The following is a 144179-nucleotide window of genomic DNA, read 5'->3' as shown; positions in this document are numbered from 1 at the left end:
GCTTAAATAGCAGACATGCGTTTCTTACTGGTCCTGGTCCTGGAGAGTCCAAGGTCCAGGCAAGGTCCAAACAGGTCTGGTTTTTCCTGAGGCCTCCCTCCTTGGCATATAGACACCAACTCCTCTTTCTGTCCTCACGTGGGGGTCCCTCTGTGCATGTCTGAATCCACATCTCCTCTTATATAAGGACACCAGTCAGATTGGATTAAGACCGACTCTAGTGATCTCATTTTAACTTGATTCTCTCTTGCAAGGCCCTATGTTCAAATACAGTCATATTCCAAATATTGGGGTTAGGAATGCAGCCCACGGATTTGGGGGAGACGCAGTCCAGTCGATCACCGTTATCTGTCCCAGTGGTTCTCACGTTCCCATGTGTGTGCACCTGAGTCACCCAGAAAGCTTGCTGGACCCCACCCCCAGTTTCAGATTTCATAGAACTGAGTTAGACTGACACTCATGCATTGCTGACATTTTCCAGCGGATGCTGACGCTGCTGGTCTGACCCCACAGTCTGAGATCCACAGATTAAAAGTACAGCATCATCAAGGGGAAATAAGGCCAGATCCGTGCCCCATGAGTTGGCAAAGGCTTGAACTCGCTCCCGCAGAAAATACCACAAGGAAAGCCCTCCTCCTCTGCTTGGTTCCCCTTTTCTCTTTAGATGAGTTTTCCAATTTGGACAAAAATTGACACTGTTTTGTTGTTATATGAAAACACACACCTGAAATTACAGAAGACATTCTAATTAGTCTAGGTAGTTACTCACCTGGTAACAAGCGTAAAATACTTAACAAGCAGCGGAAATATTCTTAAGAAACCCAGGTCTTCCCGTGAAGGAGGCTGGATGCCATGGACCCTGTTGGGATTTTGTGTTTAATGCCTGTTGTGGGAAATCAGCGTGGGGGCAACCGGGAACCACACTGGAGTGTCTACTTCTCACTCCTTCCTGCTCCTGGCCCACAGCAGCTTTCCTTTTCACCGTCTTTGCCCTAATCTTTCAGAAAAGGAGCACTCGAGTCTAGTGAGGAAGCAGAAAGCGAGCTTTGAGAGTCTGTCAGTTGTAGCTCAGGGTAGAAGGAGGCTTGCAAGGTCACGGAAATCCAATTCGCGTCGATCATGTTCCCCCAGCTGAGTAAATTCAATAAAAACAGTTGTTAATTATTTCATCATAAAATTCGTATACAGAAGATATCATAAAACATAAAATAAAACTTTAACTGACAAAACATTATAAAACGGCACTGTCCCTCATACGAGGATAGTATGTCTTTTCCTATTTGATTGTTTTCTGACTTCTCTTAAATTGGGTTTTGGTTGGTTTTCATCGCTCGGCCGTTCAAGTGTGCTCCAAGGATAAGCGTGTTGTGCTTGTGGACAGTACTGTTAAGCAAAGAGTCAAGTTCCTGTACAAGGACCCGGATATTTCCTTAGGTACCATTTAGAAGGCGAACTTTATTGACACATACTGGATGCTATGTTTGCCTGTCATAAAAATAAACTAAGACTTTATGTCATGAGACAACCCAAGACCAGCAGCACGTCGTGAACGTGGGTTAATTTGATCCACCCTGAAAAACTCAGGGCAGCTTTTTAAGACCATCCAGAGAAGAAACACGTGAACAAAAGCTGAAAATCTTCCGTTCTTCAGCATGTTGCTTCCCCACCCAATGTTGAGTGGCTACAACCATCAGAGAGCAAACGGGTCTTCCCCAGGCACCCTGTGTGGAAGGGCGTGTGTGGTGCAAACACCAGACGGACGGTTCCATCCCCTCCGACCCAGGCCTCCTGGGCTCACCGGCCCCGGTGGACGCACCGTCCAGCACCGTCAAGGTGCTGCTCCCGCTAAGACTGGCCGGGCGACAGAAGCTCACAATAAGCTCACTCTTCCCTACGATAAACAGTCTGTTTTTGTGCCTTTGATTAAAATTTAATAAGAAAATATTTCAGCAAGGCGAAGACTTGTTAAAAGCAGGTGAGGAAAGATGAACATTGACTCCGCGCAAGACTAATCCCCTTCTCTCCCGCTTCTCATGTTCCCTATTCATGCGGACGAGGCGGGCGTCCTCGGAAACGGGGCCTCGCCCCAGCAGGAGGATCTTTTTCCGTCCACATCCAAGCCCTGAAGGAATCTAAAACCTGATCTGGGAACTCCTGTCTCCACCACTCACCTACTGAAACCAAAGTCCTTTTTCCAGCAGCTGCAAAGATACAAAACTGCACCGGAGGCCGGGGCGGGGGGGTGGTGGTGGGGAAGGGGGGTGGGGAGAAGAGGGCTTCTCGGCGTCTTCTGTGCAGGAATCGACCCTGCGGGATTCAAGGAAGCATAACTCAAGAACGACAAGCCTGAGCCAAAGTAAACGGAGGAGTCTGAGCAGGGAAATCCCAGCGTGAGCGAGCAGTTCAGGCCACGCAGGCGGCTTGGACCCCAGGAGCTCACGTGCCGCTCTTCACCTTCGCCGTGAGGGCAGGGCGCTCGGAGAGCTTCCCGCAGTCTGCTCGGGGCGCCATGCTACTAACCACCCCAAAGACTCCGACCGAGTCTGGGTCGTGTGGAGGGGGATTTGTCATTCTGAACACCACACTGAGCAAAGAGCGTTTCCCAAAGAAAGGCTTAAGTCCGACTCGTTACGGTCCTGCTACTAAAAACAAAGTTTATTGAATAACACATATAGCATGTATGTTTGCATATGTCTACTTCATATATAAGAGTTTCATGGGTGCATTTGTGCACATATACATTTTTCTCCTGATTCTGGCAAAATGGGCAACATGCTTAGAAGTGTAGAGTAAAGAAAGGAGGGGCAGATGTAGTGTGGGGGTAATAAGATGAAGAAGAAATACTCCAGGGAAGGAGAGGAGAAAAGGGAAAAAGAGAGGGGAGGGAAGGGAAGGGAAGGGGAGGGGAGGGGAGAGGAGGGGAGAGGAGAAGAGGGGAGGGGAGAGGAGAAGAGAGGAGAGGAGAGGAGAGGGGAGTAGGGGAGGGAAAAGGAGAGGGGAGGGAAGGGGAGAGGAGGAAAGAGGAGCAGCCACACTCTTGTAATTAACTCAACATTCACCTTCCTGGAGAGAGAAAGAGAAAGAGGAAGGAAGGAAGGAAGGAAGGAAGGAAAGGGAGGGAGGAAGGAAACAGGGAGGGGAAGGTAAGGAAGGAGGGCAGGAAGGAAAGAGAGAAAGAAAGAAGAAAGGGGCTCCTGGGTGGCTCAGTGGGTGGAGTGTCTGATTTCGGCTCAGTTCATGGTCTCACAGTTCGTGAGTTCGTGCCCCGCGTCGGGCTCTGTGTTGACAGCTCGGGGCCTGGAGCCTGCTTCGGATTCTGTGTCTCCCCCTCTCTCTCTGCCTCTCCCCCACTCACTCTCTGTCTCTGTCTCTCAAAAAAATGAATAAACGTTCAAAAAAATTAAAAAAGAAGGAGGAAAAAGATCATTTGAATTATAGGGGCTGCAGTTACAGGAATGGGTTTTTGAGCGTGTGTCATAAAAATCCGGCCAAAAAGCAGATCTTGGAGACCGATTGCATACATGTTAAGCTTGCTTAGATGAACTCTGTTCTGTGGGTGTGAGCGCCATTGTTCTCCAGAGCCGGGTGTGCAACTTCTCAGATCAGAACTAAGCTCTGGTGCTACTTGCTATGCACGTAAGCAGGCCGTTGGTTCTCTGCCGCAGACGCCTCGCTGCAGGAGATCACCCTTCCCTGGGGGGAGCGTGCATCTGGCCTGGGTGAGAGCTGTCCAACCCGGTAAACTCCTCTCTGACCTCTGGCCTCCGCTGGGTCGCGACCCCCTTCTTGCTGGTTTTGGGCAGCCTCGAGCTGTTTGCTCTGACAACCAGGGTCTCCTAGGGCCTTATTTGATGTATGTTGATAAGGACAACTCAGCATAGTGGACAACCCTGTCCAGTCCCCAACCTCCTCAGACTCCCTCTAAGAGAAGGAGACATGGGAATGTCCAGAATCCGGCCAGCCTGCTTCCAGGGCGTGTAGAAAATGGGCTCTTCTGGTCACTGCTCCCTTGGTCTCCTCTGCTCCAGCTCCCTGGTGCCATGCTTGCTGCGGACGTTCTGAAGAGCTCTCGCATTCTCCCTGGCTGCACTCCTACAACCAAGGCACACGGATCTGTTTTCCTTTGGATCTGTTCCTGTGCCTGGTGTTTTGTTTGTTTTTGTTTTTTATAACCGTACCTTCCGCTGTCCCCCTGGATACGGTGTGGGACAGTCAGAGGCAATAGCCAAAGACTACTTTCCAGCTCTCAGCTCTCTCTCTGACTCCCTATCTTTGGGCAGACCGGGCATTTTCTCCTATCTGGAGACACGTACTGTACCCTTTCCACTCTGTACCGCATTGTGAGAATTTCAGGCTCCTTGGTATTCGATCTGATTTTCCGGTTCCAACAACCCAAAGTCTCAAGTCCCAAGAGGCTTGATTATAAAAGGCCATTCCAAAAGTCAGCTGACGTCTTTATTCCAGGTTGTACCTACTGTTCTTTTAAGGCGTGGGGTGCCTTCAACTCACTGGGTGGAGGTGAGAAGGCTCAGAAAGCATGTGGCAAAGGAAACTCCTTGGATCTCAAAATATACATGCTGCCCCACCGTCCATGGGCAGCTCTGTCCTGCAGTCCAAGAATTCTAGCTTCAATTCATCCACTTAAGGAGATGACTCTGCCAATTTCCCTTTTTATTTTCCATCCCGCTTCCTTCCCATTCATTCTGGTCACTTTACTCACTCTGTCCCAGAGCACAGGATAAGCAGACTCACCAACAACATTCTAAACCATTGACACCTTACTGCTCCAAGTGCAGAGAAAATGAAGGAAAGTATAGAAGCCACTCTCTCTCTCTCTATCCCTGTCTCTTTGTGTCTCTCTCTTTCTCTCCCTCCATTATATTGCATATTGAAGAAACAGAGTTGCAGAGGACAGTTTGGTGCTGATGTCTTAGAGATTTTGAAACTTTATATGTGTGTACAGAGAGAAGGAAAATTATGACCTGGGGGAAAAGAAGGTAAAGTGAGAAGAATTGTTCCATATTGTGCCCGTGGTGGTGGTTACCTGATACGCATTGTCAAAGCTCACAGCCATATTCCAAAAGGACAAATTTTGGTTTTGTACATAAAAAGTGAAAAACAAAGAAAGGCATGAGGGAGGGAGGCTGAGCAGGAGAAAGGGAAGGGGAAGAAAACACCATTTATGAATTCAGATGGACGTCCATGGATACGGTGAACTTCTGGGCTAGATCCCAAGCTCTGAGTTCAGAGGAACACCCAAACCTTAACAAAGTTGGACAGAACTTATTTTTAAAGACCTTGAGGAAAGGAGATTCCATCCCTTTCCATGGCAACCCATTCCAGCCGCAGGAAGTTCTTTGTATCTCAAATTATTACCTTATGATGCAGTTTAAATTCATTTCCGCTCATGTCTCCCTTTTGCCCAAGGAAGACAGAGCAGCTGGTCACCATCCTCAGAGGAAGGTTCACTCCTGTTCCTGAACGTCATTCCCAGGTTGGCTGTCAACCATCGCATCATTAAACTAAATATGTATAGTTCCCATAACCTTCTAGAATTCTTGCCAACTCATTAATCATTGTTCATGTTTGGGTGCATAACACTGAGCACAGGGCTGTAGGAAAGGCCTGGGTCCAATCACAAAGGCAGAGTGTTGTGCTGACATGATTGTATCTGCCTTTCTACGCAAGCTGATTCCAGAGTTGGTTCCAGCACAGTGACGCCACATGGTTGACACCCTCATGATTGAAATGCTCTAACGCCTAGGTCCTCTAGATCGCACACTGTGACGGCTCATGGGCATTGGCAGAGCGACCATCTGCAGTCTCGGGCCCCCCATGCTCCCTCGTCAGTGACATGTGATGTGGAGATCAGATAAGATCGCCGTGATAGTAAATGAGATCACGTGGGAAGCTCCTAATTTGAGCTTCGCATCCAAAGTCCACACACGCAGAGGCGTTAGTGTGTAAATAGCCATATCAACGAGGCTTCTAACATTAGGAGGTGCGGAGGGCCACAAGGACATGCCTTTAGCATGGGGAAGCCTGCCCCAGCAGTAAAGATACCATTGTGTTACTTGAGAAAATGTTGTATGTGAGGGTCTGGCGCTTGTCTGAGTTGTGGCACGTACGGGTGTATCTGTGTGTGTGGCGTTTGCGGGTGTCGCCATGTATGCAGGATGCGTTGGGAGGAGAAAAACTCTTCACATCGCTGACTGTCAGAAACTTGAGGTCTAGTCGATGTAGGAGTTTCTGCACAATAGGAACCAAATCGCAGGTCGTTTGGGAATCCTGTAGGTTAAGGACACATGCGGGGTGGGTGCTGCTACCGTGGTTCCAATTGGCTGGTTTTGTCTCCCCTTCCTAATGGGCCTTTGCTTCCATCCATGGCTCCCATCCCTTAGGACTCTTCTCCCATCCTCTCGATGGTTGGCTTTGCACCTGACCCGTCCCTGGACAAGATCACTGCCACACAGACATTTCTCCCGGTCCCCACGCTTACGTCTCCCACAGTAAACCGCTGGCTAGCAGCATTCCCAAACCCACCTCCTAGCAGAAGGCCCTGGCCCGCCCCTATGGAAGGCCCAGAAATCAAGCCACCAGCAACAGACATCCCCTATCCTCAAGGACTTGATATCCGAGGATCAGGACGAGTCAAGAAGGACCGCAGGGTGAGATATGTGGAGGCGGGATGGGGGCAGTAAATCCAAGCACACGGGAGAGGAGAGGGCAAAGCTGAACCTCTAAGGAGTCTTTAGTTGTGACTGAATTCTCTTCTTTCTCTGGGGACACAAACTGCTGGGTGCAGAGCAGGAGGAGAGAGGAGTTCAGCGGTCAGAGAGAGGTTAGCATGGGGTTGGAAGGGCAAACTCAGTGCAGATAATGAAGAATCCTGTAACTCGCATGAGATATTTGGACTTTTATGTTGACGGCGAGGGAGGGCCATTGGAGGTCATCAGCAGGGTAGGGATGTGATTGCAATAGAGAAATATCACTGGTGAGGCAGTGGGGGGAGGGCGGGTGTGCCAGGAGACCAGACAGGTGGGCGTCATGAGTCAGGTGAGGGATAGGAAGAGCCTGATCTCAAACAGTGAGAAGGGCTGGTGGGGAGGAGACGACGTACATGATCAACACTTGGCAGCTGGTGACTCGCAGTGATGATCTGTTTGGGGGTCTGTGGAAGAAAAAAGGGGAGCAGAGGACGGTGTTTTCAGGCTGGCTACACTGAGTCCGAGATGCCTGTGAGAACAGAATGGAGAAGAATAACCATTGGCCACTTAACCAGATGGGTGTGCAGGTCTGGAAAGGACCTCCGTACCTGTTAGCCTTGCCCAGGCCCAAATGTGACCGTGGTGGTTGTACCCGAAATTCTTATGATCGTCCCTGGCTGTACTTGTTTTCTTCAAACACGCCCAACATAGCAGCTGCTGGCGCTCCCCCTGGCCCACATCTGGTGCGCGTCCAAACCAGCTTTTCATCCAAGAGATCTGTTCATCATGTCCTTCCTTTCAGTGCCCTGGCTTTTAGTGCTGGTGTTTATCACCTACTTGTGTTTTAAATATGTTTATATTTTAGTTGTACCACATCAACACTACCCACCTAGCTAGTGAGCTGGGTTCCTTTCTTTGTTTCTTCTTCTATTTATTTATTTATTTATTTAATCTTTATTTCTTTTTGAGAGAGAGTCAGAGAGTCAGAGTGTGAGCAGGGGACGAGCAGAGAGAGAGGGAGACACACACTCCAAAGCAGGCTCCAGGCTCCGAGCTGTCAGCACAGAGCCCGACGTGGGGCTCGAACCCACAAACCGTGAGATCATGACCTGAGCTGAAGTCGGATGCTCCACCGACTGAGCCACCCAGGCACCTCAATTCTTTTTTTTTTTTTTTTAATAGAAACATTCGAAGGAAGTTTTGTGAATGAATGATAGGAAACAGTGGTGGTTAAATCACTGAGTTCAGGGCAAACTGATCAATGAACCTCCACTGCCCTGGTGGGAGATGCATTGTGGGTGCTGCAGAGCCCAGTTTTGGTAGAGCGTGAGGAGCTCCCGGGAGGATGGTCCCCAGAATCACCTGTTGTTGCCCACTCCATACAGGTGTCTGTCCGGGAAACTCAAGTGGGTTTTCAACATGCCAGCAATAGAACGAGTATTTGAGAATACGTACAGTCATTGAAAGAACGAACCAGATCCCAACTTAATGAAAAGTGGAGGCAAACCGATCTTGGCAGCGACGAGTTCGCTGTCACTGGCACTCAACCAGGTTCTTAGCTGCAGTGACACAGTAATACAGTATGTTAATTGCAAAGCATCTTTTTTTCTAAGAAACTGACAAAACCTATAGCCGAGGGGTATTCAGGGCACAGAGGTATTTCTGCTTTAGTTCCGACTGAATTCTCTGCTTTCTCTGCCTTGCTCTGAGCTACCTGGCTGTCACCTGCTTACCTGCTAATCTCCATCCACACCCGCGGCTCTTCTTCCATCAGTGGTCATCAGACTCTGAGGGTCCCGGATCAGATGATGTTTACTTTGTAAGCAGAGCTCTCTTCAAACAGGGGCACTTGTACCCCGAAGTTTCTAGCAGCACTTTGAACAATAGCCAGATTATGGAAAGAGCCTAAATGTCCATCAACTGATGGATGGTAAAGAAATTGTGGTTGATAGACACAATGGAATACTACTTGGCAATGAGGAAGAATGAAATCTGGCCTTTTGCAGCAACGTGGATGGAACTGGAGAGTGTTATGCTAAGTGAAATAAGTCAGGCAGAGAAAGACAGATACCATATGTTTTCACTCTTATGTGGATCCTGAGAAACTTAACAGAAGACCATGGGGGAGGGGAAGGGGGAAAAAAGTTAGAGAGGGAGGGAGGCAAACCATAAGAGACTCTTAAAAACTGAGAATAAACTGAGGGTTGATGGGGGGTGGGACGGAGGGGAAAGTGGGTGATGGGCATTGAGGAGGGCACCTGTTGGGAGGAGCTCTGGGTGTTGTATGGAAACCAATTTGACAATAAATTTCATATTAAAAAACAAACAAACAAACAAACAAACAAACAGCCACAGGTGATTTGCTCTTGCTGGTGCTGGTGTTATGGCCCCCCACCACCCCCAGCAAACTGGGGACAGCCTCCCTTTATCAGGGAAGCCTCCCGTGGGGTTGGCCTGTTACTCTAGCCCCAAAATGGCTCCTTTTCTTTCTACCGAATTGCTGTTTTGCACTCCTGGTTCGCTAAGCTTTTCCTTCTGAGTGAGGTTTTAAAGTCTTCCTAGATTTCACAGGGGAGTAAAACGCTTCCAGATCCAGCACCGGTGGGAAACAGCTTTCTCGCTGAACAGAAATCTTTGGCCCCGGGATGCTTTCTTTTTACTCAACGTCAACACCTAGCCTGTCCCTGACCCCATGATTGCCTGCCTGACAGCCGTAATTTGAGGTCTTACCAATCAAAACAGGCTCTTAGCCATTTCCCCGCCCCCCCAACCTTTCAATAGATTGGTCAGATTAACTCATAAAGAGCGGGTTTCTCAAACGCATGTGTGAGGTGCAAGGCACCCGTGTGGGCCCGGACTGGTGTCAGAAGTGAGTCTCAGTTTTGACTCTGTGGGTTGGAAGGAGCCGTGAGCTGGGATATTAAACACCTCTGGGCCCTTACTTTGTCATCTTTCTAATTAAATAAGTTTCCCACTGTGTCTGTATAGAAATGTTCCCTAATAAGCATCCGGATGTGACTCCTCACGGGTCTGACATTAACCACTGGCCATGAGTGAGGCACCAGGCTCTAGCACAGCTTCCCACTTTCTGGCTGAGCCCAGAGACCCTCAGAGACATGGTGTGCCTGCAAGAAGAGACAGACTGAGGGAGAGACTCTCCCTGGAAACTCCTATGAGCCCCAGGACCTTCTTGTCACTCTAGGAAAGTGGAAGAGGCTCTCAAGAGGACGGAACCCTGGATTCGGGGCCACCCGGTGAATGGGGCTGGAGCCAGATTTAATGGGATTAGGGAAGGTAATAAACCATGACTTTTCACATTTGTTCTATTTCTTCCCTTTCTTTTGATCATTTTCTACGAGTCAGATTTGTGTTAGACAATTTACAGACCGCTTGATTTAAGCCTAAAAGCAGCCCTATTAGATAATTACTGTTGTCACTGCACTATTTGCACCATTTTCCGAGCTGAGGTTTGAAGATTCTGAGTTCAGAGCCTGTGCAGAGAGATTTATCACCAGACCAAGGTATCACCCATCCGCAAATCCCTTCAGAACAGCAGCACGTCAACTTTCCCCAGAAATTAGAAAACTTTGTTTTCTGAGTCCATTGAAACCAGCAAAGTAGTCATTGCATTTTGAACCTGGCATTTCTGGATGAGTGACGTGAAACCCAAAGAGGGCGTTGAGCTCCAAGCCGCAGATAAGGGCGTTTACCCCTGGGTGCTCCTCGCGCCCTCCCACACAGACAGGCTGCTGGGCAGAGTCGCTGGTCACAGCTGGCCCAGGGGAGCCCTGCATGGCACCTGGCAAACGGACAGATGACTCGAAAGCGACACCAATATAACAGGAAAGGATGAATGCATTTTGTGTAGAGGAAGTTTTTAAGTGCAGAAGATATTTTTGGACGTTCAATGCCTGATCAGTTAAAGAACGATTATTCATAAAAAATAGCATGTTTGCAGGGAGCAACCCAAGACTCTTACAACCTTCTCTCACTTTGTATTTCTCATGCCATCTTAGGCTGGAGCCAGACAAGCCTGCTTTATATAGAAAGGCACCACACACACACACACACACACACACACACACACACACACACATATCTAGAGCAGAACACAGCAGGAACAAGGTGCTTCCTAAAGATTCAGGCTTTAACATGTTCCAGCTCTTCAATAAGAAGTTATCATGAACCGTACTGATCCCGCCCTGTGTTTACACGGATGTGAGGTCGGTAAACACCCATCTCAACATCGGTTGGCCACTAGACCTAAAGGTGGAAATCTTGATTTACAGACACATATCGTGCTTCTGGCTTTACTGTGTGTGTATCTGCGTGCCTGTCTTTGTGTGTGTATGTGTGTGTCTGTCTTGCAAACGGCAGATGCAAATCCAGAACCCGAGAGAAGTCACCACCCCCCTCAGCTGGATGGAGGCTGACAACTTCCTTAACTCCACGGACGACGTGTTAGCTTCTCTGTTGTGTGTTTCCTGGGAAAACCATCCCAGAACCTTTTCTTGCTTGCAGCTCTAGCACCTACAAAGTGAACGGCCACATTGTGCTATTTTGTGTGCATTAAATGACAATCGGAGGTCTGTTTACACACCTGCTTGTGCTTCTCCTGAAGTCAAGGTCTCTGGATGAGGTCTCTCCAGGGGATCTGTAGGTCTTTTTGAGTCAGTGGCAAGGAGGGCCTACATCTCTGATTATTCTCCCATTGAACAGGTGGAAAAGAGCAAGGGTCGGGCCAGCAGGCTGGAGATGGCGTAACGATTATCGCAATGCGCTGGGTATTTGCTGATTGACCGATACGTCCATTTTCTTTTTTTACAAATTTTTGTAATGTTTATTTATTTTTGAGAGAGAGAGACAGAACATGAACAGGAGAGGGGCAGACAGAGAGGGAGACACAGAATCCGAAGCAGGCTCCAGGCTCTGAGCTGTCAGCACAGAGCCTGATGCAGGGCTTGAACTCACGAGCCCTGAGATCATGACCTGAGCCGAGGTCAAACGCTCAACTGACAGAGCCACCCAGGTGCCCCCGGAAATGTCCATTTTTCAATAAGGCAGACAGTTTTCTTTCACCAATTTTGGGAATCACAGATCAACTCAAATGCTAAAACAGTGGACTTCACAAAGGGCATTTCACTTCTCTGCTCAGTCGGCCGAGAGCAGTGGCTCAGAGGCAGGTACAAGTCAACCCCCCGAAGGTGGCCCAGCCCAGATGGGACACGGCCTGCAGGCCCCTGAGCACCACGTAGAGGACTGTGGGTAACACCATGCCTGTGCAGACTTGTGCTCAGTCCAATGCGATGTCCTGGAAGGTCACCATGGCCATCACCTGACCTTGCTATAAACTAAACGCCCATTTTTCCTGATTCACAACTCCCCTCTGGGGGAGAGAGGTTCTAGATGCAAACTGTTGCAGGGGAGGACAGGGAAAGTGAACATGTGACTTAGCTACACAGCTTCAGAAAGTCAAGCAAGTGTTAACATGAAGAGAGAAAGGGGGGAAAGCCTTTAATTTGCTGTAAGCTCGTGTCCTCTTTTCTCAAGAAATTACAGAGAGGATGGTCTGACATTTTCCCATGAAATACTAGAAAGGCTGGATAAGTATGCAATGCGTAAGGTCAGCAGAGAGGAAAAGGAGGGCACTCCTAATATTTTGCAGCCTCTGCGTGCTGGACCTCAATGTGTTTCTCGGGGTGCGGTGGGTGGGCTGAAGTCCCGGAGTGCGCCCAGACACGGTGGCATCCCAGCAAGGTACACACTGACCACCCCAGCCGACCTGAGAGCTTCGGCGTAAGGTCCACACCTGGGAATACTTAATGACATGCGGGATGAGCAAGTTCTTTTATTGAAAATAATCCATATTGACATGTAATTGTCAACTGCAAGTCGATATTGTATATTGCAGAAACTAAGCCAGAGAAAGCTCTTCCTTTCCGGAATCTTCTTTGTTTTATGGGAGGTTTTCTTCTTCCTTTAGATGCTGCTTTACAAAAACCCATTTCTTGCAGTTGAGGAGAGGCAAAATGGACACAGGAGAGCGTCCTCAGCTTCCGACCAAGTGGAAAGAGTACTTTCTCCCATCCTCCTTCAAGATTCCACTCTGCACACCAAAAACAAACATGAAGGAAAAGAAAGGAATAGCCAGCTCCCTGTGTAATTGGCAATTAGGACAATGATATAATGGCAGCTACCATTCATCCCCCAGGCACCAGGAATTCTGCTAAGAGTTTCAAATTTATTCTTTCACTTAGTTCTTACAACGAACCATGGCATGGCATTATCATCCCCAGTTTAAGGATCGGCAAGATTGAGAAACGGAACAATTTCACGACGGGTTTAATACCACAGGGCGCAGTAGACACTTGAATCAGAATTTGAGTCTAGTGCCTGAGTCTACTGTGTGTTTGGCCTGCTGTGAAAACCAAAGAGACTGTATTGCATGTTTACAACCAATGCCTGCAGAATAACCACCGTTGACTTAAATTTCTGGGCTATTAAATTATTTGCATAGTAGTCTTCCAAATAGTATGAAGTTTTAGTTCTTGGAACATTCATGATAAAAGAACGAGGTGCCAGACAGCATAAATAAGATTAAAGAATCCGAATTGCAAGTTCGTTTATGAAAACCCTTAAAACAAGATCAGGTTTTCCCGTTCACTAAAAATGCAATAGCAGAGGCAGAATTCCAAACCACAACGATGCCATCAATGCTTTCTATGTATTTAAATGGTGATAATGGCCGCAGTGCTATGCGTTTTCATTTTCTGCTCGGCTTGAAAGACACGTATCTGGTTGCCTACTCTTCCCCCACTGGTAATTCTTTTGTCTGGCTCTTACTCTGTCTGCTGCTTGAGGTCAAGTTTCTGTCCATTGTAACAGTGTCTCCTGAGCCTAGCACAGTGTCTGGAATGTTTTAGGGGCTCACCAAATGTGTAGGGAAGTGGAGAGCTGGGTAGATAGAGAGACAGACTCAGAGTTCCAGGCGTCCATACATGTCTGGTCTCATTTTGGATTTAAGCTGGGGAAGGGTTGAGCCACAACCTGCTCTCCTCCCGACTCCTGGGTGCTGTGTTCATGCCCGGCTCACCTTATTACCTTCGCTTCTTGCACTAAGCCAATCAGACTTAGGACATTGAAGCCCTGAATGAAAAACAAGCACAAACATAATAACAGAAACAATGTTCCCATCTCCTTTGCTCTATAAACTATGATTTCTGAGAATGCATTAATTTTAAGAGGGAAGAATAAATATCTTTTATGATTTACACATAAGCAGGGAAATTTTTAAAATTTCATTTGCCCTCATTTACATCAGTTAATCAATTACATTTGTTCATTGATTAATCTAGGTGTCTGAACTATTTTATTCTCTGGCCAAATATTTGTACTCCTATTTGACTTAGCTAATACTTTTAGCCATTGGCTTCAAAAGAAAATCTAAGCATTATTCAAGGAACCAATATTTGCTAGTGGGCTTAGAGCACTAGCAGAGGGAAAGCAAAGAGCAAGGAGAGAGGAGACAGAAAGAGATAGGGAGGGGTTAATTGATTAATTGGGAGGTGCTGCCAGAAGGAAAGCAAAGGGTAAAAGGAGAAGAGGTTCCTTGGCAGAGTAGAAATCCAGGAATGCTGCCATGAACTCAGCAGAGCTCACGATCCCTCTGTAATTGCATCAGGGGATCTCCCTTGGGGCCGGCATTGTGTGATGAATTACATCACATATCAGCGTGTCCACAAAAGCACCCAAAGTGCATAAAGTGACCAGGTCTTCCCAGCGTCTATTCTGATCCATGTGTGGCCCAAGAATTTCACCACCTGTTTTGCAGAGCCCTGCTTGTTGGAACCAGGGTATATTTTAGGCGTGTCTTCAACAGCACTAGAAAATATTGAGTAAATGGAACACGTTACAAAAAACACTTAGAAGATGAATCATTTCCCCCAAAAGACCAACCTGTAGAAAGAACAGGATCTAGAGAAGTGGGCTTCAATACCCAATTTACAAATAACTTCATGCCCGGCCTCCTTTCCTTGTGCTAGTCACGGGGTGTAGACGCAAAGTGGATCAAAACCCACAGATCACTCATTGTGAGCAAAAGTAAAGAAAACAAAACCAAAAAGGAAACCTTCCCCATTTTGATAACAGCTGAACCGTGACACCTGAAAAACAGTAATCATGTTCTATAGGAGAATAGGAAGAAGTCCAAGGCGTACTGCCCCAGAGGCAGGAGGGCATTAAGAACAACAAAATTTTAACTCCTTTGACCAGCCTCTTTCCCTAGAGAAGCACATTGACTTGATGACATCCAGTGATCTTCATAAGGAAACGATAAACTTCTACCTTAACTCTATGAAGGGTTCCATTTTGTGATGTTAAAAAGCTGAATGATCTGGTTAAAGATAGCCCTTAGAAAGATAAATGGTGTCTGCATTGAAATGTAGGGTGTCCTTCATCTGAAGTGATCTGACCTCAGAGCACGAGACACGTGCTCGCAAAGGGGGAAGAGTGGGCTCTCCCCATGCCAGCTCTCCTGATCTCCATTATATCCATTCATTCATGAAAACCATGTGTTTGTAAGAAAACATGTCAAAATCAAAGCATGGATGTGCCAGGCTGTGTAATATAGCATCACTGAGTTTTTCTTTCCTATTGTGGGGGGGTGATTAAAAAAAATGTATTGCATTAACGTTAGGTTCATGAGGCAAATTTGGTAAGCAAATACAGGTGTGTGGTTGAACAGAAGAACCAATTAAAATCACTCGGTTGAATCTCCGACTCGTGAGAAACTCTGTCAGTTTACCTGGACCCAGAAAGCTCACATCTGCACCACGGGCACGTACCTTACCTTGGTCACCTGCATGTTTCTCACTGAGGCTCACAGCACATCAAACAGGACATCTGTCAGAAAATGCAAACTGGAAAATGGGATACATATGGGGCTTAGAACACTTTCCACGAAAGCAAGAAGGAACAATTGAAGGGGTATTGCATGAAAACATGATTCCCATTATGAACTCAAAACCCCAGGACAGGTCTACGCAGGCATGGTGAGGAGGAGCCTGAGAGTCAAGCCCGCGATTCAGGCAAGTGTGCTGTAAGGGGTGCCCACCAACCTTCTGTGGGGTAAAGGTAAGGCCACATTCAGAGGAGAGGGGGGCCCTTTCTAGCTTGGAGCCAAGTTCCATTCCAGAATGGTCAAAGATCTGAGACACTTACTTGGCTTAAATGAACAACTTCTTCAGAATATTTTGGGGAGTGAGCACTGCCTACAGGGCATGTTATTCCTAACATCTCAGATGAGCCACCCTCCAGCCTCTGCTGGAGACTGAGTCAGGTCGTCTAGATTTTCAGGACCCTGGAAAGGGCCTCATGGTAACCAACCCCTCCCTCCGCCCCACCCCCACCCCCACCCAACACACACTCAGGCTCCGTGTCAGAAGCCTTGTGCTAGGTTTGATGTCACTAACATTTCTGTTTTCTCATAAAAGAGATGACTATTATCTTGAAGATGTTGTTCCTACCTATTTTGACCAAACACTCAACAATTACAGCAATGAAGTTACTTTTATCGTTGGTCTCCTAGGAGGAAACCACCTTAGGGTTTACTTGCATTTTCCAAGTCTTACTGGTCAGTCGCTTTGCTGAGTAGAAGACAATCAAAGAGCGGGCTGGAGTTGGAAATGGAAACATGATTTTCTTTTATTTGATGGAAGAGTGCAACAGAAGATAAAAATACATCATCATAAAGGGGTGGGGTCCTGGAGACAGACCCTCAGATCTAAATTATGAACTACTTGCAAGGTCCTGCTAGCAAAGAGAAGGGCTCCCACAGCCACGCTTGAGATTTCTACAGCCAACAGTACCCAAGAGGAAAACGCATGGTTCCATGCGATGTATTTTATAAAATCTCTCTTTCAAAGGGGCTCGGAGAGAGCTGAGGACCACAGAGAGGACACTGCCATCTTCCCTGCCATCAAGGCGTCCATATTTCCTCCCCCCCGCCTTGCAGGACGTCTGGTACGCAGCAGGGAAAATACAGAGAAGAGAGGTTCTGTGGCCTTGGAGCCATCTTCTGGGGTGATTCATGTGAAACCCCAGTTGTCAGTTAGCACAGATTAAGAGGTCAAGCATATTGTACTTTGTAGTCTTTCGTACCCCATAACAAAAATTTATGGTAAGGAAAGTGTATCGTTTCCTATGTGAATTTCTGTCTCTGGTTTTTGTTAGGAAGACAGCATATGGGACTTTGAAGTGAGCCTACCTGATAGTGTCAACCCACTGGCTTGTGTCAGATAAGCTCGAACTGGTGTGCGCATTTCTCATCGTTTCCAACTGCCACACGCAGACAACAAACCTCCATAAATGGCCTCCTTGAGTTCAACCTCTGCCTTTTCAAATTGTCATTCTCAACGTCTTTGATGTTTCCTAAGAAAATCAGTGATTTTAGAAATCTGCACTTTTTTTCTGTTGTTAACATACACTTTTTTCCTTTATTTTCTATTTACTTAACGGTGCCCATCGAACTGGCAGGCCACTTGCATTCCAAACAAGAAATGTTAAGAGCACAGGCTCATATAAAACACAAATGTGTCAAATTGTACATTAGTGGATATATTGATGTCAAATAGGAAAGTAATTTTTTTTAAGGAAGGGGAAGGCAAGTTGAGCTGAGCAGAGAGAAACAGTGTCCCGCCTTTTGCTGGGTGCTCGGATTGCTGTGAAGTGAAATTGCACACGCATTTGTGCGTGTGCATAACACGCCTGCGCATGTGCATGTGAGTGTGTGTGGTGTGAGTGTGCATGCATGTGCGTGTGAATGTGTGCATGCATGTGCGTGTGTGTAGCATCAGTGCACGTGCATATGTGTGTGAGCATGTGTGCGTGTATGTGTGAGCGTGTGTGTGTGCGTGTACATGCAAGTGGGGGCGAGGTGTAGACAGCCCCCTCATGGTGCAAAAGAAAATTAACCTTCAGTGAATCTAAACTTTCCTTCCTTAGTGATAAAATAGCGTTAATTTACTTCAAAGTTCTGATTATTATGTCTGGGTCTGGATTTATTTGCAGAATGGGTTGCCATTTATCAGATTAAGCTGTGACTCTGCTCAGTGACAGAGTGGCCCGGGACAAAGGGGCAGGGAATTTGCCATGTACCGACTTGGAAACGCTAGTCTCCTCGGACTCACAATAAATACCTGTACCCAGGACAGGGAGGGGCAGGGGACAAGGAAGGAGAGGACAGTGGTCACAGATAGCCATGTGTGGGGCTGCCAGGTGGCCCAACAGCCTCTTTTGGGCTTCCAACCACTTTCAGATGAATTGAGTTGTTGTCCTCAGTGTGAACTGCTCCCTGGACTGTTTATCCAGAATTTGCTGAGGATCTAATCCACCAGTCAGTGCTCTGGGGCTTTGGGGTCATTAGTGAGAACAAGTTCAATTCACCATGAGTCACTGACTCATCAAAAAACATGACACTTCTGTATTTATCAAGTGACCAGAAGGATGGAAAATAATAAGGCATAAAAGGGAGACAGGGAGTTCTGAGCACAGGAGGGACCCCATGTTCCGTAGATGGTCCGAGAAGCCTCACTGAGAAGACAGTGTTTGGGCAAAGGCTTTCAAGAGGTGAGTCCAGATCTGGGGAGGATGAGTCTAAGCAAATGGGCTAGTGAGCCCAAAGTTCAGGGCTGGGCACACAGAGGCCAGTGAGGCAGGCGGGGAGCCAGGCAAGAATAACAGACAAGGAGGTGGGACCAGATTGATGACGAGGCTGTGGAGCGGTTACAAGTTTGGCTTTTGTCCTGAGAGCAAGCATTCATTCATTATGGAAGGATTTTAGCAGAGAAATGCATGATACGATTTATATATAAAATGACTTCTGTCTTCTATGTTGGAGATAAACTAGAAAGAATGGTAATAAAAACCAAACAAAGACGGGGCCTGGGTGCCTCTTGGTTTTGGCTCAGGTCATGAACTCATAGTTGGTGGGTTCGAGCCCTGCCTTGGGCTCTGCGCAGACAGTGTGGAGCCTACTTGGGATTCTCTCTCCCTCCTCTCTGCCCCTCCCCCACTCAAGCATGCACCTGTAGGCTCACATGCTCCCTCTTGTTCTCTCAACAAATAAAAATTTAAAAAAATAATTAAAACAAACAAGCAAGGACACCTGAGCAATCTGAAGTTATACAAGGTGCTGGATGAGAAGTCATGACATCGTGTTGAATCTCTGCAAGTTGTTCTGTACATTTAATGTAATTCCAACTACGGTACCATCACTTTCTTTCTTCTACAACTAAGCAAATTAGTTTTGAAGTTCCCTTGGAAGAAGAAACAAGGAAGAATAGCCAGGAGAATAGTAATAAAGAAGGTGGACAGTATTAGAATATAGTTTAGTGCATGGTAGAACTGTGCCTGAAAACGGAGTGGTTGTTGCTAATGAAGATATAAACCGTGTAAATGACACGGAATCAATGCTCAGAAATGGATGTACCTGTGCGTGGAATCTTGTAACACAAAGAGGGTGGCGTTTCCAATCAGGGAAGAGTGGACGTCTTAGTGAGTGGGCTGGCCAAGAAGAGGTTAGGTTGGGTCAACTCATCTCAGCGTGCACCAGCGTAAATTCTGAATTTGTCCAAGATTTATGACGAAAAACGAAACCATATGAGCAGTACAAGAAAACATGGGTGAATTCTGGTAAGACCTGAAAGCAGGTGATGTATTTGGTGATGTGAAAAAAAACAACTCCTGCAAAACCATTTTTGTAAAAAGAATTATAAGCAGGATGAAAAATAAATGAAAAGCCAGGAAAAATATTTGCAACCATGACAGAAAGTTAATATCTCTAATCCATAAAAAAAGCTTCTAAAAGTATTGGGAATAATCCCTATGGACAAATGGAAGACACATATGAATAGAGAGACTGTAGTAAAAAAATGCAGGTGATGCTTAAAGAGACATTAACTTTTCTTGTAATTAGAGAAACATAAATCAGAACTACGGTAGAAATCTTTTCTCACTATCAGATTGGCAAACATCCAGAAGTTTGACAACAAATCCAATGGATAAAGATATGGGGAAGCAGCCATTTTTAATTTTTGCTGCTTGAAAGGCAAAACCACATAGCTCCTGTGGTAGAGTACTGGCTGTCATGTAGCCATGTTCCATAAACACTGGCCCCGGCAGCCTATGTCCCTGTGTTCCTGCTTTGGCTGGCTGGAGTTTCAGATTCAGGGTCCTATTTGTGGTTCCCCAGTATTTGCCTTGAAGCTTCCCAGAGCCATTGTTTTGCAGCCTCACCCTTGCCTGACACACAGCTCATAGGCCGGCGTATACCCAAATCCTCACGGGGACCCTATATTAACTCAACAGGCTCTGTCTCTGTGTTTCTCTTTTCTTCTGTGTTCTGCCCTCAAATCCCAAACTCCCCAGCCCCCCTGGGCTCCAGGTTCTATCACCTCACTCCTGGGATGTGTGCTCATTTTACATCATTTATGTCTCCTCAAAGAGAAGCCCACCTTATTTGTTTCCATTCTGTCAGAGGTCACAGTCTTCTGCTTGTTGTCTAATGTCTCATAATATTGCTTCATAAACAGATAATATCAATAGATACAAAGATAGGTGGATGGATGATAGGTGAAAGAGAGAGAGAATAAATTCATAGATGGTATATAGATGAACATATGGATGGATGGATGGGTGGATAGACAGATAATAGATGAATGGAGAAATAGATATAGATGATAGATAGATAGATAGATAGATAGATAGATAGATAGATAATAGAGATATAGATAATAAGTAGATGATGGACGAATGGATGGATGGATGGATAGATAGATAATAGATGGATGGAGAGATAGATAAGAGAGAGAGAGAGATAATAGAGAGATAGATATAGGTAGATGATGGATGGATGGATGGATGAACAATGGGTGGAAAGATATATGATAGATGATATGTACATATACAGATAATATATAGATGGACAGATGGATGGATGCATGAGAGATGAGAGATAGATATTCATAAGAACATAATTACATTCGTACATATATGTGCACACATACATGCATTCATCTGTTTATATTAAAAATAAATAATGGACAGATAAACCATAACATATAAATAGGGCTATTTTTAAATGAGTTAAGAAATAATGTCGAAAGGACAAGAATGCAACTTGTTTTGTAGATTTAACTTTGCAACCATGAAAATGTGTCATGAAAATTTACAGCATTTCTAAAAATAAAAAAAAAAAGACAAAAGATATAAACTTAACTGTGTCTGCAGTTGGTACCATAAAAACTTCATGGTAAAACTGCAAAATACTTTAATGTAAAAACTGCAAAATACTTTAATGTTTTTGGTTCTCCTGTTGCTTATGGTACCGTTGATGTTGTTCTTCTGGGATGAGCCTATGTCTGAAGACAGCAAGTGAGCAATTATCTCAGTGATGGAAAACTAGGATTTCTCCTTGGCAAGAAAGGAGACCTGGATGTTTTATCCTGTTGTGTGTCTGTTGGCTAGCCTGGTCCTAGTTTTCTCATTACAGCAGGAGAAAGAGGACTCCAAGTTTTAAAATTTTTCTTCCAACTTATTTAAGGGAGAAGCTACCTTGTCCTTATTTTTAAAGGGGGAGGAATTTGTACACAGAGACACCCACAGGGAAGACGCCATATGAAGATAAAGGCCAAGATGCATTTATGGAGCGAGAGATGGCCAGCAGACCCCCAGAAGCCCACAGGGAGGCCTGGGGCAGAGTTTCCCTCACAGTTTCTGAAGGAACTGGCCCTGTGGGAACCTTGAGCTTGGATCTGGCCTCTAGAAGCGTGAGACAATGCATGTCTACTGTTTAAGCCACCCAGGCTGCAGTGTTTGTTATGGTGGCCCTAGGAGCACTAAGCACTAAGGGTCTAAGGACCCTGCTTTTGTAAGGGTAACAAGTGTCTTCTGTGGATTCTCCAGCTGCAGAGCTGAGCCACGCTGGGACGGCACTTTATTTGCCAGGTAACCCAAGAAAAGCCCCATAGGGAAACAGGCAAGTCGCGTAAGTAATTCAAGATGCACAGCAGCGGGCATTACCTCTGTAGAAAACAGGGACTCTGTTACACCAGGACCTGGAAAGCAGCGGAACAAACCGAAGATCACATGAGCTGGGACATTTACACACCAATTCTTGTTGGTCATAGCTGGAGCCCTGTTGGGGGGGCACTAGATCCCCTCCCTCCCTCGAGCCTGCCTTCATGGGGATCAAAAGTACTCAGGCAACGTTTTATGAATGTCTGACACCAAACAAAGCTCTTGTGTCATGTGGACAGTGAGGCCAATTGCCAGGGGTGCCATCAGTGTGCAGGCCGATATGTTTACAGACATACAGAGTGACTTTATCAATGCCTGGGAACAGGGAGACTGGGACTGGGGCACGCAGATCCGTGACTCCACGAAATCTCTTTCCTCCAAGTCAGCATGGGTCTCGTAACTTGCTTCCAATCAATATAATATGGCAAAGGTGACCGGCCATCACTTCTGGTTGTGCTACATTATGTGGCAAAGGCAAAAGCATTGCATAATTATGGCTCCTGATCTATTAACTTCCATTTAATCAAAAAATGATCATCCTGGCAGGGGGCGGGGGGGGGGGGGGGCTGCCCTTTAGAGCAGATCCAGCGGTGAGAGATTTGAAGCCACAAAGATTCTCTCCTTTGCTGGCTCTGGAGAAGCAACTGCTATGAATTCTACAGGCAGAAGGACGTGGGTTCCACCCATCACTGTCTACAGCCAGAAGGAAGTGGGTTCTACCTATCACCGGAGTATCTCAGAAGGGGTTCCTTCTCCAGTCAAGAGTCCAGATGAGAACGCAGCCAGTCAACACTTAGAGCCCAGTGTCTCGAGAGACCTCACAGCTGAGCTGTGCCCAGACTTGTGACCTATAGAAATTGTGATAAAATAAATTTTTAAAAAATTGTGGTAACTTGTTATGCAGCATAGGAAACTAATACACATGTTTTAGTTTGATATTAGGGGATTGTGACTGATGCAGACAAAGGGAGGGAAGAGGGAAAATGGAAGACACATAGGAAGAGAGGGAGGAAAAACACATTTTCCCATGTATACACTATTATAAATTTTAAAAATATACGTTTTAAAATAAAGTTGGAATACATGTGCCCCTATAGCAGCACTTTCAAAAATAGCCAAATTATGGAAACAGCATAAATGTTCATCAACTGACTGATGGATAAAGAAGATGTGGTTTATATACACAATGGAATACTACTTGGCAATGAGAAAGCATGAAACCTGGCCTTTTGTAACAATGTGGATGGAACTGGAGAGTGTTATGCTAAGTGAAATAAGTCAGGCAGAGCAAGACAGATACCATATGTTTTCATTAATATGTGGATCTTGAGAAACTTAACAGAAGACCATGGGGGAGGGAAAGGGGAAAAAAAAGTTACAGAGAGGGAGGGAGGCAAACCATAAGAGCCTCTTAAATACTGAGAACAAACTGAGGGTTGATGGGGGGTGGGGAGGGGGAAAAGTGGGTGATGGCACTGAGGAGGGCACCTGCTGGGATGAGCACGGGGTGCTGCATGGAAACCAAGTTGACAATAATTTATATTAACAAAATAAAGAAAGAAAATAACAATAATGAACAAAAAAATTAAAAATAAATAAAATAAAGTTGGAAAAGCATTTCCCAGTTTACTTGGGCTCTGCTAAGAGATGCATCGTGTGACAGCTACTAATAAGTCTCATTTAATTTTTTTTTATTTAAAAAATGTTTTTTTAAATGTTTGTTTGTTTGTTTATTTATTTTGAGAGAGAGGAGAGAGCATGCTCGAGCAACTGGGGAGAGGCACAGAGAGAGAAGGAGAGAGAAAGAGAGAGAGAGAGGATCCCAAGCAGACTCCACGCTGTCACTGAAGAGCCTGACATGAAGGTCGAACTCACGAACGATGAGGCCGTGACCTGAGCCGAGATGGAGAGTTGGGCGCTAACTGCCTGAATCACCCAGGTGACTCAATATATAGTTCAGTATAGAACATGCAATATAGTATACAATTTAAAGCTGTATATTTGTATTCATTGGAAAAGATGACATCAGTCACAAGGAACAGTTTTGAAACTGGAGAAGTGCATCAGCCCGACGCCCCAGGCGCTTCCGTGCTTGTGCGTTCCGATTCGCCCCGTCCTGTGGACGTGGAATCCGCCTACACTGCCTTTTGTCTGCAAGGGCGCCGCGGCTGACACTTCCCGCGAATGCTGTGCATCTTCTAGGCGCGGGCTGGACATTTGCTCCTCCGTGCTCAGCGTTTGCTTCTCTGAGCAAGAGCCCGGGGTCCAGGGCAGCACAGGGTGTGGCTCTGAGGTACAGGCAGAGGTCCACCGTGGCAAGCGGGATGGAAGAAGCACGCCTGAGTGACAAGCACGTCACCCAATGCCTTTTACAGCTGAAAGGAGACAATACTCAAACCCCAGCTGAACATTGTTGGGACACCTTCCCTCCTCCGCGAGCATCCTGGGAAACAAGCGGGCGTTTTGGCATCACGCGGCTAATCGAGGGAGATATATGGGCTGGATAAACAACAGGGGGGGAATATTCCAGCAAGCGCGGTGAGTGAGGCTTCACCCAGCCCTGGGGGTGGACCTGCACCCCGCAAGCACTCTCATCTGTTATTGGGGTTTCCCGTAACAGCTGGGGAGGGAAATTCAGTTTGGTTTCTCAGCCAACCGTTGGCCATGTCAGATCGGATTTGCTCTAACTCGGTGTTGAAGCTCATCAACTGTTTCAAAATATGAGAGAGGCGATCAACTCCGCACAGTGTGTTTTAAGAAAATTGAATTTAGCTATTTTGATTAAGTAACTGCGCAGGCAATCAGGGAAGCCAATTTTTCATCCTAACTGCCCTGCCAGTGACTCCATCTCGGTGCTTCTATGCTGGCGTGACAAATACAGCCCTCAGAAACCACTGGAGGGACGCCTGGGTGGCTCGTCGGTTGAGTGTCTGACACTTGATTTCGGCTCAGGTCATGATCTCACAGTTCGTGAGTTTGAGCCCCACGCTGGGCTCTGTGCTGACAGGGCAGAGCCCGCTTGGGATTCTCTCTTTCCCTCTCTCTCTTCCCGTCTCCCGCTTGCTCTCTCTCTCTCTCTCTCTCTCTCCCTCTCTCAAAAATAAATGAACTGCTGGAGATACATTCTGCATTCATAGACGACTTTCTACAAAATACTCACTGCTCTTACACAGAAAGCAGTGGGATTTGTTTACCCTCCCTGCCTGTCCCCATCTTTGCATCTAGGATCCCATCAGTATCAGGAGCTCCTTTGCAATTCCAAATCCCCAGGGCATCCTTAGCTCGCTGCTGCGTGACCTCCCTGCACATGCACACCTGTGTATCCACCTTATCAGGACATCACAGCACCCTGGCCCGGGATGGCACACACAGAATGCACACAAAGGGCTTCGTCTCTTGCATGCCCAATCTCCGATATGTGAGTCTGAAAATGTGCATTTGAAAACATGGCTGTACCGCCAGGCACTCCTTCATTATGAATGAGGCGCGATCTCCAGCTTGCCTGTCATCTGCGTCTTTGACAAATTCTGGAGACAGAGGGAGTGCTTGTACCCTGCACTTTAAGAAAACACAGTAGTGAATGAAACACAACGCAATGTCAACTGTGACGCGGCCAAGAATCCCAGTTACGTTTCCTTCGGAACCCCGTGTTGAAGACGGCGGAGGGGCCGTGAACTTCCACCAACTAGAAGCTACATCCAGGTGAGTTAAGGCGACCTCGTGCTAGAATTTAACAGCGGGGACTGAGCATCTCGCGTGGCCGGGTCGCAAGCCTCCCGCTCAGCTTCCTGCATGCCGCTGCTGTGCCTCAGTGGTCCACTGTAGGAGAGGAAGGATGGTGGGCTTTCGGAGGCTTTTTCTGGGTAAGAGGGAGGAACGGGGGGACGTTTCTAGCCAGCACAGACTTTCTGGGGGAAACCAGCCATTTTCACAAGGCTGCCTGAGATGGAGGGGGTAAAGCAGGCCCGACTCCATGACTCTCCCCCTTGTGGCCACCTAGTCGGGAGCCCAAGCCAGGTGGTGTCACACAGGAATGGCGTCTTCAGTGCTGGAAAGTGAATCTCCTCCAGTGGCCAGCACTCCTTTGCCAGGGCTGCTGTAACAAAGTACCGCGAGTCAGCTGGCTTCAAACACCGGAAATGTGTTCTCCCAAGGCTCTTGAGGCCAGAAGTCCAAAATCAAGGTGTCACCAGAGCCACTGCTCTGAAGATTCCAGCGGGGACCTGATCCAGTCCCCTGAGGCTGGTGGTTTTCTGGCAATCCCTGGCCTTCCTGGGCCGTGACAGTGTGACTCCAATCTTCATGTGACATCTCCTTGTGTGTGTGTCTATCTTGAAATGTCTCATGTTTATAAGGACACCAGACCTACTGGATTAGGGGTCCACCTTTGTGACCTCACCTTAACCTGATCATCTGCAAAGACATTATTTCCAAATAAGGTCGAAGTCGCAGATACTGGAAGTTAGAATGTCAGTATACCTTTGTTTGTGTTTTTAAAATTTTTTTAATGTTTATTTATTTTGGAGAGAGAGAGACACAGAGCATGAATGGGGGAGGGGCAGGGAGAGAGGGAGATGCAGAATCCAAAGCAGGCTCCAGGCTCTGAGCTGTCAGTACAGAGCCCGACACGGGGCTGGAACTCACGGACTGTGAGATCATGACCTGAGCTGAAGTCGGATGCTTAACCAACTGAGCCACCCAGGCGCCCCATGTCCGCATACCTTTGGCAATAACAAGACCGCCCAGAACAGTGGGCCATGCGCTCAGCCATATTGCTGATCAGAAATGCCTCTGATCATACCATCTCAAGAAGCTGACTTACAGAAGGGATATGGACGTGAGATGACCAGGAGACTTTGTCTCAATGTTGCCGATGGCAACACCTGGCCTTGGTTTTCCTTCCAATAAACACCCCAGAGGCAGGAGGGTGGGGACTGAACTAACAAGTAACAGTCACCCTGGGTAGGTCAGGCTGAGAGGAAAAGGCTCTGGGCTGGCCTGCCTGTCTCTCTCCTAGCGGTCTCTCAGTGGAGAATCTTTACCCAAGAATCAGCCTGCACCCCTAGTTCTGCCAACATGGATTTTACGGGAACACCTGTGTTCACCTGTTACCAATTCTCCTGCCATTTTGCTGCAGGCTGGGCTCAATGGGGCATCCCGGGCTGCTGCTTCTCCGGGGTGTTTCCAGTGGGCGGATCATTCTGCCCTACTCTCGGCACTGACAGTGGCGTGGAACAGTGGAGAACGTGATGGGCAAGGAGGAAAAGGTTCTGCAAATGCTGAATTCCTTTAATATCAATGAGTGTCCCACCTCCCGGCTTCTGACTGAGAAAGAACAGCCACAGACACAGACGGGAGCCAGGGATGCAAGTGTCTCGCTTTTAAAAACATCATGGCAGATGAATTTTTTTTTACTTTATTTTTCAATTATAGGGTCTTGGGGGAATGTTTGGCATTTTCAGGGGTTTTGTGCAGATGTGGTATTTTTCATGATATTTTTCCAATCAGTTTTCAATCTTGGCTTCACATGTTATCCCAGCCATCTCTGTGTGACATGCATGAGAAGAATATAACGTAAAGCCGTTTCTGCACATTTTCATTTTTGCTAGCTCAGGTGATAGGAAAAAAAAAGATCAAAAAAAGCAAATGTTGAAGGTCAGAAAACAGAAATAGAGATGATCAATATTCACAGTGATTACACAGCATGACTCAAGAAGGTATGGTGGCTTAGATTTGGTATTTGTCAATAACCTCTAATTGATCACTCTGCTTTCAAAAATTTGAACCATTCAAAAAAAAAAGAATAATTTTCTTGTTTCGTATTCCAATGACCTTTCGATATGGTTTTATTCCCCCAAATCTGTCCTTTGCCACTGCAGACCGCCTTGCTTCTTGAATCGCCTCCCCACTTGGGGTTAATCCCTCAAAATCCCGCTCAAAAGTCTCCTTATTCTTCACCCTTGGAAGAAGCAAGTCCCACATTTTTCTCCCTGAGCCTCTGAGGGTGACAAAGGCCCTCCTCACCCCTCAGCATTCCTCACACACCCGGCTCCCCTCCGGAGTCCTGGTTGAGTGAAGGATCCGGTTGTGCTCCGAGAAAATGCGTTAATTGAACAAGCTGATTTATATGTGAACACATCCTCCTGAAGAAAACTCTAATAGACTGAAAACAAGGAACAAGGTCAGAAATCTGGTAGTTGAGATGTATAAATCGCCAACAGTAGACTTGTTCATTTCCTCAGTGTGGGGATGATTGGGTATATCTAGCCATCAGTAAGTACCGATGAACTTGAACACTGTGACTGACAAAATCTGTTCTATATAGTAGCAGATCTAATCAACGGTTACCGGTGGATGCAAGTACAAGTCTTGTTTTCAGCAGCAAGACAGTAAAGGTAAACATATGTTTTTGTTTGCTAAGAAGGAAACCCAAAAGGAATTCGGTACTATGCATTACTAAATACTCAAAATTAGCACAGGCTTATTGAGTGCCTACTGTAGACGAGCTAGCGTGCTTGGTGTTTTTCAACAATATCCTGTGAGAAGCAGGGTGAGTTATGAGACGCACATAAAACAAAGGTGATCTTCAGTGCATGCAGCCCTTATTTATTTATGAATGCTTTATTTTCACCCTCATCTTTTGATAATTAATTACAATTTTCTTTATTATGGACCAAAGTTGCTAATAAATATTTCAGAGTGATTACAGCCAGTGTCATCGGACTTTGGTCTTTCTCTTCTTATGTAACCAAGGGTATTTCCCAGAGGGTGGCCCAAGAGTGATGTGTCATTCTTAGGGAGGGTCTTTGTATAATAGGTTAAATGATGAGCATCATCGGAGGTCAAATGTTTTGAAGCTGAGATCATTTTCAGGCAACACACTGATTCTTGTCAGGTTCCAAGGTCGGGCAAAAGTGCCTTAATCATACAAGTAACAGGGGGTTTAAAAAAAGAAAGAGGGAAAGACACAGCCCCGTGATGAAATTCAGTGAACATGTCCACTCTCCCAACTTCTCATGGAGATTTATGGTCTAGGAAGGGAACTGTTTTATGTTATCTTGGCCATGTCAGCGTCCCCTTCCGCCTTCTGGTAGCACATGCCTCAGTCTAGCAGAGGAGATGGGATCTGAAGGATCTTGAGCTTGTCAAACAGCCTTTCTCATCAGTAACTGTGCCGGCACCTCAAGCGCCAGGTGTGGGTCTTGCGGCAAGACGCCTCTTTCGAAGCATCGTCCATACTGGACGCGCGCCTGTCCTAAGCAGAAGCATTGCTCTGAGACCCCAGATGACTCTCTGGTTCCATCAGGACAGCCATGTTGTCTACAAGCAAACCGGAAGCTCTCGAAAGAAACCTCCGAGACACCACTATACATTCTCCAGCTCGTTGCTTTGCGTCCTTCTGACAGCAGGGCCCTGGCGTTGCATTCAGAGCAGGAGCTACGGGTTCGCCTTCAGGTGCGTCACATCCAGCAGCGCCCCCTCCTCACGCTCACAGTCAAGTGTAGTTTGTTTGTGCCGGCATGGTAGAGACCCACTGAGGAAAGGAACTGATCTTGCCATACCCGTCAACGGCCCCGAGTCTAAAACTCCTCACTCCCAGCTAGTGTTCTGTGCACATGGCTCAACGTTGCTGGCCCTGCTTTGGTTGTGCCCGTCCTGTGCAACAGCCCTTCTTCTCTTCTTCTCCCTGCACACATGCTTTTCACCAGGGGAGGTTGGCCTCACTCTTGGACATGGTATTTTCAAGGTTAAGTGCAAGAGACCAAGCTCTTAGATTCTGAGCACCACAGTTATGGAAGAAATCAGCAAGTTATCAAGAATGCTAGTGACCCTCATTGCATCTCTTGCCACGGGTCATAAGATCACAGACGCTCGGGGGTGCAGTCTTACCTCCTGGCTGGGTAGAGATTTCCCCCCATTTGTCCATATTTCCCTTCTCTCTGTAGATACAGACACTGTTCCAGTTTCCAATAAAGCTGCCAAGCCCACAAGAGGGAAGCTTCAATACCACAGCATGCAGAAATGCCACGGTGATATTCCAGCCTTCCCAGTCCACTGCTTTGAGGTCAGCATGGCCACATGCTGAGTCTTCTCCAGGAGCACGAAGGAAACGTCAGCCTTCAACACACTGCTTGCTCTGATACAAAATGGAGAAGTGTGGAACCTTCTAGATCTGCATCCACTCAGTTGTCAGAGTGGCCCTCAGTTGTTTCCATCTGAACAATGGGATCATAATCATACCTTCTCACAGGGTTTAGATGAGACAGTGCATGATAATATGACAAAGAATAGGGATCAATAGCGTTTCTTATAGTATCTGTGTGCGTGTGCTTAGGACTGTAGGAAATAAACCCCCAAACTGGAACCTTTGGGTGGGCATGGCGTTTGTGGGGTGTTCAGCTTCAACGCCAGGGCAACAGGCACAGACACATAAATGAGATGCTTTCAAAATAGGTTCCACTAGCTGCGCTGGTCTCAGCTGGCCCGTAGGTGATAAGAGCTGCCTGTCCTGGGCTCTCTCTATGTCCTCAGCCCGTGCCTACACGGCCGTGTGAGCGCTGGAAGCCATGGTCACTCCAAACCGTGCAGTGACTTAGCCTGCAAACCACTCAGGCCCGATGCTGCTGACACCCCACCGTGCCACGTTCACGGGCAGGTGGGCACAAGGGGTTGAGTTTCCTCTACATTCACAAGGGCAGAGGCTCTGTGCACGTGGTGTGAGTTTCTAAGTCACTGCCCAAAAGAAAACAATAACATGTGTTGACGAAATCAGTAAAATGCACACTACACGTTGCATCTCCCTCCTCAGGGTAGCCAGGAAATCAATGGCTGCAAAACCATGGCAACAGAAAGACCATCTTGGTGGATCCCAGGGCTCAGAGGACCGACTGCCTGGTGTTAATTCAAGCAGCGAGCACTGACAGCCCCCAGGGCAAAAACCGCACGGGGCCATCTAGACAAACAAGGATCACCGCTGTAATGACATCATTATTACATAGAGAAGCAGAGCTGTCTGTAAGGGTCCCCCCCTCACTGCTAACGGGCAGCGCAATGGCGACTTCGGTCTCCAACATAGGTTTGGATACGCGTTTGTGGATACTGCTGTCCTAGAGTTGGGCTCAGAATGGGCTAAAACCCTCCCAGTCTCCTTTCCTTGGGACACACCGGTCAGCTCCCACGCTCAGCAGTGCACGTGCCTGTAAGGCATGGGCAGCTGTGGTGCCCTTGCTTTTGCATTTTCGTTGAGCGTACAAGACCGTAGATCCCTCTGGGTGTGCGACCGTGAACGGTCAGGTTCACCTCTGGGCGACTCTCCTGAGCCCTAGACAGGTACCTAAATACGCTTGCGCACTGCTCTGCCTTATCTTCCTTTCGGGAAGATCGGTCCCGTGTTCCATCAGCACGCGTGCCAAAGGTTTGCTTGTGGAGCCATCTGCGGCCTTGCCTTCTCCTCCTCTCCACATGGTCCTCGTGGGGGGCCCAAGGGACCTGCGGTGGAACTAAAGCCAGTGCCCAGATGCGCACCCGCTCACCTCTCGTCACTACTCATTACGGGAAACTCTATGCACAGCCTCTTTCTTGCAGAAGCTGCAAATATTTATTTTGAAAGTAAAAATGAGAAAACAATGAAAAGTGAATATTAACTGTGTCTTTTGCTTTGACTTTCTTCTCTGACAACCATAATACCCTGGAGGCAGAGTGGTTGCCTCTGTGGATTGGGATTGAGATCCTGAAAATAGAAAGGCAAAAATAAGTCTTATCCCATCCCTTGTCATGCTTAATGTTTGCAAAGCTGTTTTTGTTTTTCCTTTATTTATTTTTTTATTTTTTTAATGTTTATTTATTATTGGCAGAGAGAGAGACAGAGAGACAGAGACAGAGCATGAGCAAGAGAGGGGCAGAGAGAGGGGAAGACACAGAATCCGAAGCAGATTCCAGGCTCTGAGCTGTCAGCACAGAGCCCGGTGTGGGGTTCGAAATCACAAGTAGTGAGATTATGACCTGAGCCGACATCGGACAATCAACCAGCTGAGCCACCCAGGTGCCCCACATGTGGCTTCTTAAAGGAAGATGGGAATGCTGGGAAGGGGGGTGTTGTCAGGAAGGGACACCTCGGGAGCCCCCGTTTGCTATGTGCACACAGTCTTAGGCAGTGGATGTGTGAGATGCCATTGAACCTGTGGCCCCATGATGTGGCAGAGAACCCCTCCTCGCCACTTGGAGATGAGACTCAGTGCAGAGAGCTTCAGTAACTTAACTTGTGGAGCTGGCGGTAAGTGGCACAGCCACATTCACAAAGAGATCTACATACGCATCGCTGGTTTTTAAAGGAACGTGTAAAATATGACAAATACGTTCTAACAGTGAATTTCCAAGTAGAGCCAACATGCAACGATGGTGACAAGGGCACACTGGCCAGCAAGAACTTCACGGGAACGTGAAGGAGTACGGGGAGTGTGCAGCGAGGAGGCTTCAGGGATGGCTTCCAACCGAAACGGGACCAGAGGCCCCCCCACGAGCTGGAAGAGTGGAGACAGGATAGGGCCATGGGGGGCACGTTCAGAGGAGCAGTCTACTGGGTTCCCAGAACACTCTGCCTCGAACAGACGCTTGGGGAGTATCCGCAGGGGCTCCCCACAGGGGCTCTGTTCCTGGCACTAGGGAGGGATCAACCTGCAAATACCACAGAGATCTCTGCCACGAGGGTGAGGGTCTGCTTTCCAGGGGTGAGGCTGGGAGGGAGACCAGATAAATAGAATAACAGCATTTGTTCACTGAGTTAATCTGCCCAGGTTGCCATAAGAGAGTGCCGTAGACTGAGTGCCTACACAAGGGGCATTTATTTTCAAGCAGTTCTGGAAGCTGGAAGCCCAGGATCAAGGTTCTGGCAGAGTTTGGTTCCGGTACAAGCTCCCTTCCTGCTTTCAGATGGCCGCCTTCTTGCTCTTCCTCCCAAAGCCTTTCCTCAGTGCGTGGCCGAGAGGGAGCTCTTTGGTGACTCTCCTTTACAGAGACCCTGATCCCATCAGATGGGGGCCTCCACCCTATGACCTCATTTAACCTTAACTGCTTCCTTAGAGATCCCACCTCCTGATGCAGCCACACTGGGGACACACACATGACCTCCGACCACAGAAGGCGTGAACAGAAACGGACTAGGACCCCGTCACGGTCCAGAACTCGACAGAGAGTTCATTGATGTTTCAAGGAGACAACTTCATGGGCATGTTAGCTGTTCACCTTTGTCCTTCAGACTTTGTTCCTGTGTGAAGTTATCAGAAAACAAAAGGTCAGTACCTTATCACCATGCCCTTTATTTTTTCAAATGTTTATTATAAAAATATTAAGTCTGGGATGCTTGGGTGGCTCAGTCGGTTGAACGTCCGACTTTGGCTCAGGTCATAATCTCACAGTTTGTGGACTCCAGCTCCGCGTCGGGCTCTGTGCTGACAGCTCGGAGCCTGGAGCCTGCTTCGGACTCTGTGTCTCCCTCTCTCCCTGCCCCCCCGCCCCCCCCACCACGCACAATCTGTCTCTCTCTCCTTCGAAAATAAACATTAAAAAAATTAAAACCATAAAATAAAAATATTAAGCACAAATAATATCTCCATCTCTTTTACAGTTATCCTTTGATGTTATTGTCCAATTCAGAGCAAGATCACAAACTTAAATTTGGTTCCAGGGGGAAAAAAAATAACATTTTTGTAAAACATTAGCTTATGATCTTTTGTTAAAATATGAAAACCACATATCTCCACGTGTCCCTTTTCACTCAGCTCTGAAATCTTCAAAGGAAGCCCTTTGCCAAATACTAAAATCTGAGTAACTACCAGGATGGGAATCTGACCATTTGTGCCTCCTGGCCGTCAGGCTGTCCTCAGGTGTGGCCAGACTGGCAGTAGGAAGGGGATTGAAGGCTTGACCACATTTTTCCACACATCTGTTCTTTTTTTAAATGTTCATTTAATGTGTGTGTGTGTGTGTGTGTGTGTGTGTGTGTGTGTGTGTCTGAGAGAGAAAGAGAGAGAGAGAAAGGGACAGAGAGAGAGGGAAAGAGAGAGAATCCCAAGCCTGACTCCAGGCTCGAACTCATGAACTGAGATCATGGCTTGCGCCAAAATCAGGAGTCGGATGTTTGACCGACTGAGCCACCCAAACGCCCTAGTTGTGCAGTTTGTACCCCTTTCCAAATGAGCAAAACATAGAGCTATTCAACTGACAAATTTCTGAATGGCTTCCCACACCATTATGGCTCTCTTTTCTTCCTCTCCCTTCCCTTCCTCCCTTCCTCCCCCTCCCCCTTCCCCTTCCACTTCCCCCTATCTCCCCCTCCCCATTCCTCTCCCTCCCTCTCCCCTTCTTTCCTTCCCCCTTCCCTTTCTCTCTCTCTCAAGCCAAAAACAATAGATGAAAATCTATCTCTTATTAAATAAAAATGATAAGAGAATTTAAAAAGCCATGACAATTTCCCATGTTTTCAGCCAGGGTTTCACTTAAATTAATTCATAGAGATGAGCACATAGTTTACAGAACTTCTCAGAAAAAGGGCTTCACCTACCCTTCAACTACTTTTTTTTCCATTGCTCTTAATAGGTTCTATAAAAACAAATTCTCTAAAAGTTATTATTAGTGATTGAAACAATAAATAAACATGATACACGATTGATTTATAAAATAATATTCAGAAACTATAGTTGGAGAATTGTCTTAAATACACAATCAGATGTCTTTGAAATGCATAGGTCAATAAATACATTTTAACAAAGGAAAATAAATAAAACTCCAACATTAGCAAGCAGGAGTTTGGAAAAGTGACTATGGATGCATTGAGATGGTCTGAGAACGAAAATTATATTAAAAGACACAAAATCACTTTTGCTTGGGTATTTTTTTTATAGTAGTAATATAATACTTTGTGGCAAAAAAATGCGTTTAACTCACGAGAACGGGGTGCACTTCACAGATACGTGACTGTGATTACTAAGGTCATGGGATTGAAGGGATCAGTTTGATAGGAAGACCATCTGATCACCCGCTGTCCCTGGAGGGAGAGCTTGCAGGACACAGGGGGACTGCGGTTCACGTGAGAGAGGCAGGTGCACTGGGCCGTGTGGAGCATGGCCTCAGCCTCACGGAGCACAGATCGGGGCTACTTGTTCCTCAGAAGGGCTGGCTTGAAAGCTGGGCCCAATCTCTGCACATAGCAAAGCCGCTTTCTTTTTCCTTCACTCAAAACTCTAATGCAAAAGGTACCATGAAATTGCAGAGAACTTTTTGAAACATCAAGTATTTTCTAGTCTGTAGGAGAGTCCACGAGGGCCCGAAGGTGCCCTCAGCCTCGTCTTACCGAGGGGCAGGTGCGTGGATCCGGGCCGAGGGGAGCGCTCCTTCAGGCAGGGCCGGCTCAGGTCCTGACCCCAAACCCACCAGAACGCAACAGAGCACTGGAATAGAAGACGTGATTAGCACAGTCCTTACGAAAAGACAAGTACATCATCACCAGAGTATAAGCCATAAAATCGCACTACCACATTCGCCTCTGTAGCTAACGATGAGACGTGAGTTTTGATCTCAGGCTGCGCTTGAAGTCACTTCGTCTTAAAACGTATGCCTGTGGGGGTGGGGTGCACACGTCTGCACGCAGCTGGGCGTTTGAAAACAGGGCCACACACAAACAGGCACACGGCCATATCCGGGGGACATGTATTTATATTCCCTTGGCTTCCCTGCGTTCGGACACTCATTTCTTAAAGTGATCCTCTGAGAATTCCCAGGTTAACCACTCTCGCCAGCGTGCGGGGTGACCTAGTCTGAAGTGACAGGTGGGCCATAAGCTAATAAGACACATTCCTCTGCCACCAAGTAGAAAAGCTTTCTACAAAATGAAATAACTTTTTATTTCGTATGATGGCGTTTGCTTGGAGGGGACAGTTCAGACCCCGCTCCCACCGGAGACCTGACCGGAGATGACGTAATCTGACTGCCATGAGGGACAAGGCCGGGGGATTTACAGTGGTGCTTAGACACTCACGTCTCCATGACTCACCTGATCTCAGGACGGGAGATACACGGTGTGGTCACAAGGCAACTACTTTGTTTGTCAAAGGAGGAGACAACTCGTGTCTGAAAATGCTACCAACTTCCCCACGCTAGGCGGTTGACTAATATCTCTTTTGCTCCTGGTTTGAACCCCCTCTGTCAAATACAGGTTCCGGAGCTTTCCATGGCCTGTGTTCCAATGACGGACTGGGGCGCATTCCCGTTGTCTGAACGTGCCTGCCCAAGAAGCTTCTTCCGTGGAGGTGTGACCACGGCGTTCTCTGCACGGTGTCAGAGCCACTGTCCTTCTTCCGGAAGCCAGGTGTGTCCCTCCTCGTGGGGGAGGCCAAGCAGGACCGATGAGGCATAAAACGCAAACAAATGAGAAGGTGGCATCCTAGACGTCTTCACTTTCAATTGTGCTTCCCGTCCACAGCTGCACATGCGTTTGCAACGAAGAGTTGCAAGGGCGTTGCAGAGAAGTCAAGGGAGGTAGCCTCATTATAGGCCGCGCAGCTGTGTGTCTGTCCTCTTGGGACACCAGGAGCCCACGGAGGCGCGTCTCCACCGAGCCTCCGGAAGCCTGGCTCCCGCAACATCCGTGCCTTTGTCCCAACAACGCGTCGGCTGCCATAAAAGGGGTACCACCTCTCCTCCAGGCTCCGGTGTCCCTTTAGAGGTTGGAGGGCTGAATTCTCTGTCACTGACTGTACCAGGAGACCATGAGCTTCTAGCATGTAGAATGTTTGTACCAACTTCGTGGCAAGGTGACTTTTCACCCCAGGCACTCTCTCCCTTTCACATGTGCACAATTCTAATTGCAGCCACATGCAGCGCCCCACAAAGCCCCCTCAGATTTTCTTTTGAATTCGCCCCTGTGCTGTGGCCTTCACACCCACCTACTGCTAGGTGCCCGGTAAAGGTCAGCCTCAGTTCCATCCTTGAGACCCCTGTGGGGGTCTGTTCGTGAAGCTAATTCTTCAAGTCACTCGATTATCGGGAAGAAGAAATCCACTTTAAAAACTATATAAATTGTCATGAGAATATGTGTTGGGCATAAGAACGTCTGTCTCGGGAGAGTTATTTGATATCTCACTTGTAAGTTTTAAATTTTCAGTACGCTTATTTAAAGAAATGGACATAATCTCAGGTTTTTCGGCATTTGGGGAAACAACCCAAGGCAGTCTGATTTCGAGCCAGCATCGCTCAGGAAGACTGGGTCAGTGGCTGCCCAGCGGATTGGCAGTTTTATGCAAAAAGAAAAAAAATAGCCACTTACTTTGCCAAGCAATCCCGAGAAGTCTCATTGCTGGGCTCCAGGATGGATGCTCACTATTTTTAGAAATAAAAATAGTGGCGGAGTGACTAAGCCGATAGGTACCTTCACCGCGCATTAAGGGAGACCTGAGGCCCGGCACTCTGACAGCAGGCAGGGCGTGTGACACATTTGGCATATGCTAATTTCCCACATATATAGGTCACAAACGAAATCCATATCCCAGCAAGCCCTTGGTTATTTTGCGTGATCACAGTGTCTCACAAAACCAGTTGATAGAACCTGCTGTAATCACAGATACTGATGGTTTTCCATACATTAAGGTGGAAAACATCACCTACACCAGTGTCTGAAATGCCAGAGAGATTTACATTTGAAAACACTGTGTCCACTAGCTGCTTCCCACGGAACAGCCACTAATGGTAAATGAATTCCAGGCCATTCACTGCTTCCTTGATTGACAGACTAAAGGCTTCTGAGCCATTATAATGTCAGAAAAGACTGTCTTCCCTCCCCTCTCCACACACAGTTTAGGGTTTTGTCAGATTTCCCATAATTAACCCTGATATTTGACGTTTAATAATCTCACCATTGTCTATCACGCTGGGTTACCAGTATTCGGCAGGCAAGCGTTCAGGACGTATGTAAATTTTTCAAGGATACTGCCAGAAACTTTTCAAATATTAGAACGGATTGGCAAAAAACAATGCTTAGATTAATCTTAATTATTTTTCTTTCTTCTTTTCTGCGTCATTTTCTGCGTTCAGAAGTGGACTGATGTGTCATCTAGCCGACATGGTATGATATCATCGTCACCCATTGTTCAGTCCTACAATGTTGAGTGACAAACAACAACAACTTAGGAAACTGGACATAATACCCAAAACGATAACAATAAGTTTCTAAAATCTCAAACGAAACGCTGTCTGAATGCGTTACAATGACCAAGGACATTTCGGTTGTAAAAAGTTGTGATGGGGCGTCTCCAAAAGTTACAAACTCAAACCTATAGGAAAATGTCATTCTTGTGTTCATTCACTCATTGCCCTTTAGCAGGCATTAGCTACGTAGGAAGGATAAGCCCTCAAGAGTCATGCGTGCATGGTCCAGTGAGGTACAAGACTGTGTCCCAACGGATGTCAGCCCGTTACATTGGTGGGACCTATCATGTTGCTTTATCCAACACTATTGAAGTCCCCCATTGCTCTTATCTTACGCCAGGTGCGAGAGTAGCACACAATGACTAATAATAATAGCCTCCCTGTACTGTGTGCTCATCACCGTTACCTTAGGAGGAGTCTGCGGGCTTCGTGTGTACTATGTCATGTCCATCAACATGATACGGTGAACACTGAGGCACCCCATTACCCAGATGACTTCACTGAGTCCTGGAAAGACTGAGTTGCTCACTCAAGCTAGGCAACACGCTTGAGCTCCATGATTAAATTTACGCTGCCTGACCACACTATCCTATCTCTGCATCATCACACCGCAGTCAAAGGGGTCAGCTTGCCGTTGTTTCACAAGAGGACTAGCATGTGATGAAGAGTATCTGGAGAACCACATAGGAATCAGCCATATTGTATAGCGTTTGGGGGTAGGGCAACATCATTTTATAAATTCTACGGTATCCATAGAGGAAGGTGAGCAGGGGAGACTTCACAGATACGATAATCGTCCGTAACACCACAATGATTTAACACCGATGTGGCCGGAAATCATTAAGCAGGTAGGTTCCATTCCTACAAAGGATCACCGGTTAGACATGAAACAGCTGACCAAGGGCTAGCAAAGGACGAGTACCTGCCGGGAGCAATCAGACCCAAGGGTTGGCCCCACCAGGGTCTTGCTGCCGAGCGAGGTGCCAGTGTGCACCAACTGCTGCTGACCAGCGTTCCATGCAGACGCAGGGGTCCCCTTGTCAAGACTGTCTCAGGTGTCTGCTCAGTGGGGCAGACGTGACGACACCCTTGCCTCAGCCCGGAAGACCTCTTGTCTCCTTTTGTCTTTCTTTCTCATCAGACACTTCAAATGACCCCACGTGGACAGACGCTAACCCCACCACTACCGGGCTGGGAGGACGCAGATCCCACGGACCCAAGTGGACATGCCAGAAGCAAGATTTTTTGAAGAGGGAATTATGGTTGTGTAACACACTTTAGACATTTTGAGTATTCCCGGTGAGTGGGGCATCCAACCAAACCATCCAGGAAAGTGCGAAGGTAGGAGGGCAGCTTCTGGTCCTGGTCACTGATGCCAAGGAAGGGAGCCAGCAGACAGAGGACACAGGGCTCAGAGACACTATGTGGCCTTACAAACACAGCTGATTTGGAGGAGGGGACTGGGGAAGAGGGGGCCTCCAGGAAGGAGAGATATCATGTCACCCGGGATCGCCTCCCCTGCCTTCCCTGAGAGGATGTGCTCCATTTCACAGACTCCTTAGAACTCATATGAAGTCAGTGCTGTTATTAGAGTTTTTACACTAAAAACTGAAGCTTTGAGACCATAAGCCAGCTCCCTAACACGTGACTGACTCTGTTACAAAAAGGTGACCTACGTGGTCCCTGCACTGGAGAGCCTGGCTGTCCTCAGAGGGACAGGGGCGGTCGGCTTCCGTGCTGCACAGGCCACCACGTCCTTGTGCAAAGTGACCTAAGAGGCACCGGGAAGAGGAAGGGCGGCCAATCCGCCCCCAGCTTGTCTGCCGGGAACCGTCCCCACAGAACCCACAGAACACTGTGGCTCAGGTCTTAGGCCCCAGCCTTACCGTCGCCCCCCACCCCTGCGGCACCGGCTGGAGAGAGGGGCTGGGCACTGAGCGGGCGACTTGGCTCCCCATAACAGAGGAGTCCATCCCCAAAACCAGTCCAGTGAATGTAGGTCAGGGAGTCACCCTGCTTAGCCTCCAGGGCTCCAGATCTCTCCTAAGAACGGGATCCTAGGCCTTCACCCTCTTCCCAAAAACCTTGTGTGAAAGGAACTTTTATTTTGCCCCTTCTGCCCACTCTGGGTGAGTCTCCTCATTTTTACCTGCATCTCGTTACCCAAAAAAGGAGCTCCGTCCCAGTCGCCCTGCCCCCACACCCCCGGCCTCCCCAGAACCTGCCACCTGCAAGTAGTCCCAGGGTCAGTGACCAGGTGACCCAGCTCCCCGTCAGCGGTCAGCCGAGCCCTGGGGTGGCGGCAAGGGAGTGTGGTCCGCAGACAACAGCGTGGCTTGCCTTGCAGGTTTCAAGGCGAAGGTGACCTCGGGGTGATATCCTGCCCCTCTGCATGTCCAAGTGGGGCTGACATCTGGGTGCGGGTGGGGGTGTCCGCGTAGAGCAGCCCCCGATCAGAAGGGCACCACCCCCGCCACCACCAGCATCAGCAGAGCCCCTTAACAGAGCATGTTCAGCAAAATATTTTCATTTTTCTGTCTCCGAACCATCCGGACTTTTATCAGATCCGCTTTGTGAAGGTTAAATAAGTAAATAGAGGACCGGCCATTTGCAGCAAGCAGGTCGTGGTACCTGTCAACGTGCAGCTCGTTATTCACCGCGGTGTGTTTGTCATTTCTTTCGTGGGTTAGGGTTACAGACGGCAATTTCCACCAATCGCGTTCATTATTTAAATGAGACAAACGGCGTGCTGTCCGGGAGCGGGATCTGCGCGGCATTATTATTCCAGCCCAGCGTTAAATGCCGTGACCTGTCTTGGGCTTCTGATGGCGAGGAGAAAGTGGCAGGCGGTCGAGGCGACGACAGGCTCCCCATAAATCAGCCGTTTCAGACGTTAGGATAACTTTTATTAAAGAGCAAATGGGTTTCTTGACATCAGGCTTTTTTTTATACGAACCAGTCGGTCAATGTAAATGGAGCTGCTTTCCTCCAAAGAGAGAAAACCGATTCGGCTCGTGTGAGCAGAAAAGGGACACGCTGTTCGGCGTGCGGGACGTGGTCAGTGTCTGTGATGCACGTGCAGCGGCTGGAGAAGCCGCGGACAGCAGAGGCGTGCGTGTCGCGCTGGCCTTTCCTCCCCGCAGTGGCCCCAGCGGCTGGTAATTACTGACGGGTGACTACAGCAGTGGCAGGTCCCTCTCGTGACATAATACATCACTTTACCTTAAACCGTTGTGAGTGCGCTTCCTCTCCTGAGTGGGCAAAATGATGATACGATGCAGATCTGGTACATCTCATTTCTTCTTCTCTGCTTCCACGCACTCTCCCTCCGTCCACAGGTGTTCAGCAGCGGGTGTTGTGTGCTAGGGTTTCTGTTATTTTATTGTCTTCTTTAATCGTCATATTCATTTAGATGTGTTGCATGACACATGTCTCTAAAAATCACTCGTCACTTCCGAAACCTGTGATGATCGGGGCGCCTGGGTGGCTCAGTCGGTTCAGTGTCCGACTTCGGAGGTCATGATCTCGCGGTCTGTGAGTTTGAGCCCCACATCAGGCCGGGTGCTGACAGCTCGGGACCTGGAGCCTGCTTTGGATTCTCTCTCTCTCTCTCTCTCTCTCTCTCTCTCTCTCTGCCCCTCCCCTGCTTGCTGTCTCTCTCTCTCTCTCAAAAATAAATAAACATTAAAAAAAGAAAAAAAAAACCTGTGATGATCTGTTTGCATTTTGTAATGTTTAAACATAAACTCTTGATGGTTCAGGAACTACATTAGAAGTGGTTGATGTAATTCCTCAGAAACAGGAATTTACACACAAATGAGCATTCGGAGAGGAAAACGTAATTCAAAAGTTATAAAATACCTACATAGAATTAACATCAGAAGAGTTTTGTAATGGCATAAAGAATCATATTTAAATTATTACTTTATTCCTATGTAGGGAGGAAAACATTTTTGGAACCATGGACGGGTTTCCATTTTCATGTTCTCAGCTAGTTCCTAGTCGAGGTCCTGTTTTGTATTGTAAGCAGCACAAGGTTGGGACACACTATGGAAGACTGACTCCCAGGTATATTTTATAGCAGTTCAAGGACCTGAGGAAAAACCAGTATTTGGAGAATCTCTGGAGAAGAACAGAGACATGGCTCCCGTCAGGGGTTGGGACTGTCCCCTTGGCGTTCCGGAATTGAAGACGTTTCTTGCTTCAAGGGATCCCTGGTGATGATGGGGAAAACACAGTGTAGGTGGGCTTCTCATGTTGAGAACTTGTAGGTGGTCGTGAGTTGTGGCAGACGGTTCTGGGTTTGAGAGAGCCCTGGACGCACCGAGCTCCAAGTCCTAATTTTGTGGCTGAAAACACAGAACGGAGAGAGCTTAAAGGGATTGCCCTGGTGTGCAGCCAGTGGGAAACTAATTCAACTCTCCAATGCACAGGCTGGTGGAATTCTTATTTGAGTTATCTTTCTGGCTCTAGACCTGCCTATCATTCACAAACACTCTATGCCGGGGCCTAGCACTCTGCCTCTGGAACAGGACATCTGGCAGACTGGTACAATGCCAAGGAATAGTCGGGAATTTAGAACACACAGAACTTCTGCATGAATGGGATCCTTCTGGGCTGAGCTTTGAGAGTCAACTTCCCCAAGAGTGAATTCAAAATGTTCCGCCTCTGGGAGCCTGGGTGGCTCAAGTCAGTTAAGCATCCAATTATTGATTTCAGCTCAGGTTATGATCTCATGGTCGTGGGATTGACCCCCGAGTTGGGCTCTTCACTGAGCATGGAGCCTACTTGGGATTCTTTCTCTCCCTCTCTCTCTGCCTCTCCCCTGCCCCGACTCTCTCTGTCACTCTCTATCTCAAAATAAATAAACAAATAAACTTAAAAAAATGGTCTGGCCCACCCAATGCAACTAAAATACTTCTTAAAGCAAGTCGGCCTCTTCAAAGCCAAGACAACCAGTATTTTCTAAGTAATGGAGTTTTTCGTGAGACTTACCTCTTCCCTTACAACTGATTGTTTTCCCCTCTTTGTAGCGCTTGCTTCCCAAGACAGAGAGATTGAGCACCTGTGATGCCATTTGCAGAGCTGCTGAGACTGTGGTGCGGGCCCTGCCCTGGAGAAGGCCTGGCGTACAAAGAACAAGTCATCGAGTCACAGATGCGCTCAAACCAGATGATGCGGAGTTTGGAGATCTCTGCGAGTACGTGTTTCTTGCATATGCTCCCTTACTGAATTACTCATACAAAAATCTCTACTTTCCATCGCACAGGAACGGCTTCTGCTTTTCTCTGTGAAGGAAAACTGGACAGAAAGCCCACCCTAGTGTTTCTTCCCCAGAACTGGCAAGATGGCGGGGCGGCTGGGAACAAGAAGGAAACCACGCCCCCAATACAGCCCTACCTTCCTTCCGCCGGTCAGGTTATTCTGACTCTGAGGAAAACTTCAGCCACTCTTTGCTGTAAAATCCAGGTAATAGTTTCCCAAGTGAATACAGTTGGTGAAGGAAATGGAGGAGGAAAGAAGGGGAGAGCTGATTAACCATGCAACTCTGGTGCATGGCTCCCTTCTCTGTATTCCTGCCTCTTCACTACTTGGCATGTGAGGGACGTCCGTGCACGTGCTTGCGTGCGTGGTGGCTGTGCCTCCTCTCCAGGTGCACGCCTCCCCTCTGCTCTTTTCCCTTCACCCTTTCACTCATCCCTTCATGGTGTCTAAGACCCCGACACCTCTTTGATCCTGCACGGCAGCCACTGACCTTTGTCTCCAGGATCTGGTCTTGCCTCTTGCACAACTTCAGCAGCAGCACTGACAGGAAGCCCTGCGTGTATTTGTGTGTTGGTGGGCGGGACCCCCGTGGAAAGGAGTCATGAAGGGGGAAAGGGGGGATGCTCAGGTCTCCTGGGGGTGGGGGGACATGCTTTTTTTTTCTAAGCCTAGCCCACCTTGCTCCAAAATGTTTGAAATTACACCCATATTTGTACTGTTAGCATGAATTTTCTTTCAAAGACCTACATCTGTGTTTCATGAAAAAAAATTTTTTTAAACTGACACTAACTAAACTAAATACTAACTAAAAGTTAAAGACATTGGCCGTTGTAAACTAATGAAGCTGCCCTTGGATAAGAGAATTTGACCCTTGTCCTAGGGGGCAATAAGACATTCCTGTACATGTCCGTCCGTCCCTTTTCACTGGAACTGATGGAGAAAAGGGCCATTGCTCAACTCGGCTCACCACTCCTGAGGCTTTCCCTGTTTGACCGGGGACAGGGGAGAGGAGCTTCTACTCTAGAAGTCCCTTGGATCTTTTATCCCAGGTTCTCCTCTGCCACAGGAATCTGTACGCCTGGTCCCAGAGCGTCCGGAGGGCAAAGGTCTCGATTGCAGGCTGCCTTGGCTTTACCTTGGCAAGGAGAAGCCATCTCCATCAGAGGTGGGAATAAATGTGCACCGTGATGGGCAGCTCCCCTGCCCCCCCAAAAAAAACTCCTCCCCAGCCCCTCAGCAGTGCCCCAGGAGCCTGGCCAGCTCCCCCTAGCTCTGGCTTTATCCACCCTATTCTTTTTTTTTAAAGTTTATTTATTTATTTTGAGAGAGAGTGTGTGAGCAGGGAGGGGAAGAGAGAGAGGGAGAGAGAATCCCAAGCAGGCTCCACACTGTCAGTGCAGAGCCCTGTGTGGGGCTCAAACCCAGGAACTGTGAGATTGTGACCTGAGCCGAAGTCGGGAGCTCAACCTACTGAGCCACCCGGGCTCCCCTATCTGCCCACATTCTGACACAAGTCTTCCCCAGGGGCCTGTGGTCCTTGGGGGTGGGGGGCGGCGGGTGGTAAGGTCTTATTCTGTCTCCAGGAAATTGCCATCTGGAATAACGTTCCCTTGAAAACTTCCATCTCTACAGCCTGTTTATTTTTCCTACAGGCCATGTAATTATTGCCTGACATGATGCCTTATATTTATGTAAATATATATCCCGTGTCTTGGCCCTAGAATGTGAATTGTCCAACAGCCCTGTGTCCCATGCTCCAGAACAGAGCTCTGCACAGAATCCGCTCTGGGGGAATGTCGGTTAGATGAATGAATGATTAATTCTGGGTCGCCTAATGTTGATTTCCAGGTCCTCATGAAGCATTTTATTCCTCGCCAGAATCGCTCACGTTTCTTTGCTTATCCATTCTGTCCCCCTTTTCCCTGGGAATGCCTAAACACAAGAATAATAGTTTTCAACATCTCTGTCTTCTGTGGGTAGGCTATTGATTTTTTTTTCTCCTTCTGATGCTGGATCATTTTTCCCTGAATTTTTGCATACCTAGCAATTGTATACTTTCTGTGATATAAAGAGTTTGGATTTTGTAAACTTCTTCTAGATTTTGTTGAATTTTTCCTATTGTTGCATTTCTGGCAAGTACTCTTGATCCTATGGAATCTGAGTTTTAGGCAATCCATAAAGACCAAAAGAATGATTGTCCCCAGGATTACGTGTGTCTTTGTTTAAAAACAACAATTAAAAATCCCCCTTACATTATAGAAGTCTTTCCTTTATATACTTTCGATGAGCAAATCCTCCAAAAGAATTGGGTTTTATTTCTGTTCATAATGATAGCAGAGCGCATGGATGCCTTTCTCATTAACCCGTCCGCATCAACTGGTCTCCTCAATGATGCTTGTCTGTACCATGGGCGCTGTCTGTAGAGGGTTTTCTCTGTTAACAACCTGGGAGCCAGGAGCAGCCCTCATCCAGTGATGGAGAGAGTTAGAAGGTAAGTCCTAGCTCTCTCCCAAGGGAGAGCACTCTGGAACTGAGCTCCCTAGCAACCCCAAGCAGAATGAGCCCCCCTTGCTCCTGTGGAACCCTATTGATTGATGCCCCCTTCCTTTTCTTCCTTCCACACTTCCCAAATGGCTCATCCTGGGATCATCTTCCAAACTTTTGCTCTGATTCTGCCAGGGAGGACCTAAGATGCAGTCAACAGTCTTTGAGACTCATTTATTTTCTCCCTCAGCCCCTTCTGTCTGTGTCTAAATCATTCACATCCTTATAGCTCTAACTCACGTTCTGATTCCTCCATTTGTGTTTGGAAACAGCTTATCATTTAGACACTTAGACATCACTAAATCAACTCTAGTGGAAGCCTAATCCATCAAATTCATCCAGATATTTTCCCTCACTACTTCCTAATGCATGATAAGGTCAGCAAATTGGTTGAATTATGTCATCAATCCTCGTATTTATTCAGTAGACAGATACCTCTCAGATACCTACTCAGGTGCTGTGGACACAGTAACAGAGGACAGCCAGCTCCTGTCCTCATGGAGTCTCCAGCGGGACCTTCCATTCCTGATTCTGCCCTGAAATATGAGATTTTCTCTTGGACTTTCATAGACAAGAACTTTGGCAAAATTGTGGTTGTTGAAGAATTGAAAACAGAGGTAAGAAAATCTGTACAATTATCAACAAACATAAATGTTAGGTGTGCACTTCCTTCTATGTCTCGTTCAAGTGAAATTTGCCAGTAAGTCAGATGCAGAACACTGACACTCAGTTAACCATGGCCAGTGCCACTTCTATGTACCTATTGGCTGGAAGAGAGCAGAGAAAAATCATCCATTTAAGATTGCACTATACGCATGGATCAAAACATCCTAGAACAGGAGACTGATGCTCTTGCCAGAGATGGCTACAATTGCTGGGTGCCTGATTTTATACACTTTGAACGTTCTGCTCAGTATGGTAGGAGCAAGGACAGCATTATAATTATCTCATGAAGCCCAGTCCAGGTCTGGAGTGTCACATCATGGTTGAGTTCTTGGTGCTTATTTCCTTCAGGTGGTAGTGCTTGGTTCTTCTTTTGAATTCTGGTCTCCTGAATAGCAATACAAAATTTGGGGGACACAGCCCTCACGGGCAAGATTCCGGTGTGTGTAAGTTGTGGGACACTTTCTGTGTTGGGTACATGTTTCATTCCACAGCCTTGTTAGACCCCTGCAATCAAGGGATATTCAAGGCAGCTGTTGATTAGGTAGAGAGACTGTGAAGGAAGACAGGAATATGGTGAAGGCAGCGAAGTAGACCGAGGGGAGCCAGAGGCAGAGGAGTGGCCCGTGGAGCAAGAGAGAGAGGAGAGAACGGAGCAGAGTAGGAGGAGAAGAGAAGAGAGCCGAGCAGAGAAGGAGGAGAAGAGAAGAAACGCAAGCAGAGACGGCCACGTGGGGCTTGTGTGCCCATGGGGACCAGATTTGGCTGTGCTTAATAAAGACCCATAATTGAAGTCTCAAAATTGCATGTACTCAATGAGTACAACGTGATGTTTCAGTATACATATACACTGTGGGATGACTACCACTGTCGAGCTAATTGACATCTACATCTCTTCACATAGTTACCTTATTTCACGCATGGTACGAAGAGCCGAGACTGTCTGTCATAGCATATTTCACGTGCAGGAGACAGTGTTAGAGCCAGAATCACCATGCCGTGCGTTCGACCTCTCAAAGGCATTCAGCTTGCGTAACTGCAACTTCTTACCTTTTGACCGGTTGTTCCCTCTTTCCCCACCTCCAGTGTCTGGTAACCATCATTCGACTCCCTGGCTCCATGGCTTGAACTGTTTTAGATTCCATATCAAGGGAGGCCACGCAGTATTCTCCCCGTGTTGGTCTTATTCCATGTCTGGGTCTATACCCAAAGGAGGTGAAATCATTGCCTTGAAGAGATGTCTGTGCTTCCCTGTTCACGGCAGCCTATTTCACAACAGCCAAGACATCGAAGCCTCTTAAGTGCCTACCTGTGGACATCATGCCAGATGAAGAGATTTGTCTTTTGACAAAGAAATTAGTTTGCGAGAGATTTTAATGTCTCCCATACAGGGCGAGCAAAATATGGCTTGTGGGGGCAAATCCAGTCTCCTTCCTGTTTTTGTAAATAAAGTTTTATTGAAACACAGCGACACCTATTTCTTTTTTAACTGTCTATGGTGCGCTGTCGTCGGCGCACCTGGGTGGCTCAGTCGGTTAAGCGTCCGACTTTGACCCAGGGCATGATCCCACGGTTCGGGAGTTCGAGCCCTGTGCCGAGCTCTGTGCTGACAGCTCGGAGCCTGGAGCCTGCTTCAGATTCAGTGTCTTTCTCTCTCTCTCTGCCCCTCCCCTGCTCGCGCTCTGTCTCTCCCTCAAAAATAAATAAATCAACATTAAAAAATGTAAAAACTGTGTGACCCAACAGCTCTCATGGAGTTGAGCTGCTTCCACAGAGACTTCATGGTCTATACATCCAAAATCTCTGTGCTCTGACTCTTTACAAAAAGTTTGCTAGCAAAACCCTATCGAGGTTTGGGTAGCAGTAATCCATAGCAGGCATCAGGGATTCGGTGACTCTTCTCCCGAACCCCACCCCCCCGGGGTATGAGCCCACAGCATGCTCCAGGGGGTTCTAATCATCAGACCACATGTCAAGAGGCAAGCTGGAGGCGAGAGGTGAGGAGACGCCAGGGGCAGAAGCCACCTCCTGTAAACGACATTCCCCTGGGTTGCCACAGGACATTTACATGACTCACCAAAACTTAGTCACAGGGTCACATTTGGTTGCAGGGAAGCTGAGAAACACCTTCACTCCAGGTGATCTGACCCCAGCTAGAACCAGGGCTGTTCAGAAGGAAGCAACGACAGGAGGCAGGGATGCGACTTAAGCTTACCATTATTATCTTCAATACAAGTTGAAGAATTTTTGCCTGATATCATCTACTAAGATGCCTATAGTGTTTAACCAGAGCCTATATAAATAAAAAAGTCTAGTCTTAGTAGAATAAGCCACCAAATAAATACCGTCCTATTTGCCACCCTGGGTGCTCTGAGAGTAATGTCCTAGTCATGCCTTTAACGCAGTTATAACGGATTATACCTTTGCACATTTCTGTCCAATTTTTCTTGGTGAAAAATCTGTCACAGAAATACTTGAACATTAGAGCAAATTTCAGCCTATAATTTATAGGACGTTGCATACCATTTAGCTAGCAGATCATAGCTGTTCCTTTATAAATGTCATAGGAACCTTCCATTATATACTGCGAATGTGTAGAAAGAACATTTTAAAACATAAATTACCAGGACCCTTAAAATATATAATACTTTACAGACAGTAATGCTTTACCAGGCTGTCATGATTCCTCATGTAAATACGGACTGGATGTCTTTTTAAAGTGCTGTTTTGTCTTCCCAGCTGACTAGGACATCTCTAAAGAAAGTGGATGTTTTACCATGATACTTAGGAAACCGTGAAATCGACTTTGAGTCAACAGAGTTGGGAAATGACTTTGGATTGTGCTGCTTGGGACTGGCCATTGGTGCCAGGCGATTTGCTCAAGTCCACGCCCCTGGCCCCTCCCGTGGATCCTCCCACGTCCAGGACTATGCTGCAAAGTCCCGGAGTCTGGGGGGCCACGGATGCATAAAATAACCACCCATCACCTGCGATCCACACGCCCCTTCTCAGAAAGGCCGGCCTCCTCTGTCTCTATGTGAGTGAACTCTGTTGATCCGCATCAGTGTCCATCTAGCTATCGGTATTTCAGCTGATTTTCCACGATGAGGCCCGGATGTCTGAGCAGTTATTATCTCTAAGGCCCAGGTGCTTTGCTCTGTGTGTTTATCTCTGTGTTCAGGTGACTGGCCATAAAACCCAAAAAGAAACAGATGGAAAGCCCTTCATTTCCCCCATTAGGAAGCCTGCACTCGGTGATTATGAATGAGCGATGTGCTTCTGATTATCTAGTCCGCGATCAGAATAATTGAGAGGAGAGACGCTCTCACTCTGATGACCCTGAGATTTGATTGATGCCTTCGAGGGGCTGAACAGATTTTACTAAGCTGGTGTGGACTCTCTACCTCGCCACAAACCGAATACACGGGCAGCTTCCGGCTCAGTCTGTTGCATGAGTTGTCGTAGGCCTGCGCCTTCAGCTGTGTATTTCTGGGAGTCCCCTGGCTGGGCCCCGAAAGGCAGGAATCAGGTGATTTGGTGCTTTCTTCCTGGGAGCTGCCAGGCCAGGGACTGCATTTCCTCTCTTGGAATCCTTTCTCGGAGCTTCTTCTGAGGCCCAACGATGTAAGTGGGTGAGGCGTCCCTCCTGGGGACAGCTGACTTCTGCCCGACCAACAATAGACACGTGTGCCCTCGGAGGCCACACTTGAGCACCACGAGGTTAAGGACCAAATGAGGATGATTTGAGACCAACTTCCTCTTTTCCCGAGATCCTGGCTTCTGCACTGGCTTTCTGTTCCCAATTAAAATAGCAAACTGTCGAAATGTGTATAAACTTCCCCAGAGGGAGGGCGGAGGGCTTCTGAATGCTGTTATTTACCACCATCTCCCTGAGAACCAAAACCTCCATTAATCTCCTAGCCGGGCAGGCCTGGGGAGGGGCCCGGGCCTCTGCTCTGCTGGGTTCCCATTCTGGTAGCTGTGGCTCACCCCAGCCCCCGCCCCCGCCCCGCAGCTGCTGGCCCTCCTCTGGGGCTGACTTTGTTCTCTGCCCCTCTTGGTGGGGGTGTCGGTGCCAGGGCCTCAGCTATCCCATTTCCCTGTCACCTGAGGGGGGGCTTCTGCCTTCTTCCCAGGCCCTCCTGCCCCCTCTGTATGTCTGGGTGCACCACCTGGCTTTCCAACTCCCTACAAGACATTCTTTAACCTCATTTCAAATCACCCAGAAACTGTTTGTTTTGCATTTTATGCGACTTTATCTGAAAGTTTAGGGGAGATTTTTTTTTTTTTTTTTTTTTTTACATTTATTTATATGTGAGAGACAGAGAGAGAGCAAGAGTGGGGGAGGGGCAGAGAGAGAGGGAGACACAGAATCCGAAGCAGGATCCAGACTCCGAGCTGTCAGCACAGAGCCCGACGTGGAGCTCGACTCACAAACCGTGAGATCATGACCTGAGTGGAAGTCGGACGCTCAACTGACTGAGCCACCCAAGTGTCCCTAGGGCAGATACTCTTAACCCTGCATCTGTCTGTAATTTATTAAGAGTGCGTCTTAGTGGGGGGCATGTGGGTGTCTCAGTGCATTGATTTCAGATCGGGTCATGATCTCAGGGTCACGGGATCAACCCCCGTGTCAGGCTTTGCGCTGACAGTGTGGAGCCTACTTGGGATTCTCTTTCCCTCTGTTTTTGCCCCTTCCCTGATGCTCTCTCTCTCTCAAAAAAACGACAAACTTAAAAAAAAAAAAAAAAGAATCCTTCTTAGGATGTAACTACAAGTCTGTGAAGAAAACAAAGATAAAATTTCAGCGTGGGGAGCAAGGTGGAGAAGGGACCCCACATCAGAAGGCACAGCTGCAGAACGATCTTTCCCAGGACGTGGGGAACAGTGAGCTCCGAGGCCCGGTCAGTGAACGCAGCAGTAAAACAAGACTTGCGCTTTTAATAAATCTCTGCTCCTTCCCGAAGGCTCCACCCTGCACCGACAGTACGTTACAGAGGCCTGGATGCTGAAGAATCCCCAGCAGTGAGGAACCAAGGGTGCTCCGCGGCCGGGGCCTTGGGTGGCGCCTGGCAGGGCCGCCGACGCTCCGGGAAACCGCGTCTGAGTTTGCCAATGCCTTTCCAGAGCTGAAGCCGGCATGATAAAGTGCCGCTCTTTCACCAGAAAGAATGTTTGCTTACTATTTCATCATCCCCAGAGGCGCAGAGAAGGAAAAAAAAGCACATCAGTTGTCATTATGACAGGGTAAAAATGGAGCCATCATATTTCAGTAACACAATGCAACGCGCAGCCCATCGAGTGATGAGTTATGGAATCGCTCGCTCACACTGGACTATAAGTTAATATTATCTCCCCAGGATAATTAGAGTGAAGTTCAATTACTGACCCTGAATTGCCATGTGGGCCACACCATGGGTTTTGACACAGCTTTTACACATTTATCTTTTCACCTAACGTGCTACATCTGCATCGCGGTGGTGATTAATCTTGCGGGGCCCCTTCCAGCTTGCACCATTCTTCTGGCATGGATCGACTGGTCCCTGGAGTCCCCTTGAGCACGGTGTGAGTGCATCTATTACACTGTGTTTTTCTGCCAATTTACGTCCCTCTTTGTGTTAGCTTGTTGTGGTCACTTCCGAAGTTGGGTCAAGTGGGTACTTCCCCAAAGGTCACTCTCTGCGGAAAGTGGCCGTGACCACCTACCGACGGACCCCCGGGGCTCGGACCCTCTCTATGCCTGTGCCTTTGTGAGCCGTACCCACAGCGGTGCCACTGAAAGCCAGGCCCCTTTCTTTCCCTGGGGAGGGTGAGCAAGGCTCACCCAGCTAGCTCTTGAGCCCAGCTAGCTCCTGAGCAGCCCCAAGCCTCCCAGAATGCCCATGGTCACTTCTCACTCTGGGCAAAGCAGAACGAGCGCCGTGCAGCAGCCTGGCAGGACGCAGGCGTCCTCACCCAGGGCCAGAGCGAGAGGAGCTCAGAATGATGATTAACGAAGTATTGTGGCAGCAAAGACACCAAAGCAGAAGGTTATTAAGGCAAATAGACTTCCAATCGAAAGCCGTGCATTCGTCCCAACCTGGGATTCGTAAGAGCTAAAGAAACGAAAACTTGCAATCCCAGGATCTTGATCTGCTTTATTTTGTCTGTTACAAAATGCATTTGTCCCCATTCCGGGGCAGGTGGTAAAAAGAATCAGGGCCTGAGCCTTACATTTTGGGGGATACCAGGACTCCCAGCCCCTGGGTGTGGGAGGAGGGGCCCGAGGGCTGAATCCACAGCAGGAGCTTTGAGACCCAGGGCAGCGCCCGAGGAGACTTCTCTGCCATGGCCACGCAGCCTCTCCGGGGACAGTCCGTCTGCCCTCTTCCTCATGTCTCGTGCCCCCAAAGCTGCTTTTTAAAACCTAATTTTTAGAGGAGAACGAGGTGGGTCACGGCACAAACCCGATTAAACTATGCCAAAAGCGTGTCAGTCTTTCCTGGGCAAGACTGGCCCGTGGAGGGTTCCAGAGAGGCCTGAAGTCTCGCTCTCATTCTGGACCTAGTTAGAGTTGGGGGGAGCTTGAATCCCGACTCCAGCCTCACATCGTCACCCACAAGGACAGCAGCAGCCCCCCGGGAGCAAGCCGGTGGTTCCACAGGATAGCGCGACGGGCTGCCGCGTGGTGCTGCTGGTCAGCTAATGTGCATGTGGCCGGTTTACTGTCCCCATGGAGCCTCTGGTTTATCTGGGGTCCCTTTCAGTTCCTCACATCAGTCCTATTATTTGGATTACTTAGATTATTCAGGTATCTTAGATCATTTGCCTAAGAGTACCGATGTACAAGATGTCTGTTTTAATTCCAGAATACTTCAGAAGAGTCTAGACTCGGTCTGGTCGATGTAAAATGCTATTTTGATCATCACTGCTGGGGAGCCTGAGTGGCTTAGTTAGTCGAGCATCTGACTCTTGATTTTGGCTCAGGTCATAATCTCAGGTCAAGAATCTCTCTTTCCTTCCCTGTCCCCTGTTCATGTTCTCTTTCTCTCTCTAAAATAAAATAATAATAATGACTGCTGACATCTTACGTGATTATTTTTGTGGTTGTTTTTGTTTGTTTGTTTGTTTTTACACTACAGTGAAGTATGTCATTAAGGGGGTGGCCCTTTAGGGAGCCGCCAGGATGATTGTTTTCCCCTTGAAATCCTTTCCTGGGTCTGAGATGCAGGCCTGGGTTGTAGGTGGGTCATGGGGTGCAGAGGTATGTCAGTTCTGTTGGAGTTGGGGCTCAGCGTGAAACAGGAGGTTGGTGGTCTTTCTTTTCCATGGTGATCGTGGACAGGCCTGGGTGCTGGGGGGCCGGGGGCGGGGGGCAGGAGAGGTTGACAGAACCAATGACGGAGATTGGAAAGAATGGTCTTTCTCCTCACAGCCAAGAGACCTTTGATCTTCAGTTACACCCTCGAACATGAAGGCCAAGACCGAGAGAAATACCTGATTTCCCCCTGTTTTGCTTATTCCCTCGAAAGAATAGTCCTACCCACAGCGGCAAGACGTGGGCAGTCACCCGGGCCGAGGCCTGGCTGCCGAGGGAGGCAAAAGCTGAACATGCCTCATGCAGACCGAACAGGACCCTCCAAAAAGCTGCCAGCTTTTCTCCCGTGTCTCGAGACACTGCTCTAGTATGAATTCCGTACGCTAATGGACAGCAACTATGCACAGGAAATTTAGTCATGGACCAGGAGACTACGATTGCTTAAATCTGGTCACCATCTGGTCAATGCGGCCCGAGCCTCTGGGAGCCAAGCTGTGATTTGCAAATTCATCTCCTAAGCGTTCCGCCATATCGTGTTCAGATAGCAGACGTGATCCATTCACTTGAGAAGCAAATGAACTAAGTGGAAGTGTTTGCATCTAATTCTTTCTGGAAGCAGGGTTAAAAACAGAGGCATCTCCTAAAGCTCTCCCCTGGGAGGCTTTTCTTTGCAAAATTACACTCAGGATCAAACTACTTTGACGTGGAGGGAATACGAGACCCGAGTAAGCACATCGCAGGCTCCAGGTGAAACACTCTAAGTGCCGATGACAGCAGTGACAGACGAGTGAAGGCGAAGAATCTTTCAAACTTCGGGGGAAGAAGTGCCTGGTGGGCTTGACGTGAGCAGGGGTGGGGGGGGTGGTTTCAATATGCAGGGGAGGCGAGGCAGGAAGTGAGTTTTGCCTGCAGGAACTCTGCCCATGAAAATGGCGTGGCTGACCCAGCCGCTGGCTGATCCGACGGCTCTCTCATTTCCATCCGCCTTCCATCCCCAGATGAAACCAGGCCGCAGGTGTCTCTCTCTTCCTCTCCCGACTGTGCGGGGCTCCACACGCATCCTGTACTCAGCGCGATCGGACCTAGCTCTTTCCCTGCTCTGCCCCGTTCTCAACAACAGACACGATCGCACATTTTCATTTCGAAATCTTTCGTCCAGGTGGTTTCCTGCTGTTACTGCGGCCACAAATGCGACTTTTTTTTTTGTTTTTTTTTGCCTTTTCCCCCTTCGTAAACAACAACATCTGTTTTCATTCCAGGACTGTGCTCACAGCCCGTCCCGTGCGCTGTCCTGGGGTTCATTCCGCTGGGCTTTGAGATCGCGCCGGGCACATTTCCTTTCTGAATCAATAATGCAATATTTATACTTTTTAACATGAAACAGAAAACTTTTCTTTTCTTTTTTTTTGTGGGGGGGGGGGGTGGTCATGTGTTGCTGTGGTTTATGCTGGCAGCCAGACGGGTTGAGTGGCAGAACAGACTTCTGGGAAGCAGAATTTCTTGGACTCCAAAGGGGCTTTCTCAGGGGCCGTGCCGTGCGTGCGATGTCAGTCTGTAGCTGGCCCCGCAGCCCCACGCACCGTGTTCCTATGTGGGGCTTGTAGGCTTGGTCTCTGCAGCCGGGCCCAGACAAGAGCCCGCGTGGTATTAGGGTGCCCCAGTGTCTCCCAGTGAGGTGGGATATCCTGAGAGAGGTCACCGCTGTCTGTGGAGTTGGGCCTACGGCTGGCAGGAAAAGGGTCACAGGGCCTTCCCCCGGCCCAACACCAGCACTCGGACCTTCCAGAACCAGAAAAGCTAAAGAAAGGAAAGGGAAAAGGAGAAGAGAAGGGAAAGAGAAATCCAGAAAATGGAAGTTAGGGCGTCCGGCAGGAAAGAGGAAGCCGGTGAGAGCACCAGATACGTGAGGGAAAGAGGGCTATTCTGGAGGGATCTGCAGCTGCTCCCACGTTGTGGGGACACAGGTGTTCCGGAGGACCGGAGGCTCCCGGGCCACCTTGGTCCCCTCAGGTCCCACCAACGTCTGGCTTCCCTCTGGTGTTTGAAGTAAGGCCTATAGAGTGAGTGAGGATGAGAACACCTTGCTGGCCCACCCCCTCACCTCCACACCCACAGCCGCCCTGCAGCACCCCGTTTCCCCATCTGCTGACCCACCCCGTCCCCAGGGTTAGCCGTGACCAGGGTGGGGACCGTCCACATGGGGCCGGAGGCGGCACGAGGTCCCTCTAGGGCCAGCCCCAATCCTCCCAGCTGGCTCCCCTCCACCTCCCGCCTGCTGGAATGCCCACGCCTGGGGGCATTCATCGGAGAGGCAGCCGCTCCTTACTTGGCCTCGGGGATTGCAGGGACACCCGTCCCACTGATGCCCGGCCACCAGATGGGGCTTCTGTGTGAGAAAGAAAGGATCTAGGATTGCAGCTAGGATTACATTAATTAAAGCAAGGTGGCCCGCATTCTGTTGCCCTCTATGCTTCCTTCTAAAAGGGTCTGTCCCCTGTATCCACCCTCCTTATCCACCCTCCGCCCCCCTGCCCACTAAATACATATATATACATACATACACATATATACACATATATATGTATATGTATGTATATATATGTGTATGTATGTATATATATATCAATACAAATTTTTAAATATATATTTATTAATTTATATATATATTATTTATTTATAAATAATTTATAAATATATTTATATTTAAAAACTTGTATTGATAATTAATTTTAGGTTCATGTGTCTCTGGAACCGAGTAAGGTCTTTGTAAGGAAATAAAATAAAAAGTAATATACTTTTGGGCATAATTAGCAAAACTGATACCTCAACTGTCAACCAAACTTTCTGAAATCCGAATTTTCTTTTCATTCTCTCTCCTACTTTTATTTATTTAATTTTAAAAAAAATTTTTTTTAACGTTTATTTATTTTTGAGACAGAGAGAGACACAGCATGAACGGGGGAGGGGCAGAGAGAGAGGGAAACACTGAATCGGAAGCAGGCTCCAGGCTCTGAGCCATCAGCCCAGAGCCCGACGCGGGGCTCAAACCCGCAGACCACGAGATCGTGACCTGAGCCGAAGTCGGACGCTTAACCGACTGAGCCACCCAGGCGCCCCTCTCTCCTACTTTTAAAAACAAACATACGCTTCTTGAATTGGTTGCAAAACTAGACAATATGGATTGTATGCTAATTTTAAAACACATAAAATATTACCTATAGTTATGACTACACACATACGTGGACAATTTCCATAACATATTTGGGAGAGATAAAGAGTAACCTCAGGAGGGTGGAGTCCTCTTAAGAGAGGAATGAGGGGTTCTGGACAGGGGAGGAGGCAGGTGCCAACTTCTACTGTGGGTAGAAACACTCATGTTCCCAGCAGCATTGCTCATGACAACCGAAAGGAAGAAGCAGCCCAAGTGTCCACCGATGGATGGATGGATGGATGGATGGATGGATAAAACAATGTGGTCCAGACCCGTGATGCAATATGATTCAGTCTAAAACAGGAAAGGAAATCTTCGACATGCTGTAACATGAATGAGCCTTGAAAGTATTGCACAGAATGAAAGAAGCCAGGTAGCAAAGAACAAATCCTGCATCATTCTACCTAGATGAAGTCCCCGGGGGAGCCGGGTTCATTGAGACAGAAAGCAGACCGGGGGTGGGTGGCTGGGGGCGCTGAGGAGGGCGAGTCTGTGTTCAGTAGGGACAGAGTTTCAGTTTTGCAGGTTGAGAAAATCCCTGGAGTCGGGTGGTGGAGTTGGCTTAGCAATAGCATGGAGGTGCCCGATGATACCAAATTGCACCCTTAAAAATGAATAAATGGCAGATTTTATTTTATAATATATATATTAATATGAAATGTATCATCAGGTTGGTTTTCATACAACATATTTTAGATATATTTTACCACAATAAAAAAGAGAAGCCCGAAGCAAATAAGGCAAGTTATTACCACCTATAATATCTGGGGGTCTGGAAAGTCTTACTATCTTCTGTACTTTATAGTCTGTTTGGGAGAAAAAAACAGAGTTCACGGGTGATTAAAATTCAGAGAAAATCCCATGTGGCTCTAGACTAAGCCAGTGGGGTTTCTCCATCCCGCTGCTCCTTCCTCTGCCTCAGCCAGGAATCCCTGGGGAACCTCATAGGAACTAAGAGTTCCCTGTCTCGCTGTCCTGTGATGGTGCGTTTACTTGTTTCTGTCTTCTCAGTTCCTCAGGAATGAGAAGTGACTTTATCCCTCTTTATTTCTCATGATTGCCCCAGCATGATTGCAGGTGGAAGAGGTTCTCAAGAAGTGTCCATTGACTGGAGAAACAACAACAAAATCCATTTGTATCATCTAAACAGAAATTACAGGCTCTTTAAATCTATAGACGTCTCTTCTTCAATACGGATGAATCATAGGATTGTCCTAAGTCTGTATTCTTACTTTTTTTTTTTTATCATTTCTTTGTTCTCACAAGTCCAAAGTGACTAGGGTGTTTCTAAGCTATGTCCTGGAGCCATTATTATCAAATACAATGTTGGTCACTTCTTCGAATGTTGAAGGAAGACTTCTAGTCTCCTCTTTGCACATGTGCATTCCCTTGGGTGTTTTTTCCCAAGGTGACCCTGCTTCATGTACATCAGGACTTCCTTTTGACTTCCCAGGGTCACAGGCAGCTCCCAGGGTCACAGGCTACTGGGTGTGCCCTCCCCATGCACATTGATGCTGGTCAGAGCGGAATATGCCTGGAGCCCACAGGAGCACCAGTGGTTTGACTCTCCCCTGCGTGCCCTGAGCTCTAAGTTCCCTAGGAACTGACAGCGATGCCTCGTGGCTCTTGGGGTTGCATACCCTCTCTCCTGCCTCTCCAGTCTACTCAGAGTCTTTCCAGCTGATCCCGTGGACCGCACAGCCCCACTCTCCCCACGTGCCACAGGACCACAGCTAGGCCTTCACAACCGTTTCTGTCATCCCGTGATTCATCCCTGCCTTGTGCAATGTGTTTGTTTCCTCACTGCTCCCAATTACGTAAGTGCTATCTTTATTTGTACTTGTACAGCTCTGTGCTTTCAACGTTCTTGTGTCTTTGGACACGATTCAGTCAGCAAAGACTTGAAAACACCTTAAAATTAAACACAGATACAGCAAGGGAGCATGAACTTGGCTGTCATGGGAAGTGACTGACATTGAGGGTTCATTCTTAATATTCCTTTCCACATGACAAAGGGAGGTCTCTGGGGAGTGAAGAAGGCTCCATAGAGTTGCTTATCTCTAGAATCAGAAGACTACAGGAGGTGAAGAAAAACTTTGCAAAAATAGCAACCCGATGTTAAAATTCCCACCTATTCATATTCTCCCTCCTTTTAAAGCACCTGGCCGTGTTGGGACATATTCTTTCCCTAATGCTTGAAGGGTAAGGCACACAAACACATAAAGAGCTTCCTCGAAGTTGTCAGAGGGAGATGCTTGATTTGGATACAGTCAGGACTTCTTTGAATCTTTATTTGCAATTCAGACATAACTTCTTATGGGATTATTATTTGTCTTCTCCAGAATTGCCATGCTCTTTTTTCTGGTCTGGATTAGACACTGAATAACTGAAGGATTAGGGGGGAGGCTGTTCCAGAAGCCGGAAGTATTAGAAATCTCACCAAAAAATCTGCTTTGGTGCAATTCCCAGAAAGATTTGAGAGCTTGGAGAGGTTTATAGAGCTGGCCGAGTTTGGAATAAACATCTCCAAAATGTTGGGCCTGTTTCCAAACTGAAATGAAATTTGAGGTCCACCCATTTCACTAGTTATTAAGATAAAGAGAAATCCCCTGTTGAAATTGGATTACACAATTGGTAGTTCTTGCCATTGTTGAAACAGATCTACCCACAAATTTCATGCCTGTCTTCTTTTCTAAGTCCAGCTGCTAAGAGACAGAAAAAAAAGAAAAAGGGAAAAAAAACCCACACAACTTCCTCCTTCCCTTGACAATTTGTTTAGTGTTGTTACCACTGAGGCTGCCAATGTTTGATAATCTCAATATGGAAAATCTGATACTCATTTGGAGTAGGCATAGGGCTCAGGTAGGAGAAATGGGTTTTTCGTATCAGAGTCTTTCATGCAAGACCTAGCAATGGGGCGGAACATGAACATTGAGCCCACGCCTGTACTGATTTCAGAATACAGTGTATGGAAATCATGTGAACAGGGATAAAACAAACAAAGGAACAGACAAAAACGAGCCCTCGCATTGATTATGCATTCTCCTTCCTCAAGGTAAGAAGCAGAGAAAGTTCCTCAGCTTCAGTCTCCACCTTCAGAGGCATGTGCAACCCGTGTGGCTTCTTCTCTCTCCCATTCTCAGGCGAAAAGAGGAACACCAAAGCACCCGTATCAGCTGACGTAAACCAGGAGCGGCACATTTGGAGTTCACACTTAAAATTATCATAAACTCTAAACATTGACTGGAATCCTAATGGTCTTTCTAGCCCAACCCACGGATCTCTAGGCCAGTCCCTCCGGTGCCTCCCAGAGGAAGGGGCGGTGGAACTCTGAGCCCCAGCACGGGGCTCGCTCTCCTGCAGTGGAGCCCTATGCCTGTGCTCAGTGGAATGAGAAAGATCTATATCAGTAGAGGACGCTGAGAGCTCAGATCTTTGTTGTCAAATTAAACACAGTGGATCCTTTTGAGATAACTTGGCCTTTGTGTGACTAGAATATTCTGAAGGGAACAGTCGCTTTTCTGTTGGAGGAGAAGTTCCTGAGTGTGGGAGCCTTCCTTACACTTGGTCCGTCTTTGTCTCCTTGCTTTCTGTGTTTGACAACTGCATGGGGCTGTATTATTTGCACCCCCGGATTGTGGTCAGCTGTGGGCCACGCAGCACCCATTTAATCTTGTCTCAGTCCTGGGCAGTGAAGATCATTCTACTTCATTCTACTCTGCAAGTTAACAGTGTAAGGCAGCACAATTTAAGAAAAAAGAATAAAATGGTGAATTGGTGAGGACCATAGCTACCATGATGTCCCCAAGTGGGAGAGTCCAAATGTAGAGAGCACAGAACCCATGCAGGGAAGAGACACAGGGCGTACTTCCTCACGTTATCATTCACTTCTTGGCTTTGTATTTAAACAATCAAATTCCTGGAATAAAGATTGAAAAAGGCGAAACTAGCCACCATTCTGAAGTAAATCACACCCTAATTTTGGTGATTAAAGCCCTCTGATTTAAATATGAACTATTGTCAACACAGCAGGTGGTAGATATTAATCAAATGAGTCATGAAACTCAGCTCGTGATTTATGGCCAGATAAAAGTCAAATGATTTAAAAATTAAAGAAAAGAAAAATCTATTAGAAGAACTAAGGGCTGCAGGTAAGTACTTGAAAGCCTGACTGGCTTAATCAGGTAGTGGGGACAGCATAACACCAATTAGGCAGACATCTATTATACGCTATACTTGCATACAGTCTGGTAAGGAAATTTCCAGTAGTTTGGTCAGCCGATTCCACAACATGACCCATCTTTTCTGTCTCCCTCTTTATGCATTTATTGCTGAGTTCAATAGACTTTATGCCTCTAGGCTAAAATCTAGGCTGCCCTTACCTCTTCTCTGTTGCACCTTTAGGCAGTAGTGACTTGGAGCCCTGGCATCTAATGTGTGCTCTGTGGTCATGAGGGCATGGGCCTCTTCACATCTTAGGCATCTGTTTATAACACAGAGCTAAGTACTCAGCTCTCAGAAGGGATTTGATCAACGGGACTAACAACACTTATGGAGAATAACTCCTACGCACAGGTAGTGGGGACAGCCTACTCACCCATCTACCTGGGGTATCCCAGCGCTTGGCAAGACTGTTTGGCCTCAGCGGTGTAAAGCCTGAAGGTGATTCCCTTCTCCCATGTACCAGAGGAGGACTTTTAAATTCAAGCTCATTTGTGGATCTTCCCTCCTCTAAAATTCTGAGAAAATGGGAAGAATTAAGGTTTCTAAAATGGAGCGACACCAATGGCCATCAGTGGAAGGCCACCACTAGTCAGTTACATCAAGCGTGTAACTTGCTGCAGCAAGGAATATCGTGTCCCGCGGGAAAGTTGGAGAGTCTCCAAAGGGGTATGCTAGAGAGGGCCACATATAAAGTCGAAAGGATGGAGTTACTCATAGGCTACTTGGGCAGGCAATGGTCAGAATGCGTAAGCCTAGATGTTGCTGGAACAATGGTCCCACTGTAGAGACCATAAGTCCATGCGGAGATCCCCCCAGATCGGTTTGTGGTCGCATCCTCGAGCGCTGGGTCAGGCACACCGGTGTTAAGGGGTTTGGGCTCAGATTTGCGATGACTCTCCTTTTGCTTTGCTCATTTATCTGTTTGGCAACCTATGCCGCAGCCTGTTTCGGAGAGGTTTGGTTTCTATTTCAATTCCCCGTTCTCCATCACAGCCAGGAGTAGGGTGATCTTTCCCTTTATCACCTCAGATCTTTGTTTCTTAGTCCAACTGTGAGTGGCTAATGTGCCGGGCTACCCTCTCCAGCGGGGGAGTTGCCACGAGGGACGTTCTCATCGGAGACTCTTCCGTGATTCCTGGCCATTCTCCCTGCTTTCTGTCCCTGAGGTGGACATGCAAACTGACCATGCCAGAGGCTCTTGGGGCAGAACGAGGGACTGCTCCTGCAAGCACATGGCTCACGGAAACTTCACGGTTCTGTCCCTTGCGATGACATTAAGGACTCTTGTGCCAAGCCTACTGCTCCAAACACCATGTTAAAGAATCATTGTTCTACGTCCACCACCAACACCTCCTTTGATACCAATTTCGTGAGAGAAAAATACTCGTTCCAATTTGCCCCGAATGTTCAACACCCTACCCTGTGTGCTCCACTCTGAAATGACAGCTTACGTGTGGTACATGTGCCGATTCAGAATCGAATGTCAAGTTTCCTGCACTCCTGTCTTCTTAGGCACACGTTGACCTTAGCTTTCTTCATCATACTAACAAACACGAGTATACGTGTCGTTTGAACCTATCTGATTCAGAATTTATACTCTGGTTAGACAGATATTATCACAAAATGTAAGAGTCTGCTAATATGGTAATGCTGGTTGACAAAATATATTGTCATTTTTCTCAAAATCCTTTTTTTTTTTTTAATCTCAGCAAAAAAGCAAAGAGCCAAAACAGCTCAGGTCCATGTGGGAGCAGCCTGACCCCTCCTCTCCCTGAGGCATAAGGATTGCCCTTGGCCTTGGCCGGCTTTTCCAAGTCTATGCATGAAGGAAATGAGTTCTACAGTGCTCTCCCTTTTGGAATCGAGACCTCAGCCACTCCAGGCACGTGTTTTATTTTTAATATAAAATTTATTGTCAAATCGGTTTCCATTCAACACCCCGCCCAGCCACATATTTTTAAGGAATATTTGTCACACTGATTTTCTCGAGCCCTTATCACCAAGAATCCCTCACGGTAGTCTTGCTAACAGTCATGGAGTCCGTAACAGAATGTGACTTTTAAGAAAAGAACGGTCAGCGGGAAACTCAGAGTCAGGGAGAAGAATGGCTGGACGCGTGAAGTGAAATGTCCCCAGCCAGCCTTCCACTGCCGGATCCATTCCACGGGGAGACGGAGCAGGTCTGCTCACGTCCACCAAAGACTCTTCCAGCTTTTTCTTTCTTTCTTTCTTTCTTTCTTTCTTTCTTTCTTTCTTTCTCTTTCTTTCTTTCTTTCTTTCTTTCTTTCTTTCCTTCTTTCTTTCTTTCTTTCTTTCTTTCTTTCTTTCTTTCTTTCTTTCTCTCTCTCTCTCTTTCTTTCTTTCTTTCTTTCTTTCTTTCTTTCTTTCTTTCTTCTTTTTATGATGATCTAGTTTGTTCTGGGTAATCTCTGCCTCCATAGTCAAGTGCCTGCAGTCCAAGCATGCACGGAGACCCTCTCTACTCTCCGAGTCGGGGCAGGTGTAAATGTTCAGAGAAAGGACCCTTCCTTCTTCGGAAACACCACCTCGGCGCTCCATGCGCTGCCGTCAATTACGAAGACTTTTGCGGGATAGATCTCAGTAATCAAGCCATCTCTTGATTCTACACTTCACCAAGTGACTGGTATTGTCATATTTCAGAAAATTGAATTCAGCTTTATGAAACATATGTTTAAAAGCTGTACACTTTCAATAATTATGCTATAACATCCCTGTTTTTATGCAAAGCTAACTAGATACTGTCATATTAAAATAGCAAATCCAATTCATTTCTTATGAAACACATGTTTAAAAAAAATAAAAGGAACACTTTAATTATTTCAGGAGTGTTCAGGCCAGCTCAACAGCCGACTGGATATTGCATTTGTTTAAAACTCAATCATGCAAAATGAAGACTCGATTTGAAAAATTTTAATAAAGATAACCAGCCTATCATGATATCATTTGAATGCTAATCGGCACCCCCATTCAGCTGAGGGAGAGCAGTGTCAACTTCGCTAGAGGCTCTTTATTCCGCAATAAAAACATTTACATTCTAATGATTTTATTAAAGCGCCCGAGCTGTCAGAGGCCCCAGATGACTCCTGGCAAACTGTATCAGTTATCAACTCATATTGCCTTTATCAGAACCACCCAGTGGTGAGCCCAGGCCACAATGAGGCGTCTGCTGCTCGCAGAGCTGGTATTTAATCATTTCTTCTCCAGTATTGTTCTGCTTACGGAGCATGAATAAGTGTTCCAGACAATGAAACAAAGTGTGGGCCCTATTTATCTTCCCGCATTCTTCAGGCCCCCGTTTCTCCCACACCCGCCCTCACCTTTTATTTGGTTGTTGTTCCTAGCACTTCATGGTTTTTTGTTTTTTTTTTTTTAATTCACTACCTCGTATCATCATTCAACAGCTCTGAATTTCTTCTTCACTCTGAACAGACGGGCTGGGGGGGCGGGGGTTGCTGGGCAGAGAGGTGACCCAGTTGGTGGCGGGAAGTGATAGGAGGGCCTCTGGGGACCGCAGGACTGGGGGCACTGGACTGAGCAGATCCGACCTTGGCAGGCGGGGGGGTGGGGGAGGGTGCCCCTCTTTGTCTCTGTCACACAGCGGTGACCAGAGGAGAGAGTGGAGGACCCCTGGCTCACTGCCTATGCCCCCTCCCTCACCAGAAAACCCGCCCCAAGCCAGCGCTCCCTGCAAAGGACCTTCTCCTCTGTTTACACTGACAGCACCCACTTTGGAGTATGAATCCATACCGGCATCGATTCATTCGAAAAGTATCCTCCCCTCCCTTTTACATTTTCAGGATAAAAGCAAAGAATTCGGGATAAAAGCAAGACCCTTCCCTGGAAAACGCAAAACTGGAAATCTTTCTAAGAGGGGGAAAAAATACCCCCTTGACTTGTCATCATCGGGAAATGAATCACCTCCGTTCAGCAGAAGTTTGCCTATTGTGCACTCCCTTTTTCTTTTGGTTTTGTAACTGCTAGGTGGCTTAAAAGAAACCGTCCTGCAATCTGCCATGCGCCGCTCTTCTGGACGATGGAATCAGGAGGGCAGGGTGCTGGATGGGCATTCCTAGTGGACACACGATGGTGTTTGTTGAAAAACATGCTGCTCGGATGTGAAGTTGCGTCTACACTTTCATTTTAATAACTTTGATTCATGGTCTCGAAACGACCTGCTTTCCTGGCTCTGCAAGACGGGCCAGTGGAGGATCTGTGGCTCTCTGACAGGGGAGCCACCAGAACTTTTCATGTAGGGTTTCTCCTGGGGGGGGGGTTCCCCAAAGCCTTCGGGTATCAAAGCCCAGCCTTGAGATAATGCCATACGCTGGAGAAGAGGCACCTCTCAGGGCATGAAGTACGTCTCTGTCAGGGGCTGAGATTTTGCCTGGAACCCATTTCTCAGTTATCTTGGGAAGAGGGCTTCTCCCTTCCTGTGGCGCAGTGTTCCCGAGGGTAAGACAGGACCCCGTCCTCACCTGGGGGACACTAAGGTAGAATATACGGAGAAGCTCCCATGCTGGGCAAGGGGCTGACTGACAGTAGGCTGAGAGCCTTCGATCCCCAACTAACACTTGGGATTAACTACACACCAAACGTGCAATTGGCTGCCCAAAGGACTGTAAATGAAAGTGAGGCATTGCACATCGAGCAGCGACTCACCAAGAGCGCCTGGTGGTCTCTTAAGGCAAGCCCTCCTCGCGTTGGGAAAACACAGCTAATTTTTTTTACGGTCACCCACTATTTTGGCATCTTTCCTCAAATGTCACATCTTTATAGTTCAACTTTCAGCCTGGCCTTTTATTACTTTAAAAACTATTGCTTTGCATATGTCAAGACAAAAGATAAATATCTATGCCTAGTCAATTTGTTATTTATATATTTCTTTCAAGAAGTCAAATATCAGATCACACTGAAAACAGATTTGCAAGCTTGTGCTGAGAAAGTATTTGAATATCACAGCATTATGCATTTATGTGTCTTTGTTCAAAGGTTTAAAAAAATGTGCTGTCGGCCAGATTCTTCCTTGGCTTCGCAGAACTGGGGAAGCGTGAAGGTGGGCAGGCTCCTTCTGGCTTCAGATATCTTAGTACGGAGGCTGCAATGGTTTTCTGATTGACTCACGCGCACATCAAACACCAAAGTATTTTTCAAAGACGTGTATCTCATAATTAAAAAAGGGATAAATGATTCTATGTGAGTTTTCCAGGGGAGATCTCCACAGTGACACAAAATTGAACAAGTACTGAAGATTGACGTTGGGGTCTGCAGTCTTCTCGGTATGAATCTAGCCATCTACCTACCTGTCTGTCTATCTGTCATCTATCTGTATATATACTTACCTATCTACCTATCTGGACGTCCATCCATCCATCACCTATCTATTTGACGAATTCATCATATACCCCTTAATTGACTTCTGCCAAACTATCTTTCACTTCTCCAAGCGCCGAGCACAAAGCAGAGGATTTGCTCCACGACAGTGGTCCACTCTGCTGTTGGAGTGGAAGAGACTTGTTCAATTCAAAAACAGAAGGTTCACTGGCAAACAGAGGGGCAAAAACTGAAGACCATTTACCAACCCATCAGCCTATTATGAAATCGAACTGATATCAATATCAATTACAGGAAAACCTTGGATTGCAAGTAAATTGTCCCGCAAATTTCCCACGAAATGAGCAAACATTTCTAATACATTTTAACATGATAAACGAGTGATGTCTTGCAATACGAGTAGTACATGACCCCGAACATCACATGATCACAACTGAGCCAATGGTTCCCCTCTCTCTCTCTCTCTCTCTTTCTGGCTGCAGGATTGTGGGTGATTGTCTCCCATGTTTGGATGCAGGATGAGCCCGGTGCCGGCCGAGGTTCAGGAATGCTGACCTAGATGGTCTCCTCTCCAGCTTTGAATCCTAATGGGAATTGCCCCGCAAACCACACGCTCGCGTCCCTTCAGGCTCCATCGTGTCTCGCACGATATGTATCCGCTGCGGACGCCCTTTGCTACCCACTATAGCTGAGGATTGCGCTCTGTCCTGGCTCTCCCTCCTCCCTACGTCCGGCCCTTCATCAGGCTACTCTGCGCTGTCTTCGGACCACAGATTCAGTTTCTTGGCCTGAGTTGGTTTGGCCGATAGAAGGAAGCAGGAGTGAAGGTGTGCGCGTTCCCAGCCCAGGCCTGGAGAGGCTCCAAGCGTTCCATTTGTTCCCTTGAGACTCTGCCCTCATCATGGAATGGGGGCACCGGTGTCTGCCCGCTAATCCCATGAGGGGGAAGAGAGACACTCAACACGGAGCACGCCCGTCCCTGCCAACCCCGGCTGGGATCCAAGACACTCTGCTGGATACGTGTTCATAGCTAGCCCAGCCCAGCCAGCCTAAGCTTATCACAGGTGCAGGAGCCCAGGTGGGCCAGCAGAAACCTCCGATGCCTTGCACAGTCATGGACGGACAAGAAACCATAAATACAGTAAAACCCTGGATTACAAGTAACTTGTTCTGCGAGTGTTCCGCAAGACGAGCAAACATTTCTGATACATTTCAACTTGGTAGATGAGCGATGTCTTGCAATATGAGTCGTACGTGGCACCGAATGTCACATGATCACAACTGAGCCAATGGTTGCCCCCCCCTCCGCCCTATTTGCTCGCTCTCTCTCTCTCTCTCTCTCTCTCTGTTTCTCTCTGTCTTTCACTGTGGAATTGGGAGTAATCATCTCCCACGCTTGGATGCTCTGTCTCGGGCTGCCATGTTTGGCAGAAATCAGTGACTTTTCACAAAATTGGAAGGTGCCCACAACTGGCACTAATGTATTTTTTGTCATTTCCAAGCACCTAAGGACAGCCTTTGCTTTTCCATCCAAGAGTGAGCCTAGGAATGCTTTGCCTCATTCTAGGTCACGACGCCTGCAGATGTAGACCCTTTCCTATCTTATGGCCAGTTGCATGAAATACAGTCCGTGACAAGAGTTTATTGGTACTGTTCTGTAGGCAACATCCATGTGAGTGTATCCAATGGCTCCCATGCAGAAAGAGATTCCATTGAGCCAATAGCAGTGATCGTTAGTGATGGTGAAAGTCGTCCTACACAACAACCCTCCTCCTCTCTCTTGTCTCCCTCACACCAGCCCTGGAGGTTTTCAAAGGTAAAGGCAGGTTAATTTGTTTATTTTTCTTTATATTTTGTATTGTCTTGATTAGTTTGCATTATATTACAGTATTGCAATCATTTCTTGTATATATACAAGGGCTTTGGATTACAAGCATGTTTCTGGAATGAATTATGCTTGTAAACCAAGGTTTCACTATAGTTGAAAATCTCAGGGCTATTTTCAGACCCAGTGACCATTAATGAATCATCCCTTCTGTGGCCAGAATTTGGACGTCACTGTCAGGTGGATGTGAGATAAGGAGATGGAAGGACAGGAGGAAGGTATGTGATAAAGTGGTGGGTGTTCCTGCCCCCTGACATCTGTGGCACCCCCTCTTCTCTGGGAAGGTCCCCATGCCAGGCAGTGCCCTGAACCTCGGCCAGATGCTATCTTCCAGAATTTTCCCCCACCCCTCTGAGGCAAGTGGTCTGATTACCCCCTTTTCGGATGAGGAGACTGAGGAGAAGAACCCGAGAGCCACACAGCAAGCAGCTGGAGTATCTGGCACGCACCAAGGCCCCGGGGTCAGGCCTGGACTCCCTAATCCTGACCCTGCAGCAGAGGGAAGGCCGGAGCTGGGACATAGTCTGCTCCCCTCACTCACTCTGTGCGAAACCGCAATGGGCCAAACCCCCCTGCTCCTAGGGGGGGCCCTCACTCCCCACCCCATTATGGGGTTTGTTTTTATTTTTCATTAACACAATGACATCTTTCCACGGCTTAGAAGGGCCTATTTATCAGACAAGGCAGAAAGCCCTATGATTGTCTTCCTCAGGTTTTAATTTTTTTTCAGTGCAATATGATCTATACTTTAGATGAATGTGTGTGCATGGAGCTGTAAACCTCATCCTGTATCCTTTCAGCAAATATTTATGGAGCCGCTATAATGTGCCAAGAAGAGGTTTATGGGATGGGGCAGAAGAGAACAGATACACTCCCTGTCCTCCTCCACCTTTCTGTCTCGCTGTGGAGAGAGATGGTGATTATGCACGCACAGCATTATGGTACGTGTGATACGGTACAATATGATGTGCCATGATACGAGGGAAATATCACATAGCTTAGTACATGATTGTATGTAACATAACCAAAAGAAATGTAGTCTCAGGTGCAAATAAATTCTATGAAGAAAAAGCTAAAGACGAGAAACATATACTTCCAGCCCAGGAAAAAGGTGACATGGGTTGTTGATGCATTCTGTGGAAAATGTTAGAAATATAGGGATTAGATATTTGGTAGATAAGTAAAGGTTTTTCAGAGAAACAGAACAAGCAAGACACGTGTCCATATAGATACTGATATAAGTCCATTGGTTTAGAGGTATAGCAGATGTAGACAGATGATAGATGATAGCTAGCTAACTAGCTAGATGATAGATTGATGATAGATACATAGATCATAATAGATAGATAGATAGATAGATAGATAGATAGATAGATAGATATAGAGAACAAAATGGAAGTTTATTTTAAGGAATTGGCTCATGCAGTTCTGGGAGCTGGTGAGTCCCAAATCCATGAGGAAACCTACAGGGTGCAAACTCAGTCAGGATTTCTATTCACTAATCTCCACGAAAATTGCTTTCCTGTGAAGACTTTCAGCGAATTGGAAGAGGCCCATCTGTATCATGGAAGATGATCTCCTTTCCCTAAACCCACCTCACCGCGGGTGTCAACCACGTCTACAAAGTGCATCCACGGTGACATCTAGACTCGCGTCTGACTAAATAACCAGGTACTACACGCCCACCCACGCCGACACAAAATCTAAACGTCACAGATCCCAAGCCAGATCCTACGGACACCTTGACTCCCAGGAGGCATTCTGGGGCTGGGGCTGCAGTGACCCAAGCCTGTGCCTAGCTGCCGTGTAGGCGGGCATTTGAAGCCAATGACCAGATTGTTCATAGGGTGGGGACAAAAAAAAAAAGTTAAAGTTGCTTCATAGGAGGGTAAAGAGGTGAGTTTGGGGGCCTACGCATGTATTTTCTGTGTGTTTTGATCAACATCTTTAAAATTCCTTAAACTCTATATTTTTAACTGTAACTCTGTTGGAGTCATGGGTTTCACTGTGATCTGTGGATCCACATAGCTCTCTTGATTGTTAGCAATGTCCTCTAATCCTTGCCTCTGTCACCAGCTACCCTGAGTCTCTGATCAGGACAAAGTACACGCCTCCTGAGGATGTGTCGTAGAATGTGGTCCACATCCACACTGGAACATCATTCAGCCTTTAAAAAGGAAGAGGGGCGCTTGGGCGGCTGAATCCCATGGGCTTCCAGTTTTGTCTCAGCCCATGATCTCATGGTTCACGACTTTGAGCTCTGCATTGGACTCTCTGTTGTCAGTAAGGAGCCTGCCTCGGATCCTCTGTCCCCCCCTTCTTTCTGAACCTCCCCTATGCTCTCTCTTTCCCTCTCTCTGTCCTCCCCTACTTGTGCTCTCAAAAATAAATAAACGTTTAAAAAATAACAATAAAACAAAAAAGAAGAAAATCCTGCTACAGGAAACAACATGGGTGAGCCTGTAGGACATTACGCTAAAGGAGGTAAGTCAGACACAGAAGGGCAAACACTCCATGACTCCCCGTGTATGAAGGATATAAAATAACCAAACACACAGAAGTAGGCAGAAGGAAGGTGGTCATCAGGGTCTGAGGGGGAGGGATATGGGAACAACTGTCCAAGGAATATAGAGTTATAGTGACCCAGGAGGGCCACGTTCCCAAGATTTGCTGTGCCACATCAGGCCTACAGTTAACAAGGTGTGAATTGGTTAGAGCTCATGTTAAGTGCTCTTACGATCAAAACACAAAACAAAACAAAAGAAAACAGAACACAACACAAAGGGATACATGGAAATGTTTGGAGGTAACAGATGGTCCATGACCTTGATCTTGGTGAGGACAGTATAAGTGTATCAATCTGTCCAAACTCTTCAAATTGTACCCATTAATTATGTGTAGTTTTTGTGTATACCAGTTATATCTCAATAAAGTTGGAAAAATAAAGTGGAGAAGAAAGTATAAAAGTAAATAAAAATAGACTGCAAATGCATCTAATTAGTCCCTCCAGTCCCAGTGAGTACCTGCATTTGAAAGGTACCAGGAGTAAAGTTACCACCTGGGGAACACTGGCCCCTGTGTGTCCTGCCATCATCAGTGACTCGGAGGAGCACCTGGAAGTCACGTTCCTCAAACCCGTGGGTGTTTGAGAACGAAACATAATTTAGGCTTCAAAGGCAATGCCAGAAATATAGGGTGCAGCATGAAAACGCAAAAGAGGCATTTGTACAGCAAAAACCCTGGTAGCCGCATTAGCACAGCCGTGATGGATGCCCGGGATGGGAGATGTTATGTTGCATTGCCCCTTTTCCCTCTGGCCACCCGAAAGGAAGTGGATTTGTGTTTATACTCACTCCGGAAGTCACCATTGAGAGTAGACATGGGAGAACGGAGCACAGTCAGAGGAGAGGGCCTGTAGGTCTCTATGGGGAGGAGGCCGGCTGAACGACCAGAGGATATGGAGTGTGTGCTGGGGGGGGGCAGGGGACATCACGGCACCCCCACTGCATCGTGTATGTTTTCCTGGTGGTACTTCATGGTGGACGGACCAGAACCCAAAGACCCAGGGTGCCTGGAGTGTCTCCACCAGAACAAAGATACAACAAGTCTTCTGGAGAGGGGTCTGATGGAAGGGGACACATGCCAGCAACCTGCATGGACTGAGGTCCCCCTCCCCTAACACCACCCTAGAAAGACAGAGCCCTGAGGACAGGACCGTCCCAATCCCTTGGTCTTTGTAACCCCTCCAAGCAGACACAACTCGGGGATGGTGCCATCTGACACAGGTTTGAGCTTCAAGAACAGATTCGAGATAGAGATTAGACTAGTTTCCAGACAAAATTCTATTTCTTTCACACATGAGTGCGTGGATTGAGGCCTAGCCCCACTCTACGTATGAACACGTTCCAGGTGGTGCTGGAGATTTCATCGGGCTTGGGTGCCCGCACAGGTCAGGTAAGAGAGCTTTGGTAGGAAGGATGAAATACCAGGGCACCTGGGTGGCTCAGTTGGGTAAGCGTCCTACTCTTGGCTTCAGCTCACATCATGGTCTCACAGTGCGTGGATTTGAGCCCTGTGTCAACACAGAACCTGCTTGGGAATTCTCTATCTCCCTCTCTCTGCCCCTCCCCTGCTTGTGCATTCTCTCCCCCCCGCCCTCAAAATAAATTTTAAAAAATTAAAAAAAAAAGAGAGAGAAGTACAACATGCCAAGATGGGTATGCGTTCAGATGGAAAGAATGTGTGGTCACAGTAAAGCTCCATCATGAGCCTCTCTGCCTGGAGCCGACAGCAAATACTCTGGGTTCAAGGTTTAGGTTTTTCCCCTCACTGATGGCCCTATCTCCTTACATTGTCCCCTCTCCATGCCTCTCCTGCTCCTCACTGGACCTATTGGCCCCTCACCCCTACTGCACCCATCCCACGTCAGCATCTTCTACACAGGATGCACTTTCCTCTTTGAACTTAGAGCTACCTTTGAGCTCCAGGTAGGAAAACAGGAATGAGGGACGGACACCATCCTCCCGAGGTTTTGTTTTGCCTGCTCTCCTCTTCCCCGCTCATTGTTCAAAGGTCAAATCATTTATTCTTCCAATTTAATATTAATGACAGCACGCTGTCTTTGATCTTTCAAACAAGCATGACCCAAGACAACACAAAACAGCTCTGTTTCCGATCGGCCATTGGCAGAGACTTTCTTATATTGTTTTCTCCCTACGAGGCTTCCAGCTTCTGTCAGAATGTGTCCCCTCACTTGGTGGTTGCAGACCCGCCTGACCTCTCTGATCTGTCCTTGTTGGCGAGCACGGCTGCATCCTGACTGAGGCTGTCAGACCCAGAGCTGGTACTCCAGTCCATACCTGCTATTCGAACGAAGATATTGCCATAGAGGAACACATTTTTATAATGTGAAGTAAATGTCAAAATGAAAAAAAAAGTCTATGCACATGAATAATAGAGGGGAAGCTTCAAAACCGGCATAAATCATTATTTTGGCAGGTAATTTTTTATATCTTTGCGTGCTATCTTTTTTCTATTGATAAATTTATCAGTATAAAATACAGACTATTTTTATGAAATGAATACATATGAATTTAAAACAAGGTACAATTATGGAACACACAGCATCACACAAGCAATTCCAGACGTGAGTTCGAGGTGGCAACTCTTCTCACGATTTGCAGGAGTTTATTACTTTTGCAAAAAAAAAAAAAAAAAATAAATAAATAAAAATACTTCAGGGCTTACATATGCTGAATATCTTAAGCTGAATGGTAATTTCATGTGGACAAAATGACAAGAAAGAAACCAATTTTAGTTGTCTGAAGCAGAGACCTGGTATTTCTCTGTTTGGTGAATCAGTGACAAAAATGAGCATGTGCCCCCAGAGCAAGGGACTCCGGGGAGCAGACATTCGAGAACGTGCACACTGCCCACTCCCTTCCCTTTATTTCTTAAAGCATTCTCTTGGACATCTGCCAGTGAGGGGATTTTGAAACCTCTTCTCTTTGACAACCACAGAAACTCTGGCTTCCTTCTGATCATTTTCCTTCTGCGTGAATGGGACCCCCTCATGCCTGTATGCGTGCGTGCCTGTTTGCACACAGGTATGTAGTGGTATGTGCATGCCTCTGTGCATGCACGAATGTGAGCCCATGACTGTGGTGTGTACATGTGACCACGGGCAGGGGTGCGTGCCCACGACGGGTCTAGGTATGGACGTTTGTACAGGGGTGTGTGTGTGCGCCCTGCTTCCAGTGTAGCTGTGCTCCTCTGGAGAACCTCAGAGAAATCTTTCTGGAAAACAAATATGATCATGCCAAGCCCTGTTTGCACAGCCTAGCGACCTTCCATCACCGCCATGACAAGCCCATACTCCCTGTCTTGGCAAACATGGCTGCCACCCACCCCTGACTTTATCAGCACGTGTCTCCCTCCTACATTCAGAGGACCTGGGACTAATGACATATAAACGTCAGAGCCCCTCCCAAGGGCTCCTTCACTTCCTCATGTATGTATGTGTATATATGTTGGGAGTGGAGGCTACTTAAAAAAATATGCATATATATACACGTATATACATATATATATATAATAAATAATAAATATATATATATAATAAATACACACACACACACACACACACACACACACACACACACATATTTTAAGTAGCCTCCGCTCCCAACATGGAGCTCAATGCAGGGCTTGAACTCACAACCCCGAGATCAAGACCCGAGCTGAGATCAAGAGTCAGATGCTTGACCGACTGAGCCTCCCAGACGCCGCTGCATGTTTTTCTCCAAGATTGCATAAACCTCATGCTCCACCAGGTCCATATCCAAGATCCAGCCTCAGTAAATTACTTTATCTCTTGACTCTGCCCTGTCCTCACTCCCTATTCTGGCACCACTCGCTGCTCCCGAGGGTCTTTCCTCCTGTCTCAGTGGGGCAAAGGGCACAACTTCCAGCATGGACCATCCTGCAATAGAGCACATTACGTTTCTTTATACCATACGACACGACAGATCGGTTGGTGATTGTACAATGGCAAGAGCACGTTTGCTTTCTATTCCCTGTTCTCAACTGAGACACCGTTGCAAATTAATGTGTGGTAATTGCATGAATCAGCACAAAAGGCAAAGGTGTTTTGGTGTGAAATACCCAGATTAAAAATCAAAGTGTTTGGGGCCTGAATCAAGTCACAGGCGGTGAAGAGCTACACTCACCCACGCATCAAGCCAGCTTGCTGAGCTGGTGGCCAGAAGGACCATCTCAATGTTAGATCTGTGTTTTCAGCAAAGCGAGTGGAGCTTCCCCCGAGCCCAGACTGCCTGTGTGCCCTTGGACAAGCAGCTGATCTCTGAGTGTGACCTCAGTGTGGCCATCTGTAAAATGTGGTGACAATATCGCCTGCCTCCCGTGGGGTACCAGCAATGAGCATGTGACGGTATATCAGACTCTTGGGGCAGAGACTGGCCCAGAGTGAGCCCTCAGAGAGGGGCTTACATTTATTATAAGATCTTGCTGCCTGTGCCTCTGGGCAGGTGCAGGAAATGCAGCCCCACAAAGGTGCAGTTGAGGTGAAAATGAAAATATCAGATGGGAGCAATTGTAGAGTCGGAGGAAGAAACAGAAGCAGAAGAGAAAGGCCCAGGGCGGCCGGCTTCAGGGGACGCCCAGCAGTGAGCTCCGGATCCGTGCTTCCTCTCATATCCATCTTTCGCCCACCTAGCTCACACAGAATGGGAATAAATGCATCCCTGACTGATTTGAGCTGCCATAATTGGACTTTTATGAGTTTTGGACTTTTATTTGACATATCCAGTATCTGGATCTTAAATGTCTCTCTAAAGTCTACGGTAGATTCAGAGAAAAGGAGAAGTGTGGATAATTCCGTCAAAGCCAAACAACGTGGCCCCCAGACCAGCCTCTCAGCGGGCTGAGCTGACACGCAGGCAGTGAGTGCACGCGAGGGGTGCCCAGCTCGGGGAGGGAGAAAGGGCAACCCGCCTCCCCCATGATTTACAGCCGCTGGACCCTGCTGCGCGCGGGTAATGGATGGGGGCCAGCGGTGGAAAATGCCACGCCGGGACAGGCAGGTCATACAGCTCAAAGTCAGAACAATAGAGGGCTAATTCATTTAACAGACTGGATACCCAGGGACCACAAATGACAGCTTAAAAGACTGAGAAATGCCCGGTGGGTCCGGTGGGAGCACTGCAGTTTGCAGGAGAAATGCGCCTTCACTCGGGGGCTCCCGAAAGGCTGATTTGCATTCCTGGGAAGGCAGGCAGGAGCAAATTAGCTAATGGAAAAGGGGGAAGTGGGTCTTGTGGAATTTACTAGCATGAATAAGACCCTTGGTCAACACTGTTGTGAAACTACCCGTAAGCATGTCTAGGCTTCTGTAACCCTAAAGGTTTTCAGCAACGCGTCTGAACAGGTACATTTAATGGGCCACAGAGCATCTCTTCAGGTATCTTTTGTCCTTTCAGCAACCGTCACCCACCATCCGGTGCGACGATCATGACTGAAAGTAAATTGATGGTGATCTTTGTGGTCAGTGGGTTGGGAACGCTGGACACCATCACCTGGTGCCTTGACTCTTTCTCCCATGATCTACCTTCTTGGTATGTTTTTGTTTTTTAATGTTTACTTATTTCTGAGAAAGAGTGTGAGTGGAGGGGGGACAGAGAGAGGGAGGGAGAGAGAATCCCAAGGAGGCTCTGCAGAGTCAACTCAGAGCCCCACTCAGGGCTCTGTCTCGTGGGCCACGGGATGATGAACAGAGCTGAAATCAAGAGTCAGGTGCTTCACCCACTGAGCCACCCAGGCTCCCATCATCACTAGTTTATTTTTATTTATTTATTTTTTTACGTTTTTATTTATTTTTGAGACAGAGAGAGACAGAGCATGAACAGGGGAGGGGCAGAGAGAGAGGGAGACACAGAATCGGAAACAGGCTCCAGGCTCTGAGCGGTCAGCACAGAGCCTGACGCGGGGCTCGAACTCACGGACCGTGAGATCATGACCTGAGCCGAAGTCGGACGCTTAACCGACCAAGCCACCCAGGCGCCCCCATCATCATCACTAGTTTAAACGCTAAATGAAGGGTTGTTGCTGTGCTGGCCCCCTTGAAGTGTGTTATTTGATGATAACCTTTCCTGGCGGATTTTCTGACCGCAGGGCCACCTCACGGCAGACTTGATGAACCGCACCCATGGTCATGCGGGGCCCTGGATGATCTCCACTCCTTAGACCTTCTCCCTCTGCCTCCATGGGCTCACCCTCACTTCACTTGTCTCCTTCATAAGCTGGATGCCAAGGCACGGGGGTGGCGGCACTCTCCTGCAGCCTCCTCTCCCCTCTGTGGCCTCCTGAGCAGCTCCCATCCAGAAGGACACGGGCACACACTGGGCCACGCTGGTCCCGCCGAGCACCAGGGAGGAGCGAGGGAGGCACCGTCCAGGCAGGTTGGTGCCTGGCGAATCCCTGCCTCCCTCTGGCCATCATCCACTCGCTTGCACCATCCCTCAGCCCCCCCCACCCGTCACCAGTAGGCACCTTCTAGCAAGAATCCAAGATCCCCCAGTAGCTCCTGTTGAAAACAAGCGAACAAAGCAAGCCCTGACTCCTGTTCCCTCAGCCACAACCACTACCTTGTGTGTGTCTTGCCAGCAGGACCCAATCCTGCCCAACCTTCTCTGCTCTTCCCACTGATGCCCCGACTGGTCCCGGTCTGGGGCTCAGCCCGTAGCTTCGGGGAGGCATCAGTGCAGCATGCAGGACATCCTATCTCTCTTGGGTTCCAGAGACCCTTTCCATGGCGCTCAGCGCCACATGGGCATCCACACTCGACATCCGCTTCTCTGCCCACAGCTCCCGGACGCGGGGCTTCCACAACACCACCCAGTCTGGCCCTTCTACCCTGAACTCCAAAGTTTCAAGTATTTTCCAAGTCAGCCCCGGGCCCAGTGAATTCTGGAGTTGTGTCCTCATTATCGTTGGACTTAGCCATTTGGAGGTGACGTTCTCTTCAGAAGGGAACAGCCAAGGGGACATACACACCAAGAGTTTCCACAGTCCAGCTCGCGGTGAACTTCAGAGAAATCTTCCGTCTTCTCCACGATGGCTTCTATGTGTTCAAGCAGCTGTGAAGTTATACGGTCATTTTGCACGACTAGTCTTCTCATTACCTACCCCGGGTAAGTAGAAAGCCTCTCCAGATCATAAACAAGCCGAAAACACTTACATGTTAAGCCATTTGAAAGTTTATGACATCTGGCTGCAAAGCTGTACCTTTGAATTAGATAGACTTATCTGTTTATTAGAGGTTGGGCGTGAGGCCGTCTGCTCGAGGAAGTGCATGGGTCTCAGCTGGACTCTTCTGCTCCCAGAGGACAATGCCAGAGTGACGGAGACCACCCCTTCCAGCTGTCCCCTGCCCCTGCCCTGAGAGAAAGGCAGCCTCCATGACCTGCTCACCTGAGAGCAAAGCCAGGGCCAGGTAACTCTGTGCCCTGACAGTGGGCAATCTTTCTGCTCTGCCTTTAAGGCTTTACCATTTGGGGAGGTTCCTCTCTTTCTCTCTCTCTCTGTCAGTTTTTTATTCTTTTTTTTTTAATGTATATTTATTTTTGAGACACAGAGAAAGACGGCATGAGCAGGGAAGGGGCAGAGAGTGAAGGAGACACAGAATCCGAAGCAAGCTCCAGGCTCTGAGCTGTCATCACAGAGCCCGACGCGGGGCTTGAACCCACCAACCGTGAGATCATGACCTGAGCCGAAGTCGGACGCTTAACTGACTGAACCACCCAGGCATCCCTAGCTTTTTTATTCTTAACTGAAGCATAGCTGACATACAATATTACATTGGTTTTAGGTGTACAATATATTGATTCAACCATTCTGTATATTACTCAATGCTTACCATAATAGGATAGTGCCATATATCACCACACAATGTTATTACGATATTACATAGTATAATATATATAATATATTTCATCCATTTATCTCTTGATGGACACTTGAACTTAGTCACCTTGCATAACTGAAACTTCATAGTCGCTGAACTGCCCCTGTCCCCCTGTCCCCAGTCCCTAGAAACCATGATTCATTCTGCTTCTATGAGTTCGACTAGTTTAGATTCTTCAGACAAATGGAATCAGTCAGTGTTTGTCCTTCTGTGACTGGCTTATTCTTTACCCATCTGTCCATTGATGGATATTTACATCGTTTCCACATCGTTGCATTATTGTGAATGATACTGGAGTGGACATGCCAGTGCAGATATCTCTTCAAGAGCCTGATTTAGATTATTTTGGATCAATATCCAGAAGCCTGTTGTAGCTTATATCCCACTGGATCTGCCAGATCATATGATAGTTCTCCAGTCAATTTTTCGAGGAACCTCCATGCCGTTTTCCGGAAGACTGTACTGGTTTGTGTTCCCGCCAACAGTGAGCAAGGGTACCTCTTCTCCATGTCCCCGCCAACTTTTGTTATCTTTTTTCCCCCAGTAATAATCATTCTAACTGGTGTGAAGTGATATCTCTCTGTGGTTTTGATTTGCATTGATTAATAATGTTGAAAGCTTCTCATGTGCCTTTGGCGGTTATACGTCTTCTTGGAGAAATGTCTATCCAAGTCATTTGCCTATTTTTTTTCATTAGGTTACTACTTTTTCTATTGACTTACAGATGTCTCTGTTATATTTTGGATATGAACCCAAGAGGAGTCTTCAGGAACCGGAAGGTTTATAAACGGAGACTTACCTTTTCTTCTGTGATTCGTGGAGTCTTAGTCCCCAACTAGACTGACTAACTCCATTTAATACTTCTGTTCAACAGTGATTATAAGACCCCGAAGCAAGACATGGCCACTGTAGTTGAACATTTAGACAAAGTGTCGGGAGACGTAAACCAGCATAGATAAGTAGAGCTTACACATCCTGGAAAGTGTTCACATCCCTAAATAAGTCAAGTCCGCCGAGGAAACTGCGTATTCCCACGGTAAGGCAATATTTATCTGACCTTAGAGCACCATTAGTAAGTCCACAGACACTAGGGAAATCCTGTCATAACATTAAAATATAATTAAGCCACCATTTCACCCATTTTAAAATTGCGACTCTAGAACCGCTCAGAAGGCATTCTCCGCCATCCTGGCAGTGAGCAGAAACTACATTATTTTCTCAGGTGCTATTTGAATAAAATCTGATTAAAAGCGTGCTGTTGGCACAACACCTGCCATCTTACTGACGTGCTCGTAGCACGCCCAGAGATCGGTACCAAGAAGGGAATACGTTTGGTCTATTTCTGTGATTATTAATTCAGAAGACATTACGACAGTCTTAATTTTTGCTAAAAATGCTAACTTGTTGAAATAGTCATCTGTGAATAATTCCCCGAGCTATTTTACTGCTTTTTCCTGCCCATTGAACTTGACCCCGCCATCCATAGGAAGCGTTATAAATTTTTAAAATTTCCTGCGAGCTGGACATTTTAATGAACCACGCACAGCAGTGTCCTGTCAGTGGCCGGCGTGTCGGCCGGCGAGGGGAAATTTATCTCACTGGCACAATACGGTGCCGCTGCTTTCCGCCAGGGCCTGGACTAATTCCACTCTGCGGTTTCCTGAATTAACAAGGCTTGTCTTCCAGCCTTTCGACATGGGGGCACTATGTTCCAATCCCACTTGACTGCTGGCCTCCCCATCCTCCCCCAGGACGCCCGGGACTTAATCCCCCTGGAGCCTTGGTAACCAAGTTCTGCCTCCCGACCTTCGTGATGGATGCTTCATCTTTTATGCGTCTCCCTGCCCTCGATGCGCCCCTCCACCCACCGGTCAGCACACACGCCCCTCATCTTTCGAGAAGAAAGAATCGCGTCTGACAAGCGAGCGGTTTGTCGCGAGCGCTAACACAGTTACAGTTAGAGAGGGCAGTAACTCCAGCTGTCAAGCCCCAAATGCTAACAGATCGTGGGCTGGTACTTGGGCCGAGCGTTGGGTCACTCGTCATTTCAGCCACGGACACAACTGTTCTGTGGGAATATGACATACTTCTTTAGGTATGAAATCAGCCCTGGGACAATTTGTCTGCCAAGCTCGGCATGGGAGGAAGTAAAATACCAAGGCTGCGTCATATAATTACATCCCAAAGCCCACGGTGGTTGGCACTTATCTCCCTGCGTGGACAGTTCTTAAAGGAACACTGGGGAAGGGACTCGAGACAGAGTGGGAAGAAGCAGAGGGAAGGTTGGCAGGAAGGGGAGAATTTGCATACTGAGCATTAGTCCAGAAATCCGTCTTGCATCGCGCTGAGCGGTCCCTGCTCTGTGTGCATATGCTCCTTATCAGATCTGGGGACGACTGCCCCTCCCCCGCCCATGCTGCACAATGGCACTGATAAAATGGAAGCAAATTTCTTCTATTAATGAGTGACGGTGATGGCAGTGCAATGAAGTTGTTCCATGATATTGTTATATATGCAAGGTGCAAATAACCTAGTGTGAATCATCACAGCCTGTGTCCTTTTAAATGATTTTTCTCCCCATTTAAAGGAAAGCCTTTGATGTGATAATATTAATTCCCTCCGTGCTGGAAGGAAGAGGAAAAAAAAAAAAAAAAACTCAGAGAAGCGGAAATTAACTGAGTAATGCGATGTCAGTCAATCTTTTCAGCCGAGGCCTTATTAACTGCTAATCATTTTGTCATTTTGTCGCTCAAAGTAATAAATTGATAGGAAGGGACGGGGATGTCGTATGTTTACTTTTATTAGCTTTAAACAGAAACAGTTGTGGAGACATTACATTATCGAGACGTGTGGCATTTAAGTGGTTTCTGTAAAGCACATCACTATTTTCCTTCCTCACCGGTGTCTGATTGCCGTAATTTTGAAGAATCTGGCTGTCTGGAAAAAAAAAAATGTAAAAAAAAAAATTCTATCCAGACCTTGCCCAGAGTTCTATCCCCAGAGTTGTGTCAGGATTACACCAGGCATTTGATTACATCCAATCTGTCAGGGGTAGCTCTGGGAGGGAGGGGGTGCGGGGGGGACACCTGACAGGGACACTCATGGCTGGGTACGCCATCACCTTAAAGACGAGTAACTTTGGAACATCCCATCTCTGTGTAGGAACCCAGTGCTATGCCAGAGACTGGGGCCCACGGAAGTTATGCAAGAAGGAGAAACATGCCACTGACCGTGGAGACGGGGGTGAGTCACCATGTGGCCACACGGATACCCCATTTCCGCGTACTGTGCTGACAGATACGTGTAGGCCGGTGTCCTTGACCCGTTCCATCCCGCACAAGATCAGAGGTCTTGCTGACATTTGGATAGAGAATGACTCGCCGGGTCTCGGTCACTGTGGACGCAGTTAGAATCTGATGGGTCCAGAGCAAGCCTGTGGACCTCGCGCCCACGTGCGTTCTGGCAGCCAGGCCCTCTCTCTCCAGCATGTGACTCAGAAGAGCAAGAGGAACATCGACAGGTGAAGTGGAATTCGGGAGGCCCCACCCTGCCTCTGTGCAGCATCCCCAAATGAGCCTGGAGCTCGGAAGTGGAGGGCGGATGGAAACACATCCTCAGTGCCAGCCCTTAGGTGCTGCTGAGGCACATGGGACCTAGAGCTCTCCGTGGAGGGACATCCACGGGTCCGCCTGGGCATGGCTGTTGGAGGTGCCGGTGGGCAAACCGGTAGACCTGAGTTCCAACATTCAGCTGCTGGAATTCACTGGTTTCCAAAGGAAAGTTGTCCACACAGGCCGAAAGGCTCTGCAGAAGCAGCGGTTGCCCTGTATTTTCTTCTGCGGGTTTCCTCCTTGAGCCAGACCTCGTCGTTGTTTCCAGAAAAAGGAAAGGACTTCTGCTCGCAATACTGAGGGGTCCCCCATTGCTCACTGCACAAGGAGGCATCTGTGGGAACTGTTTTCCCAAGGAATTTCTAGTGCCTTTGGTGAATGAAGCGAGTCTGGACTTGATGTTTGAGTTGATGAGAAACTTACTGGTTTCTGATAAGAGGCTGTGGGCGATATTTGGAGATTTTTTTTTCCTCCTCTGGAGAGAGAGTTAATTCAAAGGTGCAAAAATGTCTTCCCCCTTATCTTCAGTCTTTTGAAGTGAGGGTAGGTCCCGCTGGCCGGTTCAAATATCTTCATCTTTCAGCCGCCTGCTTACAGTCACTAGAACCACATGAATGGAGGGTAACAAATGTTGAATGGCTACTGATAAAAAAAAAAATTGCAAAGGAACCGTCTCGTGAAATGCTAAGGCAGGTGGCTGTGTGCCCCCTTTTTCCGGGATGACATGGCAGAGGCCTCTCCTGATTTTCCTTTGGTTGCTCAGTTGTGTATTCAATAATCACGTCAATATCATTATTCTCCAGGCACCAGGGTAGACCAAACCCTGAGGAGCCTTGGCTACAAGAATATGACAATCCTCGAATGGATAAGACACAGGCTTTGCACACTGCTGGAAAATTATGGGTCACAGATATCAATAAATCTCTAGAAGTTTTGGAGTGCTAGGTCGTTCCCTTGGTTCAGCATCTGACTCTTGATTTCATCTCCGGTCCTGATCCCAGGGTCCTGGGATTGAGCCCAGTGTCAGGCTCTGTGCTGAGTGTGGAACTGCTTAAGATTCCCTCTCACTCACCTTCTGCCCCTCGCCCCTACTCACACATCCTCTCTGTATATATAAAATAAAACTAAATAATAATTAAATAAAAACCTAGATGTTCTCTTTTATAGGACATTCGTTTAAAACAAATGCTTCCTTTCCATAATTTGTCATATTGTGCTTTCTTTTAACACCTGAGTTTAACCCATGTATGCATTTACTTTTATAATGCTTATTTATTTTGCGGGGGCAAGAGAGAGAGCGTGCGACTAGGGGAGGAGCAGACAGAGAGGGAGACACAGAATCCGAAGCAGGCTCCAGGCTCCGAGCTGTCGGCACAGAGCCTGACGCGGGGCTCGAACTCAGAAACTGTAAGATCATGACCTGAACCGAAGTCGGACTGAGCCATCAGGCATCATTTCAGTCAAGATGTGAACAATACTTTTTTTTTTGCCTCTGCTCAGTCCGAATGTGAAAACAAGACGCAACCGCTCTCCTCTTCTTGAAATTCACTTGCAAAAGCCGTAAGTGGGACCACCAAGTTCATGACAAGTCGCTTGGGTGTGTCACACTCTCCACACAAACTCAGTCTCTCGCTTCTCTTTACTTACATCAGCCTCTGCCCACAACTGGCCCAGTGGTCAGCTGTGTGACAAAAGGAGACTTTTTTCTGTTAATTGGATGGAACCATCCATCATATGTGTAGTGAAGAAAAGGTGACTTATTCTTTATCGAGAACTCACCTTATTAGGCATTCTGCCCCCAGTCCAACATCCCTGGTACAGAAACACATCCCGGAGAAAAAGCCATCAGAAAAGTGGCTGTGAAATGTCAGAGCTCTGAGGGTGTCATATGCTCGGAAGTGCTCAGAATGTCAAGCCACCACCATACGCTTGCCAACTGCAGGATGCTGCTGGAGAGTCAGCTGTGGACCTGAGCAACAGGTGTTTGTGTGGAGAGGAGCCAGAGAACACAAGCAGGAGATGTGTCCCAAGAGAGATCGAGGCCACCATCCAGGCGCAACCAGGAGTTGATTCACGAAAACCCTCCTCATCTCTGCTGCCCTTGGTTGAAGTTTGTTATTAGCGACCCCAAAGACAAGTGTCAGAATAGAATAGGGTGGGATGGGATAGCAGTGGAGATAAGACGACAAACAACCATCTGGATCCTTCCTGGCATCTCACCTGACGCAGCGGTCAGATGCTACGGCAGTCAGGAGCTTGGGGATGTCCCCCGCAGCATCGCCTGTGGGGTGTCCCTAGAAGAAGAAGCAGACTGAGCAGAAGCCACTCTGTCTGCGCTGCTGACCCACCTGACACAAGGAGATGGAAAAGTAGAGCACCGAGGTGTCTGGCTCCCCATCGGAGCACAGAGGTGACCTGACCCCTTGCCCTTTCTCTCTTCCACGTTGCCCGCACCCTGCCAGAGCCACCCTGAGGAGGCCACCTGGCAAAGATGTGCCAAGCGTCCGACAGGGGGGACCAAAAGGCAGGATCGTGGTCCCTGTGGGGATCCTTGGAGAGCAGTGTCCCGCTCTCAAGCAGAGGCCTGCAAACCTCACGCAGGATGAAAAGAAGAAGCGTGTTCTTGTAGAACACATTCTAAACGATCGAACTCCAACCACCTTCCTGTGCCTGGTCGCACAACCAGAGCCTTGTCTGTGCTGTTTTGCAGACACCGCCAGGAAGGGGTGAGTCCTCTCACCTGAAGCTGGCGCTGGCTTTGAAGCTACGCAGGCTGCACGTGCTGTGAGTTGGTACTCGAGGCTCCCTGGCTTGGAAACTTCTCCATGCTCAGACCACAGCCATGACATCCAAAGTGCGGACCACTGTCTCACGTCTCGGGAGACTCATGCTCTGGGGTTTCGTCCGTTTGCTTGTTGATGTTTAGGCCCCTTGGCAGAGGGGTTGGAGGGAGTTTTCTCTGGAAAGCTCTCTCACTTTCTGCACTTTTTGTTGGCAGTGGGGACATAATACCACGGTGCGTAAAAAAACCTTCATTCACGGGCAGAAGCCACGAATCAACACTCTGACAAAGAAGACATCCAGATGGTAACAGACACATGAAAAGTGCTCAGCATCACTCATCATCAAAAAACACAAATCAAATCAAAACCACGATGGGATTCCACCTCACGTGTACCAGAGTGGCTAAAATTAACAACACAAGAAACAAGAGTTGGCAAGGATACAGAGAAAGAGGAACCTTCTTGCACTGTTGGGGGGAATGCAAACTGGTGCAGCCACTCTGGACAGCAGTATGGAGCTTCCTCAAAAAGTTAGCCATAGAGCTACCCTACAATCCAGTAATTGCGCTATTGGGCTACTGGGTATTTATCCAGAGGATACAAAAATACAGACTTGAACAGGCACATGCACCCCAATGTTTATAGCAGCCTTGTCAACAACAGCCAAAGTATGGAAAGAGCCCAAATGTCCATTGACTGACAGATGGATAAAGAAGATGTGGTTTATATATATACAATGGAATACTACTCAGCCATCAAAAAGGATGAGACTTCAGGGGCTCCTGAGTGGCTCAGTCAGTTGAGCGTCCGATTTCGGCTCAGGTCACAATCTCATGGTTTGTGGGTTCGAGCCCCATGTTGGGCTCTGTGCTGACAGCTCAGAGCCTGAAACCTGTTTCCAGAATCTGTGTCTCCCTCTCTCTCTCTCTCTCTCTCTCTCTGCCCCGACCCTGTTTGTGCTCTTCCCCTTTCTCTCTCTCAATAATAAATAAGCATTAAAGAAAAAAAGAATGAAAGTTTGCCATTTACAACAACATGGATGGAACTAGAGTGTATTATGCTAAGTGAAATAAATCAGTCAGAGAAAGACAAATATCATATGATTTCACTCATATGTGGGATTTAAGAAACAAAACAGATGAACATAGGGGAAGGGAAGGAAAAACAAGATAAAAACAGAGAGGGAAACAAACCATAAAAGACTGTTATACAGAGAACAAACTGTGGGTTGATGGAGAGGAGTGGATGGGGGGATGGGCTAAGTAGGTATTAAGCATTAAGTGGGTATTTGGGGACTCCTGGGTGGCTCAATCGGTTAAGTGTCTGAGTCTTGATTTCTGCTCAGGTAACGATCTCACTGTTCGTGAGTTTGAACCCCACATCGGGATCTCGGGATCCTTGCTAACAGCACAGAGCCTGCTTAGGATTCTCTCTCTCTCTCTCTCTCTCTCTCTCTGCCCCTGCCCCTTCAAAAATAAATAAATAAAACCTTAAAAGAAAAGGAGGGCACTTGTTGGGATGAACACAAGGTGTTGTATGTAAGTGATGAATCACTAAATTCTACTTCTTAAACCAGCACTACATATATGTTAACTAACTTGAATTTGAATTTAAAAAAAATCCTCACTCATAGCATTCAATTCAATCATTTATTTACATGATAAAAACATTAAATACACACTTGAACTGTCTCTTCAGGGGCTTGAAAGGTATACAAAGGGCAAAAACACATTTCCACACATTGACAGACGTGAATGAACTAGTTTACTTTTACCAGTTGAAATGGAGACAAAATGAAGAAGGAATAAATAAACCGATAAAATGCAATAAACTATTTTATTGGGGGCATTTTGTATATGTGTCTCTCTCTGTGGGTTTATGTGCAAGTGTGTATTTTAACTGAATCAATACCCTGTACTGTGATTTAGTGTTTCTGCAGGTTTCGTTCTTTTTTTTTAATGTTTATTTATTTCTGAGACAGAGACAGAGCATGAGAGGGGAAAGGGCATAGAGAGAGGGAGACACAGAATCAGAAGCAGGGTCCAGGCTCCGAGCTGTCGGCACAGAGCCCGACGCGGGTCTCGAACCCACAGACCACGAAATGGTGACCTGAGCTGAAGTCTGTCGCTCAACCGACTGAGCCACCCAGGCGCCCCCTGCAGGTTTCTTAAAAACTGTGATGAACTCACAGTTCACTAACGAAATTGAGCACACCTTGTTAAAAATTGTTGTGTGGTCCAACACCAGCTGCAGGATGCCCTCAGTGACCTTGACCCTGTCCCCCAACCTCAGTTTTGGTTTCCTCATCTGAAATTGACCTGGTAATCACCAGCCCCCCAGCAGGATTTTAAGGAACAGAGCCAGCAGCGAAGCCCCAACCCCTGCCTCATGCCTGGCGCATGTCCCTTGTCGCGGGAGCATCATGGTTGTGACTTCTGCACAGGCTGAGTCTCTGAGGGACGTCAGTCTGGCTTCAGTCCTGAGTGTCTGGTCCCCAGTGTTGTCACCCATTTGTTTTCCACTAGGAGCCCCAGAAGCACATGGTGACCCCTGTAGTAACTGAGTGCCAAGGGGGCAGTGGCTCCCGGGATGGCGGGGGTGTCCTGAGGGCACCTCTCAGGCTCTAAGGTGTGTGCGAGTGTGGGTGAATCGTGTGGGGGGCAGTTCTTGGACCCTCCAGTGATGCTCACGTTCTCCCTAAGAATGAGCTTACTCTGCTCCTGAGAACTCTGCCCACCTAGGGAGTCTTGTCAGGGAAAGTGGTCCAAGAGGACACAATGGCCACCACTGTGCAGGAGACACGTTGATGGCCTCAAGTCTGATCTGTGAACTCAGAGTGAACACGGCCCATCAAGCTGTCATCACAAGAAAAAGGTTTGATTAATCAGGACCAATTCTGTCACGCACCCATGTAGGTTTCCGGCTTGCTCTTCATAAGGGTTTAGCCATCTTGTCAATACGAGCATTTTAGCATGGATTCCATTTATTTATTTCTGCCATGGGTGAGCAGTCAAGCTCGTTACGTGGTTCTATATAAATGAAACTGATGGGGAGTTGGTCTTGTGTTTATTTTTTGTATCGATCTATGATTGATTGATTGATCACTTCTAATCCTGATGTGTGTTTCTGCCCTGTAATAGTGCAGACAGATCCCAGACTCCCCAACTTGAATGGCCTCTGCTTTGAAGACAAAGCCACCGATAAATCACCCCAGGCGGGATAACCTCAAAGAGTTGAATTTTGGAAAATGTGCTATTACTCTTTCCAACACACGGACTCCCCACAGGGGAGATAAATTTCGTGCAGCCTATGTGATCACAGGGCTCCACATGTATCTGTACAGCCTCACTCCGTGCTCTGTTCCATCCGGAACCCTCAGCTGGTGTCTTCAGCAGGACTTTCAGGATTCAAGTGGTCTGCAATAAATTATCCAATTAAAGCATTCCAAATAACAGTTGGTATTTAATAACAGAAATCCTAAGAAAAAGAATCATCCAGTGTAAACACAAATTGTAGACACACCTTAATCATCCCAAGTTGCAAAATGCATGAGGGAGACACAGATTTTTTCCCTTATGGCAGACATTATTCATCCTCGAATTATTTACAAAACAGTAATAGCAATTTGCATTTAAATGATACGTTTCTTATGAAGAGCTCAACATGATGTGTGTGTTTATGTATACACACATATAAATTATAGCTATTAATTCTGCACTGATATAAGAGTAAATACATTTTCTTTATGGAACATGCTGATAGTGATTATTGCCATTTGCCACATTTTATTTATTTTTTTAACGTGTATTTATTTTTGAGACAGAGGGAGACAAAGCACAAGCTGGGGGGAGGGGCAGAGAAAGAGGAAGAGAGAGCAAGGGAGTTTGGGGAAGGGCAGAGAGAAAGGGAGGCACAGAATCCCAAGCAGGCTCCAGGCTCTGAGCTGTCAGCACGGAGCCCGACGTGGGGCTCGAACTCACAGACTGTGAGATCATGACCTGAGCGGAAGTCGGACGCTCAACCGACTGAGCCACCCAGGCGCCCCGCCGTTTGCCACATTTTAAATGATGGGGTTCTTGGGCTCTGAGGAAAGAAATGTTTGCCCAGATCCACATGCCATGTCTGTGATAGAACTGGAAGTGAGAACAGGGCTCGTTTTTCACTGTCCAGAGCCTTCCTTGAGCTGGATTCTAGAAACATCCCTCATCGGGTGAGTTTGGCTGACTGACTCGCATGCTGGCAGCATCTTTTACCCCTCAGCCCTTGTAGCTTTGGAAAAAACAAAGGAAAACACTCACATGTATCTTCCTATGTATCTTCCTGAACCTCCCAGAAGGATGGACACCCTCCCCCACTCCCCGTATATCATCGCACCCACTCCCTTCCTCGTGGACCGAAATGCTCGGAGACGACTTCTTTTTAAGGATCGGCGGACACTTGTCTCTTCCCTCTTTGACGTACTTACTCAGACTGAATCCTGAATGCAGTAGAAACAATGCTAATGTACTGAAAGCAGCCTCCTCTAGCTGGCAACATTTACCCACAGAATGCAATTTTTAAACGTAAAATCTGGGCGTGAGGTTTACGTGTGATTAGAGGGTGGTTGTCCCTGTTAAGCACGGTACCCCCCAAGTAGCGTGTGACGTCTGCTACCCCGTCCCTCCGAGTTGGGGGTCTGTGGTCGGTGGGTTAAGGGAGGGGGGGGAGGCGTCCCCCCTGGGGACAGATCTGCCTCCGCCACCAGCCCTGTGGTGAGCATGTCCCCCACGTCCAGGCGCTTCATTAACTTCTCACTTGGTTTCAGGCTGAGTTAAAGAGGCAGACGTTCTGCAGAAAGGGAGAGAGTGTTCGAATGTTGTGTGACCTTCAAGCTCCGTGAGTTATTGGAGTAATATCACACGGGCAACTATCACGGAGACATAACATATTTATCACGCTCGTCTCCCCGCCTCACTTCTGAGCCTAACGGATCGGGATTTATTCATTCACATTAGGACTTTGTTCCCCGTGTAGTCAAATGTCATTTTGGAGCAAGACTGATTTCCCGTAATGGGAGGCGATGGGGTCGGAAGGAGGCTTGGGCTGCCCGAACCGGCCCAAACCTCGGTTCTCAAATATTCCACCGATGGCTCCTGCTGACAGAGTTCAGCCGGGGCTGTGCTGGAGCTCGCGGGCCACTCCCCAGCGTGCGGGGACGACCCGGCGGTGGCTTTCCACGGTGTCCGCGTGTCCGTGTGTGCTGTTTAAGAGGCTGCCGCGGCTCGTGGGTCCTGCTGAGCTGGGTGCCGGTGGGGCTCACACATCACTTGGATCCAATCCCTGGTGCTCTGAGGAGGAGACCCGCCGAGCATAGGAAATGCTCCCATACACAACACGCATTCCATGTGTGGTGAACTGTGTGTTCTCCTGGACAACAGAATGTCCTCCTTCCACACAGCACAGCGGTCAGGCGTATCCTCCGATTCTAAATGCGCATGGAGGCACGCTCTGGGGGAAACGTGGATTTACAAACAGCAATGGAGAAGTGGCTTCTCTCTGCCTCTGCTCTGGGATACAAACCAATAGCCGAGAACCTGGAAAAGATATTCAGCGGCCCTTCGACTGGCTACCAAATAAAGAAGTGATTTTCCGTCCATCTTTGAATGAGTAGCAACATATAAATATTTCTATGCTCCTTAAAAAAAATTTTTTATGTTTATTCATTTTTGAAAGACAGAGAGAGACAGAGCACAAGCAGAGGTGGGGCGGAGAGAGAGGGGGGACGCAGAATCTGAAACAGGCTCCAGGCTCCGAGCTGTCAGCACAGAGCCCGACGTGGGGCTCAAACTCACGAACCGCGAGATCATGACCTGAGCCGAAGTCGGACGCTCAACCGACTGAGCCACCCTGGCGCCCCAAGATTTCTATACTCTTAACTTCAGATTCATTTTCCTCTAATTTCTCCAGGAAGAAGAGAGCATAAGAGAGGACTTGAATACAGAGGCGGGTCCTCACCCCTTCCTTATCAGTCGGCGAATGAGCATGGAAATCAGCCTGGCCTCTCAGCCCACGTTCACAAGAGGAACAAGTCAGGCATTCCAGAACAATCAGTGATAACATACCTAACTGCACACGTTTATTTTTATTTTTTTATTTTTAAGTGTATTTATTTATTTTGAGAGAGACAGAGACAGCGCAAGTGGGGAAGAGGCAGAGAGAGAGAGAGAGAGAAGGACAGAGAGAGAAAGCGAAACCCAAACAGTGGGGTTCTATCCACTCTCAGCACAGGGCCGTAGGCAGGGCTCGAACTCACGGACCCGTGAGATCATGACCTGAGCCACAACCAAAATTCAGATGCTTAACTGACTGAGCCACCCAGGCGCCCCCAACAGCACACATTTATTATCAGCCTAATGCCAAAGGAATAAATCCTAAATTTCTGCTCCTGACCCTCACCTACTGTGAAAAAGATTTAATTAACCATCAAAGCTGTATCACCATTGACCTCTCCTAAGTCACCGTAGGTTTGCTGCAAACCATTAAAACATTCTAATTATTCTAAACCCTTGGTGCATTTGGAGGGTTCCTAGCTCACTCACCCACATGCTGGTGATGCTTCACCGTAGCTGGGAAAACCTCAGCTCACACCTGGTATTCCCAGCTCTCACCCCTGCACAGCCCCGGAGGATGCCGTCACCAGGGCCTGGCGGCCGGTGACTTTGTTCGAGCCTTGACGGGCAAGCGAGCCCGACCGCGGGGCGAGGCACCAGGCCGCCCTTCTGAGACCTCCCCGGCCTCTTTCCCACAGTAGAGAGCCAAGGGGAAGAGAAATAGCGTCTGTGCCTTCCTGAGTGGCGGTTGGAAGAGGGTGGTTTAACATCGCGGCCCCTCTGACCCCGCTGAAGCTGCCGGAGAGGTGGGTCTTCAGACCTTGCAGCGGGCAAGTTTGCGTATTGATCTGTGAAGGTCCATTAGCTCTCTGCTGAGTACCGCTGACATGTCAGATGGATGCTCCTTTAAACGGCGTCGCGGAGTCAGCCGCTGGGGGACTCTGGCCGTTGACTTGAGATGGCAGTGGTGTCCCGCCAGGGGACAGGGCTCTCTGCTCCCTGCCCTCCTTCCCTTCCAGCCTCTGGGCTCCTTTCTGCAGCTTCAGACACTCCCCTGGCCCACCGTCTCCCTCCCCACTCCCTTGACATTTCTTTTGCGCCCCAGCAATTTTCAGATCTTTGTTTCTCTAAGATGAGGGAATGATTCGCACCAGGATGTGCGGGTGCAGCTTTGAGCAGGCTCTGGTATGAATAGCAGAGGTTTATGAAGCTTCTTCTCAACGACACATTTGTTTGGCTCATTAAGAAAACCATTATCACAATAATAAGAGTAAAATGATCTTTCCTGAGTCAGATTGTAGACTTACTTTATTATTTGGTATTTTGACAGATTAGAAAGGCTCAAGGAAAATCTGTTTTAAAAAGAAGGGAGGGGCGCTGAGATGGTTAAGTTGGCTAAGCATCCAACTTCGGCTCAGGTCATGAATCTCATGGTTCGCGAGTTCTAGCCCCACATCAAGGTCTGTGCAGACAGCTCGGAGCCTGGAGCCTGCTTCTGATTCTGTGCCTCCCTCTCTCTCTGCCCTTTCCTCACTCGTTCTCTCTCTCTTTCTTTCTCTCTCTCAAAAATAAATAAACATTTAAAAAAATTTTTAAAGAAGAGAGAGATAATTCTCGTCATTGACTCACACTTTAGCAGGTAAAGGATAGGGAAAATAATTATAAATTTACCGGGGACTCCTTCATCGTGTGAATACATGTCTGGGCTCACCCTGATCAATTAAATATCCCCTTATCTGTATGGGAAGAAACACCGGGAAATGTTGGAGAGGCTTGGTTCCTGATGAAGCCACTGTCCGCCTACCGTCGCCCTCATCCCTGGCTACAGACAAGCCCTGCACTCTGTCAATACATCGGAAACATAATTAGTATCAGCAGCTGTTTCTTTAATTAAGATCTCTTTCAAATCTTTCTCATCGATTCCTGCCATTAACTTATTGACTAGAATCCTTATGCTGAGAAGGTGCATTTTGTTGAGAAGCCATGTCTGACCACGCCTTTGTGGATTCCAGGAAACAGCCTTCAGGAGACCGTTGGGAGAGACCCTCTGGAGCCACATCGGAAATCGTGTATTTTACGTGAGGGGCACTTCCATGGTAAGGGCATCAGAACCCCAAGGAAGCATTCATGTTGGTTTTCAAGTGGCTACTGAGCCCAAGACTGAACAACAAACATCAGAGCCAATTTAGAAATCCGCTGACCGGAGCACAGAGCAGAATGTAGAAGCCGCCATCAGTCTGGAAGAGCAGTGTGGACACGTCCACGTGAGTGAGACTCAACATTACACAGGACAGTCTGTTATGTTTTAAGATTTATTTATTTATTTTTAGTTTATTTATTTTGAGAGAGAGAAAACACAAGCTGGGAAGGAGCAGAGAGAGGGAGAGCCAGAATCCCAAGCGGGTTCCGTAACATCAGTGCAGAGCCCGATGCGGGTCTCGAACTCACGAACTGTGAAATCATGACCTGAGTTGAGACCAAGCGTCAGACGCTTAACCGACTGAGCCACCCAGGTGCCCTGTGTTTTAAACTTTAAATAAAATATCTTCGCCTCTTATTAGAGCCTAAGCAAATTTTAATCACATTATAGGGACATATGTAAAAATTAAATCGCACATGCTAAATTAACATAGGGTCCAATAATGATCTGATCCCTTGATGAGGTAACATTTTCTAAGGAAGGAAACCAGTAATATGGAAAGACTACATTTGAAACCCTTTTTTGGCAACAATAAAATTAAAAGGGAAACACTATAACGCCATTGTAACAAATATGCCCACAAGAAATTTCCTCAATATACAAAAATATGATCGTCACTAAAATCCCCAATAGAAAATAGGGAAAACAGAGTGATATAAAATTTTTACAGAATTTTACAGAGGAGAAAGTGAAAAACAGAAGTAGCCATAAAAATAGTTTAATACCTGTAGCAAAAATAAAAGATCTTTCAACATATCAAGTTAGTTAAGCATGAATATTATAATACTTAATACTGGAAGGGCTGGGACTATGGCCGCATTTAGAGATTGTTCGTGTGAATAAAAAATTGATACAACATTTCATAAAATCAATTTGGCAGTGTGTCCAAAAACTTACACATATTAAAAGTTGATGCATATATAAGTAGAATCAGTAATTCCACCCATAGAAGTATATTCAACGGAAATAATGAAGAAAGGATTTCTATTTGACATTTTATTGTAATATTATTGTTAATAGAAACAAATTTAATAAACACAAAAATACCAATAGAAGAGAATAGTTACATCAACAAGGTGCAGTTGAAATAGTGGCCATTAAATGATAGTTCCCCCCCCCCCCAAATTTAATAGCCAGGTATGATTAGTGAAAAAAACGTAGGTTTTCCAGTAAAAGAAAACTAGCATGCATCAGTTTTGAAAAATATTCTTCGTGGTAAAAACATTTGATTTTTAAAAGTAGGAACATTTGTTTTTTAATCTCCTGGAGGAGCACTTAGTAACTGTGGCTGACTCTGTCATCCAGAGATGGTGTTAGAGAGGATAATTTCATTACCGCGTTTGGAGATACAATTATACAGGCAAGATGAAGAAAAGAACAACAGTCAGCAAGTCTTGAGTGTCTATCTCGTGCCAGGCACTAAACTAATTTCTGAAACCGTGTCGTCTGCCTTAATACTCACACTCATGTCCGAGGAAATTTTGTCATCTACGGATCAAATGTAAATGAAATGCTTCAGTGCGACGTTCACGCTGCCCACGGATCAGCCTCCATTTGCTGTCCACTTGGACCGTCCCCCCCGTATCTGCCTCTCAGTGTTTGCAGATGTGACCTGTCATGTGGTTTTCACAGGAGCCTTGGGAGGGGAGTTCAAGATTTCGATATGTCACCCATGAGACAAATTAAATACAAACAAAATAACAAAACAGAAAGGCTTCTTGGGTAAAAGAACCGATAAGGACACAAGTCCTCCCCAGAGTCTCACTGACTTTCCCGCGTAGAATGTGAGTCAACGGCAAAATGCCCCAGAGCACCATCACCCAGAGTCTCACGTCTGTTATGGAGGCTGCATCGCAGAAATCCTGGTAGATTTTACTAGTCCTCCCCAGGAGAGAAAGACAGACAGAGGGATGGAAAGACAGAGAGACAGGCACAGAGACAGGGGAGGGAGGGAGGGATTGAAATACTCAGCAGAGTAGCATCACAGGTTCTGATTAGATGTCTCCCCCTCTCCTTTGCTATTTCATAATTATGTTGCTCACATGAGCCTCTGGAGTAGCAACCTTGTTCTAGTCAATAGCCTATCTGTTTTAGTCAGTAGGGCAGAGCATGTGCTCAAAACTACCGTGGATATGTGGCGTAAGGCTTCGCTTTTCTTTTTTAATTTTTTTTTAATGTTTATTTATTATTGAGAGGCAGAGAGAGACACAGCATGAGCAGGGGAGGGGCGGAGAGAGGGAGACACAGAATCCGAAGCCGGCTCCAGGTTCTGAGGCTGTCAGCACAGAGCCCGACGCGGGGCTCGACCTCACAAACCGTGAGATCATGACCTGAGCTGAAGTCGGTCGCTCAACCGACTGAGCCATCCGGGCGCCCCGAAATTCAATATTCTTAAACAGATTTTTTTATATTTAACTTTTCTTAAAGTTCTTAATATACATTACATTAATCAATGCCTTAATATATCCCTGGATTCTATGTAACTTACATCATTACATTTTGACAAGAAGTCACTTTTTTTTTTTTTTTTTTTTTTTTTTTTTTTTTTTTTTTTTACAATTTCTCTTCTGTCCTCTCTCCCCTCCTGGTCTCTCTCTCTCTCCCTCTCCTCCAGAGCCACACACACAGGCCACGACCCCACACTCACTCTGCCATTGTAGAGCTGGTGTTGATAATTCTTATGTCCTGTGTCAAATGCCCCTGTGAATCCATTTAGGACCAGAGATGCAATCTTAGAGAGGAGTTCTTTCTTCACATTTAGCAGGGAGGATGCTTATCTCACTGAGGATGTTTTACATCAGTAGCACACACGAAGGGCCTCTTCTGCATGACTTATCCAGCCCAGCATTCACTTTCGTGGTTGGTTTCAATGAGCGAGGCCGGAGAGCAGCTTTCCCAAGCAATCACTAAAGAATAATAGTCTCCCTTTGCAGAAGCAGGGTGCACCAGAGACAACCAGGCGGTTTTGAAAAGAAGCAAAATAATGAAAAAAGAAAAAAGGAAAAACAAATCTCAAGAACGATATCGAAAATGGTGGCCAAGCAACACCAAAGGAAAAAGACCAAAACTGAGTGAACCGTCGAGCAAGCCCGTGTACACATGGGAGCATGAACCGACCTGGAGAGACCAGAGTTGCTCATCTGTCTTTGGCCTTTCTTAACACAAAGCTCCAGGCAGCTGCCTCCTTCTCTACTAAGCAGCTACGACCAACGGGCCAGCACGTTGAGAACAGAACCCAGTCAGTCTCAGGTTCCAACTTCTAAAATCACCTGTGATCATTTCCGACCTCATTTAGAGATGGCACTCTGTATTTACTAGGATAGGGAGAATTTTGGAGTTCAAGATGTTAATTATTAACTGAACACGCATTTTCTACAATCTATGTGATTGCGATGACTGTGTCTATCAAATCACAGGGTAATGTATCTTGCATATATACATTTTATTAAAACATTTAAATAATAAATAATAAGTACATGCATTTGGGTAACAGCTTAAAAACTAAAAGAGCGATGAATAATTTGAAAATGATTGTACAACTAGTAGATTTGGTGTTCTTCATGAATATCTAATAGATATGCTGTTCTTAACAATTATAAAGGTAAAGGTTGCAGCTACAATTTTTCAAACTGAAAAGCAATGCAAATATATAATACTTTGTCATGGGCACATTCGAATAAGTCCTTCTAGGACGTTTACACCCTCCAGGTCTAAGCGAAATCAGATGACAGACACTGGAATGCTTGTTAATGAGAACTGCCACTTGCTGACCCACCTGGGGGGCAGGGGTACCTGTGCGGTCATCCACTTTAGCACTCACTGCACCCTTTCTTGGGACCGACACTGGTATCCACATGTTTCTATGACATAACCAACTGACAGACATTTTGGAAGTTACTCAGATCCCGAAGACACATGCCCAAGTCTGAGCAAACCCCTGCCGTGCATCCTTGGTCAGCAGGGTGCCCAGCTTCTCACGTGGAGTCTTCTGTGCTTTATGTGGATGGAGTTAGAGGTTTTCTGATCATCGAGTGCAGGTATTTAGCAGACAATTGGGGAAGAAAGTAAAGGCAGAGGTGTGAATTTGAGGTAACGGCAAAGAATTGATCAAGAGGTTAGATCAGATAGTCCAGATAAAAACTCTAGAAAAAACAAATCATGGAAAGCTAAAGAAGACCTCTTTTGGAGAGGCAAAATGGTAACCAGTGCGGGACCCCAAGAGCTAGTAGTCAGGCATGAGGCAGGGCAACCCCGGGGAAGGGTGACCTACATGTAGTTGGTGATAAATAAATACAGGTTGGTTAAATAATGGCCTTCTTAACTCTGGAAATACAGCAATTCATGTTCAACAATCTGTTTCAAATCGTAAGCTCTGTGCCAGGTAAAATGAGTGCTTAGAAGAGTGTCAGTCTTTTGTTTGACCTCAAGAAGACACTGCTCTTCATTCATTCACTAAACAACACCAAGTTTCGGTCCTCATAATACATAATGAAATAAACATTGGGACCATCATGATTTGGCAGTGAGGGAATACAAAGATGGGTAAAAAATAATCCTTATTACCTAGGGCCTCATGGTCTTTTTTCTAGAGGGTTATGCATGGAGGAGACATTTATATACTGGTAATTTTAGCACGAGGTACCAGTGCCATGATAGAGACGTGCAAATGAAGAGTGTTCTGAGGGCGCACAAGACAAGAGTATAAAGGACTCTTCAAGGGAAATTTACATGATACGTGTAGGTTACACAAGAGAAGAATGAGGCATGGGCTTGGGAGAAGAGCCATCCAAAGAGAAGAACGCCCATGAGCTTACAAGCACATAGAAGGAGGCTTGTGCGCTGGACGGAGGAGGAAGTGCAAAGGTAGACTCTCCGTGGGAAGGGAACAGGAGAGGGCAAATTTCTCCTCCCAGGCGTCTCAATGTTCTTAAAACACAGTGAGGGGAAAGTTCGGGAGTATCAGCGGGCAAGAGGAAAGGAATCGCTGACACAAGGTAGGCAAGGAGGCTCTGGAATGCAGATGGGAGCTCAGTGGCCCCAGCTGGCCACCACACACATGTAGATGGAACAGTGTTCTTGGCTGAGGGACTGTCACCAACTCTGCTAGACACACTGTAGGAACAAGAAGAAAATCCAGAATGTGGCGTGTGCTCAGCACGGATGATCCCCACAGCCAGAATGTCCTCTGTGTGCTGGGGTGAGTAGTGAGGGGCAAAAATAATGGTTCCTAGAACAAGGAGTTCCCAGAAAGCGGAGGGGAGGATAATGGACAAAGACAAGTGTGATTCAAGGGCCTGAGCAAGCCCTCTATGAATGTGGAGAATTTGAAGAAGAACAAATGACTGAGAATCAGCCAAGTTCATACCGTGCATCGAGGACTTTCATTTATTTATTTTTTCGCTCCTGTAAAATTACATTAACTATGGTTGTTGGAGAGTAATTTGATTACCTTCTAATTCATTACATGAGGCCCCTGAAGGAAACCTCCCTTAGAATGATGTTTTCCCAATAGTTTTTTTTTTTTGAATATTCCTCCCAAATTTGTGGAGGTTGAAAAATAAAATAACCCAAATGCACAATATAAAGGATTCATGTTAAATTTTTGCTTAGTGAGTATTGGAGAGAGAGAGAGTGTGTGTGTGTGTGTGTGTGTGTGTGTGTGCTCGTGTGTATTGCTACGACTTATTAAAACTTTTTAAGATGGCTTGGCTGTATATCAGTGTTTGTCTAGGAAGTAAAATTAGTGACAAAATTTGATAGAATTTCCTCTTTTGTTACTATATCCCTCCTATAGCTACTGATCTAGAAACCCTTTGTACCAGTGCATATAGCCAAGCCAAAACAAATCAGTAGAATCTAAGTTTGGACCAAACAAATTATTGCTTAGTCTGTGTTAAATAGCATAATTGAGGATATGAGCTTATATTTCATGAATAGCATCAACCCGTCAAACCCATTTGGGAAATGTATGAATGGATGCAACTTTGCTTCCATGACATACAATTATAAGCTTGTTCCTTTAAAGCATCAGTATTTTTAGGATACATATCTTGGATGATTTAAACAGATTGGCATTTGTATACTATATGATTGTGAAATTTATAATCTATCTTTTAAAGCCTTCAGATAAGAATCACCTTGAATATTACATTTTTTTAGAATATATCAAAACATTCTGAAATTCAAGATTTATGGAAAGCCCAGTCATGAGAGATTCTAATTGGTTTCCTCTCAGTGGATAGTTATCATTTCTTTGAGAAAAAGCTTCAAATCAGTGGTAGGTTAAATTCTTAATGCTTTAGGGGCTTCTAAGAGCTCTTACCAACAGGTATTTTAGTATGCTAACTTTAAGTGGATTAAAACACATGGTCAGTTGTCCTTAAAAAACACAGGACTTATTTTTTTAAAGAAAATCTATTAAGAAAAATGCATTCGACAAGACCCCTCCTAACACAAAGTAAGGGATTTTGAAGAAATCCTACCATAACTGATTTCTCAGACTTGATACCCAAGCTTTGGAAAACAAATTCATGGATTGACAATGACCATAAAATGACATCAGACACCTCTCTGTAAGAATATCCCTTGAAACTCTTGTATGAATTGATACATATTAAGAGTTTATATGTGCCGTGCCAGGTACTCAAATTTCTCAGGAAGTCTCCAGGGAGAAGAAAGACATCAGTGACAGTTATCTTCCTCCCACCTATAATATTTAAAAAAAAATGAATAGGTAATGAAATATATCATCCTAAGAGGTGAAATAGTTTGTAACATTAATCAGTCTAGGATAATTGCCAAGTATTCCACACTGCACAAAACACTGTATAAGGCAATATGAGATTATAAGTAAAAATATATCTTCCTTAGGAGTTTAAAACTGAATGGTAGGGACCCACACACTCCTAGAAAAGACTGAAATTCAAGATCCAAAGAAACCATTTTAGCTAATTTGTATTACATCTTTCTCTCACCTTTGTCACCTGTGTCCTTGGCTCAGCAGTCGTCAGGATTGTGTGTACAGTTCAAGCATCCTTTACTGACATGGTTTAACTCCTCACTAGCACAGTCAGAGAAGGAAAGGCCAGAATACTTATGAATTTTTAATGAAATTACTGCAAAGCAAATTTCAATTATCACACCCAGCTCTAATGATCACTTAGCATATTCAAGTTTTATTGGCTTGCCCTTTCTCTCTCAAGCTTTTTAATGTAATAATTTGACATAATGTGAAAGGTCTCATATGTCTTTATTAATGATATATATTTAGTGATTTATTTTCTTCCTAGACAAGAATACATTTAATATATTAGCTCTGTTAGCAAACATGTAATTTATGTGTAATTCTTTTTCTATAAAATCTAGAACCACCTCTCCCTTACCTCTCTCTCTTCCACCAGAGAAAGGAAATCAAAACCACATTGAGATACCACCTCACACTGATCAGAGTGCCTAAAATGAACAACTCAGAAAACAACAGATGTTGGCGAGGATGTGGAGAAAGGCGAACCCTTTTGCACTGTTGGTGAGAATGCAAACCGGTGCAGCCACTCTGGAAAACAATGTGGAGGTTCCTCAGAAAATTAAAAATAGAACTACCCTATGACCTAGCATTTGCACTCCTAAGTATTTATCCAAAGGATACAGGAGGGCTGATTCATAGGGGCACAGGTACCCCGATGTTTATATGGGCACTTTCAATAATAGCCAAATTATGGAAAGAGACTAAATGTCCACCAACCGATGAATGGATAAAGAAGATGTGGCTTATAGAAACAATGGAACACTACTAGGCAATGAGAAAGCACGAAACCCTGCCATTTGCAGCAACGTGGATGGAACTGGAAGGTATTATGCTGAGTGAAATAAGTCAGGCAGAGAAAGACAGATATTACATGTTTTCACTCATGAGGAATCTGAGAAACTTCACAGAACATGGGGGAGGGGGAGGGGAAAATAGTTTCAAACACAGAGACAGGCAAACCATAAGAGACCCTTAAATACAGGGAACAAACTGAGGGTTGATGGGGGGCAGGGGAGATGGGCTAGATGAGTGATGGACATTGAGGGCACTTGTTAGGATGAGCACTGGGTGTTGTATGTAAGTGATGAATCATGAGAATCTACCCCCAAAGCTAAGGGCACACTGTATACACCGTATGTTAGCTAACTTGACTATATATATATATATATATATATATATATATATATATATATATAGACTAAATGCAGCCACCATATATCTTCTCTACACTAGAACTATAAGAAAACAACCAATTTCTGGTGTCACCAACACCCAACAATTAGCACATCCACATGGCATGGAAACAAAAAAAGCCACCAAGACTTTAAAACCACTCATTTCCTATTTTTAATGCCAGAGGAGTTATTAGCACAAATGAGAAGAGCAGATAGATGTTCATCCTCTGCATTTATAATTTTAAATCCTGTAAATTTGGGGGATTTTTCTTAAGCCGTTAATCTTTATAAGGTAAATTTTATTTACAACGTTGGCAAATTCCACCCCTCTTCTCCCATACGGATGTAACACTTAGTGTCTTATTACATTTAGCTGCTGAAGTCGGACGGTTCTGTCCACAGTGCAGGTGATGGTTACAGTCACGGAAGTTGCAGTGAACATGGTGTCATGGAGGTGGTTGGTTGGGGTCTAGGTTCACTTCCTCTGTGCCTTTATGTTGCTGCAAAGCACGTATATGGCCTAAGCTTCTGGATGCCGATTTACATTTTGGGAAGTAGGTGACTTCTGTAGTACAATTTTTCTCCTAAAATAAGACCTACATCCAATTGGAGTTGCTTTAACCACTATTCAAAAGTAATGTAATGAAATTTAAGAAATGGACTCAAAGCCTTAGATGTCTAATCTGCATGATCAACAGCATCTATACAATTAATTTGATCACTTTTTTAAAATCCAGAGGTTGGGAGACACAGACCTAAATTCTAAGCTCTCCAACAGCAGAGGGTATTCTAGTCAAACTGTAATTCGTAGACACCAAATACAAGCTTGGGAAAAATGATGAGAATAGGAATGTAATATGGTAATTAAAGCCGCTCTTTAATATTACATCAGTGAAAATTAAAAAGTGGAGACGGTGGGGTCAACAAGTGAGTTTCCTGAAATTCTCATCTTATGTGTTCTCATAATGGTAGATACTACTTTACTCTTTGTGTGGATAAGGAAAAACACTACCATGTAGGCATCCTCGACTTTATTGTTATTTTTTAAATTTTATTTATTTTTTAAATGTAATTTATTGCCAAGTTGGCTAACATACAGTGGATACAGTGTGCTCTTGGTTTTTGGGGTAGATTCCCGTGATTCACTGCTTCCATACAACACCCAGTGCTCATCCCAAAAAGTGCCCTCCTCAATGCCCACCACCCATTTTCCCCTCTCCCCTACCCATCAACCCTCAGTTTGTTCTCTGTATTTACGAGTCTCTTGTGGTTTGTATATATAATGGAATACTACTTGGCAGTGAACAAGAATGGAATTCTGCCATTTGCGACAATGTGGATGGAGCTGGAGGGTATTATGCTGAGTGAAATAAGTCAGTCAGAGAAAGACAGATATCATATGTTTTCGCTCACATGTGGAATTTGAGAAACTTTGCATCTTGACTTTAATAGTTAAGATGTCACCTTTGAAGTCATGAGAGGGCAGCATAGCAAATAGAGTCTAAGAAAAACAAACCATAGGAGAAGATAGTAATCCAAATGGTCAAATGTATTTACTTGTGAAAATAACTACAAAAGAATTAAACAACCACATTTAAAAAATAAATTAAGCTCAACTAAAACCTGTTTACAAGAGACAAGCCTAAAACTAAAGAATATAGAAAGATTACAATGAAAGACTTAACAAGTACATCAATAGAGTAGCTATATCAATGACCAATGAAGAAGATTTGAATTATTCTAATGTTTATTTTTGAGAGAGAGAGGGAGACCAAGTGTGAGTGGGGGAGGGACAGAGAGAGGGGGAGACACAGAATCTGAAGCAGTCTCCAGGCTCTGAGCTATCAGCACAGAGCCTGACGCGGGGCTTGAACTCATGGAGTGTGAGATCATGACCTGAGCCGAAGTTGGACGCCACCCAGGCTCCCCAAGCAGATTTTAAATTAAACTGGAAAGGAAATTTTCCAGAGACAATAATTTGTACTGATAAAATGTACATGTAAAGTGGTGATCAAAACTTCACCAAAATTTACAAATAATATGAAAACATGTGAAGAAGAAGCAGTTTAATTATAAGAAAATTACACTTATTTGTATCCGTTTTTACCTTTGAAGAAATAGGTAATGTGACATAATGTACAGATAGCTGCAGGTTGCAGAGAGAATAGAGCATTAAATTCATGCATCTACTGAGATGAAATTTGCATAGAGTAAAATGAATACTGGTAAGTGTACAATTAAATGGGTTTTATAAGAGCATGGGTCTGTGTAGCTCACACCCTGGTTAAAATTTAGGACATTCCCATGCACTCAGAAATTTCTTTTATTGCCGCCACACCCCCCACAAGCAACCGCCCTTCAGATATCTATCAACATGGGTTTGCTTTGCATGTTCTTAAACTTTATATGAATGGAATCATACAGCAGGTACTCTTTTATAACTGGTTTCTTTCAGTTAACATAAAGTTTGTGAGATTTATCCGTGTTGAAATATGTACTAGAAGTTCATTTTTTATTACTGAGTAGTGTAAGGGTTGCATAAATGTAGAGAATCTGTTTAACCATTCTTGTCTCGATAGTTATTTGAATTGTTTCCAGCATTTGATTATTATGTATACAGCCAAAATAAAGATGCTTGAGCAAGTTCTTTGGTGCATATATGTTTTCATTCCTCTTGGGTAAATATACAGGAGTGGAACTCCTGGATCATAGAATAGCCGTGAGCTTCAGTATACGGGCAATTGCCAGACATTATGCCCAAGTGATTTTAATAGGTAGTATATTCCCATTAGCAAAGTATGATGTTGAGCGTATTTTCATGAATGTATTGGCCATTGTATCTATCTACTTTTGTTGAATGTATGTTCAAGCCATATGCCTGGTTTTTTTTCATTGGGTTCTTGTTTTTTATAATTGGTTTACAAAACATCACTGTGTAATATCGATATATATATCGTGAATATTTCATCCTTGTCTGTGACTGATTGTTTCATTCCCTCAAAAATATCTTTTGATGAGAAGAAGTTTTAAAGTCTGGGTAAGTTCAATCAATCAATTTAGTTTTCTTCTACGGTTTGTTCTTTTGTTTCCTTTCTAAGAAATATTTGCCTACCCCAAGACCATGAAAATGTCTTTCTATATTTTATTCCAAAAAATTTAGAGTTTTGGATTTTATGTTTAGGTATATGACTCATGTTGAATTAATTTTTGTGCATGCTATAAGGTAAGGGATAGAGTTTTATTTTAATGGATAATTATCCAGTTTACTTGTGTTTTCTACCAGAAAATTTATATATTTAAATTATACATTTGGGTCTATATTTCAAGATAAGATTCTACAGATATGTTAAATAATAATTAATATTCAGGGGCGCCTGGATGGCTCAGTCAGTTAAGCGTCTGACTTCAGCTCAGGTCATGATCTCATGTTTCCCGAGTTCAAGCCCTGTATGGGGCTCCTTGCTGTCAGTGCAGATCCCACTTCAGATCCTCTGTCCCCCTCTTTCTCTCTGCCCCTCCCCCACTTGCACTCTGTCTCTCAAAAATAAATTTTAAAAAATATATTGAGTTTTCTGATCCATGAACATGGTATATCTGTCTGTCTATGTATATATATATATATATATATATATATATATATATATATATTATATATATTCTCTTTTGCTGAATGTGTATTATTTTAGTCATGATTTCATGGAACCAACTTTTGCCTTTATCATTCTTTCCCTTTTTAAAATTGTTTATTTTAATAACTTTTGCTCTTTTTTAATTCACTCTTTGACTTACTTTTTAATCTTTTCAAAAATAAGCATAACAACCATTGTTGTCTTCTCTAACATAAGCATTTTAATACATGGGTTATTCTGTAAACACTGTTCTAGTTGAATCCCACAAATTTTGATATGGTGTGTTTTCATTATGATTAGTTTGAAATATTTCTTAATTTCTTCTGTAATTTCTTCTTTGTCTAATATATTATTGAGAATATTCTAGATATTCTCAGTGTTTTCAATGACATTTCATGTATATATGAGAAGAATGTATATTCTGCCATTGATACGTTTCTTGATTGCCTAACTTGACATTTTCTACCAAATTTGGGGGATTTTTAGTCATTATTTTTTTTTATTTGTTTTGTTCCAACTTCTTCCTTCTCTCTCTGGGTCTAAAATTACACATCTTTTGGAAAAACATTTTTCCACACATCACTGAAGATCTATATTCTATACTTCTTCCTTCTGTTCTTCATGTTAGAAAATTACTCTTGGTCTATATTTATTTTTTTAAAACGTTTATTTTTGAGACAGAGAGAGACAGAACATGAACAGGGGAGGGGCAGAGAGAGAGGGAGACACAGAATCTGAAGCAGGCTCCAGGCTCCGAGCCATCAGCCCAGAGCGCGACGTGGGGCTCGAACTCACGGACCGCGAGATCGTGACCTGAGTTGAAGTCGGACGCTCAACCGACTGAGCCACCCAGGCGCCCCTATTGGTCTATATTTAAATTTATGACACTTTCTGATGTAGACTCCAGTGTTCTGGCAAGTCCATCCAGTGAGTTATTTAAACAAATGTTAAATTTTATGACAGTTTTAATTTTACTGAAAAATAACAGAGAATTCCCATAAAGCTCACTCCCAGCTCCCCCTATTAGTAAACTTTTACATGAGTTTATCACAATTAATGAACCAATATTGATGTATTATTATTAACTGAAGACCATATTTTATTCAAATTTTCTCAGTTTTTACCAGATGGCTTTTTATTCTACTCCAGTATCCCATTCAGGATACCACATTACATTTAGTTGCTATGTCTCCTATAGCAGTGTCAATTTCTCAGACTTTCCTTGTTGATTTATTTATTTTTTTTCATTTTTTTGAGGGGGTGAGAGGGGAGAGAGAGTGGGTGAGAGAGAGAGACAGAGACAGAGACAGAGAGAGAATCTTAACCAGACCCCACCCTCAACACAGAACCTGATACGGGCTTGATCCCATGATGCTGGGATCATGGCCTGAGCAGAAATCAAGAGTTGGACGCTCAACCAGCTCAGCCATTTCAGTGCCCCAGACTTTCCTTGTTTTTGATAATCTTGAGAGTTTTGAAAATCCCTGGGCAGGTATATTGTAGAATAATATTCAATTGACATTTATCTAACTCTTTCTCATGCTTAGACAGGTTCCAGGTTCTAGGGAGGAAGGCAGAGGTGAACTGGTGTCATATCAAGGGCGAATAGCATCAACATGACTTAAAACTGTTCATGTTAACCTTGCTGGACCTTACTGAGCTAGTATTTCTCAGGTTTCTCCACTGCAAAGTTACCTTTTTTCCCTTCCTTTTTTTATTGTACTTTTTGGACTATCATTACGTTCACTTCCCATTTAATGTGTAGAAAGTTATACTCCACCTCTTTTAAGATAAAATATTTACATACATTATTTGGAATGTTCCTGCACAGAAGATTTTTCTATTACTTCTCACCTATTCAATAATGTTTGGTTGTTGTTGTTGTTTATTTGTTTATTTATACCAGTCTGAACTCATGGATATTTATTTATACTTTTTTTTAAGTTTATTTATTTACTTTTGTAAGAGACAGAGACAGTGTGAGTGGGGAAGGGGCAGAGAGAGAGAAAGAGCGTGCGTGTGAATCCCAAGCAGGCTCTGCATCATCAGCACAGAGCCCGGTGTGGGTCTCAAACTCAGGAAACCAGGAGTTCATGACCTGAGACAAAACCAAGAGTTGGACACTTAACCGACTGAGCTACCCAGGTACCCCTAGTTTATACTTTGGATTATGATCTAATACCACTTTATTTATTTGATTACATAAGCTGCTCCAGCTTAATTATTGGTATTGCAGGGGTCTCTGTGTCCCTTTGACATACCTCTGTCAATATAGATTCTTTTTCCTTCTTTTCTTTGAGCACTTCCTAAATTCTGGCACCACAAGATGCAAAATAGTCTAGGCTCATCTTGTCCATTTTCCGCCTTAGTCTCAGAATCAGCTATTTTACAAATGTCCCTGATTCTGTGTACTGGAGAAGGGGAGTAGAAAACAAATTTTAGGTGTTCTTGTTGTTACTGGGGTGTCATTCCTTCAAGGCCCTCTCAGCTAGGAAATGAGTGAATGTATACCAACCTATGTATGTTCACTTATTTGTATGTACTTCTGTATGTGACCCTATCTGTGTCTACACTAAGTTGTATATGGGTTCCCACTGACATATCCAATCCTCACCCATCACCATATGGATGACATTAGGCATTTCCCCTTGCTTGTTTGTAACCCTTCACTCCAACACTGAATAGCCTGGCTCCCACCATCCACCACCCATTTATGTAACTGTTCAATGCCAGTGTACATGTATATGTTTTTTCAGAATTGTTAACATACATCACTGTGGGAAAGACATTATCAACTATAGTACAGTGTATATGCACAGTTCCATTTTGTCTCTAGCCTATAAGTCCCACTCATTTCCAAAGAGAGGTAGGTCAGCACCTTTCCACCTATCCCCCCCCCCCCCCAGTGAGATTGTTTTATACATTTATAACATAGTTACATTCTGATAACATTGTGCACTCAAACAAGGGATTTCTCAACCTCCTGCGTTAACCTTTAAAATTTGGATACATTAATATTTACTCCTTGTGATGTAGAGTTCTATGGATTTTTACTACTGAATAGTATAACGTATCCACCATTACAATTTCATACAGACTAGTTTCATAGCCCTAAAATATCTTCTGCTTATTCAACCCCTGGAACTTCTGGCCACTGTTAATCTCTATACCACCTTTATAACAGTGCCTCTTCTAGAATGTTCTATAAATGTAATCATACAGTTAGTGGGCTTTTCTGATTGGTATCTTTCACTTAGAAGTATACATTGAAGACTTATCCATACTTTGTGACAATTGTTAATTTCATTTTATAATATAATTTCATTTTATATTTTATTAAATAGAAATACCACAAATTGTTGATCCATTTTATTTAAAGACATCTTAATTGCTTTCAGTTTTTAGCAATTATGAATAGAACTGATATAAATATTAATATGCTATTGCTTGTGTGAGAGAGAAAGTTCTACGTTGAAATAATCAAACAAGATTTATGCTGGAAACTCATTGAATTATGTTTTGGGGAAAACTGGTAATAATGTCCAGTAAATGTCCAGTTACAGAGATTAGCTAAAGAAAGTTCACTCAAATATTAGAGTAATATAAAATAAATAAATTTATGAATAAAATAATATAAAATAAATAAAACATATTTAAGAGTCGGCCTCAAACATTAAGTTTAAAATACAAGGTATAAATCATTTATGCATTATGATGAGAATTTCAATAAATATGTAGAAACATACATTCATATGATATTTTTATTGTATGCATTGATTGAGATGGTATGTGCAAAGAATTTAATCCATGAGGCACCTTTAAATGTCACCTCTTTTCATGATTAAAGAAAACAAATCTTAAAAATGCAGTATCATAAGCAGAAACATAAAACTCAAGTCTTTTTTCAAGATTTTTTTACAAAATAAGTCATTTTAAATCAGTTTAAAATTTAATCTTAAGATAAAATTATCAACAAGATACTACATTGCAGAAAAATCATATTAACACAAAAGCCACATAAAATGTTCACTGTATTCATTAGCAAATGCATAGAGCTTCCAGCAAATTTCATCCCTTAAAAAAATTGTTTTTTCACAGATATTACATAGAAATAAGGGTATCAAATTGTTTAAATGAAAAACATATTCCTCTGAATGTACAACATTGTGTGAAAGAATATATTTTTATACAAACCATTTGCTTCTGTTTTTCCATATTCTGAGATAATTGAGAAGAATACATTTCTCCTGGATTGTTTCACTGAGTTTCTTGGAGACTTCATTACAAACAAAATCCGCCAATATTTTAAATCTTCTGAATTCCAGTTCCCTCCTTTATTCCTCCTTTCGAACAAATAATATGTAACAGGTTTACACTTTCCTCTTTGCTATGAAAACATTAAAATATTAGCATATGGACTAGACCAGCTCATTAGAAAATGGCAAATGGTTACAAATCAAGTTCAATAATCCTTTTCCTTACAATTTAGTTACTATTGTCTTTCATTTTTAAAGAATATTTTGATCTTAAATCAATTGGTAGAATAAATTGAATTATGTGTAAAAGTTAACCTTTAAAAACATTTTTAAAAATTTCTGGACCAGTCCAGGAAACTTCTCAATTCCAAGATTCTAACCATCCTACAGGTTGGCTGGGTCATTTCCTCACAATCTGTGCAGTGAGGCCATATTGTCAATGGGAATGAAAGGGTTTGAAGAAAGTTTGCTTATAGAAGGTAGGTACCAAATCAGTCTAAGTTTTATTCAGTCTTCCAAAGCATGTATTTGGTCCTTAAGTGTCTGGACAACTCAGTGATCCCACTTGATTTTCTTGATGGCTTGAGCTGTTCCTCTTCCAGCCCAGCATCTCCAGAGACCAGCAAAGAGGGTCACATCCAGACTGATTAATGGAAGCACAGAGGTCACTGCACCCCCACCAGGATGCGCCTCTTCTTCCTTCCCCTGGAGATTTAGAGGGTTTCACATCCATCCTGTCGCACACTTTGTTAGGAGAGCAAACCATGCTCTCCTTTTAGAAACATTATACAGCCTCAGAGTTGTGTAAGAAGAAAAAAAAGCAGAAGCTATGTTTGGGGCCCTTGAAAATAGTCCAGGTCTATATTTGCTCTGCATTACAGCAGCAGGTTGGCCCTTGAAGCCAGCCTACTGGACGCCACGGTGTATGTCCCCACCTACCTGTAGCATGTGAAGACAGGTAAGGTCTGAAATGTGCTCATGCTGAAACTACACCACAGGACACTTTCTATTCAGGTCACAGAGCTACTCAGAGCTGATCTGCAAGCAAATCTGCCTACGTGCTTAGTGGTTAAGTCCTGGACACTGAAGCATGGGAATGCTTTGCTCTCAGACTCCCACAGCCTGTCTGAGGATCTGTCAGTGCTTCTCAACTTTGGGCCACTTTGCCCTACTGGGGACACCTGGCAATCTCTGGAGACAGTTTTAATCATCACAGCTGGGGTGTGATATGCCATGAACATCTAAGTGTAGAGGCCAGGGATGCTGCTAAATATCTCACAATGCACAGAACATCCCCCACAACAAAGAAGTATCTGGGCCAAAATGTCAGTAGCACTGAGACTGAGAAACCAATGTCTATACAAATGCAAATTTGTGGAAAAAAACATTTTTGAAACCAATGGCATGCAAATACTCTTACACAATGCTTTGAATCTATGGATCCAAGGAAATACAGCTATAGAGAAAGAAATTACTCAATTATATTATCTATGTGTCTGTAACAAAGCTTTCTTTAAAACACATGCACACACACACACACACACACACACACACAATCCCACAATCCATCATTAGTAATGGTAGCCAATGTTCATGGATATTTTACTCTATACCATGGTTTATTTTATTTTTATTTTATTTTATTTTATTTTTTGTCAACCAATTCTTTGAAAAGCAATGTAACATCCCTTCTACAGATGATGAAACACAGCAGTGGAGAGTTTCAGCAAACTGCTCATGCCAGTAGCTCAGCTGGGAGCATTGGAGCTTTTAAGCTGGGGCTTTGACAACAGAGTTAGTGCCTTTTAAATCTGTCTGGCTGCCGCTAGCATATATAACATGGATTTTCTGCAATAGATGTTATTTAACTTCATAGGAAAATTTCAAAAAGCTTAACATTTTGCACTTTATTATTACTCTAAAACATATTCACCATATTTTACTTTATATTTTGCAAAAGAACTTGGCATGCTTTGTATCATTTACCAACATTGTCTAATTGTGTATATATATATATATATATATACATGTATATATGTATATATATATACACATATATATATATATACATATACATATATATATATATATCCTTTTTTTGTTGCTCCCCTAGCTCTAATAACTTTTCCCTAGCTTTGCAAACCTGACTTTTTTTTTTAGTTCTATGTCAATATAATATTTTTAAAAAGTGTTACACAACACAGCGTTTTCCAAAGTTTCTCTAGGTCTATTTGGCTACCACCAAATATACCATTTTTGGTATTTTCCCAAGTTCTAATGATTTACACTTGAACATGCAAAATATTCTTTAGGGTCACCTGATTGACCCAGTTGGTTGAGCATCCAACTCTTGATTTCAGCTCAGGTCACAATGATATGGTCATGAGATCGAGTCCCACTTTGGGCTCTGCACTGACAGCACAGAGCCTGCTTGGGATTCTCTCTCCCTCTCTCTACCCTTCCCCTGTTCTTTCTCTCTGTCTCTCTCTCTCTCTCTGTCTCTCTCTCTCTCTGTGTCTCTGTAAATAAATAAATAAATAAAGCATTCTTTACACAGGACTAATCTGTAAATTATTTCATGGAAATGTTTGTGATGAATAGGGTAAACAATATCAGTCCCTCAAAATTGAATGCAATGTTTAATTCACATGATGTTGGATCATATTACTGAGATCATTATAATTTCACCAATGAGTAAATTTTCCCTTGAAGGACAATTGACTTCCTAGGTACAATAAGTTCTGGTTCTTTTGAGACAACTGGAATGTAGGTAATTCATCATAATCTGTAAGATCTGGACCCTAAAACACCCAAATCAGCATTGTGTTACCTTTTCCCGTCCCTTATTCTCACTTGCAAAATGCCCACTCTCTCTTGCAGCCTTTTCCGTGGAATTCAGAGAGTTGTTCAGTCCTCAGTGGTCTTCTCCTCGTGCCTTGAAAACACAACAGGGTAGAACCGATGCTTGAGAAGCAAACAGTGGCTCCCGTTCACATTTCTCCTCTTGTCCTCACAGGTCTGTCCTTGCCACCTGCCTTACAGAACCAAAGCCTTCCGGGCTTCCCAGTGATGCCCTTCATTTTGCTTTCTCCATGGCTGAGTCTTCTCTGGTCTTCCTGAGGGACCTCCCTTTCCTACAAAGTCTGCCTCCAGGGCTTGTGCCCCTGGCACCACACTCCTTTCCATTCTTCTTCTTCTTGAACAGTTTCTTGTGTGGCCATTTTTGAAAAGACTTCTCTGCATCCTTGCTGCTTCTTCAAGGTTCTCTGCCACTGACACTTCACTTCTTTATCTCTTTCTACAGCTCAGCTGGCTTGCTTGTTCGGTGCCTGACTCCTTTCTCAGAGCCTTCTTTTTCTAGCCCTTGTGCATGCTTACCTTTCCATGACATTTTTTTAAAGTTAACCTGTTTTAGATGCACTGATATTGTGGTCTGTTGTAAAAGCCTGATGACCAAGGAACAGCTGTTCTTCACGTAGGCGGATCTAGCGTCTTCCTCAAGCTAAGGAAAGACTGCCTCAAAGTGACACTACCTGGGTGAAGGACACGGCAGGTAGGAGGTGTGTAATATTGGTTCTTCATGATGCTGCAAGTGGCTCCTTGGGACACTTCAAGTAGAGCTTACACACAATGGGCTTCCCATGCCTGACACAGTCCTAGATCATAAAGTTAATGCAGCTGCATTTATATCATTGGAACTAAATCCTAGCATGCTTCGTACAAGCACAATGGGAATCAGGCATCAGGCAATTTCTTGCCACCTCAACAGGCAAAATAAATCTTTTCCTTCAAAATGCAACACAGGCAAACCCTCTGAGAAACGGAGAGACACTGAGCATATAAGTGAGTCTGGTCTCTCTCCAGGTCCATGGCGACAGTTTAAGCTCTTGGAAGCAATGATTGTGTGGTGTGTGTCTTCAAGAACCCCACCTGCGTCTGTGGCTGAAAAGCCCATGTGAGATATACAACACTTCTTGAAGGGCAAAGAGCTTTGGTTTCCACCTCTCTTGCTCTTTGGATATTTAGTCTTCTGGAGGAAGATTTCTAACCTGAAATCCATCCAAGGCATCTGATTTTTTCCACCCCTGAAGTTCCAGAAGTGTGGCCCTCTGTCGCTAGAAGATTTATAAAAGATAGACAAGGGGAAAAAGGCAAACAGCACCATGATGATCGCAAAGAGGTCGAGGGTACTTTAAATAGAGTGGTGTGCCTGGGCTGTATGAGGCGAGGTTGGGGGCTTCAGTCCCCCGTGGGTCTGGAATCGAGCCTGCTCTGGTCAGATTGGGACCAGCTCACAGATCCGGAGCTGGTAATCTGATCACCGTCTTTCCCGTTTTCATGCTGTGCTTTCTTCAGAGCGCTTCTCCTGGTTCCAGCCTGTGACAGTGTGATAAGACACAAGAAATTTAGTCATCATGACTGCAGTAAAGGAGCTCAGTGAGGGGATTATGGTATCCCATAACCCTTCCATTAGCCACGGACGGGGCAGCTCCACTGTGGTCACAGAACTGAATGCCACCGTGGTTGTCTCCCCCTTTCCTGCTTGCTGATGTGTTTTTGCCTGTTTTATCTATATATTCGCTTCATAAAAAGAAAGCTTTGAAAGGTTAACCCGGAAAGAGTCATCGCATTCAGCTCCCTAAATCGCGGTGTGGGGCACCCCAAAGTTGTGACCGGGACATGAGTCCACTTCTCACCAACGTGGGCCCGGTAGCTGTCAAGGGTGTCACTGGGGGCCTCATCTGCATGCCATCTTCATTAGGCAATGCAGACAGGACAAGCTGAACAAATCAACACGGAACAGACAGGCTGCCAAGGGAAGCAGCGATTTAGGGAAAAAAAGAATGACTTGTGGAGGCAAAGGGATAGTGGCTTCCTATCGCTTGTGGACGTGCAAGCTGTTGTTGCAAAGATGCCATTTCTGACAGTGGATGCTGTCCTCTGGCATGGGGCAATTGAGAAGAGTACGAAAATCATGGGAAAATCATGGGAGGGTCTTGGATAATGTTTCTCTTTAGGAAGTCTCCAGTCCTCCATGTTTTACAGTCCACCAGCGTTTCAGCTGAAATGCACTCACAGAGCTCCCATTAATAATCCAGGTGTGGGGGCACCTGGATGGCTCAGTTGGTTAAGCGTCTGACTTCAGCTCAGGTCATGATCTCATGGATTCATGGGTTTGAGCCCCGCATCAGGCTCTGCTGACAGCTCGGATCCTAGAGTCTGCTTTGGATTCTGTGTCTCCCTCTCTCACTGCCCCTCTCCTGCTCATGATCTGTCTGTCTCCCAAAAATAAAAAAAAAAAAAACATTAAAAAATTTAAAAAAATTGTCTAAAAAATAATCCAGCTGTGAACAGCAATTAAAACATAAAAATATTAACTATAGGTTTGAAGAAAATATATATCACTGCATGATTTTGGCACAATTTAAAAATAGGCAAAAAAAACTACAAGTTTTCTTTACAAGGAGGAAAAAGTGATATAACAATACACATATGGGGAGGGTAGGAGATTTTTAAGTCATTGCAAATACAGCCACAAGTCTAAAATAAATGCGCAAATTATAGTCTGAAAGAGTGAACTTAAAACCAGTAGAAAGCAGCGCTGACAGAAAATCTCCAGAGTAATATGTAAGAAGAGCCTAGATGCCAGGTTGGCTGTTGGAGGATGACTGACCTTGGGCACATCTCATTGGTAAGCAGATATAAAGATGTCTTCCTCAGAAGGTTTTGATGAGTACTTTGCTGGGTGACACAATGCAGGACAAGCACTCGTGACACAGTAGGCACTCATCAATGCCAGGGTAACAGAATGCCATCATGGCTACCCAGTTAGGGTGAGGTGAACAAGACCCAGGAAAATAATGGAGTTCTGGACAAATCCATTGTGGACCAGGTAAGAAAAGCAGGGTGGGCCTCTGTCTTTCTCAGGGGGACCTGGCCCTTCCTTTAGTTGGTGGATTGGGACTGTGAAGCTGGCTCAGGTCTGAAAACCGGGCTAGGGATCGTTGGATGTTTTGTGGGGTGGTTCAGGTCCCTGGGATTCTATTTTTCACTTATTTTGCTTGTACCCTTGAGCATTACCCTTGTTACTACCCATCCTCTTTGCTTCTGGGCTCTCTGTGTTCCACTAACCATCTCCATGGCTGCCTATGGCTCAGGCTCCTCTGATATGGATCCAAGACTAGCACTGACTACAGTAATCTCACTTTCCTTGGTTTGGGCGATCAGATGCTGCCATCAGGCTTTTGTTAATTTCAGGATTCTCTCGTCCATACAGCTGCAAGAAGCCCAGTTCTTTGAACAACATCTTCCACTGTCAGACCTAGGCTTCAGCAGGCAATGCCACCATATACTGCAATATCATTGGTATTTTTCTCATAAATATATTCCTCTACATTTCGGTGACAGATGCTTTGCACCCCCAACACACACACACACACACACACACACACACACACACACACACAGGTCGAGTTAGTCCACTGCTCCAAGCATTACGCATGTCTCCTTTTTACCACTCCACCGGTTTCCATGGCAACTCTAGCATTTCCACTTCTCTGGGTTGGGTCACTCACTGCTCTCTCCCAAGAGCCAACATAGCAGTGTCCTACCACTATCTCGCAGGGCCCTAGCCAGAGTTTTAAATCCAGTGTGGTGGAGTGATTCCCATACGGCAACGCCCTAATCAACTAACTGTGTGGTCCATCCTCTTTGATCCAAGCCCCTGAGGACTTAGTTCTGCATCTGCTCTGTTGGATTCTGATGGGGCGTATCCTCTGGGTCCTGCATCTCAGTTGCTGGCCAAGAAATCACCAGGCCAGGATGTGTTGACTCAATCCTTGTTACTGATCTGTGAAGGGCAGGGGAGGAGACTATGGGTCTTAAGGGGACTGAATACTATTTTGTACAGCAGTAGCCTTTGCATTATTGCTGAGCCCTGGGAGAGGGTAAACATTTCACGTTTGCATTTTCAATAATAGATACCGCGAGGTGAACCTCTAACAGGGAGGGATTAGCTACATCTTCAGATGCAAGGTTCTACCTGGTGCAAAGGAAGTCCAGAAACCGTGTCTGACCTGTGCAAGTCTTCAGGACTCTATGCTTAAGTTTGATGCACTATCGCCACCTTGAAATTCTTAATATTTTAAACAAAGAGTCATACACGTTCATTTTGGGGGCTGCAAGTTATAACAGGCCCTGGGAATAAGGATGAGTACAAAATCTTTGAAATGCTTATCTTGCAGAATTAACGTCTACCACAGTATCAGCTATCTAGATATACAACTCAAAAAGCGCACAGAGAAAACGGGGCTAACAATACCTATTGGTGAATCATGAGCCTGTAGATAATAGGGGAGAAACCATGGGCATGGGTTCTGTTCCCACGAAGCGTGTGCAGTGGGGAAGTCTGAAAGCCAAGGCCGGGAGTGTGAGGGCCCTCATGGTAGATGGAGACAGGAAGCACACGGGGACCAGAGACACGGTGTACAGAGAAGTCCATGGGAGACTACGAGTGCCTGGAGGGTGGGGCCCTCATGAGGCCATGGGGGCTGAATATTTCACAAAGGAAAGGATTTGAGAAAGAGCATGAATTGGGGAGGGGAGGGTGTTTCGTGAGATAAAGACTAACATGCGACCTTGAAATCTGAGGAGGAAGAGGAAGTGATACCCTTAGCTGGAGCCGTTCTTTTGGCATGATGGGCTCGATGGAGTTCAGGAATGCATGGCAGCTGGGGGTGGAGGTGGTGACCCTGGATGTGTCGCTTATAAAAGAGGGGGTGAGGAGGAACAAGTAGCCAGTAGAATCTGAGTAGTTTTAGTGTGCTCTCAAGCTGGGGGAAGGAAGCCAACTGTGTGTGTATCTGTGTGTGTGTGTGTGTGTGTGTGTGTGTGTGTGTGAGAGAGAGAGAGAGAGAGACAGAGACAGAGACAGAGACAGAGAGAGACAGAGAGAGACAGAGAGAGGAGAGGGGGAGAGAGAGAGAGAGGATCCACTCTTGTGGGTCATTTTAATGGTTTTATTTATTTATTTATTTGTGCATTTTTAAGTTCCCTCAAATGACCCTCCTTTCCTGGCTGGAACATTTTAATTTGAACAAAACTTCTGATGTCTCCAAGACAGTTCCCTCTGCTGAGCTGCTCCTTTTATGGACACTGGCAGTATGTTTTTGTCATTGTTCTTCCTCGAGGCAAAACTCAGATGACAAGGCAAAACCTAAGCCTTCCAAGCGCAGTGAATGGCTAAATTGATCAATGTCCTCTCAGTTTATGTGAAGTATTAACTTGAACCTTAATTAGGATGCTCTGTTTATTTTCCTTGGCTTATTTGCCTCCATCCAAGGGAAATTTCTCACAGAACAGAGAACTCTATCTCAAAACCTTTATGCAGCCGAGTGTCTTCCTTGGTGCAAACTCCAGGCTGATCAAATGGAGAATCCAGTCTGCTTAGGGGGGAGGCTGGAGTTCCCTTCCTGTCTGGATACTCTCAAGCTGTCACTGTCACAGTGGGGATGTTAGGCTGAACACAGAAGCGGGACACGAAGACACTCTTTCTTTCTTCTGGTCTCAGGAAGGATGGAGAAGTTAGCATGGCATTGCTGGGTGGGTTCTAGGTCATGGTCACCCTGATTAGAATGGATGAGAATGAATTACAACAGTCTCTGAGACTACTGCCTATTTACATATTGCAGGCGAGAGGCAGAGCACAGACTAATTAGTGGTTTGCCAGTTATAATAAACTATAAAAATCTTGGTTATCCAGGGATTCTGACTTTGGACTTGTACATTTTCCTTTCGCACGATGTAGATACAGACAAACAACGGATGCTGGTCTAACCGAAATTCTGGGCATTTAACGCTATTGTGATGAACTTTGATATCCCAGTGTTAAGGCTTCAAGAAAACAGCTTTCTATTTCTGGAGGAGTAAGAAGTTTAGTCTTAGCCTAGTGAAATATTGATAAGGTTCTGATTTGCAATGATTTTCTGTCTTTGCTGATTTTCTCAGTCTGTAGTCAATTCACATTTCTCTGTGATTTGCACACATCCAGAGTCAGATGAAATTAGGCCAGAGCGATTTCACTGGTGCCCACAGTGACAGCGATGTCCCCAGATATAGGAATTTGCCATTACATGGCTTCTTTATTTGGTCCACCATGAATATTTTATTCAGCCCTAAACAAGGCAGCTACTCAATTCACAATGATGATGTATATATGGTGAGATTGCCTGTACTTAGTTTAGAACATACTAACTTTTGAAGTGTCTGTAATATAAGAATTTTGGACATGTGGATGCTAAAATTAACAAAGGGATCTATCTGTGTTTATTGCACAAATTAGACATTAGGTTAAGCCACATGAAATTGCCAGTATTTGACCATTTTGACATATGGAAAGGCAATTACTTATAGTTCAGTCTAAATAATATTCTCGTGGTGCATGGATAAAAGTGATCAGGAAGAATTTGTAACCGAGCTTAGAGGTTAAATGGAACAAATAAGAATCTATAATTTATTGGAATCTCTCTGAGATCTTTTGTCTTAATGAAATTTTATGCAGTTTATACACTTGATGTGGCAACCGTACCTTTTAACAGAAAGAGACCACAGGAGCATAGTGACCCAAAGGAAAGCTCGTAAGGACTCGTAAGGACCGTAAGACCAAGGAATTACGACGCCCCGGTTCAGAAGAGGCTGAAATGCTGACTGAAGTAGATTTATTGCATGAAATAAAACGTGCTTATCTGTATGAACGTTTTGGTTGTTTAGTGACTTGTTTTGGAAACTTCACAGAAAGAGTAATGCAGATATCAATACTACTAATAATAGTTATAGTCAATAGTTCTTAAGTACAAAACAAGATACAAGCCATCATCCACGGGTATTCACTTACCACGCAGCACAGCCAATGCAGCAAATACTATTATTACCACCATTTTGTAGCAGGAAAAATTACATGGGTGGAACATCAAAGTTAAGTAACTTGCCAAAATCACACGGCTGTTGAGTGCTCCATCACGGCAAACTTTGGAATTAAATTTGTGTTATTTGTGTGAATGTGCGTGTAACGTGAGGCATTGCAAAATAGTGTTTATTTTTTGTGATAAAATGTCCAGAGGATCCTATTTTGTGCCACATTTGTACATTCCCAAGGTTATGTTAACACACAGAAGCATTACATTTTTTTTTAACGTTTATTTATTTTTGAGACAGAGAGAGACAAAGCATGAACGGGGGAGGGGCAGAGAGAGAGGGAGACACAGAATCGGAAGCAGGCTCCAGGCTCTGGGCCATCAGCCCAGAGCCCGATGCGGGGCTCGAACTCACGGACCGCGAGATCATGACCTGAGCCGAAGTCGGACGCTTAACCGACTGAGCCACCCAGGCGCCCAACACATAGAAGCATTAAATAGCCTAAAGGAAAATACTGGAAGAAGGTGGAGAAGAAGGAGGCCATGTAAGATGACATTCTTGCCTGTGTCCCTCTGTGTAAAGAGCCAACGGGAGGAAGGAAAGAGTGAGTGCGGTAGCTGTTTGCCTCTGGCCCATGCTCCCCACTCCAAGGCACAGGGGCAGGCCAGGGACACAAGTGACAGTGGCCATGGTGTTCCGGGCTGTTGGGCCCCACATGTCATTACGTGATCCCAGCGCTGACGCTTGCTGGCTGGAACTCAGCCACACCCTCAACTGCTCTGAATCTCTCACGTACGGGTAATAACGAATTGAGATGGTCACACTCGATGGCGTTAGCCGCTGCTTCTTGGTTCAGCGGAGAAGAGCAAAGAACATGAAGTGATGGGAGAAGATAGGATCCAAGGGGGCGAGGGACCGGCCTGGCCACCCAGCTCCCTGGGAATGAGCACATGAATGGAGAACTGGCCCAGCTGGTGGACACATCACCAGGGCCCCCTGTGGCGTCTCCCCACCAGGGCAGACAAGCATCTTGATTTTTTAACAAGCTCTTGTCAACTCTCTTCTGTCTTTTTGACAATTTGGCCATGGTCTTTAGCAAAAGCCATTAATTACTGCGTTTGCATGTTACCATAGCCCTGGCATCATATTGAGGAGGAAATCGGGCTCTGCTATTATGTTAGGTGGACCCCTGGGGCCCCCAGAATGCAACAAGGGTGATAGTCACTTAACCTGCTCACACTAGACTTGTTTACTGAATCCTGAAGATGGGTACTTCTCTCGGGAAGGGTTCGGGAAGCAACCCCGGGGCAGAGCCTGCCGTGGCTGGTGCAGGAACCCTCCTGGGGCCAACGGGTTGTGTCTCTGACCCCGTGCTGTTCCCTACAATAAACTCCAGGTGAAGTTTGCCCTTTTCTTTCTGGGTCTGGGATCCTTGTTCGTGCATGCATTTGCAAGGGGAGAACATTCCCAGTGCTGCATCCCCTGGTTTCTTTTCTCTCCTCTTCCTGGTTCGGATTTCATCACCCCTTCCAGAATGGAAGCTTGCCCTGCACCATGCAGCACTTTCCACAGCGAGGCGGGGAGGGAGGCCACTGATCCCAAAGAAAGTTTGGAACCACTGTATTCCAGCATCTGTAGGACTGAGGCCTCAGCCAAGGCCACGAGCGGGCTGGGATCCCAGTCAATGGGGGAAGCGCACAGAGCCGGACAGGACAGTACTGACCCTGGAGTTCCTGGCACGTCCAGAACAATCTCAGAAGCAGAACGCAGACCACAAGTGCTGTGTCACTCAGGCGGTGACGTGGGAGGACGGCTCTCCCTGTCCAGGGCAAGGGCTGAGGTGACTTCTCTAATGAATGGGAGTTAGGATATTTTAAACACTCAAGATTATTATTTGGCCAAAATGAATTTAATTATCCTTTCTATGTTTCCTGTTTTTCAGATTGCAATTATTATGTCGTTTTATTCTGTTTAACTTATTTTGATTTTTAATTTCTTTTATTTTTATCTACTTACGTATGATGTATTTTTTTTAATGCTTGTTTTTGAGAGAGAGAGAGACATAGCGTGAGTGGGGAGGGGCAGAGACAGAGAGAGACACAGAATCTGAAAGAGGCCCCTGGCTCTGAGCTGTCAGCACAGAACCCGATGCGGGGCTCGAACCCGTAAACCGTGAGATCATGACCCGAGCAGAAGTCAGATGCTCAACTGACTGAGCTACCCAGGCACCCCGATGGATTTCATTTTTTATTGTTTTATGTGTTCACTATTTTTTTCTTTATATCGTTTTATTTAAAAAAATATATCACACGTGTTTCACTATGACTCTTGAACGTGTACAAGAGACCGCATCCTTGCCTGGATTGCAGGCTCCCTGAAGACAGGTTATTCTGCTTGATTTGAATCACTGACCCTTAATTTTTTGTAGGTAATTTGACTTCACTTCCCACCGGAATGAAGTAAGATGTTGTAATAATTTTGCCCAGGTGACAGGCAGAGCTGTCCATCATGCGCTGATCTAATGGAGAGGCCATCCGATGGCAGAGATGATGCTTCTGCTTCTCGTGATCCACTTAATGACCCGGACGACGTGAAGGACAGAGACCGGTGATTTTCTTGCTGTTGCTTTTCATTTAAATAGCATGGTGCAAAAGCGAATAAAACGCCAACGAGGCCGGGTGTGCTTATCATCTGCATAAAATCTGCTCTAAGTTTGTAGCCATCAGTACAGGTAACAGGATCCGATTTTTCACATGAGGTCCGTGCATTTCCATAATCGCCCCTCAGTGCCTGGCGCTTACCTGCTTTGTTTTCCATTCCCATTTTATATATGATTGCACGCCTAGGCCCCATCAATATGCAGGTTAGCACTCTAAAATGAAACTATAAATTTCAATTTGGAGAAAATAAGCCCTCATTTGGGTTCATAAGTTTTAAATAACACATTACCATTGGCTACATCAAGTTTGCATTTCTAATGTTATTTTATGCATTTGACAATAGATGTTCCACTCTGCTCGGGAGAGGAGAGCAAGTGCATATGAAATGTAAGTCTGCTTAAAATGTAGGAATTTATTAGACCTGTCAGTCAGCACTGACAAGAGAGTTAACTTATTTCTGAAGGTATTTGAGACACCTGTGCTCCCTCCATTGTTTGCAGGCTCTGAAGTTTCAGAATCCTGTCTCCAGCACCTCTTCAAAATATTGCCTCCACATCTTTAAGGGCCCCAAAACAAAGCAGAGCCCCGATACTCAAAGATGAAAATACTTCGGTGCCAGGCTGGAAGCTGGGGGAGAGCTGCGGGGAGGGTGCCTGATGTCCAGAAGGGAGCGCACGCCGGGACGCCACCCCGGTCCCGGCAGCATCCACACTGTCTGCATCCCTGTAGAGGCAGGAGCAATTGTCCAGTGGATTCCTCTGCTGCTTCTCGCCAGCATTGATTGTGGGGTTGTTTCCAAGAAGTCTTTGACCTTCTACTAAACTAAGATGCCGACAATCGAATAAGACCGTATCATATAACAATCTCGATGAAGCCACCGCTCTGAGCTAAGTCATGGGTAAATATTCCACTGGAACTTCTCTCTTCCTTTCAAAATAGCCTCCGTTCAATAGCAGAGAAGTAGTAATCTAATAATATATATAATTAGTGGTAATAATAATTAAATAATTAAATAATTGTAGTAGTAATATAATTAAAAAGCAAATTGGCAGATGTGAGTGTATGTGTGGTTCACGGCAGAGTGGTTTGTGAAGGAAGATCTCCATGTTTTGTCTGACATGTTTTTCAGCATCACGAACCTTTGCACTGAAGTCCTCCTACAGAATGTCAGTCGAAGGTTAAACTGCTGTCATTGTATGTCTAGCTCTGTGTCCCATCTGAAAGCGGGAGAGGGCGTGTTTCCCAGAGAGGAAAGCAGCTGTGCACATGCACAGTTTGGAAACCGTTCTCCACAACACCAACCAGGGGCGTTTATGTACCACTCACACCTCCCATCATGACTGAGCAGCAAAGTGGAACATTGTGATCACAGACGGTGTGTTGGCTTCCAAATGGCTCATCTTACCCTTCTGGACCCGTCTCTTTGGCCACATGACTTTGCCACCCTCTCATTGCAAAGTGGAATCTATCTCCCCCTCTCTTTGAATTGGGCTGGCCAACAGAAAGTGGGCAGGGTGATGCTGTGGCAGTTCTGAGCCCCAAACACTGTGCATTCTCTAATTCTTGGAGTCAGATAGCACTGGCACGAGAGCAAGCCCAGACTAACCTACAGGGATGTAGGGGCCCCTGGAGAGAAGCCATCATCCCAGACCTCGTACTCACAACCAGCCAACCCCTCTGTTCCCCGTGGATGATCACAGAGGCATAAGGCAGCCCAGCTGGCTGTAAGCATCTGAACAATGATAGACGTTTATTGTTTGAAGTCCCGGAGTTTGGCGGTGTTTGTTACACCATAGCTAACTGATACATCATCACCATTATCACTATAATTCCTCCTCTTTATCAACAACAGCTAGTGTAGTGGATTTTCGTTTCCATGCATTCATCATCTGAATGAATTTCTATGACAATTTTCCAAAAAGATAATACCACCCCCATTTTAAAAATGAAGAGGCCAGGGTTAAGAAATGGTCAATGTCTTTGAACCTGTGTCTGTATGAGTCCAAAATTTTACCATCCAGTTTCCTCTTCCAACCATGAAGTCCTGACGCTCTAAGAATTGGGATGCAAGTCCTCACTCTGACCAAAGAGTCGTATGACAACAGTTCCTGTATATGTGTGGACATTGGGCCCCGCTCTGCCATGCACCCTGTCCACAGCTGACCCCGCAAGTCGGGGAGTCTTTACTGTTTCTTCCCCTCTGGGCTTCCAGGCTGCTTTCATCCCCCTTCTTTTCCTAGTTAGAGCTGGTAGATTGAGCCGGCAGCTGAGAAGCTTTCCCCATGGCCCCTGCCCATCCCTTCAGAGCCCTCCAGGGGAGCTGGCCAGTGTGACCCAGGTTGTCCTGGTGATCCCTAATCTTCCCACATGGCATGGAATCCTTGACCTTTCCAAGCCCTCTGGTAGGGCCGTCCAGCTCAACTCCACCATTTTGTAGGTGGAGACAGTGGGCGTAGGAAAAGTAAAGACATCGCATGATTTCCATAGCTAATGAGACGCCCTGGCACGAGAACCCACCGCCAGGTTCACAGCCACACCTTTTGTTCATCACGTCAGGGATTGTTTTGGAGGGAAAATTGGAATAGTTGTCTCTCTGTATACTTCTCAAAGACCATACGGGGGTCTCTGTCCCTTGACATTGGTGCAGGGTAATAGACATAACTGTGATACACAATATACACATGCATACACACACACTGCACACATTGTACACACATACACACACGCAGACATATGCAAACACCTTGCACACACGTTTGTACACAGAGAGGCCTTAGCCTGGGCAAGATCATTTCCTGCTACTTTTCAGCTAAAATTGTCTATTTGGGCCTCTGTGCATATCCCTGTGGCTGTAGTGTCTTTGGAAATCTCAAGATAAAACTTCTTTAAGAAAAAAAAAGTTTTCAGAAAAACAAATGTGTCTCAAGAAAGAACATTAATTCCCCTTCTCAGGAAGCTGGGGGAAGCATATGAGAGTTTCGTCTTTAAAAGTCTGTAAGTTGGAACAATCACGTGACTCTCTTGTTCTCAGTTTGCACTTTGTATGCCTGGTGCTTATACCAAGGAAAGACAGATATGAATGCCGAAGCTTCTGTTTTATTGCTTTTTAAAATAAAAAAAGGCTCGCACTGACAAACATTAATATGAATCACAAGGCATCCAGCATGAAAATAAAGGAGCGTTTTCCACAATCCACGTCTTGATATTATATGGGGAGAGAATGTTTTCCACTAGCCGAAAAACCTCTATTATCATATTCTCCCAAGAGCAGCTCTAATGGTCTGAATCCAGAATTTATTTTCAAGTGAGAGGGACAAATTGGCTTAATACACAGCCATTTGTTGCCAGACGAGTTGACGAAATATTTAGGCATGCAAGGATCATGCATTCATTGAGGAAAAGAATAATTTATTCTGAAATTGCTGAATTGTACCTGGTAGCGAGCTGGGAAGGTCTAGAGGCTGCAGGAGGTCTTTCCATGCACAATAGTGAGGTGGAGGGGTGTCCCGGGATGCCTTCCTCCACGCGCCCCAACCTCGCCCCCTCCCCCTCCCGTGTCGGGACACAGGGCCCCCATGCCCACGTTCCACCTCCACCCTCATCTTGAAGCCAGTCTTTATTAAACTTCATAGATTTCTCATTTTTGCTAAGATGCCACAATCTTACCCCAGGGATATCTGCATTCTGAGAACTGTCAGGATTTGAAGCAAAGACATGATGTTCAAGTGACAGGCCAAAACCGAGCGGTGGAGGAGGGGACATTCTGATCTGTGGGCATCCTGGCATCTGCAGGCACGGGGCTTCCTCTCTTGGCCCTGGCAGGTGGGTGTATCTGCCAAAAATGATGCTTTTTTTATAGCTTTGGCCATCAAAGTTGAGTGGATTCCTCAAATCCAAATTTCTGCACATATTTTTTTGCTATTAAGTTTCCTGATTTTCAGTTTCTCTCTTCTTTGCTCAAATGGCATTGAATTCTAAATTACATGAAAGGTAGAAAGAGCACAGCGGACTACTTGCTCCAAACGCCTCACTTTACAGATGAGGGCACAGAAGTTGCAAGGTTGCGGGACTTGTCCGAGTTCACAGGATGCTGGTCCATGCAGAGCAGTATGGCGTCTGGGCTCTCCTGTGCAGTGCAGTCCCCTCTCGCTGGCACTGGCTCCAAGGATCCCCAGCACTCTGCCATCCAGGCAGTGCTGAGAATGATCTGAGCCCTGCAGACTTTATCAGTGCCTTTGTTCTGCAAAAACAGGGACATAATATTATTGGATTGTTCTAAAAAGGCCAAATGAGGAGCTTGGATAGTTTGAACAGAATCTATGAAAAACATGAAAATACATTTATGTTTAATAAAGAAGGATGTTGGTGGTAGGAGGGATGCTACATGTTTCTTTCCAAGGGTTCTTTATTAAATCTCTTTGGAGAGTCCCTTTGTCAAGAGTCCACATGTCCTCGGGGCGCCTGGGTGGCTCAGTCGTTTAAGCGCCCGACTTCGGCTCTGGTCATGATCTCACGGTTCGTGGTTTCGAGCCCTGAGTCAGGCTCTGAGCTGACAGCTCGGAGCCTGGAGCCTGCTTCAGATTCTGTGCCTCCCTCTCTCTCTGCCCCTCCCCCACTCATGCTCTGTCTCTCTCCGTGTCTCAAAAATAAACAAATGTTTAAAACAATTTAAAAAAAACATTTAGCATTCATCTAACATGCAGTGATTCTTAAAAAAAAAAAAGAGCCCACATGTCCTGATAGGTTTACAGCCAGGCTCTTATAAGGGAAGAAACCACAGCTCAGGTGGGACGAATGTGGGCACAGAGACCCAGCTCAGACGCAGGGCCCTTCTACTTTGCCCTATGAAGACATGTGAACGTTTAAGCAAGAGCACAAGTTTCCTGAGCAGACATACGGGAAACTATTGAGAGTTTGTATAATTCATATCCTCACTTCCTTCAAGGAGGTGATGACATCTGAGGAAAAGAGAGAGACACATATGCACATACATGTGCAAAGTAATTTCTGTAAGTGGAAATTTTAAAAAATACTTTATTTTTCAATTTTTATTTATGTGTTTTTTAATTTTTATTTCAGAGAGAGAGAGAGAGAGAGAGAGAGAGAGAGAGCACGAGCAGGGAATGGGCAAAGGGAGAGACAGAGAGAGAATCTTAACCAGGCTCTACACTCAGTGTGGAGCCCGACAAGGGGCTTGACCGCACAACCCTGGGATCATGACCTGAGCCAAAAGCAAGAATCAGAGTCTTCACCAACTGAGCCACCCAGACGCCCCCCCCCAAAAAAAAATACCTTAAAATACAAAAAGAGAGAGAAAATATTATCAAAAGCATCGGTTGTAATTTACAGTGCATCAATTTTACTTGTCCTGGCCAAAATGGCAAAGAAGCTAATAGGTCATACTTTAATTTCCTGCTGTCTGGTTGAAGGGGACATGGCTGTTCATCTAGAGAGTTTTTGTTTGGTTTTGTTTGGTTTTACTTTACTTCTGAAAGAAACCCCCCCCCCCCGCTCCCTTAGATTAGGGTCCTAAGCCACACACTGGCCCACGTCTCCACCCACTGACTTTTCAGAAGCTCAAGGGTACCTTCCCCGATGGCTCCGGCCTCCCCCTCGCACATGCGCAGGGAGTCTCTGTGTGGGGCTGGTCCCGCTGGCGGCTCGGCTCTCTGGCCCCGTGTTTGTGTCTACTTGTGGAGGGACTGTCCGCCTCAGCATGTCCAGGCGTGACCTCTCATGTCCTGCTTTGCCCCCTGTGATGGCTAATACTAGGTGTGAACTTGACTGGGACGTGGGGCGCCCAGACATCTGGCCAACACCATCCTGGGTCTGTCTGTGAGGGCACTTCTGGAGGAGACTAGCATTTGAGTTGGTAGATTGAGTCAAACAGTTTGACGGACCCTGAGTCAGTGGCCTCCTCTCCTAAACTGGGGGACCCAACAGAGTACAAAGGTCGAGCTCCCTCCAAGGGGACTCCACCTACCTGATGGGGAACGTGGTGACTCTCTACCTGCCAGGGGATTGTGACTTGTCTGGCTTGTGACTCTCTCCCTGAGGGTCTTGGGACTTACCGGCTCCATAATCACATAAGCCAGGTCGCCATCGTAAATCACGCTCTGTATGTATAAATACCTCCTTTGGGTTCTGTTTGTCTGGAGAACTTGAATACCTCCCCCATCCAGGTCTCCTGGAGGGGACAGTGCGGAGGCTGAGGCCGCTACCTCCCCCCATCTGTTTCCTTCCAGAGACCTGTTCAGGAGTGGAGGCCTGTCTCTGCAGGTAAAGGAAAAAGGCCAGGGCTGAATACTGGGCAGAATTGCAAAATCAGCTGAGCCTCCCTCGGGGGACCTTCCTTCTTTGCTGCCTTGTTGGGACTGTCTCCCACCTCTTCAAAGAAAGTGTCTTTCACTTTCATTGCAAGGTGTGTTGTTTATTCTTTCCATGAACATTGTCAAGTCTTAGTCATAGAGCTATCAACGGTGCTCTCAGGGGGTCAGGTTGTGCTATAAAGTGCAACACAAGTTCAAATCCTGTCCCTTCAAGCAACCTCTTGCAAGAAGAACTGCTTTATCACAGTGCCCGAAAAAACCCTGGCCAGGCCCCTGGAGGCATGTCTGTCTTGCAAGGACCCAGTACATAAGAGGTGTCTGCGTGCCTCCAGGCAGGGGCAGAAATGAAGGGAAACTATGAAAACTAGGGCAACTGGATTGTCCCCAGCCAATGACACCCTTCATGGCTCCTGGCTCCACTACGTGGGTCAGGATGTCTGAACTGGCCCCGATGCATCTTTTCAGCCCGCCATGATTCACTCTTGATTCCACAGGAAAGGGCAACGCGCCGTGAGAAATTTCTGCAGTGCTGGAGCCTGGCCAGGTGCTATCCCCACGAAGCAGCCGTGGACAAAAGGCGGCAGCCACCGGGCTGCCGTGGTCCTTGATCCACGCTGCGGGATTGTCACCCTGTCCCTTTGAACTGTCTCCAGCTTGACATCTAGTCTCAGCTTCAAGCAGGTGTCTTGTGGGGGCCACGAACGCGGCTCTGGCCGGAATCTTTGTTCAGGAGTGCCGGTCGCGCACACGAACGTTGCCTACAAACTTTCCCCGGGAGAGAGCTCGCTGTGCCACGTGCCCCCAGCCACGCTGGTCCGGCTCAGGGACGTGCAGGCACATGAAAGCCTTTGTTAAAACTCTCGCTTTTAATTGACACGTTCTGCCCACTGCAGACGTCCTCTGGTTTCGATACAGCATTTCGGTGACGCACAGAGGCACTCCACAGAGGCTTGGAGAAGTGAGCGCGAGACCAAGGGGGCTCAGATGAGATGGTGGGTGGACGATCGCTTCCCTTGACTGGAAGGTCGGGCGGATGGGGGCAGAGATCACCTGCGAACCGAAAACAAAGGAAGGAGATGTTATCGTAATAATGAGACTGGTGTGGCAGCAATTTCTGCGTATATGATATTAATGCATGATTCACAGATTGTTAGATTCTAGCTGGAAGACATTTGTAGTTTGAATCACCGATTCTTGTCCCTAGAAATTTGATTAGGGATTAAATGCTAATAACAGAGTGGAGAACTCAGATTTCTTTTCTTAGATGTTGTCGTCACATAGGAACTGGGTATCATTGCTGAACAAAGGAAGTCCCATGTTCGGGTGCAGGAGCTGGGATCCTTGGCTTCCCTATGTTTATTGCATTTAATTTATGCTGCCAACAGTTATCTTAAGGAAAAGAATAGAATATTCATTTCTCAACTCCCTGGTTTAGAAGTGGACAGGGTGTTATCTCAAGGCATAGCTGGGTGGCTTACAGCCCAAGGCATATCAGGAGACACGGTTGAGAGAAGAGAGAAACCAGGGCAGGATGCAGTCTGGGGGCCACAGTGGGAAGAACATCCCAGGGATCCTGCGCGAAGGGCCCTGACCTCCCTCCAGGAACCCAGCGGGCACTGGCAGGTGTGTAGGCCCTGGGGCAGGTGAGCCAGGCAGAGAGGTCACTTTCCTGCGGCTCAATTTACACTGAAAACAAAACAAACAAGACAACCTGGGGTTCCGAACAAAAGACATAGGATCAAACTTAATCAGAAGCGTAACTTTCTTTTAAAAAATAAGCATCTTTTCCTAGTATTGAATTATTCTTTAAAAAGTGAACTTGGGCATCTGAGACCAGTTTACATCCCTCTACTAGTAATGAGCCACTTAATTCTGGCAAAACTGAAGCTCCTACAGTCTGAGAGAACAAAGTCTGGCTCATTTGATCTTTGTGTATTTTTACGTGCATGTTCTCGTCTGGCGTCATGCTTTGGTATCTACCTTGAGATAGTGCAGAATCTTATCTATCCTACGGTCGATGAGATAAAGAATTATTATACTAAGCCGTGCAAGTATTAAAGCATCAAACATAGTTTTAAAACCTTTAAAATATCTTTGAACCTTCTTTAAAACAAAAGTGTTCTGGTAACGTAAGGAAACAAATTATCCCTGGGAACAGATTTCACATGACTGATCTCCTAAGTCTGCAGTGATAACCATCCTCCATGGTTGAATGTTGAGATCCCTTCAGGAGTATCATGTAACTGGATTAGCTCCTCATATATGCCCCATGGCTTTTCAGTTCCTATCCAGGATTACCCTTCTTCTGGCCATCTGGTTTACAATGACGACTGCACTAGAAATACTCAGTAAAGGACTACAATCGTGGAACTAAATATTAGGGGGAAAAACAAGGTCCTATAAGACTAAATGTTCATGTATCTTCAGAAAGCAAATACTGAAATCTTAATCCTGAAGCGATGGTATTTGGAGAGGGGCTCTGGGTGGTGTTCAGGTCACCAGAATGGAGCCACATGAATGAGATTAGCACCCTGAGAAAAGAGACTCCAGAGAGCATCCCTTGCCCTTTCTACCATGTGGGGACAGAAAGACGCTCGCCAGACCCCAAATTTGCCTGCACTTTGGTTTTGGTCTTGGACTTCCAGCTTCCTCAACTGAGAAAAAATTAATTCCTGTTGTTTTTAAGCTACCCGCCCCCCCTCAAGCTGCGGTATTCTGTCATAGCGGCCCAAGTGGACCTAGACATATGAGAATAGTCAAGGCAGATTTGTTGTTGTTGTTGTTGTTTTGTGTGTGCGATTTATTTATTTAATTAATTAAGTTTTATTTATTTACTTACTCGTTTTTGCTTTTTGTTGGTTGTGATTTTTTTTTCCCCTCACATCTTGGTGAAGTTCACTTCCTCGGTGGAGGCTACGTATTGCGATTTGTTTTCCAGGGAGAATGAGGCTGCCCTCTTACGCATTCAACTCTACTTGTACATGGAGTAAAGTGCAGACAGGTTGGCAGAAATGAGCCGGAGGCCAGGGGTGAGTTCAGGAGGAGGGAGCCAAGGGCACCAGGCACACGGGTGAGTGGGCCAGGCTCCTCCTGGCCCAGGATCCGATATCCCTCCAAGAAAGCAGTGGTTGTGGGTGTGGTCATGGGGTTTCTCCTTCTGGACTGTGGCCTTTCTGGGGACTTGACCCTCAGACGCCCCTGAAACACACCTCAGCATCAAACAAAGAAGAACGAGGGGAAAAGCAGAGTGAGTTCCTGGACCAGCCTGGAATCTGAGGACATTTCCGGTCCATCCTCTTATCTGATCGTCAAGGACACCTCTGGAAAGTGAGGAAGATGTTTATATGCACATCTTTTGTTGACGTGTCTTGCAAAGAAGATGGAAAAATGCAGGGTTGTGTCCAGACAGAGGGATCTCGGGCTGGAGGGTTTTAGGGGCAAGGCAGCTCCAGCTGAAGCCCCGCCCACTTGAAGGAAACGTGCGTCCGAGCTCACTCATGACCACTGAGCAGACACCTGCCGATGGCCGCTCACACGGTGCTGTGAGGACAGCACACAGGAGGGCTGCACTCTGCCACTGAGTCCTTCCTGCAGGGACGGATGTAAGTTTCCACAGAGCAATCCGGCAGCAAGGCAGATTCTTAGCGCTGGGACCCACCTAACCTGCAAGCTTGGAGAAGCCCCCATACGAAGGGCCGGATGGGGAGAGCAGTGTGCTGAACCAGGCGGGCTGGCTCACAAGGACAGACCCAGAGCAGGTCTCCCAGGAGGCCTCGGAGGAGAATCCAAGAAAGACGCCTGTGGGACTTTCTGGGACTCCGGCACGGCAAGCCCTCAGAGCAGTACTAAGGGGGCTAGAGAGAAGAAGGATGGTGTTAGGTGGGTGTGCAAGATGGCGGGAGGGCAGACTCTGTCTTGTCTTGACCTTGGACCTAAGATCACCAGGTCTTGACCTTGGTTGGCTTAAAAAACTAACAAACAAACTTTAAACCCACTCTTCTTTTTCTTAAATTTTATGATGTTTATTTATTATTGAGAGACAGAAATAGAGCATAAGTGGGGGAGGGACAGACACACATACACACACACACACACAGAATCGGAAGGAGGCTCCAGGCTCTGAGCTGTCAGCACAGAGCCCTACGCGGGGCTTGCACCCATGAACCGCGAGATCATGACCTCAGCCCAAGTCGGATGCTTAACCTACTGAGCCTCTCAGGCACCCCGTTTTTTTTAAGACCATGAAGCAAAGTAAATATTCACCTTCTGCCTAAACTGAACAAAGACCTCCCTTAGTTGCTGAGGTCGTAAGAACAGACTAGCGGATGTAGGGCCCCTGACTTTGGACAGCGTGGGCGGCATCTCTGGGCACCCATGTGGACTTAAGCTGATGCCAGGGCACCTGCGGTAGATCAGTGGGAGAGAATAACACCTCAAAGGTAGGAAACACGTTTGCGGTGGCTTGATCTCCCTTGCGTGTTGTGCAGCGGGCAGGCTTGCTCCTTAGTGGCCCACCGCCTTCCTACCACAGGGGCGGAAATAAATGCTTCACCGTGGAGGACGCTGTTGCGGCAGCCGCATGGGAAAGTGCCAGAGACGGATCATTCCGGGGCTGCCTCGTAGACAGGTCTGTAAATAAATCATACTTTTTAATTGCTCTGTCGGAAGGGTCTTTCTTTGAGTAAGAGGTGGCTGAGGCTGACTGTGGGGACGCCCCGGGACATCTGTCTGGTCTGGCCGCGGGCTCCCGCCACTTGTTCTCAATATCCAGAGCGACCCCTCGGATTCCATGTACATAGTGACAATTAAAAGCACACAATGGCGCGACCATGTTCACCGTGACAGACGCAGGTTGACTGCTTCCCATAACAGCCTCCCGGGCGAGCGGAACAAAGGGCCCGGGCCCATCTGTACCGGCTCCGCGTGCCTCCTGTTCCAAAGGCCGCGCTCCTCCTCCGGCACCCCGGGGAAGCCCGGCGCACACAAAAGCACCCCCCACCCCCCCACCCCCTCCCCCCCTCCCCCAGTCCAGAGGGTCCCTGCCCTGACATTAGCATGGTAATGAATCCGGGATGCCTCTGACACTCACAACCAAGGCATGGGTTCTCGGGATGGGAACTTAGCAGAGCGGGGACACAGAGTGGTCTTGACTCCATGTGGACCCTCTGGCCCCACCTGAGGATGCAGACTGTTTCCTTCCGGGACCGGTAAGGAAGGCAGAGCGTGTGTGGTTCCGTGTAGACGGGGCATCCCTGCGCTCACGTCGCAACCCTGTGGGCCCGTGTGGACGGCGACGTTACCCCGTTCTCCTGGCGCCTCTGCGAGTTCTCTGCGTGCAACCACTCGCCTCTCTTCTGTCCAAGGAGGGAAGGGAGTGCATCGCGGTGGCTCCAGAGGACAAGGTCCCAAAACGCCGGCATCCTGCAGGGAAAACAGTTTCCTTCTTGGCGGTTAACTACAGACAGTGTTACCGATGACAATCGCAGGGGCTGACAGCAGCCCCCCCGGGGAAAGGCCGGAACTTCTGGCAGGTGCTGAGACCCAGCCCCGAGTGCGGAGCGCCAGGGACCCGCTGGGTAAGTGAGCACACGGAGGGCTCGTCCCCGAACCAAGCCGACCTCTTGTTCTTCTCGCGCAATCTCTTCCGCTGCAGAATCCAAGGAAGGGCTCAGACCGATCGCGGCGACGTCGGTGACAAAGGGCACAGACCACCACCACCAGAAAATAGGCCTTTGACGCCGAGGTGGGGGGAGGGGTTGAACCCGGTGTCACGGCAGGTCCCTGAACGCGGTGGCACCGGCCCTCGGCAGTTAACAACTATTATATAAACATGATGGAATGCGCCCCGTGTTCTGACTGATGGAAAAAACCCGGTCACTAGCCACTGGGGGATGCCCGATGCCCTCACGGCTCTCCAGCTGCGACCCAAGTGTGTTTCCATAAAAACTCAGCGCTCTTAACAAGGAGTTTGATGGAGTGTTAACAATCTTCAGTTTCAGGTCGAGCTGTTAACCAACAAAGTCGTCATTAACTGCTGGTAATGACCGCGTTTCTTGGGATTATTGCTTAATTATGAACTTGATAGCCAGAGTCCTGCCTTCTGACGCAGAAAGTATTTTTCCATCACGGCCGCTCACTACCACCTTCGTTTGTCTGTGGTGCTTCTCGGCAGGTTGAAGGGGCAGGGGACGCCGGGCGTGGGGGGCGGCAGGGCCTGCCTCAGGGTGCTTGCCGAGGCTTCTGCAGGCCAGCCTTCCCGGCGGACAGTTAGCGAACACGGAGGGCCCGCTGGCAATGAATGATTTCTTATTGTGAACAAAAAGTAGCCCGGCCCGGTAGGGCCATCCTGCATCGCAACCGGCTGACATTAGGGTGCAGGGAATGGCCCCTCCCCTCCCCCAAATACACACACACACACACACACACACACACACACGCTCCTACATCCGGGGAATGACTTACAGACACTGGCAGAAGGTCTAAACTCTCACGCTCGCTCTCGGCACGTCACTCTGCGGGAACGTGGATCGACTTTCAAGCCAGGTCACCCAACACCAGGAGGCGCGGATCCACGCGGGGAGGTGTAAGCAGGTGACGATTCTCCCCCGAGACGATCACCTTCGGTTACGCTTCCTGTTGCAAACCAAATCGGAAACGTGCACAGACAAGGCACGGTTTTCCTCGGTCCCGGTACCAGCCTTCACGAGGCACTCGGACCGCCGCAGGCTGCCCCCTTCCAGAGCGGTCCTTTCGTGTGGCTTTGAAGTTGAGGAAACTTCCGCTTAATATTGGCAACAGGCAGTGTACCTGCATGAAGTTAAAGCTGTTGTCTGCTGCTCGTTCATTCAGCTGGACGCAGTTTGCTTCTCTTGTCAACGTCGTCTCCTAGCAAAGCACCCGACAGGCTCCTCCCCTGGGAGTCACTCCGGAAATCACCGCCAAGCGATGCGCGGCTGCGTAAGTTCTCACGTTTCAAGTTGCAAACATCTTTTGGTTTTGGCCTTTGTGAGCACAGGCCTTCATGCCCCTCCCCCAATCCCCCCCCCAACGGCGTACCCCAGAGAGGTTGGTGTTTGTCACAGAGGAACGTAGAGAAGAGGTTCCAGGTAACAGGCACCTGCTGGTGATACGAAAGGGGTTCTTGCGGCTAACATCAGCTCAGCAAGCTTTGAGAGACGAACCCCAGGCCCTTCATCCAGTCCTCCTTAGCCCCCCAGGCCTGAAGGAGCCCCAGGACAGTGTCTGTGATAGGAAGTGAGTGGCAGGCTCACGGCCTAGCTGCAGGGACACTGCGAGGCGAAGGGAGGGGGCATGAACTTGAAGGTGATGGGCCTCCCAGGTCTCTTTTTTAGGACCTCAGCCCAGAGGGGAAACTATGTGAAGAGAACCCCAAAGGCAGAAGGCATGGAGCCCTTCTCATCCCTTCTGGGACTCTGTGAGGGACCACCCAGGCCACCCAGACCACCCCAGTCACCTGGCTCTGCACCTCGAGGACCTGGGGAGGCACCCAGTGGAAGTCTCCTGCACCTCCCTGGAGAAGGCAGGGACCGAGGTCACTAAGCTTGCTGGGCGTGGGACAGAAGGTTGCTCATGCAGGGTGGAGGAGAGGGCACACTGCCACCCCCACCCAGGGCCCGTACGGCACAGTGGCCAGTGGAGGGTGCCTCAGAGGGGCATGGCGAGGAGGAGGTGCCCTGGGCTCTGTCCATGTGGGAGACACAGAGACCCTATCAGGAATTACATCAGCCCAGGGAAAGCAGGTGCCGGGGGACAAGAGGGACCAGAGGGGGGGATTCTCATTCCGCAGGACCCTGACTTCCCCCACTGACCCAGGGATGCAGTCTACCCCCTGCTCCAAGTAAGTCCTGTCTGATGGCAAGAAGCAGGTCAGGGGGGCCCCCAGGGCTGGGACAGTGGAGCAAAGGGATCAGGGACACCCTGGAGTCAGCCTGACCTGTAGACACTATCGGGCATTTGGTCGATTCGGGTCTGTCAGTTAGCAAACACCACCAGAGAAATCGTTTGGCATGTGGACTGAACGGCACGTCGAGCTGTGTACCTCTGGTCCCTGACCCGTGTGGTGCGTGGGTCTTTGTGGACACCTCTTTACCACTGCTCCCCGAAACTCTACCCGCTCTCGCGCTGGGATAAGAAAGGCGTAAGGGACGTTTCCCTGTCTCCGCCCCTGGTTGGTAAGGGGCTACTAACACGGATTTAGGAGAAGCTATTGTGCAGACACATTTCTCTGTGCCAGAATTCAATGAAAACAATACGAAAAGTGCCTTTGAACGTGTTCCACAACTTTGAAAGAGTATTTATAAACCACGCTCAGGAACACACTCTACCTGGGCCTCCCCGTGAAGAGCAGGATTCGTTTGGTGAAGACAGAGCTCCTGGCGCCCAGCACCTCTGCCCTGCGCCCCGCACAACGTATCTTGTGGCTGCTGAAAGCCCCAAGGCCTTGCAGAGAAGACTCCGCCCAAACTGGATTTCAGACAATTACTGTCAGCAGAATGTGCCGGGTACTTAGATTCTTATCCCTAATGAAATCAAATAATATCGGAGCTGAATAAACATGCTATGAACTCCCAGCAGGTAAAATTAACTCCCCCCCCCCCACTCTCTCTCCTCTCCCTCCGTCTCTCTCCTCCTCTCTCTCTTGTCTCCCTCTCCCTCCCTCTCCCTGGTAGCACTGAGCTGGGCACATTTTCCCAGGAATGCAACAGACACTTGGAGAATAGAGTCTCACAGACCAGCAGTAGAATCATCTTCTGCAGAGGTGAGCTTTGTTCTTTTAGGTCGCAGACACATGGTGTTCTGGAAAGACAGGCATGGCTCATGTCAAGCTTCTCGTAGCAAACAAGCCTGTTCAAGCGTACTGGACACAGGCGATGGTGTGTACGTCTATACCTCTGATCATACACACACGTGCACATGCACGCAGACCCACACGCTTAGAGTTTAAAGAGTTTACAAATCGTACAGACGTGGGAGTCATACGGAAATCTCACCTCTGGTAGTTGAGTCTGGAGCTGTGGGTTCCTTCTGAACTTGCTTACATTCTAAATTTGGGATTTTTTTTCCTTGCATTTTCTCCGTATCATCCCCAACATCATCTGCAGCCATAAGAAGGGGATGCTGCTTGGCTCTTGTCACGAAGATGGACCAAGGGCAACATCTTTAGACCTCAGTCTGTGTGGTCGTCTGGCCCCGAGGTTGGGGTGGTGGGGGCTCTCTGGCAGGATTGGGGGTCCCCTGCTCCTCCTTGGGCCCCCACGCAGCCCCCCACCCCAACACTCAAGGAGATTGAGTTCAGTCTGGGATCACCGCACTATACAGAAACGGAACGTTAAAATATTTGCTTAGAGCCATGGAACTTCTCTTCTTTGTGTGACAACCATGATACAGAACGCTGCCTTTTTTGAAAGACCCAACTTGTCTTTAGAAATAAAACATTTCACACATATCCAATGCAAGAGAATTGTTTTCTTTTTTTTTTTAATTTTTTTTTAACATTTATTTATTTTTGAGACAGAGAGAGACAGAGCATGAACAGGGGAGGGTCAGAGAGAGGGAGACACAGAATCTGAAACAGGCTCCAGGCTCTGAGCTGTCAGCACAGAGCCCGACGCGGGGCTCGAACTCACGGACCGCGAGATCATGACCTGAGCTGAAGTCGGCCGCTTAACCAACTGAGCCACCCAGGCGCCCCAAGAGAATTGTTTTCTAAGGGGATTATTTGTCTTTGCTCTTCACCTGGGTTTATTTTTCTAATGCCTGAGAGGGTAATGTTAATATACCATGTGGCTGTCTCATCTGTAACAAGAGGGAAGGCACAACAGGTGTTAGTGTTGTGATTAATAGAGGCATATTAATTATCGATGGACGGGTTTTATGATCTTGTGCATCGTGTAACATTATGCTTTGTAAAATTATGAGACAGACCAAGATTTTAGTTTTTTCGAATTAATAAAACTGTACACTGGTGTCTAACTTGAAATTGTGCAGTCACAAAACTTTCAGGAAATATTAAGGTTTTGATAAATACAAAACCCAGCAAAATTAGCTATCTTGGGAATATGAAAATTCTATGCTTTCAACCCCAGTAAAGGAATGTTCATGGTACAAACGCTAAATAAACCATCAGGAAGAAGAACATGCATTCACAAGGGATGTTCACATAGCTACTGCACCCTTTTTGGACCTCGCGTCACATTTTGCTGTGGTGCTCACCTGCGGCTCGAAAATAAATTCATAAAATATGATTTCATTGGACATAGTGTCTGAAAAACAACACAATAACCATCTCTAAATTCCAAATTTAATACTTGACTAAGGCGGTCATACTGGATGCAAGTATTAAAGGCTAAAATCATAAAACTGGTAATTCATGCAGTCTATGTCCTAGATCTAAAGGAACCTAGATCTCATAAACCAAGAGAAATAAAACAACAAACGAGTAGCAATGCTTTCCTTCCGTGCATGCCTCCTGGTAATGTATAAAGCACCTGGTTCTGTGGTGATTATCCAATCATGCCGAGTCTTCGACCGGACCCTGACAGCCCCAGGCTCAAGCTCCCTGTGGCTGACAAGCCACTGGGATCCAAGTTCTCAAGGCCGGAGACTGTCCCCTGTGCTCCACAGCTTCTCCTCACACACAGGAGCCACGGTCATTGCATGAATCCATAGAACCATAAGAAGCGCCACAGAACACCAAGAAGGAAGGACAGGAGCTTCCACTCAGTGCTCAGAGCTGTTGGCAATCTTCCGATAACTGATTGGAAGCCATCAAATTAATTCCCAGCTGCTAGCCTGCTGCCCCTCTTTGTTGAGGTCAAGTATATTTTGGCTGGGGAGTGCCTGGGTGGCTCTGTAGGTTGAGCATCCTACTTTTGATTTTGGCTCAGTTCCTTATCCCAGGGTTACGGGATCAATTAAGCCCCAAATCCAGTTCTGTGATGACCATGGAGGCTTCTTGGGATTTCCTCCCTCCCTCTGCCTCTGCCCCCCACTCATGTGCACACACACTCTTTCTCTCTCCAAAAAAAAAAAAAAAAAAAAAAGAAAAAAGAAAAAAAATAGATATTTTGGGTTGGAAGACATAAATCAAGTAAGTAGCGGAACAGGAATTAAAGTCCTAACTAGATAACGAGGTTGAAAGAAGGTAATTTTCCAACTGTGAATGAGTCTCACCTATGAGCCCAGACTAATCCCATCCTGGGATACTGAAGGAAGGTAGGAAGCCATCACTAACGTGTTGCAAAAGATCCCGAGCAGACACGGGGCAGTGGCAGGCAGCAGGGGACCTTCTGAGGAGCAGGTGCAGTTGTGATGCTCCATGAGAGGGAGGTAAACTCGGAAACTACAGTTCAGAGAACAGGACATCAATGCTGGGTCAGAGGTGGACCTGGGGACGGTCTAGGAGCATGTGGAAAACAAGTCCCTGGAGACGACCCCGGCTCCCCAAGTGTCAGTCAGGCAAACTTCCTCTTCTTTGGGGACAAGATTAATGGATTTCTGGATGAGGAACATAACATAGACATAGCTGAGGATGAACATCAGCAAAACAATGGCAAATACTATGCTCTTTCCTTCTGGACACGAAGGAGAAACGTAGCACGTTAATGCACTCCATTGCTCACTAGTTCAAAGACAGTTTCCCAAGGATGTGGTTTACTGACTAAAGGCCATGCTGCCATTGCCCATCACCGGGCTGTGGACATTGAGGGAAAGTCACCCAGTTTATTTGCATGGCATAGGGCTTGAAGGGATTTTGCTGGATGATAGAATATCCAAAACACGTTTCCCTCCTGACAATGGGTTCAGCAGAACACAATGGCAATTTCCAGAAGGAGGTGAAGTCCACGCCATCCCAGTGGCCTCTGTGTTGACAGCACTCAGAGAGCTTGGGGACCCTGGGATGAAGTCCTTCCTGGGGTCACTGCTCTGAGAAAACTGAGCTGTCCCAGATGGCATTAACTGCGCCAGTGCTAAAGCGAGGGCCACCCTGCTCGGGTCAGAGCCACAATGTACACTGAGACCTGCGCTCTGACTTTAAGAGGAGCAGAGATGAATCATGGCTGGAGAAGAAAAGATTTGGGCAAAAGAACTCAAAAGTGGGTTAGAAGAAAGAAATCAGGACTGTGTGGCTTAAGAGAAGGAAAAATTTGGGGCACCTAGGGGGCTCTGTCAATTAAGCGTCTGACTTGGGCTCAGGTCAGATGTCATGTTTCGTAAGTTCGAGCCCCACTTTGGGCTCTGTGCTGACAGCTCAGAGCCTGGAGCCTGCTTCAGATTCTGTGTCTCCCTTTCTCTTTCTGCCCCTCCCTGCTCACTCTCTCTCTCTCAAAAATAAATAAATATTTTTTTAAAAAATTTACAAAAAGAGAAGGAAAAATTGGGGGAAGCTCTGGAAACACAAAGCACCGAAAATGACCCCCAATATCTGAAAGTATTTTGTGTCAAAAGCAGGTCAACTCATTTGTCTGTAGTGCCAGAAGTTAGAGATGGAAACAATCAATGTGAACTACCAGAGGAATTAGACCCAGAGAGGGGAAAATTAATAAAGCTGGCTGACGGCAGTAGGCTTCGTGGGATGTGAAACGTTTGGGACACGGCTGAGGATCCCTTGCTGGAAGGTTCTTGAAAATCATTTCATTGCTGACCTGGTCGTTCTTCAAGGTCTGTGCTTTCCAACATCGTAGAGCATGTGGCACCAGACACTAGACAGGGGACAGGTCCAAATTGAGATGTGCCCCAACTGGGAAATCCCTGCCAAATGTCAAACACTCAGCATACACAAAAAGCAAGCAAAATATCTAATGGGTATGCTTTCATAATGATTGCATCCTTTTTTACATTTTTTATGATTTATTTATTTCCTTTGAGAGAGAGAGAGAGAAAGCATGTGCACACAAGTGGGGGAGGGGCAGACGGAGATGGGAGAGAATCCCAAACAGGCTCCAGGTTACCAGCACAGAGTCCAGTGCAGGTCTGGAACCCACAAACTGTGAGATCTTGACCTGAGCTGAAGTCAAGAGTCGGACGCTCAACTGAGCCACCGATACATCCTGATTGCATGTTTAACCGATAGCGTGTTAGCAAAACTGGATTGCATAGAGCTCCTGAAAATAATTCTACTTTTAAACAAATATTTAATTTAATTATTTTATTTTATTTTACTTTATTTTATTTGAGAGACCAAGTGGGAGAGAGCGGCAGTTGGAGAGAGAGAGAGAGAGAGAGAGAGAAAGAATCCCAAGCAGGCTCTGCGCTCAGCATGAACATGGGGCTTAATTCCACGACCCTGGGATCATGACCTGAGCTGAAATCAAGAGTCAGATGCTCAACTAACTGAACCACCTAGCCACCCGTCATTTTTTTTAATGGGACTACGAAAGTATTTAAAATTGCACACGAGGCCTACATTATACTGTGTTCCACAGCACCGGTCTAGGACCTAGCTATTCAGAAAGTGATCCTTGCTTCGGCCACAACAATATCACCTGGGGGCCTGTGAGAAATGCAGGACATCCAGCCAGCCCCAGACCCACCGCATCAGAATCCACATTTGAACCTGGTTTGGGTAGCACTGGTCTAGATTACCATTGCTCTCCAACACCCATTAAAGCAGAAAAAGCCTTTTATTTGGAGGAAATCTAGATGGGAAAATGCTGGAAAATAAGTCACTATACAGATGCTCTTTTTTTTTTTTTTTTTTGTGGATTGTCCGTGGCTTCTCCCACCTTCCAGGCCTTCCTCTGGGTCCTGTTCTCTGCAGTTAGGCATGGTTTGAAAACCACCGGTCTGTTTGTGTTTTTGGTCTCCAAGATCTCTGAAATCCGGAAATATCCAGTGTTTCATAATTGCAACTTGCATGCAACTTTATCAGAAACCAAACGGCAAGTTGTCCATGAGTGTGGATATGGCTTCGTGGTCTTATCATAATCTTGTCCAACTCACTGGCTGTCAAATTTTCCCAATCACCAAAATCATTAGAGAATTTTATTTTCAAACGCCATTCCGTTTGAAGCAGAATTGCCAATGGTAGTAAGTTAGCAATCTGTTTACTCTCTCGGGCGAATTTAATAGAGTTACAGGGCGTTCAGCCTTCACAAGAGCAGTTCTATCTCTCTTAAGAGATATCTGTGATTGAGTTATTCACGTCAACGCTTCCATTCTGTATCTTTACACATTACCGAGTTTTTGCGGTGTATTTTTAATTCTACGCTTTCTAAATTTCTAAAAGAAGTAGGAGATGTTAACTACGACTTTATTCTAACAATCTAAGAAAATCCTAACCAAAACTAAAAGCTTATCACTCTATTGTAAATAATTTCCTTATGGAAATTAGAGAGAAAGATTTATCTTGAAAAGGTGTGTGTGTGTGGGGGGGGGGCTGCTTTGAGTAGGATAGATATTTTGTAATATCCTGAAATGACCTTTTAAGGATTATTTTATATAAATACAAAAATACAAAGGCAAAAGTAAATTTTGCATTTATATAGTAAATTAGCTTGGCATCTTATTGTAACTGGAAATGGGTCCTCAACATAGAAGAGGGAAGACGTGGGGCGCCTGGGTGGCTCAGTCAGTTGAGCGTCCGACTTCGGCTCAGGTCACGATCTCATGGTCCGTGGGTTCAAGGCCCGCATCGGGCTCTGGGCTGATGGCTCAGAGCCTGGAGCCTGCTTCCGATTCTGTGTCTCCCTCTCTCTCTGCCCCTCCCCCGTTCATGCTCTGTCTCTCTCTGTCTCAAAAATAAGTAAACTTTAAAAAAAAATTAACAAAAAGAAGAAGAGGGAAGACGTAATATAGTACACAGAACTATTCCTGAACAGGGACTCTGCAAAACTATTTCCCCCTTTGTGAAGGGAGATCATTGGCCTCACTGTTTCTCACCAAACTGATTTAGAAGAAGACCAGAGACTTTACCAGGAAAACTGCATCCCTTTTAAATTTTTGCTTAAGGTCACGCCCAGGAGCTGAAAACATGACCTAGATAAGTATGTACTGGGAAAGGATGAAAAAGTATGGGAACATCTGTGTCCTTGAGGTCAGGTGCATGTGGTCCAGTGGGTTTGGTGGGACTTCACTGTGGCAGGACCTCCCCAGCAGAAGCAAAACTCGCAAAAGCCGTCTCTGGGGAAGGTAGGGACTAACTTGTAAGTGCAGATGGTGAAAAGAAGACTGACCCTGACGTTGATCGCAATGGTAAGGAAGACTCTATTCAAGGCTGCTGCACAGAGACAGAGGACGGGCTCCACGTGGACACAGCAAAGACAGGTGGGGATTCACAGCCAATAAACAGAATGAGGGGCACCGTGGATGGGCATCCCTGCAGAGACAGGGAGAGTAGGGAGTCTTGCTGAAGGACTCAGGAGGATTCTTGCCACCACTGGGCTGTGGGCTGGGCAGGCCTGGCAAAGACAGAGGCCAAGGTCAAGACCTGGTCGGGAAAAGGGCTCCAAGGAGCCCTATGGTTTGGTCGAAGAGAGTCTGTCTATGTCCAATGTGAAATCCAGCCCTGTTGTAAACATGAAGTCCTAGATCAAATACTTTAAGGACTGGAGAAAATGCATATTATTGGTTGTGATGACTCAGGAGTCAGG

This window comes from Panthera onca, chromosome A1, assembly GCF_046562875.1.
Source record: "Panthera onca isolate mPanOnc1 chromosome A1, mPanOnc1 haplotype 2, whole genome shotgun sequence".
NCBI lineage: Eukaryota > Metazoa > Chordata > Mammalia > Carnivora > Felidae > Panthera > Panthera onca.
Note: the sequence above shows the minus strand (reverse complement) of the source record.